We start from the raw sequence: 134,035 nt of genomic DNA on the forward strand, positions 1-134,035 counted from the left end.
TGAAGCAAGTTTAATTCAGTAATAGGTGAAAAACCATTCCTACAAAGGTGTTAATCAGAGACTTGGCTTTGTGGACACTTTTCAGAGAGCAAATTTGTTAGCATAAACATAAAATCAGAAAATGAAGAGCTGTTTAAACAGCTACTGCCTGAGGGTCTCTTGACCTGGTGCAATACCTCTGTAGCTTTTTGTTGAGGCGGGACGCCATCATGTCTATCTGGAACAGTCCCCACCGACTTGCAATCTGTGCGAAGACTTCCTGATGGAGTCCCCACTCTCCTGGATGTAGGTCGTGTCTGCTGAGGAAGTCTGCTTCCCAGTTGTCCACTCCCGGAATGAACACTGCTGACAGTGCGCTTACATGATTCTCCACCCAGCGAAGAATTCTGGTGGCTTCCGCCATCGCCACTCTGCTCCTTGTGCCGCCTTGGCGGTTTACATGAACTACTGCGGTGACGTTGTCTGACTGGATCAGAACTGGTTGGTCGCGAAGTAAGGTCTCCGCTTGACATAGGGCGTTGTATATGGCCCTTAGCTCCAGGATGTTGATGTGAAGACAAGTCTCCTGACTTGACCAAAGACCTTGGAAATTTCTTCCCTGTGTGGCTGCTCCCCAACCTCGGAGGCTCGCGTTCGTGGTCACCAGGATCCAGTCCTGAATGCCGAACCTGCGGCCCTCTAGAAGGTGAGCACTCTGCAGCCACCACAGGAGAGATACCCTGGCCCTGGGGGACAGGGTGATCAACTGATGAATCTGTAGATGTGACCCGGACCACTTGTCCAGTAGGTCCCATTGCAAGATCCTCGCATGGAACCTGCCGAAGGGAATGGCCTCGTATGATGCCACCATCATTCCCAGGACTCGAGTGCAGTGATGCACTGACACCTGTTTTGGTTTCAATAGGTTCCTGACCAGAGTCATGAGTTCCTGGGCCTTTTCTATCGGAAGATAAACCCTTTTCTGGTCCGTATCCAGAATAATGCCCAAGCAAAGTCAGACGAGTCGTAGGAACCAACTGCGACTTCGGGATATTGAGAATCCAGCCGTTTTGCTGTAACACCTTCAATGAAAGTTATACGCTGTTCAGCAACTGCTCTCTTGATCTCGCTTTTATGAGGAGATCGTTCAAGTACGGGATAATTGTGACACCTTGCTTTCGCAGGAGCACCATAATTTCTGTCATTACCTTGGTGAAAATTCTCGGAGAAAATTCTGGAGAGACCAAACGGCAACGTCTGAAATTGGTAATGACAATACTGTACCGCAAATCTTAGGTACGCCTGATGAGGTGGATAAATGAGTACATGAAGGTATGCATCCTTTATGTCCAGAGATATCATAAAATCCCCCCCTTCTAGGCTGGCGATGACCGCTCTTAGCGATTCCATCTTGAACTTGAACCTTTTCAAGTATAGGTTCAGGGATTTTAAATTTAATATGGGTCTGACCAAACCGTCCGGTTTTGGGACTACAAACAGGGTCGAATAATTTCCCTTTCCTTGTTGAAGCAGGGGAACCTTGACCACCACCTGTTGAAGATACAATTTGTGAATTGCATTTAACACTATCTCCCTTTCCTGGGGAGAAGATGGTAGGGCCGATTTGAAAAACCGGCGAGGAGGCACCTCTTCGAATTTCAGCTTGTAACCCTGAGAAACAATTTCTATTGCCTAGGGATCCACCTGCGAATGAACCCAGATGTGGCTGAAAACTCGAAGACGTGCCCCCAACTGGGCGGACTCCTTTAGCGGAGCCCCAGCGTCATGCGGTGGATTTTGTAGAGGCCGGGGAGGACTTCTGTTCCTGGGAACTAGCTGTGTTGTGCAGCTTCTTCCCTCTGCCCTTACCTCTGGCAAGAAAGGACGCACCTCGTACTTTCTTGTTTCTCTGTGATCGAAAGGACTGCATTTGATAATGTGGTGCTTTCTTAGGCTGTGAGGGAATATAAGGCAAAAAATTTGATTTACCAGCTGTAGCTGTGGAGACAAGGTCCGAGAGACCTTCCCCAAACAATTCCTCACCCCTGTAAGGTAAAACCTCCATATGCCTTTTTGAGTCGGCATCACCTGTCCATTGCCGGGTCCATAGGACTCGTCTAGCAGAAATCGACATAGCGTTTATTCTAGAACCCAGTAGACTAATGTCACTTTGAGCATCTCTCATATATAGGACAGCATCTTTTATATGCCCTATGGTCAATAACATAGCATCCTTATCTAGGGTCTCAATCTCTGCTGATAAGGTATCTGTCCATGCTGCCACCGCGCTACAACCTCGGCCGACGCAATTGCCGGTCTGAGTAAGGTACCAGAATGTGTGTAAATGGACTTTAGGGTAACCTCCTGCTTGCGGTCAGCAGGGTCCCTGATGGTAGCCGTATCCTGGGATGGCAGCGCTACCTTTTTGGATAAGCGTGTCAATGCTTTATCCACCCTAGGGGAGGATTCCCACCGTATCCTGTCCATTGGCGGGAAAGGATACGCCATAAGAATCCTTTTGGGAATCTGCAGCTTTTTGTCTGGAGATTCCCAAGCTTTTTCACATAATTCGTTCAACTCATGTGAGGGGGGAAAGGTTATCTCAGGTTTCTTTCCCTTATACATGTGTACCCTCGTGTCAGGGACAGGGGACTCTGTGATGTGCAAAACATCTTTTATTGCAATAATCATATATCGAATACATTTAGCCAATTTTGGTTGTAACTTTGCATCATCGTAGTCGACACTGGAGTCAGAATCCGTGTCGGTATCTGTGTCAACTATTTGGGATAGTGGGCGCTTTTGAGACCCCGAAGGTCCCTGCGACATAGGGACAGGCATGGGTTGACTCCCTGACTGTTCCCTAGCTTCAGCTTTGTCTAATCTCTTGTGTAATAAGTTTACATTAGCACTTAAAACATTCCACATATCCATCCAGTCAGGTGTCGGCGTTGTCGATGGAGACACCACATTAATTTGCTCCTGCTCCTCTCTAGGAGAGCCTTCTACCTCAGACATGTCGACACACGTGTACCGACACACCATACACTCACGGAATCCTCTTATCTGAGGACAGTTCCCCAACAAGGCCCTTTGGAGAGACAGAGAGAGAAAGTATGCCAGCACACACCCCAGCGCTATATGACCCAGGAAAAAAACACAATCATTTTATGTTTACCCAGTAGCGCTGTATTTCCATATATATATGCGCCTAATTATGTGCCCTCTCTTCTTTAAGACCCTCTTTCTACCGTGGTATAAGCAGGGGAGAGTCCATGGAGCTTCCCCTCAGCGGTGCTGTGGAGAAAATGGCGCTGGTGAGTGCTGAGGGAGAAGCCCCACCCCCTCAGCGACGGGCTTCTGTCCCGCTCAAATATAGTAAAAAAATGGCGGGGGCTCTTATATATATATACAGTGCCTAGCTGCATATATATTTATTTTGCCAAAGAGAGGTCTATATTGCTGCCCAGGGCGTCCCCCCTGCGCCCTTCACCCTTACACTGACTGCCGTGTGTGAGGTGTATGGGAGCAATGGAGCACAGCTTTACTGCTGTGCGTTACCTCAGTGAAGATCATGAAGTCTTCCGCCGCCTCTGAAGTCTTCTTTTCTTCTCATACTCACCCGGCTTCTATCTTCCGGCTCTGCGAGGGGGACGGCGGCGCGGCTCTGGGACGGACGGCGAGGGTGAGACCTGCGTACCGATCCCTCTGGAGCTAATGCTGTACAGTAGCCTAAGAAGCAGAGCCTATCAACTCACAGAAGTAGGTGTGCATCTCTCCCCTCCGCCCCTCGATGCAGGGAGTCTGTTGCCAGCAGGCTCCCTGAAAATAAAAAAATCTAACAAATATACTTTCTGTCAGGAAACTCAGGAGAGCTCCCTGAAAAGCACCCAGTCTCCTCTGGGCACAGTAGTAAACTGAGGTCTGGAGGAGGGGCATAGAGGGAGGAGCCAGTGCACACCCAGATCTAAAGTCTTTCTTAAAGTGCCCATGTCTCCTGCGGAGCCCGTCTATCCCCCATGGTCCTTACGGAGTCCCCAGCATCCTCTAGGACGTAAGAGAAAAATTATGCTGGCAGAAAAATCCAATTGAGTGATTAAACAGCTCCAGAGCTGCTCTGTAAGGCAAGTAAAAGGGTGTGGGCCCTGCAGCACTACCTGTAGTTTGCATTGTGCATTGGAAGCCTAGTTTGCTGTCTGTTTCCACTTCTTTTTTCTTGAGCCCCTCCCGTCTATACCCTTGTGCACTATCCTGACTTCTCCTCCCGTCTGCTTACTTTGTGCCTTCCAATGCACAATGCAAACTACAGGTAGTGCTGCAGGGCCCACACCCTTTTACTTGCCTTACAGAGCAGCTCTTGAGCTGTTACAGTGCCCAGCTGCTGCAAGAAATCAGCGTGAATGCTTCAGGGGCTGGGGCATGGCCAACATGAGCCCCACACCGAAGGAGGGTGGGGGTGTTTAATGCGAACTAGGGGTCTCGCACAATGCGAACTACAGGTAGTGCTGCAGGGCCCACACCCTTTTACTTGCATTACAGAGCAGCTCTGGAGCTGTTACAGTGCCCAGCTGCTGCAAGAAATCAGCTTGAATCCTTCAGGGGCTGGGGCATAGCCAACATGAGCCCCACACCGACGGAGGGTGGAGGTGTTTAATGCGAACTAGGGGTCATCCAAGTGCCGCAAAAGGCCGCCATGCCCTGCACGCCCCTTTTCTCTTTTCATATGCAGACGAGGGTTGAAGCCAACTTTGACCCACTGCTTGGATGACATCGCCATATGCAAATCCATCTGCTGCAGGCCTTCCCCCAGGAATGCTTGCACTAGTTGTTGCATTTGGTTTGTTGTTTGGGGGTGCTTCAGTATTAGGCAGCCTTCTGCCCTCCCATGTTCATCTGAAAATATGTGTTCTCCCTGCAGTTGTTGTCCCCAGATGAGAGTTCCCTTGTGCTGCCTCAGTTGAATCTCCTTTACTTGACAGAGATGTGCCTGAGCAGCGGCCCTCCCCAGCCCTATCCCAAATCATACTTATTTTGCATAGGAGATACCATGGTCATGAAGACTGTTCTCCCAGGGTGCGGTTCATTCATTGCATTCTGGGTATGCTGACCCCTGTGATTTCCCCAAATGTGGGAAACTCGACTGCATTATTTAATGCGAACTAGGGGTCATCCAAGCACCGCAAAAGGCCGCCATGCCCTGCATACCCCTTTTCTCTTTTCATAAGCAGACGAGGTTTGAAGCCAACCTTGACCCACTGCTTGGATGACATCACTTGCTGCCTTTCCAATGAAGCAAGTTTAATTTAATAATAGGTGAAAAACCATCCCTACAAAGGTGATAATCAGATACTTGGCTTTGTGGACACTTTTCAGAGCACAAATTTGTTAGCATAAAAATAAAGCCAGAAAATGAAGAGCTGTTTAATCACTCAATTGGATTTTTCTGCCAGCATATTTCTTTTTCTCTGCAACCCACTGCTAAATTGTGCTTTGTGGCTGTTTTTTTTTATAAAATCACTTAATCAAATCTAACTCTGATTACATCAGAGAAGGCCAGGTACCCTACACCATAAGAGGTGGTTTGAAATTTTTACTTGTCTACTTAAAGATCACCAAAATCTGATAACAAGGTCAATTACGTCCCTAGGTGGGATTGAACCACCAACCTTTTGGTTAACAACTGAACACGCTAACTGTTTGTGCCTCAGAGACACTTTGCGAAAGTACATACTGACAAAGGCTAATAAGCATTCATCTAGAACGTTTCCTAGAAAAACTTTAAAAAGTCAATAATCTGGAGAGTTTTTGTAAGATGTTTCTTCCATCAACCAATGAAGAAACACATTGGTACTTTCCCATGATGAGTGAGTGCTTCAGGATCTCTTGCACTTACATGTGCAGCAGAGTACTGTAATGGAAGCATGCTGGGTCCATAACCCAGAGGTAGGCAGATTGAAACTATCCTCTGCTATATGCATTGTTTTTTGTTAATTAAAGTAATCCAAAACTGGGATTGATATTTTTGCTCTTTTATTTTTACTTAAAGTACAATAACTTTTACCATTTTAATTTGTTTTAATAGTATATTGACAGTATTGTTTTCTTTCAAAAATCCACTTAATTTTCTTTACCCTATTATTAAAATGGTAATTGACAAAAACAAACTACATTGTCACCAGAAGAGCAGTACAAAATATACAAGTGATATATTAAAATCATCTTTCCAGCTTTAATTTCAATGATGCCTTGGTGCAACAATTTTGTGAGAAACATCTTCACCCATAAAGAAAGATTTTCTTAATTCCTTACCTGTGTGCTGATTAGATATCACCTTGTTTTCACATTAAACAGACTTCCCCTTGAGGAAGCAGCAAGGATGCAGTGACGTTTATGTTTCCTGGTGTCAACCTGTATTATTTCAGTAGACATTGAAATGAGGATGCATCTTGCTGCCTTTCCAATGAAGCAAGTTTAATTCAGTAATAGGTGAAAAACCATTCCTACTAAAGGTGTTAATCAGAGACTTGGCTTTGTGGACACTTTTCAGAGAGCAAATTTGTTAGCATAAACATAAAATCAGAAAATGAAGAGCTGTTTAATCACTCAATTGGACTTTTCAGCCAGCATAATTTTTTTTCTCTGCAACCCACTGCTAAATTGTGCTTCCTAGCTGTTTTTTATAAAATCACTTAATCAAATCTAACTCTGATTACATCAGAGAAGGCCGGGTACCCTACACCATAAGAGGGGGTTTGAAATTTTGACTTGTCTACTTAAAGATCACCAAAATCTGATAACAAGGTCAATTACGTCCCTGGGTGGGATTGAATCACCAACCTTTAGGTTAATAGCCATACACACTAACTGATTGCGCCATAGCGACACTTTGCGAAAGTACATACTGACAAAGGCTAATAAGCATTCATCTAGAACGTTTCCTAGAAAAACTTTAAAAAGTCAATAATCTGGAGAATTTTTGTAAGAAACACATTGGTACTTTCCCATGATGAGTGAGTGCTTCAGGATCTCTTGCACTTACATGGGCTATTAACCAAAAGGTTCCCACCCAGTGATGTAATTGACCTTGTGATCAGATTTTGGTGATCTTTAAGTAGACAAGTCAAAATTTCAAACCCCCTCTTATGGTGTAGGGTACCTGGCCTTCTCTGACGTAATCAGAGTTAGATTTAATTAAGGTGCGCAAGGGCATAGAAGGGAGCGGTTTAAGAAAAGAGAAGTGGAAACAGACAGCAAACTAGGCTGGAGAGAGACCTGAGACAAAGAGATCTGAATTATACGAGAGCCGACCAGGGGAAACACAAATTATGCAGTCAAGTTTCCCACATTTGGGGAAATCGCAGGAGCAGCACACCCAGAGTGCAATGGGTGAGCCTTGCCCTGGGAGAAGCACCTTCATGATCATAGTATCTCACCTGGCAGGTAAGTAGGAGTTGGGCTAGTGCTGGGGAGGGTCGCTGCTCGGGTACGCCCCTGTCAAGTGAAGGAGATCCAACTGAGGCAGCACAAGGGAACTCTCGAAAGAAGAACAAGGCTAGAGGAAGATCTGAGACAAAGAAATCTGACTTTTACCAGAGCTGACCAGAGGAAAGCACAAACACAGTCCCCCACTACCACCAGGAAACATTAACGCCACTGCATCCTTGCTGCTTTCTCATGTGGTAGTCTATTTAATGTGAAAACAAGGTGATATCTAATTAGCACACAGAAAAGAAAATTAAGTGAATTTTTGAAAGAAAACAATACTGTCAATATACTATTAAAACAAATTAAAATGGTAAAAGTTATTGTACTTTAAGTAAAAATAAAAGAGCAAAAATGTCAATCCCAGTTTTGGATTACTTTAATTAACAAAAAAAATGCATATAGCAGAGGATAGTTTCAATCTGCCTACCTCTGGGTTATGGACCCAGCATGCTTCCATTACAGTACTCTGCTGCACATGTATGTGCAAGAGATCCTGAAGCACTCACTCATCATGGGAAAGTACCAATGTGTTTCTTCATTGGTTGATGGAAGAAACATCTTACAAAAACTCTCCACATTATTGACTTTTTAAAATGTTTCTAGGAAACGTTCTAGATGAATGCTTATTAGCCTTTTTCAGTATATGCTTTTGCAAAGTGTCGCTGTGGCGCAATCAGTGTGTAAGGCTATTAACCAAAAGGTTGGTGGTTCAATCCCACCCAGGGACGTAATTGACCTTGTTATCAGATTTTGGTGATCTTTATGTAGACAAGTCAAAATTTCAAACCCCCTCTTATGGTGTAGGGTACCTGGCCTTCTCTGATGTAATCAGAGTTAGATTTGATTCAGTGATTTTATAAAAACAGCTAGGAAGCACAATTTAGCAGTGGGTTGCAGAGAAAAAGAAATATGCTGGCAAAAAAATCCAATTGAGTGATTAAACAGCTCTTCATTTTCTGGCTTTATTTTTATGCTAACAAATTTGTTCTCTGAAAAGTGTCCACAAAGCCAAGTCTCTGATTAACACCTTTGTAGGGATGGTTTTTCACCTATTACTAAATTAAACTTGCTTCATTGGAAAGGCAGCAAGATGCATCCTCATTTCAATATCTACAGAAATAATACAGGTTGACACCAGGAAACATTAACGCCACTGCATCCTTGCTGCTTTCTCATGTGGAAGTCTGTTTAATGTGAAAACAAGGTGATATCTAATTAGCACACAGGTAAGGAATTAAGAAAATCTTTATTTAAGGGTGAAGATGTTTCTCACAAAATCGTTGCCCCAATGCATCATTGAAATTCAAGCTGGAACGATGATTTTAATATATCACTTGTACATTTTGTATTGCTCTTCTGGTGACAATGTAGTTTGTTTTTGTCAATTACCATTTTAATAATAGGGTAAAGAAAATTAATTGGATTTTTGAAAGAAAACAATACTGTCAATATACTATTAAAACAAATTAAAATGGTAAAAGTTATTGTACTTTAAGTAAAAATAAAAGAGCAAAAATATCAATCCCAGTTTTGGATTACTTTAATTAACAAAAAAAAATGCATATAGCAAAGGATAGTTTCAATCTGCCTACCTCTGGGTTATGGACCCAGCATGCTTCCATTACAGTACTCTGCTGCACATGTAAGTGCAAGAGGTCCTGAAGCACTCACTTATCATGGGAAAGTACCAATGTGTTTCTTCATTGGTTGATGGAAGAAACATCTTACAAAAACTCTCCACATTATTGACTTTTTAAAATGTTTCTAGGAAACGTTCTAGATATATGCTTATTAGCCTTTGTCAGTATGTACTTTTGCAAAGTGTCGCTGTGGCGCAATCAGTTAGTGTGTATGGTTATTAACCAAAAGGTTGGTGGTTCAATCCCACCCAGGGACGTAATTGACCTTGTTATCAGATTTTGGTGATCTTTAAGTAGACAAGTCAAAATTTCAAACCCCCTTCTTATGGTGTAGGGTACCTGGCCTACTCTGATGTAATCAGAGTTAGATTTGAATAAGTGATTTTATAAAAAAAACAGCTAGGAAGCACAATTTAGCAGTGGGTTGCAGAGAAAAAGAAATATGCTGGCAGAAAAATCCAATTGAGTGATTAAACAGCTCTTCATTTTCTGGCTTTATTTTTATGCTAACGAATTTGTTCTCTGAAAAGTGTCCACAAAGCCAAGTATCTGATTAACATATTTGTAGGGATGGTTTTTCACCTATTACTAAATTAAACTTGCTTCATTGGAAAGGCAGCAAGATGCATCCTCATTTCAATATCTACTGAAATAATACAGGTTGACACCAGGAAACATTAACGCCACTGCATCATTGCTGCTTTCTCATGTGGAAGTCTGTTTAATGTGAAAACAAGGTGATATCTAATTAGCACACAGGTAAGGAATTAAGAAAATCTTTATTTAAGGGTGAAGATGTTTCTCACAAAATCGTTGCCCCAATGCATCATTGAAATTCAAGCTGGAAAGATGATTTTAATATATCACTTGTACATTTTGTATTGCTCTTCTGGTGACAATGTAGTTTGTTTTTGTCAATTACCATTTTAATAATCGGGTAAAGAAAATTAATTGGATTTTTGAAAGAAAACAATACTGTCAATATACTATTAAAACAAATTAAAATGGTAAAAGTTATTGTACTTTAAGTAAAAATAAAAGCTAAAATATCAATCCCAGTTTTGGATTACTTTAATGAACAAAAAAAAAATGCATATAGCAAAGGATAGTTTCAATCTGCCTACCTCTGGGTTATGGACCCAGCATGCTTCCATTACAGTACTCTGCTGCACATGTATGTGCAAGAGATCCTGAAGCACTCACTCATCATGCGAAAGTACCAATGTGTTTCTTCATTGGTTGCTGGAAGAAACATCTTACAAAAACTCTCCAGATTATTGACTTTTTAAAGTTTTTCTAGGAAACGTTCTAGATGAATGCTTATTAGTCTTTGTCAGTATGTACTTTTCGCAAAGTGTCTCTGTGGCGCAATCGGTTAGTGTGTTCAGCTATTAATCAAAAGGTTGGTGGTTCAATCCCATCCAGGGACGTAATTGACCTTGTGAACAGATTTTGGTAATATTTAAGTAGACAAGTCAAAATTGCAAACCCCCTCTTATGGTGTAGGGTACCTGGCCTTCTCTGATGTAATCAGAGTTAGATTTCATTAAGTGATTTTATAAAAAAACAGCTAGGAAGCACAATTTAGCAGTGGGTTGCAGAGAAAAAGAAAAATGCTGGCAGAAAAATCCAATTGAGTGATTAAACAGCTCTTCATTTTCTGGCTTTATTTTTATGATAACAAATTTGTTCTCTGAAAAGTGTCCACAAAGCCAAGTATCTGATTAACATCTTTGTAGGGATGGTTTTTCACCTATTACTAAATTAAACTTGCTTCATTGGAAAGGCAGCAAGATGCATCCTCATTTCAATATCTACGGAAATAATACAGGTTGACACCAGGAAACATTAACGCCACTGCATCTTTGCTGTTTTCTCATGTGGAAGTCTGTTTAATGTGAAAACAAGGTGATATCTAATTAGCACACAGGTAAGGAATTAAGAACATCTTTATTTAAGGGTGAAGATGTTTCTCACAAAATCGTTGCCCCAATGCATCATTGAAATTCAAGCTGGAAAGATGATTTTAATATATCACTTGTACATTTTGTATTGCTCTTCTGGTGACAATGTAGTTTGTTTTTGTCAATTACCATTTTAATAATCGGGTAAAGAAAATTAATAGGATTTTTGAAAGAAAACAATACTGTCAATATACTATTAAAACAAATTAAAATGGTAAAAGTTATTGTACTTTAAGTAAAAATAAAAGAGCAAAAATATCAATCCCAGTTTTGGATTACTTTAATTAACAAAAAAAATGCATATAGCAGAGGATAGTTTCAATCTGCCTACCTCTGGGTTATGGACCCAGCATGCTTCCATTACAGTACTCTGCTGCACATGTAAGTGCAAGAGATCCTGAAGCACTCACTCATCATGGGAAAGTACCAATGTGTTTCTTCATTGGTTGATGGAAGAAACATCTTACAAAAACTCTCCACATTATTGACTTTTTAAAATGTTTCTAGGAATCGTTCTAGATGAATGCTTATTAGCCTTTGTCAGTATGTTCTTTTGCAAAGTGTCGCTGTGGCGCAATCAGTTAGTGTGTAAGGCTATTAACCAAAAGGTTGGTGATTCAATCCCACCAAGGGACTTAATTGACCTTGTTATCAGATTTTGGTGATCTTTAAGTAGACAAGTCAAAATTTCAAACCCCCTATTATGGTGTAGGGTACCTGGCCTTCTCTAATGTAATCAGAGTTAGATTTGATTCAGTGATTTTATAAAAACAGCTAGGAAGAACAATTTAGCAGTGGGTTGCAGAGAAAAAGAAATATGCTGGCAGAAAAATCCAATTGAGTGATTAAACAGCTCTTCATTTTCTGGCTTTATTTTTATACTAACAAATTTGTTCTCTGAAAAGTGTCCACAAAGCCAAGTCTCTGATTAACACCTTGATAGGGATGGTTTTTCACCTATTACTAAATTAAACTTGCTTCATTGGAAAGGCAGCAAGATGCATCTTCATTTCAATGTCTACTGAAATAATACAGGTTGACACCAGGAAACATTAACGCCACTGCATCCTTGCTGCTTTCGCATGTGGAAGTCTGTTTAATATGAAAACAAGGTGATATCTAATTAGCACACAGGTAAGGAATTAAGAAAATCTTTATTTAAGGGTGAAGATGTTTCTCACAAAATCGTTGCCCCAATGCATCATTGAAATTCAAGCTGGAAAGATGATTTTAATATATCACTTGTACATTTTGTATTGCTCTTCTGGTGACAATGTAGTTTGTTTTTGTCAATTACCATTTTAATAATCGGGTAAAGAAAATTAAGTGGATTTTTGAAAGAAAACAATACTGTCAATATACTATTAAAACAAATTAAAATGGTAAAAGTTATTGTACTTTAAGTAAAAATAAAAGAGCAAAAATATCAATCCCAGTTTTGGATTACTTTAATTAACAAAAAAAAATGCATATAGCAGAGGATAGTTTCAATCTGCCTACCTCTGGGTTATGGACCCAGCATGCTTCCATTACAGTACTCTGCTGCACATGTAAGTGCAAGAGGTCCTGAAGCACTCACTTATCATGGGAAAGTACCAATGTGTTTCTTCATTGGTTGATGGAAGAAACATCTTACAAAAACTCTCCACATTATTGACTTTTTAAAATGTTTCTAGGAATCGTTCTAGATGAATGCTTATTAGCCTTTGTCAGTATGTACTTTTGCAAAGTGTAGCTGTGGCGCAATCAGTTAGTGTGTAAGGCTATTAACCAAAAGGTTGGTTATTCAATCCCACCCAGGGACTTAATTGACCTTGTTATCAGATTTTGGTGATCTTTAAGTAGACAAGTCAAAATTTCAAACCCCCTGTTATGGTGTAGGGTACCTGGCCTTCTCTGATGTAATCAGAGTTAGATTTGATTCAGTGATTTTATAAAAACAGCTAGGAAGCACAATTTGGCAGTGGGTTGCAGAGAAAAAGAAATATGCTGGCAGAAAAATCCAATTGAGTGATTAAACAGCTCTTCATTTTCTGGCTTTATTTTTATGCTAACTAATTTGTTCTCTGAAAAGTGTCCACAAAGCCAAGTATCTGATTAACATATTTGTAGGGATGGTTTTTCACCTATTACTAAATTAAACTTGCTTCATTGGAAAGGCAGCAAGATGCATCCTCATTTCAATATCTACTGAAATAATACAGGTTGACACCAGGAAACATTAACGCCACTGCATCCTTGCTGCTTTCTCATGTGGAAGTCTGTTTAATGTGAAAACAAGGTGATATCTAATTAGCACACAGGTAAGGAATTAAGAAAATCTTTATTTAAGGGTGAAGATGTTTCTCACAAAATCGTTGCCCCAATGCATCATTGAAATTCAAGCTGGAAAGATGATTTTAATATATCACTTGTACATTTTGTATTGCTCTTATGGTGACAATGTAGTTTGTTTTTGTCAATTACCATTTTAATAATAGGGTAAAGAAAATTAAGTGGATTTTTGAAAGAAAACAATACTGTCAATATACTATTAAAACAAATTAAAATGGTAAAAGTTATTGTACTTTAAGTAAAAATAAAAGCTAAAATATCAATCCCAGTTTTGGATTACTTTAATGAACAAAAAAAAAATTCATATAGCAAAGGATAGTTTCAATCTGCCTACCTCTGGGTTATGGGCCCAGCATGCTTCCATTGCAGTACTCTGCTGCACATGTAAGTGCAAGAGATCCTGAAGCACTCACTCATCATGCGAAAGTACCAATGTGTTTCTTCATTGGTTGCTGGAAGAAACATCTTACAAAAACTCTCCAGATTATTGACTTTTTAAAGTTTTTCTAGGAAACGTTCTAGATGAATGCTTATTAGTCTTTGTCAGTATGTGCTTTTTGCAAAGTGTCTCTGTGGCGCAATCGGTTAGTGTGTTCAGCTATTTATCAAAAGGTTGGTGGTTCAATCCCACCCAGGGACGTAATTGACCTTGTGATCAGATTTTGGTGATATTTAAGTAGACAAGTCAAAATTGCAAACCCCCTCTTATGGTGTAGGGTACCTGGCCTTCTCTGATGTAATCAGAGTTAGATTTGATTAAGTGATTTTATAAAAAAACAGCTAGGAAGCACAATTTAGCAGTGGGTTGCAGAGAAAAAGAAAAATGCTGGCAGAAAAATCCAATTGAGTGATTAAACAGCTCTTCATTTTCTGGCTTTATTTTTATGATTACAAATTTGTTCTCTGAAAAGTGTCCACAAAGCCAAGTATCTGATTAACATCTTTGTAGGGATGGTTTTTCACCTATTACTAAATTAAACTTGCTTCATTGGAAAGGCAGCAAGATGCATCCTCATTTCAATATCTACGGAAATAATACAGGTTGACACCAGGAAACATTAACGCCACTGCATATTTGCTGTTTTCGCATGTGAAAGTCTGTTTAATGTGAAAACAAGGTGATATCTAATTAGCACACAGGTAAGGAATTAAGAAAATCTTTATTTAAGGGTGAAGGTGTTTCTCACAAAATCGTTGCCCCAATGCATCATTGAAATTCAAGCTGGAAAGATGATTTTAATATATCACTTGTACATTTTGTATTGCTCTTCTGGTGACAATGTAGTTTGTTTTTGTCAATTACCATTTTAATAATAGGGTAAAGAAAATTAAGTGGATTTTTGAAAGAAAACAATACTGTCAATATACTATTAAAACAAATTAAAATGGTAAAAGTTATTGTACTTTAAGTAAAAATAAAAGAGCAAAAATATCAATCCCAGTTTTGGATTACTTTAATTAACAAAAAAAAATGCATATAGCAGAGGATAGTTTCAATCTGCCTACCTCTGGGTTATGGGCCCAGCATTTTTCCATTGCAGTACTCTGCTGCACATGTAAGTGCAAGAGCTCCTGAAGCACTCACTCATCATGGGAAAGTACCAATGTGTTTCTTCGTTGGTTGATGGAAGAAACATCTTACAAAAACTCTCCAGATTATTGACTTTTTAAAGTTTTTCTAGGAAACGTTCTAGATGAATGCTTATTAGCCTTTGTCAGTATGTACGTTTGTAAAGTGTCTCTGTGGCGCAATCTGTTAGTGTGTTTGGTTATTAATCAAAGGGTTGGTGGTTCAATCCCACACAGGGATGTAATTGACCTTGTTATCAGATTTTGGTGATCTTTAAGTAGACAAGTCAAAATTTCAAACCCCCTTCTTATGGTGTAGGGTACCTGGCCTACTCTGATGTAATCAGAGTTAGATTTGAATAAGTGATTTTATAAAAAAAAACAGCTAGGAAGCACAATTTAGCAGTGGGTTGCAGAGAAAAAGAAATATGCTGGCAGAAAAATCCAATTGAGTGATTAAACAGCTCTTCATTTTCTGGCTTTATATTTATGCTAACGAATTTGTTCTCTGAAAAGTGTCCACAAAGCCAAGTATCTGATTAACATATTTGTAGGGATGGTTTTTCACCTATTACTAAATTAAACTTGCTTCATTGGAAAGGCAGCAAGATGCATCCTCATTTCAATATCTACTGAAATAATACAGGTTGACACCAGGAAACATTAACGCCACTGCATCCTTGCTGCTTTCTCATGTGGAAGTCTGTTTAATGTGAAAACAAGGTGATATCTAATTAGCACACAGGTAAGGAATTAAGAAAATCTTTATTTAAGGGTGAAGATGTTTCTCACAAAATCGTTGCCCCAATGCATCATTGAAATTCAAGCTGGAAAGATGATTTTAATATATCCCTTGTACATTTTGTATTGCTCTTCTGGTGACAATGTAGTTTGTTTTTGTCAATTACCATTTTAATAATCGGGTAAAGAAAATTAATTGGATTTTTGAAAGAAAACAATACTGTCAATATACTATTAAAACAAATTAAAATGGTAAAAGTTATTGTACTTTAAGTAAAAATAAAAGCTAAAATATCAATCCCAGTTTTGGATTACTTTAATGAACAAAAAAAAAAATGCATATAGCAAAGGATAGTTTCAATCTGCCTACCTCTGGGTTATGGGCCCAGCATGCTTCCATTGCAGTACTGTGCTGCACATGTAAGTGCAAGAGATCCTGAAGCACTCACTCATCATGCGAAAGTACCAATGTGTTTCTTCATTGGTTGCTGGAAGAAACATCTTACAAAAACTCTCCAGATTATTGACTTTTTAAAGTTTTTCTAGGAAACGTTCTAGAGGAATGCTTATTAGTCTTTGTCAGTATGGACTTTTCGCAAAGTGTCTCTGTGGCGCAATCGGTTAGTGTGTTCAGCTATTAATCAAAAGGTTGGTGGTTCAATCCCATCCAGGGACGTAATTGACCTTGTGATCAGATTTTGGTAATATTTAAGTAGACAAGTCAAAATTGCAAACCCCCTCTTATGGTGTAGGGTACCTGGCCTTCTCTGATGTAATCAGAGTTAGATTTGATTAAGTGATTTTATAAAAAAACAGCTAGGAAGCACAATTTAGCAGTGGGTTGCAGAGAAAAAGAAAAATGCTGGCAGAAAAATCCAATTGAGTGATTAAACAGCTCTTCATTTTCTGGCTTTATTTTTATGATAACAAATTTGTTCTCTGAAAAGTGTCCACAAAGCCAAGTATCTGATTAACATCTTTGTAGGGATGGTTTTTCACCTATTACTAAATTAAACTTGCTTCATTGGAAAGGCAGCAAGATGCATCCTCATTTCAATATCTACGGAAATAATACAGGTTGACACCATGAAACATTAACGCCACTGCATCTTTGCTGTTTTCTCATGTGGAAGTCTGTTTAATGTGAAAACAAGGTGATATCTAATTAGCACACAGGTAAGGAATTAAGAACATCTTTATTTAAGGGTGAAGATGTTTCTCACAAAATCGTTGCCCCAATGCATCATTGAAATTCAAGCTGGAAAGATGATTTTAATATATCACTTGTACATTTTGTATTGCTCTTCTGGTGACAATGTAGTTTGTTTTTGTCAATTACCATTTTAATAATCGGGTAAAGAAAATTAATAGGATTTTTGAAAGAAAACAATACTGTCAATATACTATTAAAACAAATTAAAATGGTAAAAGTTATTGTACTTTAAGTAAAAATAAAAGAGCAAAAATATCAATCCCAGTTTTGGATTACTTTAATTAACAAAAAAAATGCATATAGCAGAGGATAGTTTCAATCTGCCTACCTCTGGGTTATGGACCCAGCATGCTTCCATTACAGTACTCTGCTGCACATGTAAGTGCAAAAGATCCTGAAGCACTCACTCATCATGGGAAAGTACCAATGTGTTTCTTCATTGGTTGATGGAAGAAACATCTTACAAAAACTCTCCACATTATTGACTTTTTAAAATGTTTCTAGGAATCGTTCTAGATGAATGCTTATTAGCCTTTGTCAGTATGTACTTTTGCAAAGTGTCGCTGTGGCGCAATCAGTTAGTGTGTAAGGCTATTAACCAAAAGGTTGGTGGTTCAATCCCACCCAGGGACTTAATTGACCTTGTTATCAGATTTTGGTGATCTTTAAGTAGACAAGTCAAAATTTCAAACCCCCTGTTATGGTGTAGGGTACCTGGCCTTCTCTGATGTAATCAGAGTTAGATTTGATTCAGTGATTTTATAAAAACAGCTAGGAAGCACAATTTAGCAGTGGGTTGCAGAGAAAAAGAAATATGCTGGCAGAAAAATCCAATTGAGTGATTAAACAGCTCTTCATTTTCTGGCTTTATTTTTATGCTAACAAATTTGTGCTCTGAAAAGTGTCCACAAAGCCAAGTATCTGATTAACACCTTTGTAGGGATGGTTTTTCACCTATTATTAAATTAAACTTGCTTCATTGGAAAGGCAGCAAGTGATGTCATCCAAGCAGTGGGTCAAAGTTGGCTTCAAACCTCGTCTGCTTATGAAAAGAGAAAAGGGGTATGCAGGGCATGGCGGCCTTTTGCGGTGCTTGGATGACCCCTAGTTCGCATTAAATAATGCAGTCGAGTTTCCCACATTTGGGGAAATCACAGGGGTGAGCATACCCAGAATGCAATGAATGAACCGCACCCTGGGAGAACAGTCTTCATGACCATGGTATCTCCTATGCAAAATAAGTATGATTTGGGATAGGGCTGGGGAGGGCCGCTGCTCAGGCACATCTCTGTCAAGTAAAGGAGATTCAACTGAGGCAGCACAAGGGAACTCTCATCTGGGGACAACAACTGCAGGGAGAACACATATTTTCAGATGAACATGGGAGGGCAGAAGGCTGCCTAATACTGAAGCACCCCCAAACAACAAACCAAATGCAACAACTAGTGCAAGCATTCCTGGGGGAAGGCCTGCAGCAGATGGATTTGCATATGGCGATGTCATCCAAGCAGTGGGTCAAAGTTGGCTTCAACCCTCGTCTGCATATGAAAAGAGAAAAGGGGCGTGCAGGGCATGGCGGCCTTTTGCGGCACTTGGATGACCCCTAGTTCGCATTAAACACCTCCACCCTCCGTCGGTGTGGGGCTCATGTTGGCTATGCCCCAGCCCCTGAAGGATTCAAGCTGATTTCTTGCAGCAGCTGGGCACTGTAACAGCTCCAGAGCTGCTCTGTAAGGCAAGTAAAAGGGTGTGGGCCCTGCAGCACTACCTGTAGTTCGCATTGTGCGAGACCCCTAGTTCGCATTAAACACCCCCACCCTCCTTCGGTGTGGGGCTCATGTTGGCCATGCCCCAGCCCCTGAAGCATTCACGCTGATTTCTTGCAGCAGCTGGGCACTGTAACAGCTCAAGAGCTGCTCTATAAGGCAAGTAAAAGGGTGTGGGCCCTGCAGCACTACCTGTAGTTTGCATTGTGCATTGGAAGGCACAAAGTAAGCAGACGGGAGGAGAAGTCAGGATAGTGCACAAGGGTATAGACGGGAGGGGCTCAAGAAAAAAGAAGTGGAAACAGACAGCAAACTAGGCTTCCAATGCACAATGCAAACTACAGGTAGTGCTGCAGGGCCCACACCCTTTTACTTGCCTTACAGAGCAGCTCTGGAGCTGTTTAATCACTCAATTGGATTTTTCTGCCAGCATCATTTTTCTCTTACGTCCTAGAGGATGCTGGGGACTCCGTAAGGATAGACGGGCTCCGCAGGAGACATGGGCACTTTAAGAAAGACTTTAGATCTGGGTGTGCACTGGCTCCTCCCTCTATGCCCCTCCTCCAGACCTCAGTTTACTACTGTGCCCAGAGGAGACTGGGTGCTTTTCAGGGAGCTCTCCTGAGTTTCCTGACAGAAAGTATATTTGTTAGATTTTTTTATTTTCAGGGAGCCTGCTGGCAACAGACTCCCTGCATCGAGGGGCGGAGGGGAGAGATGCACACCTACTTCTGTGAGTTGATAGGCTCTGCTTCTTAGGCTACTGTACAGCATTAGCTCCAGAGGGATCGGTACGCAGGTCTCACCCTCGCCGTCCGTCCCAGAGCCGCGCCGCCGTCCCCCTCGCAGAGCCGGAAGATAGAAGCCGGGTGAGTATGAGAAGAAAAGAAGACTTCAGAGGCGGCGGAAGACTTCATGATCTTCACTGAGGTAACGCACAGCAGTAAAGCTGTGCTCCATTGCTCCAATACACCTCACACACGGCAGTCAGTGTAAGGGTGAAGGGCGCAGGGGGGACGCCCTGGGCAGCAATATAGACCTCTCTTTGGCAAAATAAATATATATGCAGCTAGGCACTGTATATATATATAAGAGCCCCCGCCATTTTTTTACTATATTTGAGCGGGACAGAAGCCCGTCGCTGAGGGGGTGGGGCTTCTCCCTCAGCACTCACCAGCGCCATTTTCTCCACAGCACCGCTGAGGGGAAGCTCCACGGACTCTCCCCTGCTTATACCACGGTAGAAAGAGGGTCTTAAAGAAGAGGGGGGCACATAATTAGGCGCATATATATATGGAAATACAGCGCTACTGGGTAAACATAAAATTATTGTGTTTTTTTCCTGGGTCATATAGCGCTGGGGTGTGTGCTGGCATACTCTCTCTCTCTGTCTCTCCAAAGGGCCTTGTTGGGGAACTGTCCTCAGATAAGAGGATTCCCTGAGTGTATGGTGTGTCGGTACACGTGTGTCGACATGTCTGAGGTAGAAGGCTCTCCTAGAGAGGAGCAGGAGCAAATTAATGTGGTGTCTCCATCGACAACGCCGACACCTGACTGGATGGATATGTGGAATGTTTTAAGTGCTAATGTAAACTTATTACACAAGAGATTAGACAAAGCTGAAGCTAGGGAACAGTCAGGGAGTCAACCCATGCCTGTCCCTATGTCGCAGGGACCTTCGGGGTCTCAAAAGCGCCCACTATCCCAAATAGTTGACACAGATACCGACACAGATTCTGACTCCAGTGTCGACTACGATGATGCAAAGTTACAGCCAAAATTGGCTAAATGTATTCGATATATGATTATTGCAATAAAAGATGTTTTGCACATCACAGAGTCCCCTGTCCCTGACACGAGGGTACACATGTATAAGGGAAAGAAACCTGAGATAACCTTTCCCCCCTCACATGAGTTGAACGAATTATGTGAAAAAGCTTGGGAATCTCCAGACAAAAAGCTGCAGATTCCCAAAAGGATTCTTATGGCGTATCCTTTCCCGCCAATGGACAGGATACGGTGGGAATCCTCCCCTAGGGTGGATAAAGCATTGACACGCTTATCCAAAAAGGTAGCGCTGCCATCCCAGGATACGGCTACCATCAGGGACCCTGCTGACCGCAAGCAGGAGGTTACCCTAAAGTCCATTTACACACATTCTGGTACCTTACTCAGACCGGCAATTGCGTCGGCCGGGGTTGTAGCGCGGTGGCAGCATGGACAGATACCTTATCAGCAGAGATTGAGACCCTAGATAAGGATGCTATGTTATTGACCATAGGGCATATAAAAGATGCTGTCCTATATATGAGAGATGCTCAAAGTGACATTAGTCTACTGGGTTCTAGAATAAACGCTATGTCGATTTCTGCTAGACGAGTCCTATGGACCCGGCAATGGACAGGTGATGCCGACTCAAAAAGGCATATGGAGGTTTTACCTTACAGGGGTGAGGAATTGTTTGGGAAAGGTCTCTCGGACCTAGTCTCCACAGCTACAGCTGGTAAATCAAATTTTTTGCCTTATATTCCCTCACAGCCTAAGAAAGCACCACATTATCAAATGCAGTCCTTTCGATCACAGAGAAACAAGAAAGTACGAGGTGCGTCCTTTCTTGCCAGAGGTAAGGGCAGAGGGAAGAAGCTGCACAACACAGCTAGTTCCCAGGAACAGAAGTCCTCCCCGGCCTCTACAAAATCCACCGCATGACGCTGGGGCTCCGCTAAAGGAGTCCGCCCAGTTGGGGGCACGTCTTCGAGTTTTCAGCCACATCTGGGTTCATTCGCAGGTGGATCCCTAGGCAATAGAAATTGTTTCTCAGGGTTACAAGCTGAAATTCGAAGAGGTGCCTCCTCGCCGGTTTTTCAAATCGGCCCTACCATCTTCTCCCCAGGAAAGGGAGATAGTGTTAAATGCAATTCACAAATTGTATCTTCAACATATGCAGATGAGGGTTCCAGCCAACTTTGGCCCACTGCTTGGATGACATCACCGTATGTAAATCCGTCTTCTGCAGACCTTCTCCCAGGAATGCTTGTACTAGTTGTTGCATTTGGTTTGTTGTTTGGGCGTGCTTCAGTATTAGGCAGCCTTCTGCCCTCCCATGTTCATCTGAAAATATGTGTTCTCCCGGCAGTTGTTGTCCCCAGATGAGAGTTCCCTTGTGCTGCCTCAGTTGAATCTCCTTTACTTGACAGAGATGTGCCTGAGCAGCGGCCCTCCCCAGCCCTATCTCAAATCATACTTATTTTGCATAGGAGATACCATGGTCATAAAGATTGTTCTCCCAGGGTGAGGTTCATTCATTGCATTCTGGGTATGCTGACCCCTGTGATTTCCCCAAATGTGGGAAACTCAACTGCATTATTTGTGGTAGTGGGACACTGTGTTTGTGTTTTCCTCTTGTCAGCTCTGGTAAAAGTCAGATTTCTTTGTCTCAGATCTTCCTCTAGCCTTGTTCTTCTTTCGAGAGTTCCATTGTGCTGCCTCAGTTTGATCTCCTTCACTTGACAGGGGGGTACCCGAGCAGCGACCCTCCCCAGCTCTAGCCCAACTCCTACATACCTGCCAGGTGAGATACTATGATCATGAAGGTGCTTCTCCCAGGGCAAGGCTCACCCATTGCACTCTGGGTGTGCTGCTCCTGCGATTTCCCCAAATGTGGGAAACTTGACTGCATAATTTGTGTTTCCCCTGGTCGGCTCTCGTATAATTCAGATCTCTTTGTCTCAGGTCTCTCTCCAGCCTAGTTTGCTGTCTGTTTCCACTTCTGTTTTCTTGAGCCGCTCCCTTCTATGCCCTTGCGCACTATCCTGACTTCTCCCGTCTGCTTACTTTGTGCCTTCCAACGCACAATGCGAACTACAGGTAGTGCTGCAGGGCCCACACCCTTTTACTTGCCGTACAGAGCAGCTCTGGAGCTGTTACAGTGCCCAGCTGCTGCAAGAAATCAGCTTGAATGCTTCAGGGGCTGGGGCATAGCCAACATGAGCCCCACACCGAAGGAGGGTGGAGGTATTTAATGCGAACTAGGGGTCATCCAAGCACCGCAAAAGGCCGCCATGCCCTGCATAACCCTTTTCTCTTTTCATATGCAGATGAGGGTTCCAGCCAACTTTGGCCCACTGCTTGGATGACATCACCGTATGCAAATCCGTCTTCTGCAGACCTTCTCCCAGGAATGCTTTTACTAGTTGTTACATTTGGTTTGTTGTTTGGGGGTGCTTCAGTATTAGGCAGCCTTCTGCCCTCCCATGTTCATCTGAAAATATGTGTTCTCCCTGCAGTTGTTGTCCCCAGATGAGAGTTCCCTTGTGCTGCCTCAGTTGAATCTCCTTTACTTGACAGAGATGTGCCTGAGCAGCGGCCCTCCCCAGCCCTATCCCAAATCATACTTATTTTGCATAGGAGTTTCCATGGTCATGAAGATTGTTCTCCCAGGGTGAGGTTCATTCATTGCATTCTGGGTATGCTGACCCCTGTGATTTCCCCAAATGTGGGAAACTCGACTGCATTAATTGTGGTAGTGGGGGACTGTGTTTGTGCTTTCCTCTGGTCAGCTCTGGTAAAAGACAGATTTCTTTGTCTCAGATCTTCCTCTAGCCTTGTTCTTTTTTCGAGAGTTTCCTTGTGCTGCCTCAGTTGGATCTCCTTCACTTGACAGGGGGGTGCCCGAGCAGCGACCCTCCCCATCTCTAGCCCAACTCCTACTTACCTGCCAGGTGAGATACTATGATCATGAAGGTGCTTCTCCCAGGGCAAGGCTCACCCATTGCACTCTGGGTGTGCTGCTCCTACGATTTCCCCAAATGTGGGACACTTGACTGCATAATTTGTGTTTCCTCTAGTCGGCTACTCGTATAATTCAGATCTCTTTGTCTCAGGTCTCTCTCCAGCCTAGTTTGCTGTCTGTTTCCACTTCTCTTTTCTTGAGCCGCTGCCTTCTATGCCCTTGTGCACTCTCCTGACTTCTCCTGTCTGCTTACTTTGTGCCTTCCAACGCACAATGCAAACTACAGGTAGTGCTGCAGGGCCCACACCCTTTTACTTGCCTTTCAGAGCAGCTCTGGAGCTGTTACAGTGCCCAGCTGCTGCAAGAAATCAGCTTGAATGCTTCAGGGGCTGGGGCATAGCCAACATGAGCCCCACACCGACGGAGGGTGGAGGTGTTTAATGCGAACTAAGGGTCATCCAAGCGCCGCAAAAGGCCGCCATGCCCTGCATACCCCTTTTCTCTTTTCATATGCAGATGAGGGTTCCAGCCAACTTTGGCCCACTGCTTGGATGACATCACCGTATGCAAATCCGTCTTCTGCAGACCTTCCCCCAGGAATGCTTGTACTAGTTGTTGCATTTGGTTTGTTGTTTGGGGTGCATTAGGCAGCCTTCTGCTCTCCCATGTTCATCTGAAAATATGTGTTCTCCCTGCAGTTGTTGTCCCCAGATGAGAGTTCCCTTGTGCTGCCTCAGTTGAATCTCCTTTACTTGACAGAGATGTGCCTGAGCAGCGGCCCTCCCCAGCCCTATCCCAAATCATACTTATTTTGCATAGGAGATACCATGGTCATGAAGATTGTTCTCCCAGGGTGAGGTTCATTCATTGCATTCTGGGTATGCTGACCCCTGTGATTTCCCCAAATGTGGGAAACTCGACTGCATTATTTGTGGTAGTGGGGGACTGTGTTTGTGCTTTCCTCTGGTCAGCTCTGGTAAAAGTCAGATTTCTTTGTCTCAGATCTTCCTCTAGCCTTGTTTTTTTTCGAGAGTTTCCTTGTGCTGCCTCAGTTGGATCTCCTTCACTTGACAGGGGGGTATCCGAGCAGCGACCCTCCCCAGCTCAAGCCCAACTCCTACTTACCTGCCAAGTGAGATACTATGATCAGGAAGGTGCTTCTACCAGGGCAAGGCTCACCCATTGCACTCTGGGTGTGCTGCTCCTACGATTTCCCCAAATGTGGGACACTTGACTGCATAATTTGTGTTTCCTCTGGTCGGCTACTCGTATAATTCAGATCTCTTTGTCTCAGGTCTCTCTCCAGCCTAGTTTGCTGTCTGTTTCCACTTCTCTTTTCTTGAGCCCCTGCCTTCTATGCCCTTGTGCACTTTCCTGACTTCTCCTGTCTGCTTACTTTGTGCCTTCCAACGCACAATGCAAACTACAGGTAGTGCTGCAGGGCCAACACCCTTTTACTTGCCTTACAGAGCAGCTCTGGAGCTGTTACAGTGCCCAGCTGCTGCAAGAAATCAGCTTGAATGCTTCAGGGGCTGGGGCATAGCCAACATGAGCAGCAAGATGCAGCACTGGACTATTAGTAATGTACTGTTGTATGCTGAGCACCACAATGCAGCACAAGACAATGAGCAGTGATACTGAGCACTGATGAGGATACTACAGAGAACTGACACTGAGCAGGAGAGACACACTACTAGTATTACTGAGCAGCAATAAGTAACCACTGATACTGGGCACTGATATTGAGATTTCCACTGAGAGAACATAGCCACGTCCTCTCCGCTCTCTCTTCAATGCACGAGTAAAAATGGCGGCAACGCGCAGCTCTTTATATGGAATCCGAATCTCGCGAGAATCCGACAGCGGGATGATGACATTTTCCCTTGTTCAGGTTTTCCGAGTCAGGCGGGAACAACCGAGCCTGCCTCGGACCAGTGTAAACCACGTGGAGTTCGTCGGGAATTCGGTTCTCGGAGAACCGAACCCGCTCCTCTATATATACTATATTACTATGTTACTGTAGTATACAGAACACCACAATGCAATGAGCAGTGATAGTGAGCACTGATGAGGATACTAGAACTGACACTGAGCAGCAAGATGCAGCACTGGACTATTAGTAATGTACTGTAGTATGCTGAGCACCACAATGCAGCACAAGACAATGAGCAGTGATACTGAGCACTGATGAGGATACTACTGAGAACTGACACTGAGCAGGAGAGACACACTACTAGTATTACTGAGCAGCAATAAGTAACCACTGATACTGAGCACTGATATTGAGATTTCCACTGAGAGAACATAGCCACGTCCTCTCCGCTCTCTCTTCAATGCACGAGTAAAAATGGCAGCAACGCGCAGCTCTTTATATGTTACAGTGCCCAGCTGCTGCAAGAAATCAGCTTGAATGCTTCAGGGGATGGGGCATGGCCAACATGAGCCCCACACCAAAGGAGGGTGGGGGTGTTTAATGCAAACTAGGGGTCATCCAAGCACTGCAAAAGGCCGCCATGCCCTGCATGCCCCTTTTCTCTATGGAATCCGAATCAGCATGAATGCTTCAGGGGATGGGGCATGGCCAACATGAGCCCCACACCAAAGGAGGGTGGGGGTGTTTAATGCGAACTAGGGGTCATCCAAGCACTGCAAAAGGCCGCCATGCCCTGCATGCCCCTTTTCTCTTTTTATATGCAGATGAGGGTTCCAGCCAACTTTGGCCCACTGCTTGGATGACATCACCGTATGCAAATCCTTCTGCTGCAGACCTTCCCCCAGGAATGCTTGTACTAGTTGTTGGATATGGTTTGATATTTGATGGTGCTTCAGTATTAGGCAGCCTTCCGCCCTCCCATGTTCATCTGAAAAGATGTGGTCTCCCTGCAGTTGTTGTCCCCAGACGAGAGTTCCCTTGTGCTTCCTCAGTTGAATCTCCTTAACTTGACGGGGGAGGGGCTGCCCGAGCTGCCACCCTCCCCAGCCCTATCCCAACTCATACTTATTTTACATATTAGATCTCTTGATCATGAAGATTGTTCTCACAGGGTGAGGTTCATCCATTATATTTTAAAATAGGAAGGTACAAATTACATATTTGAATTGCATCTATGTGCTGGATTCAAATGTCCCCCCCCCCCCTTCCTTTCTCAATTGTGCCCGTCAGCAGCTATTCTAAGGTTGCTGCCAATGGGTGTGACACATTCATTTCTTCTGTGGGGTACACTGGACTCCACAAGGATTCACATTGGGGTGTAGAGTAGGATCTTGATCTGAGGCACCAACCGGCTCAAAGCTTTTGACTGTTCCCAAGAAGCTCAGTGCATTCTCCTCTATAACCCCGCTTCCATGAACAGGGAGCTCAGTTTGTAGTTGGTGCCTTCAGTAGCAGGCCAATTAACAGGGGCCTGCCTCAGGCAGCCTATTCTTAGCTATTAATTTTGACAAGAAAAGAAGAACTTGTTTTATGAGAATCTACAAGGGCTGCAGCAGGCTAGGTCTAATAGACATCTTTACTGCAGCTTCATCACTCCCAGCGGCGCTGTATACTCCCGTGCCCTGGTTGCTGGGTCACTGCAGCGGAGGCTCCGGTTTCATCCTAAGGTCAGTCACACACACACCACCCTTCCGGATCACGAGGCCGCTGATGAAGGGGAGCGAGGCCGTAGGGGGTGGGCCGTGTGCGCACTGCGGTGGACACTGATTACTGGGCAGCCGCTCCACTAGCCACCAGGTACAGTTAAGGAGCACAGGTCTGGGGGTTTTTCTCCTATATTAACCCAATTTTGTACTGCCCGCAGCGCATTGTGATAGGTAATAGGGCCTGATTCAGGTTGGATTGCAATCACAATAAGCGATCCAACTGCAAAAATTGCTAAGAGCATACGCATGTGCCTGCATTTTCTGCGGCACCCCGCAGAGAATGTGATCGCCTCTGCCTGTCAATCGGGGCGGGGAAGGGGGGGAGAGGTGGGTCAGCAACACTCCATTTCCAAGTCAGGGATGGAGCGGTGCGGGGGCAAGGCTTCAAAATGGGGTCTGCAACGGAGGAGACACAGGGGGCGTGGTCACAGCGGCTGTATGACATCACATTCAGCCGCTGTGATCACAAAAATGGTGGCGGCTTCCTGCGCGCACATACAGTCTGCACCAGCAGGAGCCTACACCATTTTTTATGATCACGCTGAACTGCAGTGCGACTGCAATTACAGCATGGTCAAGAAGGGAGGCGTCATGCTGGGTGGCCATGCCCTGTCACTATGCAGGAGCCAGCACCTCTCACACACTAGTCCCCGGGTGCAGCCCCCAACCCCCGGGACACCCGGAGCAACAAAATGTAGATTCAGGCCACCAGGCCACGCCCCTACCTATGAAACCATGCCTCCTTTTTACCATTGCGCTGCTTATCTGCGCGCACTGCATTACAATCTCCCTCGCCACCTCTCTGGGTGTCACCAGTGATAGTGACACCTCTGCCATGCTTGTAGCAGCTGTTCCTAAGATCTACGCCTCACACCCTGAGTGTTTGCCCTTGTGACTTGTTGATCATCATAGCGAAGCAGATGCTTACAGAAAACTGCAGGGGCTTAGATTGAAAATAAAAAAAATGATGGGTATAAGGTAGAGAGGAGCGGGTTCGGTTCTCCGAGAACCGAATTCCCCACGAACTCCACGTGGTTTACACTGGTCCGAGGCAGGCTCGGTTGTTCCCGCCTGACTCGGAAAACCTGAACAAGGGAAAATGTCATCATCCCGCTGTCGGATTCTTGCGAGATTCGGATTCCATAGAGAAAAGGGGCATGCAGGGCATGGCGGCCTTTTGCAGTGCTTGGATGACCCCTTGTTCGCATTAAACACCCCCACCCTCCTTTGGTGTGGGGCTCATGTTGGCCATGCCCCATCCCCTGAAGCATTCAAGCTGATTTCTTGCAGCAGCTGGGCACTGTAACAGCTCCAGAGCTGCTCTGTAAGGCAAGTAAAAGGGTGTGGGCCCTGCAGCACCACCTGTAGTTCGCATTGTGCGTTGGAAGGCACAAAGTAAGCAGACGGGAGGAGAAGTCAGGATAGTACACAAGGGCATCCTTTTCTCTTAGTCCGTAGAGGATGCTGGGGTCACATTAAGAACCATGGGGTATAGACGGGATCCGCAAGAGACATGGGCACTTTAAGACTTTCAAAGGGTGTGAACTGGCTCCTCCCTCTATGCCCCTCCTCCAGACTCCAGTTATAGGAACTGTGCCCAGGGAGACGGACATTTCGAGGAAAGGATTTATAGTTAAACTAAGGTGAGCATCTTACCAGCTCACACCTTAAGCATGCCGCAGAACGTGGCATTCAACAGAACACAAGCCAACGGCATGAACAATTGCAGCAAAAAGCTGACCAGAACCGTAACACAACATGTGTATAACCACAAGTAATAACTGCAGACACAGTATGGACTGGGACGGGTGCCCAGCATCCTCTACGTACTAAGAGAAAAGGATTTACCGGTAGGTATTAAAATCCTATTTTCTCATACGACCTAGAGGATGCTGGGGTCACATTAAGAACCATGGGGTTATACCAAAGCTCTTGAACGGGTGGGAGAGTGCGTACGACTCTGCAGCACCGAATGACCCAACTTGAGGTTATCATCAGCCAAGGTATCAAACTTGTAAAACTTAGCAAAAGTGTTTACTAAATAGCTGCTCGGCAAAGTTGCAATGCCGAGACTCCCCGACCAGCTGCCCAGGATGAACCCACCTTTCTAGTAGAATGGGTCTTCACCTAATTCAGTAACGGCAATCCTGCCGTGGAATGAGCATGCTGAATCTTACCACAGATCCAGCGCATAATGGTCTGCATGGAAGCAGGACACCCAATCATGTTGGGAGCATACAGGACAAACAGAGCCTCTGTTTTCCTAATCTGAACCGTTCTGGTGACATAAATTTTCAAAGTTCTGACCACAGCCAGAGACTTTGACTCAACGAAGGTGTCAGTGGCCAAAGGCACCATGTGGAAAGATGAACCACCTTCGGCAGAAATTGTTGACGTGTCCTCAATTCTGCTCTATCTTCATGAAAGATCAAATAAAGGCTCTTGTGATACTGCATGGTTTGTACTGTTTTCCATGTGCTCCCAGATCTTTCAAGCAAGTAGCATGGTCAAGAAAGTTCTGTTTGAAAAGAAACAAACATTTACTGTCATTGTTATGCAAATAAACTTACATTAAAGCTAACAAGAAAGCACACTCGTTCTGTCTTTAAACTGATAAAAGAAACCCCAATAATATGGGGCATGCAAAAATTGAGATAAAACTCAGTTTTGCTCCTCTCCACGGAAATCTTTAATAAAAGGCGAAATATTTGTTAGTTCTGAAGAGAAACCAGAGCATGACCAAGATTCCACCTGTCGCCTTAGTGCCATGCCAGCAGTTCTCATTCAGCTCAAAGTGAGCACCCAATTTGAATGAAAGAAAGCAGATTTCTCACCAGGCTTCCCCTTGCTATAAACATGGTTTGTACTCTTTTCCATGTGCTCCCAGATCTTTCAAACAATTAGTGTGGTCAAGAAAGTTCTGTTTGAAAAGAAACAAACATTTACTGTAATTTCTATGCAAATGAGCTTACATTAAAGCACACTCGTTCTATCTTTAAACCAATAAAATAAAACCCCAATAAGATGGGGCATGCAAAAATTGAGATAAAACTCAGTTTTGCTCCTCTCCACGGAAATCTTTAGTAAAAGGCGAAAGATTTGTTCGTTCTGAAGAGAAACCACAGCATGACCAAGATTCTACCTGTCGCCTGAGTGCCATGCCAGCAGTCCTCATTCAGCTCAAAGTGAGCACCCAATTTGAAAGAAAGAAAGCAGATTTCTCACCAGGCTTCCCCTTGCTATAAACATGGTTTGTACTCTTTTCCATGTGCTCCCAGATCTTTCAAGCAATTAGTATAGTCAAGAAAGTTCTGTTTGAAAAGAAACAAACATTTACTGTCATTTCTACGCAAATGAGCTTACATTAAAGCACACTCGTTCTATCTTTAAACTGATAAAAGAAACCCCAATAAGACGGGGCATGCAAAAATTGAGATAAAACTCAGTTTTGCTCCTCTCCACGGAAATCTTTAGTAAAAGGCGAAAGATTTGTTCGTTCTGAAGAGAAACCAGAGCATGACCAAGATTCCACCTGTCGCCTGAGTGCCATGCCAGCAGTCCTCATTCAGCTCAAAGTGAGCACCCAATTTGAAAGAAAGAAAGCAGATTTCTCACCAGGCTTCCCCTTGCTATAAGCATGGTTTGTACTCTTTTCCATGTGCTCCCAGATCTTTCAAGCAATTAGTATGGTCAAGAAAGTTCTGCTTGAAAAGAAACAGACATTTATTGTCATTGTTATGCAAATATACTTACATTAAAGCTAACAAGAAAGCACACTCGTTCTGTCTTTAATCCGATAAAAGAAACCCCAATAATATGGGACATGCAAAAATTGAGATAAAACTCAGTTTTGCTCCTCTCCACGGAAATCTTTAGTAAAAGGCGAAAGATTTGTTCGTTCTGAAGAGAAACCAGAGCATGACCAAGATTCCACCTGTCGCCTGAGTGCCGTGCCAGCAGTCCTCATTCAGATCAAAGTGAGCGCCCAATTTGAAAGAAAGCAGATTTCTCACCTGTCTTCTCCTTGCTATAAGCATGGTTTGTACTGTATTCCATGTGCTCCCAGATCTTTCAAGCAAGTAGCATGGTCAAGAAAGTTCTGTTTGAAAAGAAACAAACATTTACTGTCATTTCTATGCAAATGAGCTTACATTAAAGCACACTCATTCTATCTTTAAACCGATAAAAGAAACCCCAAAAAGATGGGGCATGCAAAAATTGAGATAAAACTCGGTTTTGCTCCTCTCCACGGAAATCTTTAGTAAAAGGCGAAAGATTTGTTCGTTCTGAAGAGAAACCAGAGCATGACCAAGATTTTTATCTGAAAATATGTGTTCTCCCTGCAGTTGTTGTCCCCAGATGAGAGTTCCCTTGTGCTGCCTCAGTTGAATCTCCTTTACTTGACAGGGGGATGCTCGAGCAGCGACCCTCCCCAGCTCTAGCCCAACTCCTACTTACCTGCCAGGTGAGATACTATGATCATGAAGGTGCTTCTCCCAGGGCAAGGCTCACCCATTGCACTCTGGGTGTGCTGCTTCTGCGATTTCCCCAAATGTGGGAAACTTGACTGCATAATTTGTGTTTCCCCTGGTCGGCTCTCGTATAATTCAGATCTCTTTGTCTCAGGTCTCTCTCCAGCCTAGTTTGCTGTCTGTTTCTACTTCTCTTTTCTTGAGCCGCTCCCTTCTATGCCCTTGCGCACTATCCTGACTTCTCCCGTCTGCTTACTTTGTGCCTTCCAACGCACAATGCAAACTACAGGTAGTGCTGCAGGACCCACACCCTTTTACTTGCCTTACAGAGCGTCTCTGGAGCAGTTACAGTGCCCAGCTGCTGCAAGAAATCAGCTTGAATGCTTCAGGGGCTGGGGAATAGCCAACATGAGCCCCACACCGAAGGAGGGTGGAGGTGTGTAATGCGAACTAGGGGTCATCCAAGCGCCGCAAAAGGCCGCCATGCCCTGCACGCCCCTTGTCTCTTTTCATATGCAGACGAGGGTTGAAGCCAACTTTGACCCACTGTTTGGATGACATCACCATATGCAAATCCATCTGCTGCAGGCCATCCCCCAGGAATGCTTGCACTAGTTGTTGCATTTGGTTTGTTGTTTGGGGGTGCTTCAGTATTAGGCAGCCTTCTGCCCTCCCATGTTCATCTGAAAATATATGTTCTCCCTGCAGTTGTTGTCCCCAGATGAGAGTTCCCTTGTGCTGCCTCAGTTGAATCTCCTTTACTTGACAGAGATGTGCCTGAGCAGCGGCCCTCCCCAGCCCTATCCCAAATCATACTTATTTTGCATAGGCGATACCATGGTCATGAAGATTGTTCTCCCAGGGTGAGGTTCATTCATTGCATTCTGGGTATGCTGACCCCTGTGATTTCCCCAAATGTGGGAAACTCGACTGCATTATTTGTGGTAGTGGGGGACTGTGTTTGTGCTTTCCTCTGGTCAGCTCTGGTAAAAATCAGATTTCTTTATCTCAGATCTTCCTCTAGCCTTGTTCTTCTTTCGAGAGTTCCCTTGTGCTGCCTCAGTTGGATCTCTTTCACTTGACAGGGGGGTGCCCGAGCAGCGACCCTCCCCAGCTCTAGCCCAACTCCTACTTACCTGCCAGGTGAGATACTATGATCATGAAGGTGCTTCTCCCAGGGCAAGGCTCACCCATTGCACTCTGGTTGTGCTGCCCCTGTGATTTCCCCAAATGTGGGAAACTTGACTGCATAATTTGTGTTTCCCTTGGTCGGCTCTCGTATAATTCAGATCTCTTTGTCTCAGGTCTATCTCCAGCCTAGTTTGCTGTCTGTTTCCACTTCTCTTTTCTTGAGCCGCTCCCTTCTATGCCCTTGCGCACTATCCTGACTTCTCCCGTCTGCTTACTTCGTGCCTTCCAACGCACAATGCAAACTACAGGTAGTGCTGCAGGGCCCACACCCTTTTACTTGCCTTACAGAGCAGCTCTGGAGCAGTTACAGTGCCCAGCTGCTGCAAGAAATCAGCTTGAATGCTTCAGGGGCTGGGGCATAGCCAACATGAGCCCCACACCGAAGGAGGGTGGAGGTGTGTAATGCTAACTAGGGGTCATCCAAGCGCCGCAAAAGGACGCCATGCCCTGCACGCCCCTTTTCTCTTTTCATATGCAGACGAGGGTTGAAGCCAACTTTGACCCACTGCTTGGATGGCATCACCATATGCAAATCCATCTGCTGCAGGCCTTCCCCCAGGAATGCTTGCACTAGTTGTAGCATTTGGTTTGTTGTTTGGGGGTGCTTCAGTATTAGGCAGCCTTCTGCCCTCCCATGTTCATCTGAAAATATGTGTTCTCCCTGCAGTTGTTGTCCCCAGATGAGAGTTCCCTTGTGCTGCCTCAGTTGAATCTCCTTTACTTGACAGAGATGTGCCTGAGCAGCGGCCCTCCCCAGCCCTATCCCAAATCATACTTATTTTGCATAGGAGAGACCATGGTCTTGAAGATTGTTCTCCCAGGGTGAGGTTCATTCATTGCATTCTGGGTATGCTGACCCCTGTGATTTCCCCAAATGTGGGAAACTCAACTGCATTATTTGTGGTAGTGGGGGACTGTGTTTGTGCTTTCCTCTGGTCAGCTCTGGTAAAAGTCAGATTTCTTTGTTTCAGTTCTTCCTCTAGCCTTGTTCTTCTTTCGAGAGTTCCCTTGTGCTGCCTCAGTTGGATCTCCTTCACTTGACAGGGGGGTGCCCGAGCAGCGACCCTCCCCAGCTCTAGCCCAACTTCTACTTACCTGCCAGGTGAGATACTATAATCATGAAGGTGCTTCTCCCAGGGCAAGGCTCACCCATTGCACTCTGGATTTGCTGCCCCTGCGATTTCCCCAAATGTGGGAAACTTGACTGCATAATTTGTGTTTCCCCTGGTCGGCTCTCGTATAATTCAGATCTCTTTGTCTCAGGTCTCTCTCCAGCCTAGTTTGCTGTCTGTTTCCACTTCTCTTTTCTTAAGCCGCTCCATTCTATGGCCTTGCGCACTATCCTTACTTCTCCCGTCTGCTTACTTTGTGCCTTCCAATGCACAATGCAAACTACAGGTAGTGCTGCAGGGCCTACACCCTTTTACTTGCTTTACAGAGCAGCTCTGGAGCTGTTACAGTGCCCAGCTGCTGCAAGAAATCAGCTTGAATGCTTCAGGGGCTGGGGCATAGCCAACATGAGCCCCACACCGAAGGAGGGTGGAGGTGTTTAATGCGAACTAGGGGTCATCCAAGCGCCGCAAAAGGCAGCCATGCCCTGCACACCCCTTTTTTATTTTCATATGCAGACGAGGGTTGAATCCAACTTTGACCCACTGCTTGGATGACATCACCATATGCAAATCCGTCTGCTGCAGGCCTTCCCCCAGGAATGCTTGCACTAGTAGTTGCATTTGGTTTGTTGTTTGGGGGTGCTTCAGTATTAGGCAGCCTTCTGCCCTCCCATGTTCATCTGAAAATATGTGTTCTCCCTGCAGTTGTTGTCCCCAGATGAGAGTTCCCTTGTGCTGCCTCAGTTGAATCTCCTTTACTTGACAGAGATGTGCCTGAGCAGCGGCCCTCCCCAGCCCTATCCCAAATCATACTTATTTTGCATAGGAGATACCATGGTCATGAAGATTGTTCTCCCAGGGTGAGGTTCATTCATTGCACTCTGGGTATGCTGACCCCTGTGATTTCCCCAAATGTGGGAAACTCGACTGCATTATTTGTGGTAGTGGGGGACTGTGTTTGTGCTTTCCTCTGGTCAGCTCTGGTAAAAGTCAGATTTCTTTGTCTCAGATCTTCCTCTAGCCTTGTTCTTCTTTCGAGAGTTCCCTTGTGCTGCCTCAGTTGGATCTCCTTCACTTGACAGGGGGTGCCCGAGCAGCAATCCTCCACAGCTCTAGCCCAACTCCTACTTACCTGCCAGGTGAGATACTATGATCTTCACTGTTAGGGCAATCAGGATGTGGAATTCCCTGCCAGGGAAGGTGGTAATGGCGGACTCTGTAATTGGATTTAAAAAAGGAATGGATACATTTCTGAATGAAAAAGCTATCCAAGGTTATAATACTTAAAATATCAACATGGTTAATCCGGGGGTAACATGAGTTATAGTAGCTAACTAGTCATAAAACATTATTCAGCAAGTATGTAGAATCATCACAACTTAAAACAGGTTGAACACGATGGGCAATTTGCCTCTATTCAACCTCAAAAACTATGTTACCATATGTTACTATATTACTATGTTACTGTAGTATACAGAACACCACAATGTAATGAGCAGTGATAGTGAGCACTGATGAGGATACTAGAACTGACACTGAGCAGCAAGATGCAGCACTGGACTATTAGTAATGTACTGTAGTATGCTGAGCACCACAATGCAGCACAAGACAATGAGCAGTGATACTGAGCACTGATGAGGATACTACTGAGAACTGACACTGAGCAGGAGAGACACACTACTAGTATTACTGAGCAGCAATAAGTAACCACTGATACTGAGCACTGATATTGAGATTTCCACTGAGAGAACATAGCCACGTCCTCTCCGCTCTCTCTTCAATGCACGAGTAAAAATGGCGGCAACGCGCAGCTCTTTATATGGAATCCGAATCTCGCGAGAATCCGACAGCGGGATGATGACATTTTCCCTTGTTCAGGTTTTCCGAGTCAGGCGGGAACAACCGAGCCTGCCTCGGACCAGTGTAAACCACGTGGAGTTCGTCGGGAATTCGGTTCTCGGAGAACCGAACCCGCTCCTCTATATATACTATATTACTATGTTACTGTAGTATACAGAACACCACAATGCAATGAGCAGTGATAGTGAGCACTGATGAGGATACTAGAACTGACACTGAGCAGCAAGATGCAGCACTGGACTATTAGTAATGTACTGTAGTATGCTGAGCACCACAATGCAGCACAAGACAATGAGCAGTGATACTGAGCACTGATGAGGATACTACTGAGAACTGACACTGAGCAGGAGAGACACACTACTAGTATTACTGAGCAGCAATAAGTAACCACTGATACTGAGCACTGATATTGAGATTTCCACTGAGAGAACATAGCCACGTCCTCTCCGCTCTCTCTTCAATGCACGAGTAAAAATGGCAGCAACGCGCAGCTCTTTATATGGAATCCGAATCTCACGAGAATCTGACAGCGGGATGATGACATTTTCCCTTGTTCAGGTTTTCCGATTCAGGCAGGAACAACCGAGCCTGCCTCGGACCAATGTAAACCACGTGGAGTTCGTGGGGAATTCGGTTCTCGGAGAACCGAACCCGCTCCTCTCTACCTTATACCCATCAATTGTTTTTATTTTCAATCTAAGCCCCTGCAGTTTTCTGTAAGCATCTGCTTCGCTATGATGATCAACAAGTCACAAGGGCAAACACTCAGGGCTTGAGGCGTAGATCTTAGGACCAGCTGCTACAAGCATGGCAGAGGTGTCACTATCACTGGTGACACCCAGAGAGGTGGCGAGGGAGATTGTAATGCAGTGCGCGCAGATAAACAGCGCAATGGTAAAAAGGAGGCATGGTTTCATAGGTAGGGGCGTGGCCTGGTGGCCTGAATCTACATTTTGTTGCTCCGGGTGTCCCGGGGGTTGGGGGCTGCACCCGGGGACTAGTGTGTGAGCGGTGCTGGCTCCTGCACAGTGACAGGGCATGGCCACCCAGCATGACGCCTCCCTTCTTGACCATGCTGTAATTGCAGTCGCACTGCAGTTCAGCGTGATCATAAAAAATGGTGTAGGCTCCTGCTGGTGCAGACTGTAGAGAAAAGCTGCTGTGACCACGCCCCCTGTGTCTCCTCCGTTGCAGACCCCATTTTGAAGCCTTGCCCCCGGACTAAGAGAAAAGAATGCCCTTGCGCACTATCCTGACTTCTCCTCCCGTCTGCTTAATTTGTGCCTTCCAACGCACAATGCGAACAAGTGGTGGTGCTGCAGGGCCCACACCCTTTTACTTGCCTTACAGAACAGCTCTGGAGCTGTTACAGTGCCCAGCTGCTGCAAGAAATCAGCTTGAATGCATCAGGGGATGGGGCATGGCCAACATGAGCCCCACACCAAAGGAGGGTGGAGGTGTTTAATGCGAACTAGGGGTCATCCAAGCACTGCAAAAGGCCGCCATGCCCTGCATGCCCCTTTTCTCTTTTCATATGCAGATGAGGGTTCCAGTCAACTTTGGCCCACTGCTTGGATTTACATCACCGTATGCAAATCCGTCTGCTGCAGACCTTCCCCCAGGAGTGCTTGTACTAGTTGTTGCATATGGGCCCTCATTCCGAGTCGTTCGCTCTGTAAATTTCATCGCATCGCAGTGAAATTCTGCTTAGTACGCATGCGCAATATTCGCACTGCGACTGCGCCAAGTAATTTTACAATGAAGAAAGTATTTTTACTCACGGCTTTTTCTTCGCTCCGGCGATCGTAATGTGATTGACAGGAAATGGGTGTTACTGGGCGGAAACAGGCCGTTTTATGGGCGTGTGGGAAAAAACGCTACAGTTTCCGGAAAAAACGCAGGAGTGGCCGGAGAAACGGGGGAGTGTCTGGGCGAACTCTGGGAGTGTTTGTGACGTCAAACCAGGAACGACAAGCACTGAACTGATCGCAGATGCCGAGTAAGTCTGAAGCTACTCTGAAACTGCTAAGTAGTTTGTAATCGCAATATTGCGAATACATCGGTCGCAATTTTAAGAAGCTAAGATTCACTCCCAGTAGGCGGCGGCTTAGCGTGTGTAACTCTGCTAAAATCGCCTTGCGAGCGATCAACTCGGAATGAGGGCCATGGTTTGATATTTGATGGTGCTTCAGTATTAGGCTGCCTTCCGCCCTCCCATGTTCATCTGAAAAGATGTGGTCTCCCTGCAGTTGTTGTCCCAAGATGAGAGTTCCCTTGTGCTGCCTCAGTTGAATCTCCTTTACTTGACAGAGATGTGCCTGAGCAGCGGCCCTCACCAGCCCTATCCCAAATCATACTTATTTTGCATAGGAGATACCATGGTCATGAAGATTGTTCTCCCAGGGTGAGGTTCATTCATTGCATTCTGGGTATGCTGACCCCTGTGATTTTCCCAAATGTGGGAAACTCGACTGCATTATTTGTGGTAGTGGGGGACTGTGTTTGTGCTTTCCTCTGGTCAGCTCTGGTAAAAGTCAGATTTCTTTGTCTCAGATCTTCCTCTAGCCTTGTTCTTCTTTCGAGAGTTCCCTGGTGCTGCTTCAGTTGGATCTCCTTCACTTCACAGGGGGGAACCCGAGCAGCGACCCTCCCCAGCTCTAGCCCAACTCCTACTTACCTGCCAGGTGAGATACTATGATCATGAAGGTGCTTCTCCCAGGGCAAGGCTCAACCATTGCACTCTGGGTGTGCTGCTCTTGCGATTTCCCCAAATGTGGGAAACTTGACTGCATAATTTGTGTTTCCCCTCGTCGGCTCTCGTATAATTCAGATCTCTTTGTCTCAGGTCTCTCTCCAGCCTAGTTTGCTGTCTGTTTCCACTTCTCTTTTCTTGAGCCGCTCCCTTCTATGCCCTTGCGCACTATCCTGACTTCTCCCGTCTGCTTACTTCGTGCCTTCCAACGCACAATGCGAACTACAGGTAGTGCTGCAGGGCCCACACCCTTTTACTTGCCTTACAGAGTAGCTCTGGAGCAGTTACAGTGCCCAGCTGCTGCAAGAAATCAGCTTGAATGCTTCAGGGGCTGGGGCATAGCCAACATGAGCCCCACACCGAAGGAGGGAGGAGGTGTGTAATGCAAACTAGGGGTCATCCAAGCGCTGCAAAAGGCCGCCATGCCCTGCACGCCCCTTTTCTCTTTTCATATGCAGACGAGGGTTGAAGCCAACTTTGACCCACTGCTTGGATGACATCACCATATGCAAATCCATCTGCTGCAGGCCTTCCCCCAGGAATGCTTGCACTAGTTGTTGCATTTGGTTTGTTGTTTGGGGGTGCTTCAGTATTAGGCAGCCTTCTGCCCTCACATGTTCATCTGAAAATATGTGTTCTCCCTGCAGTTGTTGTCCCCAGATGAGAGTTCCCTTGTGCTGCCTCAGTTGAATCTCCTTTACTTGACAGAGATGTGCCTGAGAAGCGGCCCTCCCCAGCCCTATCCCAAATCATACTTATTTTGCATAGGCGATACCATGGTCATGAAGATTGTTCTCCCAGGGTGAGGTTCATTCATTGCATTCTGGGTATGCTGACCCCTGTGATTTCCCCAAATGTGGGAAACTCGACTGCATTATTTGTGGTAGTGGGGGACTGTGTTTGTGCTTTCCTCTGGCCAGCTCTGGAAAAAGTCAGATTTCTTTGTCTCAGATCTTCCTCTAGCCTTGTTCTTCTTTCGAGAGTTCCCTTGTGCTGCCTCAGTTGGATCTCTTTCACTTGACAGGGGGGTGCCCGAACAGCGACCCTCCCCAGCTCTAGCCCAACTCCTACTTACCTGCCAGGTGAGATACTATGATCATGAAGGTGCTTCTCCCAGGGCAAGGCTCACCCATTGCACTCTGGGTGTGCTGCCCCTGCGATTTCCCCAAATGTGGGAAACTTGACTGCATAATTTGTGTTTCCCTTGGTCGGCTCTCGTATAATTCAGATCTCTTTGTCTCAGGTCTCTCTCCAGCCTAGTTTGCTGTCTGTTTCCACTTCTCTTTTCTTCAGCCGCTCCCTTCTATACCCTTGTGCACTATCCTGACTTCTCCTCCCGTCTGCTTACTTTGTGCCTTCCAATGCACAATGCAAACTACAGGTAGTGCTGCAGGGCCCACACCCTTTTACTTGCCTTACAGAGCAGCTCTGGAGCTGTTACAGTGCCCAGCTGCTGCAAGAAATCAGCTTGAATGCTTCAGGGGATGGGGCATGGCCAACATGAGCCCCACACCAAAGGAGGGTGGAGGTGTTTAATGCGAACTAGGGGTCATCCAAGCACCGCAAAAGGCCGCCATGCCCTGCACGCCCCTTTTCTCTTTTCATATGCAGATGAGGGTTGAAGCCAACTTTGACCCACTGCTTGGATGACATCACCGTATGCAAATCCGTCTTCTGCAGAACTTCCCCCAGGAATGCTTGCACTAGTTGTTGCATTTGGTTTGTTGTTTGGGGCTGCTTCAGTATTAGGCAGCCTTCTGCCCTCCCATGTTCATCTGAAAATATGTGTTCTCCCTGCAGTTGTTGTCCCCAGATGAGAGTTCCCTTGTGCTGCCTCAGTTAAATCTCCTTTACTTGACAGAGATGTGCATGAGCAGCGGCCCTCCCCAGCCCTATTCCAAATCATACTTATTTTGCATAGGAGATACCATGGTCATGAAGATTTTTCTCCCAGGGTGAGGTTCATTCATTGCATTTTGGGTATGCTGACCCCTGTGATTTCCCCAAATGTGGGAAACTCAGCTGCATTATTTGTGGTAGTGGGGGACTGTGTTTGTGCTTTCCTCTGGTCAGCTCTGGTAAAAGTCAGATTTCTTTGTCTCAGATTTTCCTCTAGCCTTGTTCTTCTTTCGAGAGTTCCCTTGTGCTGCCTTAGTTGGATCTCCTTCACTTTACAGGGGGGTACCCGAGCAGCGACCCTCCCCAGCTCTAGCCCAACTCCTACTTACCTGCCAGGTGAGATACTATGATCATGAAGGTGCTTCTCCCAGGGCAAGGCTAACCCATTGCACTCTGGGTGTGCTGCTCCTGCGATTTCCCCAAATGTGGGAAACTTGACTGTATAATTTGTGTTTCCCCTGGTCGGCTCTCGTATAATTCAGATCTCTTTGTCTCAGGTCTCTCTCCAGCCTAGTTTGCTGTCTGTTTCCACTTCTCTTTTCTTGAGCCGCTCCCTTCTATGCCCTTGCGCACTATCCTGACTTCTCCTCCTGTCTGCTTACTTTGTGCCTTCCAACGCACAATGCGAACTACAGGTAGTGCTGCAGGGCCCAGACCCTTTTACTTGCCTTACAGAGCAGCTCTGGAGCTGTTACAGTGCCCAGCTGCTGCAAGAAATCAGCTTGAATGCTTCAGGGGCTGGGGCATAGCCAACATGAGCCCCACACCAAAGGAGGGTGGAGGTGTTTAATGCAAACTAGGGGTCAGCCAAGCGCCGCAAAAGGCCACCATGCCCTGCACGCCCCTTTTCTCTTTTCATATGCAGACGAGGGTTGAAGCCAACTTTGACCCACTGCTTGGATGACATCACCATATGCAAATCCATCTGCGGCAGGCCTTCCCCCAGGAATGCTTGCACTAGTTGTTGCATTTGGTTTGTTGTTTGGGGGTGCTTCAGTATTAGGCAGTCTTCTGCCCTCCCATGTTCATCTGAAAATATATGTTCTCCCTGCAGTTGTTGTCCCAAGATGAGAGTTCCCTTGTGCTGCCTCAGTTGAATCTCCTTTACTTGACAGAGATGTGCATGAGCAGCGGCCCTCCCCAGCCCTATTCCAAATCATACTTATTTTGCATAGGAGATACCATGGTCATGAAGATTTTTCTCCCAGGGTGAGGTTCATTCATTGCATTTTGGGTATGCTGACCCCTGTGATTTCCCCAAATGTGGGAAACTTGACTGCATTATTTGTGGTAGTGGGAGACTGTGTTTGTGCTTTCCTCTGGTCAGCTCTGGTAAAAGTCAGATTTCTTTGTCTCAGATCTTCCTCTAGCCTTGTTCTTCTTTCAAGAGTTCCCTGGTGCTGCCTCAGTTGGATCTCCTTCACATCACAGGGGGGAACCCGAGCAGCGACCCTCCCCAGCTCTAGCCCAACTCCTACTTACCTGCCAGGTGAGATACTATGATCATGAAGGTGCTTCTCCCAGGGCAAGGCTCAACCATTGCACTCTGGGTGTGCTGCTCCTGCGATTTCCCCAAAATGTGGGAAACTTGACTGCATAATTTGTGTTTCCCCTCGTCGGCTCTCGTATAATTCAGATCTCTTTGTCTCAGGTCTCTCTCCAGCCTAGTTTGCTGTCTGTTTCCACTTCTCTTTTCTTGAGCCGCTCCCTTCTATGCCCTTGCGCACTATCCTGACTTCTCCCGTCTGCTTACTTCGTGCCTTCCAACGCACAATGCGAACTACAGGTAGTGCTGCAGGGTCCACACCCTTTTACTTGCCTTACAGAGTAGCTCTGGAGCAGTTACAGTGCCCAGCTGCTGCAAGAAATCAGCTTGAATGCTTCAGGGGCTGGGGCATAGCCAACATGAGCCCCACACCGAAGGAGGGTGGAGGTGTGTAATGCGAACTAGGGGTCATCCAAGCGCTGCAAAAGGCCGCCATGCCCTGCACGCCCCTTTTCTCTTTTCATATGCAGACGAGGGTTGAAGCCAACTTTGACCCACTGCTTGGATGACATCACCATATGCAAATCCATCTGCTGCAGGCCTTCCCCCAGGAATGCTTGCACTAGTTGTTGCATTTGGTTTGTTGTTTGGGGGTGCTTCAGTATTAGGCAGCCTTCTGCCCTCACATGTTCATCAGAAAATATGTGTTCTCCCTGCAGTTGTTGTCCCCAGATGAGAGTTCCCTTGTGCTGCCTCAGTTGAATCTCCTTTACTTGACAGAGATGTGCCTGAGCAGCGGCCCTCCCCAGCCCTATCCCAAATCATACTTATTTTGCATAGGCGATACCATGGTCATGAAGATTGTTCTCCCAAGGTGAGGTTCATTCATTGCATTCTGGGTATGCTGACCCCTGTGATTTCCCCAAATGTGGGAAACTCGACAGCATTATTTGTGGTAGTGGGGGACTGTGTTTGTGCTTTCCTCTGGTCAGCTCTGGAAAAAGTCAGATTTCTTTGTCTCAGATCTTCCTCTAGCCTTGTTCTTCTTTCGAGAGTTCCCTTGTGCTACCTCAGTTGGATCTCTTTCACTTGACAGGGGGGTGCCCGAACAGCGACCCTCCCCAGCTCTAGCCCAACTCCTACTTACCTGCCAGGTGAGATACTATGATTATGAAGGTGCTTCTCCCAGGGCAAGGCTCACCCATTGCACTCTGGGTGTGCTGCCCCTGCGATTTCCCCAAATGTGGGAAACTTGACTGTATAATTTGTGTTTCCCCTGGTCGGCTCTCGTATAATTCAGATCTCTTTGTCTCAGGTCTCTCTCCAGCCTAGTTTGCTGTCTGTTTCCACTTCTCTTTTCTTGAGCCGCTCCCTTCTATGCCCTTGCGCACTATCCTGACTTCTCCTCCTGTCTGCTTACTTTGTGCCTTCCAACGCACAATGCGATCTACAGGTAGTGCTGCAGGGCCCAGACCCTTTTACTTGCCTTACAGAGCAGCTCTGGAGCTGTTATAGTGCCCAGCTGCTGCAAGAAATCAGCTTGAATGCTTCAGGGGCTGGGGCATAGCCAACATGAGCCCCACACCAAAGGAGGGTGGAGGTGTTTAATGCAAACTAGGGGTCAGCCAAGCGCCGCAAAAGGCCACCATGCCCTGCACGCCCCTTTTCTCTTTTCATATGCAGACGAGGGTTGAAGCCAACTTTGACCCACTGCTTGGATGACATCACCATATGCAAATCCCTCTGCGGCAGGCCTTCCCCCAGGAATGCTTGCACTAGTTGTTGCATTTGGTTTGTTGTTTGGGGGTGCTTCAGTATTAGGCAGCCTTCTGCCCTCCCATGTTCATCTGAAAATATATGTTCTCCCTGCAGTTGTTGTCCCAAGATGAGAGTTCCCTTGTGCTGCCTCAGTTGAATCTCCTTTACTTGACAGAGATGTGCATGAGCAGCGGCCCTCCCCAGCCCTATTCCAAATCATACTTATTTTGCATAGGAGATACCATGGTCATGAAGATTTTTCTCCCAGGGTGAGGTTCATTCATTGCATTTTGGGTATGCTGACCCCTGTGATTTCCCCAAATGTGGGAAACTTGACTGCATTATTTGTGGTAGTGGGAGACTGTGTTTGTGCTTTCCTCTGGTCAGCTCTGGTAAAAGTCAGATTTCTTTGTCTCAGATTTTCCTTTAGCCTTGTTCTTCTTTCGAGAGTTCCCTTGTGCTGCCTCAGTTGGATCTCCTTCACTTTACAGGGGGGTGCCCGAGCAGCGACCCTCCCCAGCTCTAGCCCAACTCCTACTTACCTGCCAGGTGAGATACTATGATCATGAAGGTGCTTCTCCCAGGGCAAGGCTCACCCATTGTACTCTGGGTGTGCTGCTCCTGCGATTTCCCCAAATGTGGGAAACTTGACTGCATAATTTGTGTTTCCCCTGGTCGGCTCTCGTATAATTCAGATCTCTTTGTCTCAGGTCTCTCTCCAGCCTAGTTTGCTGTCTGTTTCCACTTCTCTTTTCTTCAGCCGCTCCCTTCTATACCCTTGTGCACTATCCTGACTTCTCCTCCCGTCTGCTTACTTTGTGCCTTCCAATGCACAATGCAAACTACAGGTAGTGCTGCAGGGCCCACACCCTTTTACTTGCCTTACAGAGCAGCTCTGGAGCTGTTGCAGTGCCAAGCTGCTGCAAGAAATCAGCTTGAATGCTTCAGGGGCTGGGGCATAGCCAACATGAGCCCCACACCGAAGGAGGGTGGAGGTGTTTAATGCAAACTAGGGGTCAGACAAGCGCAGCAAAAGGCCACCATGCCCTGCACGCCCCTTTTCTGTTTTCATATGCAGACGAGGGTTGAAGCCAACTTTGACCCACTGCTTGGATGACATCACCATATGCAAATCCATCTGCGGCAGGCCTTCCCCCAGGAATGCTTGCACTAGTTGTTGCATTTGGTTTGTTGTTTGGGGGTGCTTCAGTATTAGGCAGCCTTCTGCCCTCCCATGTTCATCTGAAAATATGTGTTCTCCCTGCAGTTGTTGTCCCTAGATGAGAGTTCCCTTGTGCTGCCTCAGTTGAATCTCCTTAACTTGACAGAGATGTGCCTGAGCAGCGGCCCTCCCCAGCTCTATCCCAAATCATACTTATTTTGCATAGGAGATACCATGGTCATGAAGATTATTCTCCCAGGGTGAGGTTCATTCATTGCATTCTGGGTATGCTGACCCCTGTGATTTCCCCAAATGTGGGAAACTCGACTGCTTTATTTGTGGTAGTGGGGGACTGTGTTTGTGTTTTCCTCTGGTCAGCTCTGGTAAAAGTCAGATTTCTTTGTTTCAGAGCCTTGTTCTTCTTTTGAGAGTTCCCTTGTGCTGCCTCAGTTGGATCTCCTTCACTTGACAGGGGGGTGCCCGAGCAGAGACCCTCCCCAGCTCTAGCCCAACTCCTACTTACCTGCCAGGTGAGATACTATGATCATGAAGGTGCTTCTCCCAGGGCAAGGCTCACCCATTGCACTCTGGGTGTGCTGCCCCTGCGATTTCCCCAAATGTGGGAAACTTGACTGCATAATTTGTGTTTCCCCTGGTCGGCTCTCGTATAATTCAGATCTCTTTGTCTCAGGTCTCTCTCCAGCCTAGTTTGCTGTCTGTTTCCACTTCTCTTTTCTTCAGCCGCTCCCTTCTATGCCCTTGTGCACTATCCTGACTTCCCCGTCTGCTTACTTTGTGCCTTCCAACGCACAATGCAAACTACAGGTAGTGCTGCAGGGCCCACACCCTTTTACTTGCTTTACAGAGCAGCTCTGGAGCTGTTACAGTGCCCAGCTGCTGCAAGAAATCAGCTTGAATGCTTCAGGGGCTGGGGCATAGCCAACATGAGCCCCACACCGAAGGAGGGTGGAGGTGTTTAATGCGAACTAGGGGTCATCCAAGCGCCGCAAAAGGCAGCCATGCCCTGCACACCCCTTTTTTATTTTCATATGCAGACGAGGGTTGAAGCCAACTTTGACCCACTGCTTGGATGACATCACCATATGCAAATCCGTCTGCTGCAGGCCTTCCCCCAGGAATGCTTGCACTAGTAGTTGCATTTGGTTTGTTGTTTGGGGGTGCTTCAGTATTAGGCAGCCTTCTGCCCTCCCATGTTCATCTGAAAATATGTGTTCTCCCTGCAGTTGTTGTCCCCAGATGAGAGTTCCCTTGTGCTGCCTCAGTTGAATCTCCTTTACTTGACAGAGATGTGCCTGAGCAGCGGCCCTCCCCAGCCCTATCCCAAATCATACTTATTTTGCATAGGAGATACCATGGTCATGAAGATTGTTCTCCCAGGGTGAGGTTCATTCATTGCACTCTGGGTATGCTGACCCCTGTGATTTCCCCAAATGTGGGAAACTCGACTGCATTATTTGTGGTAGTGGGGGACTGTGTTTGTGCTTTCCTCTGGTCAGCTCTGGTAAAAGTCAGATTTCTTTGTCTCAGATCTTCCTCTAGCCTTGTTCTTCTTTCGAGAGTTCCCTTGTGCTGCCTCAGTTGGATCTCCTTCACTTGACAGGGGGTGCCCGAGCAGCAATCCTCCACAGCTCTAGCCCAACTCCTACTTACCTGCCAGGTGAGATACTATGATCTTCACTGTTAGGGCAATCAGGATGTGGAATTCCCTGCCAGGGAAGGTGGTAATGGCGGACTCTGTAATTGGATTTAAAAAAGGAATGGATACATTTCTGAATGAAAAAGCTATCCAAGGTTATAATACTTAAAATATCAACATGGTTAATCCGGGGGTAACATGAGTTATAGTAGCTAACTAGTCATAAAACATTATTCAGCAAGTATGTAGAATCATCACAACTTAAAACAGGTTGAACACGATGGGCAATTTGCCTCTATTCAACCTCAAAAACTATGTTACCATATGTTACTATATTACTATGTTACTGTAGTATACAGAACACCACAATGTAATGAGCAGTGATAGTGAGCACTGATGAGGATACTAGAACTGACACTGAGCAGCAAGATGCAGCACTGGACTATTAGTAATGTACTGTAGTATGCTGAGCACCACAATGCAGCACAAGACAATGAGCAGTGATACTGAGCACTGATGAGGATACTACTGAGAACTGACACTGAGCAGGAGAGACACACTACTAGTATTACTGAGCAGCAATAAGTAACCACTGATACTGAGCACTGATATTGAGATTTCCACTGAGAGAACATAGCCACGTCCTCTCCGCTCTCTCTTCAATGCACGAGTAAAAATGGCAGCAACGCGCAGCTCTTTATATGGAATCCGAATCTCGCGAGAATCCGACAGCGGGATGATGACATTTTCCCTTGTTCAGGTTTTCCGAGTCAGGCAGGAACAACCGAGCCTGCCTCGGACCAGTGTAAACCACGTGGAGTTCGTCGGGAATTCGGTTCTCGGAGAACCGAACCCGCTCCTCTATATATACTATATTACTATGTTACTGTAGTATACAGAACACCACAATGCAATGAGCAGTGATAGTGAGCACTGATGAGGATACTAGAACTGACACTGAGCAGCAAGATGCAGCACTGGACTATTAGTAATGTACTGTAGTATGCTGAGCACCACAATGCAGCACAAGACAATGAGCAGTGATACTGAGCACTGATGAGGATACTACTGAGAACTGACACTGAGCAGGAGAGACACACTACTAGTATTACTGAGCAGCAATAAGTAACCACTGATACTGAGCACTGATATTGAGATTTCCACTGAGAGAACATAGCCACGTCCTCTCCGCTCTCTCTTCAATGCACGAGTAAAAATGGCAGCAACGCGCAGCTCTTTATATGGAATCCGAATCTCACGAGAATCTGACAGCGGGATGATGACATTTTCCCTTGTTCAGGTTTTCCGAGTCAGGCAGGAACAACCGAGCCTGCCTCGGACCAATGTAAACCACGTGGAGTTCGTGGGGAATTCGGTTCTCGGAGAACCGAACCCACTCCTCTCTACCTTATACCCATCAATTGTTTTTATTTTCAATCTAAGCCCCTGCAGTTTTCTGTAAGCATCTGCTTCGCTATGATGATCAACAAGTCACAAGGGCAAACACTCAGGGCTTGAGGCGTAGATCTTAGGACCAGCTGCTACAAGCATGGCAGAGGTGTCACTATCACTGGTGACACCCAGAGAGGTGGCAAGGGAGATTGTAATGCAGTGCGCGCAGATAAACAGCGCAATGGTAAAAAGGAGGCATGGTTTCATAGGTAGGGGCGTGGCCTGGTGGCCTGAATCTACATTTTGTTGCTCCGGGTGTCCCGGGGGTTGGGGGCTGCACCCGGGGACTAGTGTGTGAGCGGTGCTGGCTCCTGCACAGTGACAGGGCATGGCCACCCAGCATGACGCCTCCCTTCTTGACCATGCTGTAATTGCAGTCGCACTGCAGTTCAGCGTGATCATAAAAAATGGTGTAGGCTCCTGCTGGTGCAGACTGTAGAGAAAAGCTGCTGTGACCACGCCCCCTGTGTCTCCTCCGTTGCAGACCCCATTTTGAAGCCTTGCCCCCGGACTAAGAGAAAAGAATGCCCTTGCGCACTATCCTGACTTCTCCTCCCGTCTGCTTAATTTGTGCCTTCCAACGCACAATGCGAACAACAGGTGGTGCTGCAGGGCCCACACACTTTTACTTGCCTTACAGAACAGCTCTGGAGCTGTTACAGTGCCCAGCTGCTGCAAGAAATCAGCTTGAATGCATCAGGGGATGGGGCATGGCCAACATGAGCCCCACACCAAAGGAGGGTGGGGGTGTTTAATGCGAACTAGGGGTCATCCAAGCACTGCAAAAGGCCGCCATGCCCTGCATGCCCCTTTTCTCTTTTCATATGCAGATGAGGGTTCCAGTCAACTTTGGCCCACTGCTTGGATTTACATCACCGTATGCAAATCCGTCTGCTGCAGACCTTCCCCCAGGAGTGCTTGTACTAGTTGTTGCATATGGGCCCTCATTCCGAGTCGTTCGCTCTGTAAATTTCATCGCATCGCAGTGAAATTCTGCTTAGTACGCATGCGCAATATTCGCACTGCGACTGCGCCAAGTAATTTTACAATGAAGAAAGTATTTTTACTCACGGATTTTTCTTCGCTCCGGCGATCGTAATGTGATTGACAGGAAATGGGTGTTACTGGGCGGAAACAGGCCGTTTTATGGGCGTGTGGGAAAAAACGCTACAGTTTCCGGAAAAAACGCAGGAGTGGCCGGAGAAACGGGGGAGTGTCTGGGCGAACTCTGGGAGTGTTTGTGACGTCAAACCAGGAACGACAAGCACTGAACTGATCGCAGATGCAGAGTAAGTCTGAAGCTACTCTGAAACTGCTAAGTAGTTTGTAATCGCAATATTGCGAATACATCGGTCGCAATTTTAAGAAGCTAAGATTCACTCCCAGTAGGCGGCGGCTTAGCGTGTGTAACTCTGCTAAAATCGCCTTGCGAGCGATCAACTCGGAATGAGGGCCATGGTTTGATATTTGATGGTGCTTCAGTATTAGGCAGCCTTCCGCCCTCCCATGTTCATCTGAAAAGATGTGGTCTCCCTGCAGTTGTTGTCCCCAGATGAGAGTTCCCTTGTGCTGCCTCAGTTGAATCTCCTTTACTTGACAGAGATGTGCCTGAGCAGCGGCCCTCCCCAGCCCTATCCCAAATCATACTTATTTTGCATAGGCGATACCATGGTCATGAAGATTGTTCTCCCAGGGTGAGGTTCATTCATTGCATTCTGGGTATGCTGACCCCTGTGATTTCCCCAAATGTGGGAAACTCGACTGCATTATTTGTGGTAGTGGGGGACTGTGTTTGTGCTTTCCTCTGGCCAGCTCTGGAAAAAGTCAGATTTCTTTGTCTCAGATCTTCCTCTAGCCTTGTTCTTCTTTCGAGAGTTCCCTTGTGCTGCCTCAGTTGGATCTCTTTCACTTGACAGGGGGGTGCCCGAACAGCGACCCTCCCCAGCTCTAGCCCAACTCCTACTTACCTGCCAGGTGAGATACTATGATCATGAAGGTGCTTCTCCCAGGGCAAGGCTCACCCATTGCACTCTGGGTGTGCTGCCCCTGCGATTTCCCCAAATGTGGGAAACTTGACTGCATAATTTGTGTTTCCCTTGGTCGGCTCTCGTATAATTCAGATCTCTTTGTCTCAGGTCTCTCTCCAGCCTAGTTTGCTGTCTGTTTCCACTTCTCTTTTCTTCAGCCGCTCCCTTCTATACCCTTGTGCACTATCCTGACTTCTCCTCCCGTCTGCTTACTTTGTGCCTTCCAATGCACAATGCAAACTACAGGTAGTGCTGCAGGGCCCACACCCTTTTACTTGCCTTACAGAGCAGCTCTGGAGCTGTTACAGTGCCCAGCTGCTGCAAGAAATCAGCTTGAATGCTCCAGGGGATGGGGCATGGCCAACATGAGCCCCACACCAAAGGAGGGTGGAGGTGTTTAATGCGAACTAGGGGTCATCCAAGCACCGCAAAAGGCCGCCATGCCCTGCACGCCCCTTTTCTCTTTTCATATGCAGATGAGGGTTGAAGCCAACTTTGACCCACTGCTTGGATGACATCACCGTATGCAAATCCGTCTTCTGCAGAACTTCCCCCAGGAATGCTTGCACTAGTTGTTGCATTTGGTTTGTTGTTTGGGGGTGCTTCAGTATTAGGCAGCCTTCTGCCCTCCCATGTTCATCTGAAAATATGTGTTCTCCCTGCAGTTGTTGTCCCCAGATGAGAGTTCCCTTGTGCTGCCTCAGTTAAATCTCCTTTACTTGACAGAGATGTGCATGAGCAGCGGCCCTCCCCAGCCCTATTCCAAATCATACTTATTTTGCATAGGAGATACCATGGTCATGAAGATTTTTCTCCCAGGGTGAGGTTCATTCATTGCATTTTGGGTATGCTGACCCCTGTGATTTCCCCAAATGTGGGAAACTCAACTGCATTATTTGTGGTAGTGGGGGACTGTGTTTGTGCTTTCCTCTGGTCAGCTCTGGTAAAAGTCAGATTTCTTTGTCTCAGATTTTCCTCTAGCCTTGTTCTTCTTTCGAGAGTTCCCTTGTGCTGCCTTAATTGGATCTCCTTCACTTTACAGGGGGGTACCCTAGCAGCGACCCTCCCCAGCTCTAGCCCAACTCCTACTTACCTGCCAGGTGAGATACTATGATCATGAAGGTGCTTCTCCCAGGGCAAGGCTAACCCATTGCACTCTGGGTGTGCTGCTCCTGCGATTTCCCCAAATGTGGGAAACTTGACTGTATAATTTGTGTTTCCCCTGGTCGGCTCTCGTATAATTCAGATCTCTTTGTCTCAGGTCTCTCTCCAGCCTAGTTTGCTGTCTGTTTCCACTTCTCTTTTCTTGAGCCGCTTACTTCTATGCCCTTGCGCACTATCCTGACTTCTCCTCCTGTCTGCTTACTTTGTGCCTTCCAACGCACAATGCGAACTACAGGTAGTGCTGCAGGGCCCAGACCCTTTTACTTGCCTTACAGAGCAGCTCTGGAGCTGTTACAGTGCCCAGCTGCTGCAAGAAATCAGCTTGAATGCTTCAGGGGCTGGGGCATAGCCAACATGAGCCCCACACCAAAGGAGGGTGGAGGTGTTTAATGCAAACTAGGGGTCAGCCAAGCGCCGCAAAAGGCCACCATGCCCTGCACGCCCCTTTTCTCTTTTCATATGCAGACGAGGGTTGAAGCCAACTTTGACCCACTGCTTGGATGACATCACCATATGCAAATCCATCTGCGGCAGGCCTTCCCCCAGGAATGCTTGCACTAGTTGTTGCATTTGGTTTGTTGTTTGGGGGTGCTTCAGTATTAGGCAGTCCTCTGCCCTCCCATGTTCATCTGAAAATATATGTTCTCCCTGCAGTTGTTGTCCCAAGATGAGAGTTCCCTTGTGCTGCCTCAGTTGAATCTCCTTTACTTGACAGAGATGTGCATGAGCAGCGGCCCTCCCCAGCCCTATTCCAAATCATACTTATTTTGCATAGGAGATACCATGGTCATGAAGATTTTTCTCCCAGGGTGAGGTTCATTCATTGCATTTTGGGTATGCTGACCCCTGTGATTTCCCCAAATGTGGGAAACTTGACTGCATTATTTGTGGTAGTGGGAGACTGTGTTTGTGCTTTCCTCTGGTCAGCTCTGGTAAAAGTCAGATTTCTTTGTCTCAGATCTTCCTCTAGCCTTGTTCTTCTTTCGAGAGTTCCCTGGTGCTGCCTCAGTTGGATCTCCTTCACTTCACAGGGGGGAACCCGAGCAGCGACCCTCCCCAGCTCTAGCCCAACTCCTACTTACCTGCCAGGTGAGATACTATGATCATGAAGGTGCTTCTCCCAGGGCAAGGCTCAACCATTGCACTCTGGGTGTGCTGCTCCTGCGATTTCCCCAAATGTGGGAAACGTGACTGCATAATTTGTGTTTCCCCTCGTCGGCTCTCGTATAATTCAGATCTCTTTGTCTCAGGTCTCTCTCCAGCCTAGTTTGCTGTCTGTTTCCACTTCTCTTTTCTTGAGCCGCTCCCTTCTATGCCCTTGCGCACTATCCTGACTTCTCCCGTCTGCTTACTTCGTGCCTTCCAACGCACAATGCGAACTACAGGTAGTGCTGCAGGGCCCACACCCTTTTACTTGCCTTACAGAGTAGCTCTGGAGCAGTTACAGTGCCCAGCTGCTGCAAGAAATCAGCTTGAATGCTTCAGGGGCTGGGGCATAGCCAACATGAGCCCCACACCGAAGGAGGGTGGAGGTGTGTAATGCGAACTAGGGGTCATCCAAGCGCTGCAAAAGGCCGCCATGCCCTGCACGCCCCTTTTCTCTTTTCATATGCAGACGAGGGTTGAAGCCAACTTTGACCCACTGCTTGGATGACATCACCATATGCAAATCCATCTGCTGCAGGCCTTCCCCCAGGAATGCTTGCACTAGTTGTTGCATTTGGTTTGTTGTTTGGGGGTGCTTCAGTATTAGGCAGCCTTCTGCCCTCACATGTTCATCTGAAAATATGTGTTCTCCCTGCAGTTGTTGTCCCCAGATGAGAGTTCCCTTGTGCTGCCTCAGTTGAATCTCCTTTACTTGACAGAGATGTGCCTGAGCAGCGGCCCTCCCCAGCCCTATCCCAAATCATACTTATTTTGCATAGGCGATACCATGGTCATGAAGATTGTTCTCCCAAGGTGAGGTTCATTCATTGCATTCTGGGTATGCTGACCCCTGTGATTTCCCCAAATGTGGGAAACTCGACTGCATTATTTGTGGTAGTGGGGGACTGTGTTTGTGCTTTCCTCTGGTCAGCTCTGGAAAAAGTCAGATTTCTTTGTCTCAGATCTTCCTCTAGCCTTGTTCTTCTTTCGAGAGTTCCCTTGTGCTGCCTCAGTTGGATCTCTTTCACTTGACAGGGGGGTGCCCGAACAGCGACCCTCCCCAGCTCTAGCCCAACTCCTACTTACCTGCCAGGTGAGATACTATGATCATGAAGGTGCTTCTCCCAGGGCAAGGCTCACCCATTGCACTCTGGGTGTGCTGCCCCTGCGATTTCCTCAAATGTGGGAAACTTGACTGCATAATTTGTGTTTCCCCTGGTCGGCTCTCGTATAATTCAGATCTCTTTGTCTCAGGTCTCTCTCCAGCCTAGTTTGCTGTCTGTTTCCACTTCTCTTTTCTTGAGCCGCTCCCTTCTATGCCCTTGCGCACTATCCTGACTTCTCCTCCTGTCTGCTTACTTTGTGCCTTCCAACGCACAATGCGATCTACAGGTAGTGCTGCAGGGCCCACACCCTTTTACTTGCCTTACAGAGCAGCTCTGGAGCTGTTACAGTGCCCAGCTGCTGCAAGAAATCAGCTTGAATGCTTCAGGGGCTGGGGCATAGCCAACATGAGCCCCACACCAAAGGAGGGTGGAGGTGTTTAATGCAAACTAGGGGTCAGCCAAGCGCCGCAAAAGGCCACCATGCCCTGCACGCCCCTTTTCTCTTTTCATATGCAGACGAGGGTTGAAGCCAACTTTGACCCACTGCTTGGATGACATCACCATATGCAAATCCATCTGCGGCAGGCCTTCCCCCAGGAATGCTTGCACTAGTTGTTGCATTTGGTTTGTTGTTTGGGGGTGCTTCAGTATTAGGCAGCCTTCTGCCCTCCCATGTTCATCTGAAAATATATGTTCTCCCTGCAGTTGTTGTCCCAAGATGAGAGTTCCCTTGTGCTGCCTCAGTTGAATCTCCTTTACTTGATAGAGATGTGCATGAGCAGCGGCCCTCCCCAGCCCTATTCCAAATCATACTTATTTTGCATAGGAGATACCATGGTCATGAAGATTTTTCTCCCAGGGTGAGGTTCATTCATTGCATTTTGGGTATGCTGACCCCTGTGATTTCCCCAAATGTGGGAAACTTGACTGCATTATTTGTGGTAGTGGGAGACTGTGTTTGTGCTTTCCTCTGGTCAGCTCTGGTAAAAGTCAGATTTCTTTGTCTCAGATTTTCCTTTAGCCTTGTTCTTCTTTCGAGAGTTCCCTTGTGCTGCCTCAGTTGGATCTCCTTCACTTTACAGGGGGGTACCCGAGCAGCGACCCTCCCCAGCTCTAGCCCAACTCCTACTTACCTGCCAGGTGAGATACTATGATCATGAAGGTGCTTCTCCCAGGGCAAGGCTCACCCATTGTACTCTGGGTGTGCTGCTCCTGCGATTTCCCCAAATGTGGGAAACTTGACTGCATAATTTGTGTTTCCCCTGGTCGGCTCTCGTATAATTCAGATCTCTTTGTCTCAGGTCTCTCTCCAGCCTAGTTTGCTGTCTGTTTCCACTTCTCTTTTCTTCAGCCGCTCCCTTCTATACCCTTGTGCACTATCCTGACTTCTCCTCCCGTCTGCTTACTTTGTGCCTTCCAATGCACAATGCAAACTACAGGTAGTGCTGCAGGGCCCACACCCTTTTACTTGCCTTACAGAGCAGCTCTGGAGCTGTTGCAGTGCCAAGCTGCTGCAAGAAATCAGCTTGAATGCTTCAGGGGCTGGGGCATAGCCAACATGAGCCCCACACCGAAGAAGGGTGGAGGTGTTTAATGCAAACTAGGGGTCAGACAAGCGCAGCAAAAGGCCACCATGCCCTGCATGCCCCTTTTCTGTTTTCATATGCAGACGAGGGTTGAAGCCAACTTTGACCCACTGCTTGGATGACATCACCATATGCAAATCCATCTGCGGCAGGCCTTCCCCCAGGAATGCTTGCACTAGTTGTTGCATTTGGTTTGTTGTTTGGGGGTGCTTCAGTATTAGGCAGCCGTCTGCCCTCCCATGTTCATCTGAAAATATGTGTTCTCCCTGCAGTTGTTGTCCCTAGATGAGAGTTCCCTTGTGCTGCCTCAGTTGAATCTCCTTAACTTGACAGAGATGTGCCTGAGCAGCGGCCCTCCCCAGCTCTATCCCAAATCATACTTATTTTGCATAGGAGATACCATGGTCATGAAGATTATTCTCCCAGGGTGAGGTTCATTCATTGCATTCTGGGTATGCTGACCCCTGTGATTTCCCCAAATGTGGGAAACTCGACTGCTTTATTTGTGGTAGTGGGGGACTGTGTTTGTGTTTTCCTCTGGTCAGCTCTGGTAAAAGTCAGATTTCTTTGTTTCAGAGCCTTGTTCTTCTTTTGAGAGTTCCCTTGTGCTGCCTCAGTTGGATCTCCTTCACTTGACAGGGGGGTGCCCGAGCAGAGACCCTCCCCAGCTCTAGCCCAACTCCTACTTACCTGCCAGGTGAGATACTATGATCATGAAGGTGCTTCTCCCAGGGCAAGGCTCACCCATTGCACTCTGGGTGTGCTGCCCCTGCGATTTCCCCAAATGTGGGAAACTTGACTGCATAATTTGTGTTTCCCCTGGTCGGCTCTCGTATAATTCAGATCTCTTTGTCTCAGGTCTCTCTCCAGCCTAGTTTGCTGTCTGTTTCCACTTCTCTTTTCTTCAGCCGCTCCCTTCTATACCCTTGTGCACTATCCTGACTTCTCCTCCCGTCTGCTTACTTTGTGCCTTCCAATGCACAATGCAAACTACAGGTAGTGCTGCAGGGCCCACACCCTTTTACTTGCCTTACAGAGCAGCTCTGGAGCTGTTACAGTGCCCAGCTGCTGCAAGAAATCTGCTTGAATGCTTCAGGGGATGGGGCATGGCCAACATGAGCCCCACACCAAAGGAGGGTGGAGGTGTTTAATGCGAACTAGGGGTCATCCAAGCACCGCAAAAGGCCACCATGCCCTGCACGCCCCTTTTCTCTTTTCATATGCAGATGAGGGTTGAAGCCAACTTTGACCCACTGCTTGTATGACATCACCGTATGCAAATCCGTCTTCTGCAGAACTTCCCCCAGGAATGCTTGCACTAGTTGTTGCATTTGGTTTGTTGTTTGGGGGTGCTTCAGTATTAGGCAGACTTCTGCCCTCCCATGTTCATCTGAAAATATGTGTTCTCCCTGCAGTTGTTGTCCCCAGATGAGAGTTCCCTTGTGCTGCCTCAGTTGAATCTCCTTTACTTGACAGAGATGTGCATGAGCAGCGGCCCTCCCCAGCCCTATTCCAAATCATACTTATTTTGCATAGGAGATACCATGGTCATGAAGATTGTTCTCCCAGGGTGAGGTTCAATCATTGCATTTTGGGTATGCTGACCCCTGTGATTTCCCCAAATGTGGGAAACTCAACTGCATTATTTGTGGTAGTGGGGGACTGTGTTTGTGCTTTCCTCTGGTCAGCTCTGGTAAAAGTCAGATTTCTTTGTCTCAGATTTTCCTCTTGCCTTGTTCTTCTTTCGAGAGTTCCCTTGTGCTGCCTCAGTTGGATCTCCTTCACTTGACAGGGGGGTACCCGAGCAGCGACCCTCCCCAGCTCTAGCCCAACTCCTACTTACCTGCCAGGTGAGATACTATGATCATGAAGGTGCTTCTCCCAGGGCAAGGCTCACCCATTGCACTCTGGGTGTGCTGCTCCTGCGATTTCCCCAAATGTGGGAAACTTGACTGCATAATTTGTGTTTCCCCTGGTCGGCTCTCGTATAATTCAGATCTCTTTGTCTCAGGTCTCTCTCCAGCCTAGTTTGCTGTCTGTTTCCACTTCTCTTTTCTTCAGCCGCTCCCTTCTATACCCTTGTGCACTATCCTGACTTCTCCTCCCGTCTGCTTACTTTGTGCCTTCCAATGCACAATGCAAACTACAGGTAGTGCTGCAGGGCCCACACCCTTTTACTTGCCTTACAGAGCAGCTCTGGAGCTGTTAAAGTGCCCAGCTGCTGCAAGAAATCAGCTTGAATGCTTCAGGGGCTGGGGCATAGCCAACATGAGCCCCACACCGAAGGAGGGTGGAGGTGTTTAATGCAAACTAGGGGTCGGTCAAGCGCCGCAAAAGGCCACCATGCCCTGCACGCCCCTTTTCTGTTTTCATATGCAGACGAGGGTTGAAGCCAACTTTGACCCACTGCTTGGATGACATCACCATATGCAAATCCATCTGCGGCAGGCCTTCCCCCAGGAATGCTTGCACTAGTTGTTGCATTTGGTTTGTTGTTTGGGGGTGCTTCAGTATTAGTCAGCCTTCTGCTCCACCCTCCTTTGGTGTGGGGCTCATGTTGGCCATGTCCCATCCCCTGAAGCATTCAAGCAGATTTCTTGCAGCAGCTGGGCACTGTAACAGCTCCAGAGCTGCTCTGTAAGGCAAGTAAACGGGTGTGGGCCCTGCAGCACTACCTGTAGTTTGCATTGTGCATTGGAAGGCACAAAGTAAGCAGACGGGAGGAGAAGTCAGGATAGTGCACAAGGGTATAGAAGGGAGCGGCTGAAGAAAAGAGAAGTGGAAACAGACAGCAAACTAGGCTGGAGAGAGATCTGAGACAAAGAGATCTGAATTATACGAGAGCCGACCAGGGGAAACACAAATTATGCAGTCAAGTTTCCCACATTTGGGGAAATCGCAGGGGCTGCACACCCAGAGTGCAATGGGTGAGCCTTGCCCTGGGAGAAGCACCTTCATGATCATAGTATCTCACCTGGCAGGTAAGTAGGAGTTGGGCTAGAGCTGGGGAGGGTCGCTGCTCGGGCACCCCCCTGTTAAGTGAAGGAGATCCTACTGAGGCAGCACAAGGGAACTCTCAAAAGAAGAACAAGGCTAGAGGAAGATCTGAAACAAAGAAATCTGACTTTTACCAGAGCTGACCAGAAGAAAACACAAACACAGTCCCCCACTACCACAAATAAAGCAGTCGAGTTTCCCACATTTGGGGAAATCACAGGGGTCAGCATACCCAAAATGCAATGAATGAACCTCACCTCGACTGCTTTATTTGTGGTAGTGGGGGACTGTGTTTGTGTTTTCTTCTGGTCAGCTCTGGTAAAAGTCAGATTTCTTTGTTTCAGATCTTCCTCTAGCCTTGTTCTTCTTTTGAGAGTTCCCTTGTGCTGCCTCAGTTGGATCTCCTTCACTTAACAGGGGGGTGCCCGAGCAGCGACCCTCCCCAGCTCTAGCCCAACTCATACTTACCTGCCAGGTGAGATACTATGATCATGAAGGTGCTTCTCCCAGGGCAAGGCTCACCCATTGCACTCTGGGTGTGCTGCCCCTGCGATTTCCCCAAATGTGGGAAACTTGACTGCATAATTTGTGTTTCCCCTGGTCGGCTATCGTATAATTCAGATCTCTTTGTCTCAGATCTCTCTCCAGCCTAGTTTGCTGTCTGTTTCCACTTCTCTTTTCTTCAGCCGCTCCCTTCTATACCCTTGTGCACTATCCTGACTTCTCCTCCCGTCTGCTTACTTTGTGCCTTCCAATGCACAATGCAAACTACAGGTAGTGCTGCAGGGCCCACACCCTTTTACTTGCCTTACAGAGCAGCTCTTGAGCTGTTACAGTGCCCAGCTGCTGCAAGAAATCTGCTTGAAAGCTTCAGGGGATGGGGCATGGCCAACATGAGCCCCACACCAAAGCAGGGTGCAGCAGAAGGCTGCCTAATACTGAAGCACCCCCAAACAACAAACCAAATGCAACAACTAGTGCAAGCATTCCTGGGGGAAGGCCTGCCGCAGATGGATTTGCATATGGTGATGTCATCCAAGCAGTGGGTCAAAGTTGGCTTCAACCCTCATCTGCATATGAAAACAGAAAAGGGGCGTGCAGGGCATGGTGGCCTTTTGCGGCGCTTGACTGACCCCTAGTTTGCATTAAACACCTCCACCCTCCTTCGGTGTGGGGCTGATGTTGGCTATGCCCCAGCCCCTGAAGCATTCAAGCTGATTTCTTGCAGCAGCTGGGCACTGTAACAGCTCCAGAGCTGCTCTGTAAGGCAAGTAAAAGGGTGTGGGCCCTGCAGCACTACCTGTAGTTTGCATTGTGCATTGGAAGGCACAAAGTAAGCAGACGGGAGGAGAAGTCAGGATAGTGCACAAGGGTATAGAAGGGAGCGGCTGAAGAAAAGAGAAGTGGAAACAGACAGCAAACTAGGCTGGAGAGAGACCTGAGACAAAGAGATCTGAATTATACGAGAGCCGACGAGGGGAAACACAAATTATGCAGTCAAGTTTCCCACATTTGGGGAAATCGCAGGAGCAGCACACCCAGAGTACAATGGGTGAGCCTTGCCCTGGGAGAAGCACCTTAATGATCATAGTATCTCACCTGGCAGGTAAGTAGGAGTTGGGCTAGAGCTGGGGAGGGTCGCTGCTCGGGTACCCCCCTGTAAAGTGAAGGAGATCCAACAAAGGCAGCACAAGGGAACTCTCGAAAGAAGAACAAGGCTAGAGGAAAATGTGAGACAAAGAAATCTGACTTTTACTAGAGCTGACCAGAGGAAAGCACAAACACAGTCCCCCACTACCACAAATAATGCAGTTGAGTTTCCCACATTTGGGGAAATCACAGGGGTCAGCATACCCAAAATGCAATGAATGAACCTCACCCTGGGAGAAAAATCTTCATGACCATGGTATCTCCTATGCAAAATAAGTATGATTTGGAATAGGGCTGGGGAGGGCCGCTGCTCATGCACATCTCTGTCAAGTAAAGGAGATTCAACTGAGGCAGCACAAGGGAACTCTCATCTGGGGACAACAACTGCAGGGAGAACATATATTTTCAGATGAACATGGGAGGGCAGAAAGCTGCCTAATACTGAAGCACCCCCAAACAACAAACCAAATGCAACAACTAGTGCAAGCATTCCTGGGGGAAGGCCTGCCGCAGATGGATTTGCATATGGTGATGTCATCCAAGCAGTGGGTCAAAGTTGGCTTCAACCCTCGTCTGCATATGAAAAGAGAAAAGGGGCGTGCAGGGCATGGTGGCCTTTTGCGGCACTTGGCTGACCCCTAGTTTGCATTAAACACCTCCACCCTCCTTTGGTGTGGGGCTCATGTTGGCTATGCCCCAGCCCCTGAAGCATTCAAGCTGATTTCTTGCAGTAGCTGGGCACTGTAACAGCTCCAGAGCTGCTCTGTAAGGCAAGTAAAAGGGTGTGGGCCCTGCAGCACTACCTGTAGTTCGCATTGTGCGTTGGAAGGCACAAAGTAAGCAGACAGGAGGAGAAGTCAGGATAGTGCGCAAGGGCATAGAAGGGAGCGGCTCAAGAAAAGAGAAGTGGAAACAGACAGCAAACTAGGCTGGAGAGAGACCTGAGACAAAGAGATCTGAATTATACGAGAGCCGACCAGGGGAAACACAAATTATGCAGTCAAGTTTCCCACATTTGGGGAAATCGCAGGAGCAGCACACCTAGAGTGCAATGGGTGAGCCTTGCCCTGGGAGAAGCACCTTCATGATCATAGTATCTCACCTGGCAGGTAAGTAGGAGTTGGGCTAGAGCTGGGGAGGATCGCTGCTCGGGTACCCCCCTGTAAACTGAAGGAGATCCAACTGAGGCAGCACAAGGGAACTCTCGAAAGAAGAACAAGGCTAGAGGAAAATCTGAGACAAAGAAATCTGACTTTTACCAGAGCTGACCAGAGGAAAGCACAAACACAGTCCCCCACTACCACAAATAATGCAGTCAAGTTTCCCACATTTGGGGAAATCACAGGGGTCAGCATACCCAAAATGCAATGAATGAACCTCACCCTGGGAGAACAATCTTCATGACCATGGTATCTTCTATGCAAAATAAGTATGATTTGGAATAGGGCTGGGGAGGGCCGCTGCTCATGCACATCTCTGTCAAGTAAAGGAGATTCAACTGAGGCAGCACAAGGGAACTCTCATCTTGGGACAACAACTGCAGGGAGAACACATATTTTCAGATGAACATGGGAGGGCAGAAGGCTGCCTAATACTGAAGCACCCCCAAACAACAAACCAAATGCAACAACTAGTGCAAGCATTCCTGGGGGAAGTTCTGCAGAAGACGGATTTGCATACGGTGATGTCATCCAAGCAGTGGGTCAAAGTTGGCTTCAACCCTCATCTGCATATGAAAAGATTAAAGGAGCGTGCAGGGCATGGCGGCCTTTTGCGGTGCTTGGATGACCCCTAGTTCGCATTAAACACCTCCACCCTCCTTTGGTGTGGGGCTCATGTTGGCCATGCCCCATCCCCTGAAGCATTCAAGCTGATTTCTTGCAGCAGCTGGGCACTGTAACATCTCCAGAGCTGCTCTGTAAGGCAAGTAAAAGGGTGTGGGCCCTGCAGCACTACCTGTAGTTTGCATTGTGCATTGGAAGGCACAAAGTAAGCAGACGGGAGGAGAAGTCAGGATAGTGCACAAGGGTATAGAAGGGAGCGGCTGAAGAAAAGAGAAGTGGAAACAGACAGCAAACTAGGTTGGAGAGAGACCTGAGACAAAGAGATCTGAATTACACGAGAGCCGACCAGGGGAAACACAAATTATGCAGTCAAGTTTCCCACATTTGGGGAAATCGCAGGGGCAGCACACCCAGAGTGCAATGGGTGAGCCTTGCCCTGGGAGAAGCACCTTCATGATCATAGTATCTCACCTGGCAGGTAAGTAGGAGTTGGGCTAGAGCTGGGGAGGGTCTCTGCTTGGGCACCCCCCTGTCAAGTGAAGGAGATCCAACTGAGGCAGCACAAGGGAACTCTCGAAAGAAGAACAAGGCTAGAGGAAGATCTGAACAAAGAAATCTGACTTTTACCAGAGCTGACCAGAGGAAAACACAAACACAGTCCCCCACTACCACAAATAAAGCAGTCGAGTTTCCCACATTTGGGGAAATCACAGGGGTCAGCATACCCATAATGCAATGAATGAACCTCACCCTGGGAGAATAATCTTCATGACCATGGTATCTCCTATGCAAAATAAGTATGATTTGGGATAGAGCTGGGGAGGGCCGCTGCTCAGGCACATCTCTGTCAAGTAAAGGAGATTCAACTGAGGCAGCACAAGGGAACTCTCATCTGGGGACAACAACTGCAGGGAGAACACATATTTTCAGATGAACATGGGAGGGCAGAAGGCTGCCTAATACTGAAGCACCCCCAAACAACAAACCAAATGCAACAACTAGTGCAAGCATTCCTGGGGGAAGTTCTGCAGAAGACGGATTTGCATACGGTGATGTCATCCAAGCAGTGGGTCAAAGTTGGCTTCAACCCTCATCTGCATATGAAAAGAGAAAAGGGGCGTGCAGGGCATGGCGGCCTTTTGCGGTGCTTGGATGACCCCTAGTTCGCATTAAACACCTCCACCCTCCTTTGGTGTGGGGCTCATGTTGGCCATGCCCCATCCCCTGAAGCATTCAAGCTGATTTCTTGCAGCAGCTGGGCACTGTAACAGCTCCAGAGCTGCTCTGTAAGGCAAGTAAAAGGGTGTGGGCCCTGCAGCACTACCTGTAGTTTGCATTGTGCATTGGAAGGCACAAAGTAAGCAGACGGGAGGAGAAGTCAGGATAGTGCACAAGGGTATAGAAGGGAGCGGCTGAAGAAAAGAGAAGTGGAAACAGACAGCAAACTAGGCTGGAGAGAGACCTGAGACAAAGAGATCTGAATTATACGAGAGCCGACCAGGGGAAACACAAATTATGCAGTCAAGTTTCCCACATTTGGGGAAATCACAGGAGCAGCACACCCAGAGTACAATGGGTGAGCCTTGCCCTGGGAGAAGCACCTTCATGATCATAGTATCTCACCTGGCAGGTAAGTAGGAGTTGGGCTAGAGCTGGGGAGGGTCGCTGCTCGGGTACCCCCCTGTAAAGTGAAGGAGATCCAACTGAGGCAGCACAAGGGAACTCTCGAAAAAAGAACAAGGCTAAAGGAAAATCTGAGACAAAGAAATCTGACTTTTACCAGAGCTGACCAGAGGAAAGCACAAACACAGTCTCCCACTACCACAAATAATGCAGTCAAGTTTCCCACATTTGGGGAAATCACAGGGGTCAGCATACCCAAAATGCAATGAATGAACCTCACCCTGGGAGAAAAATCTTCATGACCATGGTATCTCCTATGCAAAATAAGTATGATTTGGAATAGGGCTGGGGAGGGCCGCTGCTCATGCACATCTCTGTCAAGTAAAGGAGATTCAACTGAGGCAGCACAAGGGAACTCTCATCTTGGGACAACAACTGCAGGGAGAACATATATTTTCAGATGAACATGGGAGGGCAGAAGGCTGCCTAATACTGAAGCACCCCCAAACAACAAACCAAATGCAACAACTAGTGCAAGCATTCCTGGGGGAAGGCCTGCCGCAGATGGATTTGCATATGGTGATGTCATCCAAGCAGTGGGTCAAAGTTGGCTTCAACCCTCGTCTGCATATGAAAAGAGAAAAGGGGCGTGCAGGGCATGGTGGCCTTTTGCGGCGCTTGGCTGACCCCTAGTTTGCATTAAACACCTCCACCCTCCTTTGGTGTGGGGCTCATGTTGGCTATGCCCCAGCCCCTGAAGCATTCAAGCTGATTTCTTGCAGCAGCTGGGCACTGTAACAGCTCCAGAGCTGCTCTGTAAGGCAAGTAAAAGGGTGTGGGCCCTGCAGCACTACCTGTAGTTTGCATTGTGCATTGGAAGGCACAAAGTAAGCAGACGGGAGGAGAAGTCAGGATAGTGCACAAGGGTATAGAAGGGAGCGGCTGAAGAAAAGAGAAGTGGAAACAGACAGCAAACTAGGCTGGAGAGAGACCTGAGACAAAGAGATCTGAATTATACGAGAGCCGACGAGGGGAAACACAAATTATGCAGTCAAGTTTCCCACATTTGGGGAAATCGCAGGAGCAGCACACCCAGAGTGCAATGGTTGAGCCTTGCCCTGGGAGAAGCACCTTCATGATCATAGTATCTCACCTGGCAGGTAAGTAGGAGTTGGGCTAGAGCTGGGGAGGGTCGCTGCTCGGGTTCCCCCCTGTGAAGTGAAGGAGATCCAACTGAGGCAGCACCAGGGAACTCTCGAAAGAAGAACAAGGCTAGAGGAAGATCTGAGACAAAGAAATCTGACTTTTACCAGAGCTGACCAGAGGAAAGCACAAACACAGTCCCCCACTACCACAAATAATGCAGTCGAGTTTCCCACATTTGGGAAAATCACAGGGGTCAGCATACCCAGAATGCAATGAATGAACCTCACCCTGGGAGAACAATCTTCATGACCATGGTATCTCCTATGCAAAATAAGTATGATTTGGGATAGGGCTGGTGAGGGCAGCTGCTCAGGCACATCTCTGTCAAGTAAAGGAGATTCAACTGAGGCAGCACAAGTGAACTCTCATCTGGGGACAACAACTGCAGGGAGACCACATCTTTTCAGATGAACATGGGAGGGCGGAAGGCTGCCTAATACTGAAGCACCATCAAATATCAAACCATATGCAACAACTAGTACAAGCACTCCTGGGGGAAGGTCTGCAGCAGACGGATTTGCATACGGTGATGTTATCCAAGCAGTGGGCCAAAGTTGACTGGAACCCTCATCTGCATATGAAAAGAGAAAAGGGGCATGCAGGGCATGGCGGCCTTTTGCAGTGCTTGGATGACCCCTAGTTCGCATTAAACACCTCCCCCCTCCTTTGGTGTGGGGCTCATGTTGGCCATGCCCCATCCCCTGAAGCATTCAAGCTGATTTCTTGCAGCAGCTGGGCACTGTAACAGCTCCAGAGCTGCTCTGTAAGGCAAGTAAAAGGGTGTGGGCCCTGCAGCACTACCTGTAGTTTGCATTGTGCATTGGAAGGCACAAAGTAAGCAGACGGGAGGAGAAGTCAGGATAGTGCACAAGGGTATAGAAGGGAGCGGCTGAAGAAAAGAGAAGTGGAAACAGACAGCAAACTAGGCTGGAGAGAGACCTGAGACAAATAGATCTGAATTATACGAGAGCCGACCAGGGGAAACACAAATTATGCAGTCAAGTTTCCCACATTTGGGGAAATCGCAGGGGCAGCACACCCAGAGTGCAATGGGTGAGCCTTGCCCTGGGAGAAGCACCTTCATGATCATAGTATCTCACCTGGCAGGTAAGTAGGAGTTGGGCTAGAGCTGGGGAGGGTCGCTGCTCGGGTACCCCCCTGTCAAGTGAAGGAGATCCAACTGAGGCAGCACAATGGAACTCTCGAAAGAAGAACAAGGCTAGAGGAAAATCTGAGACAAAGAAATCTGACTTTTACCAGAGCTGACCAGAGGAAAGCACAAACACAGTCCCCCACTACCACAAATAATGCAGTCAAGTTTCCCACATTTGGGGAAATCACAGGGGTCAGCATACCCAAAATGCAATGAATGAACCTCACCCTGGGAGAACAATCTTCATGACCATGGTATCTCCTATGCAAAATAAGTATGATTTGGAATAGGGCTGGGGAGGGCCGCTGCTCATGCACATCTCTGTCAAGTAAAGGAGATTCAACTGAGGCAGCACAAGGGAACTCTCATCTGGGGACAACAACTGCAGGGAGAACACATATTTTCAGATGAACATGGGAGGGCAGAAGGCTGCCTAATACTGAAGCACCCCCAAACAACAAACCAAATGCAACAACTAGTGCAAGCATTCCTGGGGGAAGTTCTGCAGAAGACGGATTTGCATATGGTGATGTCATCCAAGCAGTGGGTCAAAGTTGGCTTCAACCCTCATCTGCATATGAAAAGAGAAAAGGGGCGTGCAGGGCATGGCGGCCTTTTGCGGTGCTTGGATGACCCCTAGTTCGCATTAAACACCTCCACCCTCCTTTGGTGTGGGGCTCATGTTGGCCATGCCCCATCCCCTGAAGCATTCAAGCTGATTTCTTGCAGCAGCTGGGCACTGTAACAGCTCCAGAGCTGCTCTGTAAGGCAAGTAAAAGGGTGTGGGCCCTGCAGCACTACCTGTAGTTTGCATTGTGCATTGGAAGGCACAAAGTAAGCAGACGGGAGGAGAAGTCAGGATAGTGCACAAGGGTATAGAAGGGAGCGGTTGAAGAAAAGAGAAGTGGAAACAGACAGCAAACTAGGCTGGAGAGAGACCTGAGACAAAGAGATCTGAATTATACGAGAGCCGACCAGGGGAAACACAAATTATGCAGTCAAGTTTCCCACATTTGGGGAAATCGCAGGGGCAGCACACCCAGAGTGCAATGGGTGAGCCTTGCCCTGGGAGAAGCACCTTCATGATCATAGTATCTCACCTGGCAGGTAAGTAGGAGTTGGGCTAGAGCTGGGGAGGGTCGCTGTTCGGGCACCCCCCTGTCAAGTGAAAGAGATCCAACTGAGGCAGCACAAGGGAACTCTCGAAAGAAGAACAAGGCTAGAGGAAGATCTGAGACAAAGAAATCTGACTTTTACCAGAGCTGACCAGAGGAAAGCACAAACACAGTCCCCCACTACCACAAATAATGCAGTCGAGTTTCCCACATTTGGGAAAATCACAGGGGTCAGCATACCCAGAATGCAATGAATGAACCTCACCCTGGGAGAACAATCTTCATGACCATGGTATCTCCTATGCAAAATAAGTATGATTTGGGATAGGGCTGGTGAGGGCCGCTGCTCAGGCACATCTCTGTCAAGTAAAGGAGATTCAACTGAGGCAGCACAAGGGAACTCTCATCTGGGGACAACAACTGCAGGGAGACCACATCTTTTCAGATGAACATGGGAGGGCGGAAGGCTGCCTAATACTGAAGCACCATCAAATATCAAACCATATGCAACAACTAGTACAAGCACTCCTTGGGGAAGGTCTGCAGCAGACGGATTTGCATACGGTGATGTTATCCAAGCAGTGGGCCAAAGTTGACTGGAACCCTCATCTGCATATGAAAAGAGAAAAGGGGCATGCAGGGCATGGCGGCCTTTTGCAGTGCTTGGATGACCCCTAGTTCGCATTAAACACCCCCACCCTCCTTTGGTGTGGGGCTCATGTTGGCCATGCCCCATCCCCTGAAGCATTCAAGATGATTTCTTGCAGCAGCTGGGCACTGTAACAGCTCCAGAGCTGTTCTGTAAGGCAAGTAAAAGGGTGTGGGCCCTGCAGCACCACCTGTTGTTCGCATTGTGCGTTGGAAGGCACAAATTAAGCAGACGGGAGGAGAAGTCAGGATAGTGCGCAAGGGCATACTTTTCTCTTAGTCCGGGGGCAAGGCTTCAAAATGGGGTCTGCAACGGAGGAGACACAGGGGGCGTGGTCACAGCAGCTTTTCTCTACAGCCTGCACCAGCAGGAGCCTACACCATTTTTTATGATCACGCTGAACTGCAGTGCGACTGCAATTACAGCATGGTCAAGAAGGGAGGCGTCATGCTGGGTGGCCATGCCCTGTCACTGTGCAGGAGCCAGCACAGCTCACACACTAGTCCCCGGGTGCAGCCCCCAACCCCCGGGACACCCGGAGCAACAAAATGTAGATTCAGGCCACCAGGCCACGCCCCTACCTATGAAACCATGCCTCCTTTTTACCATTGCGCTGTTTATCTGCGCGCACTGCATTACAATCTCCCTCGCCACCTTTCTGGGTGTCACCAGTGATAGTGACACCTCTGCCATGCTTGTAGCAGCTGGTCCTAAGATCTACGCCTCAAGCCCTGAGTGTTTGCCCTTGTGACTTGTTGATCATCATAGCGAAGCAGATGCTTACAGAAAACTGCAGGGGCTTAGATTGAAAATAAAAAAATTGATGGGTATAAGGTAGAGAGGAGCGGGTTCGGTTCTCCGAGAACCGAATTCCCCACGAACTCCACGTGGTTTACACTGGTCCGAGGCAGGCTCGGTTGTTCCCGCCTGACTCGGAAAACCTGAACAAGGGAAAATGTCATCATCCCGCTGTCGGATTCTTGCGAGATTCGGATTCCATATAAAGAGCTGCGCGTTGCTGCCATTTTTACTCGTGCATTGAAGAGAGAGCGGAGAGGACGTGGCTATGTTCTCTCAGTGGAAATCTCAATATCAGTGCTCAGTATCAGTGGTTACTTATTGCTGCTCAGTAATACTAGTAGTGTGTCTCTCCTGCTCAGTGTCAGTTCTCAGTAGTATCCTCATCAGTGCTCAGTATCACTGCTCATTGTCTTGTGCTGCATTGTGGTGCTCAGCATACTACAGTACATTACTAATAGTCCAGTGCTGCATCTTGCTGCTCAGTGTCAGTTCTAGTATCCTCATCAGTGCTCACTATCACTGCTCATTGCATTGTGGTGTTCTGTATACTACAGTAACATAGTAATATAGTATATATAGAGGAGCGGGTTCGGTTCTCCGAGAACCGAATTCCCGACGAACTCCACGTGGTTTACACTGGTCCGTGGCAGGCTCGGTTGTTCCCGCCTGACTCGGAAAACCTGAACAAGGGAAAATGTCATCATCCCGCTGTCGGATTCTCGCGAGATTCGGATTCCATATAAAGAGCTGCGCGTTGCCGCCATTTTTACTCGTGCATTGAAGAGAGAGCGGAGAGGACGTGGCTATGTTCTCTCAGTGGAAATCTCAATATCAGTGCCCAGTATCAGTGGTTACTTATTGCTGCTCAGTAATACTAGTAGTGTGTCTCTCCTGCTCAGTGTCAGTTCTCAGTAGTATCCTCATCAGTGCTCAGTATCACTGCTCATTGTCTTGTGCTGCATTGTGGTGCTCAGCATACAACAGTACATTACTAATAGTCCAGTGCTGCATCTTGCTGCTCATGTTGGCTATGCCCCAGCCCCTGAAGCATTCAAGCTGATTTCTTGCAGCAGCTGGGCACTGTAACAGCTCCAGAGCTGCTCTGTAAGGCAAGTAAAAGGGTGTTGGCCCTGCAGCACTACCTGTAGTTTGCATTGTGCGTTGGAAGGCACAAAGTAAGCAGACAGGAGAAGTCAGGAGAGTGCACAAGGGCATAGAAGGCAGGGGCTCAAGAAAAGAGAAGTGGAAACAGACAGCAAACTAGGCTGGAGAGAGACCTGAGACAAAGAGATCTGAATTATAAGAGTAGCCGACCAGAGGAAACACAAATTATGCAGTCAAGTGTCCCACATTTGGGGAAATCGTAGGAGCAGCACACCCAGAGTGCAATGGGTGAGCCTTGCCCTGGTAGAAGCACCTTCCCGATCATAGTATCTCACTTGGCAGGTAAGTAGGAGTTGGGCTTGAGCTGGGGAGGGTCGCTGCTCGGGCACCCCCCTGTCAAGTGAAGGAGATCCAACTGAGGCAGCACAAGGAAACTCTCAAAAAAAGAACAAGGCTAGAGGAAGATCTGAGACAAAGAAATCTGACTTTTACCAGAGCTGACCAGAGGAAAGCACAAACACAGTCCCCCACTACCACAAATAATGCAGTCGAGTTTCCCACATTTGGGGAAATCACAGGGGTCAGCATACCCAGAATGCAATGAATGAACCTCACCCTGGGAGAACAATCTTCATGACCATGGTATCTCCTATGCAAAATAAGTATGATTTGGGATAGGGCTGGGGAGGGCCGCTGCTCAGGCACATCTCTTTCAAGTAAAGGAGATTCAACTGAGGCAGCACAAGGGAACTCTCATCTGGGGACAACAACTGCAGGGAGAACACATATTTTCAGATGAACATGGGAGAGCTGAAGGCTGCCTAATACTGAAGCACCCCAAACAACAAACCAAATGCAACAACTAGTACAAGCATTCCTGGGGGAAGGTCTGCAGAAGACGGATTTGCATACGGTGATGTCATCCAAGCAGTGGGCCAAAGTTGGCTGGAACCCTCATCTGCATATGAAAAGAGAAAAGGGGTATGCAGGGCATGGCGGCCTTTTGCGGCGCTTGGATGACCCTTAGTTCGCATTAAACACCTCCACCCTCCATCGGTGTGGGGCTCATGTTGGCTATGCCCCAGCCCCTGAAGCATTCAAGCTGATTTCTTGCAGCAGCTGGGCACTGTAACAGCTCCAGAGCTGCTCTGAAAGGCAAGTAAAAGGGTGTGGGCCCTGCAGCACTACCTGTAGTTTGCATTGTGCGTTGGAAGGCACAAAGTAAGCAGACAGGAGAAGTCAGGAGAGTGCACAAGGGCATAGAAGGCAGCGGCTCAAGAAAAGAGAAGTGGAAACAGACAGCAAACTAGGCTGGAGAGAGACCTGAGACAAAGAGATCTGAATTATACGAGTAGCCGACTAGAGGAAACACAAATTATGCAGTCAAGTGTCCCACATTTGGGGAAATCGTAGGAGCAGCACACCCAGAGTGCAATGGGTGAGCCTTGCCCTGGGAGAAGCACCTTCCTGATCATAGTATCTCACCTGGCAGGTAAGTAGGAGTTGGGCTAGAGATGGGGAGGGTCGCTGCTCGGGCACCCCCCTGTCAAGTGAAGTTCTGCAGAAGACGGATTTGCATACGGTGATGTCATCCAAGCAGTGGGTCAAAGTTGGCTTCAACCCTCATCTGCATATGAAAAGAGAAAAGGGGCGTGCAGGGCATGGCGGCCTTTTGCGGTGCTTGGATGACCCCTAGTTCGCATTAAACACCTCCACCCTCCTTTGGTGTGGGGCTCATGTTGGCCATGCCCCATCCCCTGAAGATGAACATGGGAGGGCAGAAGGCTGCCTAATACTGAAGCACCCCCAAACAACAAACCAAATGCAACAACTAGTGCAAGCATTCCTGGGGGAAGGCCTGCCGCAGATGGATTTGCATATGGTGATGTCATCCAAGCAGTGGGTCAAAGTTGGCTTCAACCCTCGTCTGCATATGAAAAGAGAAAAGGGGCGTGCAGGGCATGGTGGCCTTTTGCGGCGCTTGGCTGACCCCTAGTTTGCATTAAACACCTCCACCCTCCTTTGGTGTGGGGCTCATGTTGGCTATGCCCCAGCCCCTGAAGCATTCAAGCTGATTTCTTGCAGCAGCTGGGCACTGTAACAGCTCCAGAGCTGCTCTGTAAGGCAAGTAAAAGGGTGTGGGCCCTGCAGCACTACCTGTAGTTTGCATTGTGCATTGGAAGGCACAAAGTAAGCAGACGGGAGGAGAAGTCAGGATAGTGCACAAGGGTATAGAAGGGAGCGGCTGAAGAAAAGAGAAGTGGAAACAGACAGCAAACTAGGCTGGAGAGAGACCTGAGACAAAGAGATCTGAATTATACGAGAGCCGACGAGGGGAAACACAAATTATGCAGTCAAGTTTCCCACATTTGGGGAAATCGCAGGAGCAGCACACCCAGAGTGCAATGGTTGAGCCTTGCCCTGGGAGAAGCACCTTCATGATCATAGTATCTCACCTGGCAGGTAAGTAGGAGTTGGGCTAGAGCTGGGGAGGGTCGCTGCTCGGGTTCCCCCCTGTGAAGTGAAGGAGATCCAACTGAGGCAGCACCAGGGAACTCTCGAAAGAAGAACAAGGCTAGAGGAAGATCTGAGACAAAGAAATCTGACTTTTACCAGAGCTGACCAGAGGAAAGCACAAACACAGTCCCCCACTACCACAAATAATGCAGTCGAGTTTCCCACATTTGGGAAAATCACAGGGGTCAGCATACCCAGAATGCAATGAATGAACCTCACCCTGGGAGAACAATCTTCATGACCATGGTATCTCCTATGCAAAATAAGTATGATTTGGGATAGGGCTGGTGAGGGCAGCTGCTCAGGCACATCTCTGTCAAGTAAAGGAGATTCAACTGAGGCAGCACAAGTGAACTCTCATCTGGGGACAACAACTGCAGGGAGACCACATCTTTTCAGATGAACATGGGAGGGCGGAAGGCTGCCTAATACTGAAGCACCATCAAATATCAAACCATATGCAACAACTAGTACAAGCACTCCTGGGGGAAGGTCTGCAGCAGACGGATTTGCATACGGTGATGTTATCCAAGCAGTGGGCCAAAGTTGACTGGAACCCTCATCTGCATATGAAAAGAGAAAAGGGGCATGCAGGGCATGGCGGCCTTTTGCAGTGCTTGGATGACCCCTAGTTCGCATTAAACACCTCCACCCTCCTTTGGTGTGGGGCTCATGTTGGCCATGCCCCATCCCCTGAAGCATTCAAGCTGATTTCTTGCAGCAGCTGGGCACTGTAACAGCTCCAGAGCTGCTCTGTAAGGCAAGTAAAAGGGTGTGGGCCCTGCAGCACTACCTGTAGTTTGCATTGTGCATTGGAAGGCACAAAGTAAGCAGACGGGAGGAGAAGTCAGGATAGTGCACAAGGGTATAGAAGGGAGCGGCTGAAGAAAAGAGAAGTGGAAACAGACAGCAAACTAGGCTGGAGAGAGACCTGAGACAAATAGATCTGAATTATACGAGAGCCGACCAGGGGAAACACAAATTATGCAGTCAAGTTTCCCACATTTGGGGAAATCGCAGGGGCAGCACACCCAGAGTGCAATGGGTGAGCCTTGCCCTGGGAGAAGCACCTTCATGATCATAGTATCTCACCTGGCAGGTAAGTAGGAGTTGGGCTAGAGCTGGGGAGGGTCGCTGCTCGGGTACCCCCCTGTCAAGTGAAGGAGATCCAACTGAGGCAGCACAATGGAACTCTCGAAAGAAGAACAAGGCTAGAGGAAAATCTGAGACAAAGAAATCTGACTTTTACCAGAGCTGACCAGAGGAAAGCACAAACACAGTCCCCCACTACCACAAATAATGCAGTCAAGTTTCCCACATTTGGGGAAATCACAGGGGTCAGCATACCCAAAATGCAATGAATGAACCTCACCCTGGGAGAACAATCTTCATGACCATGGTATCTCCTATGCAAAATAAGTATGATTTGGAATAGGGCTGGGGAGGGCCGCTGCTCATGCACATCTCTGTCAAGTAAAGGAGATTCAACTGAGGCAGCACAAGGGAACTCTCATCTGGGGACAACAACTGCAGGGAGAACACATATTTTCAGATGAACATGGGAGGGCAGAAGGCTGCCTAATACTGAAGCACCCCCAAACAACAAACCAAATGCAACAACTAGTGCAAGCATTCCTGGGGGAAGTTCTGCAGAAGACGGATTTGCATACGGTGATGTCATCCAAGCAGTGGGTCAAAGTTGGCTTCAACCCTCATCTGCATATGAAAAGAGAAAAGGGGCGTGCAGGGCATGGCGGCCTTTTGCGGTGCTTGGATGACCCCTAGTTCGCATTAAACACCTCCACCCTCCTTTGGTGTGGGGCTCATGTTGGCCATGCCCCATCCCCTGAAGCATTCAAGCTGATTTCTTGCAGCAGCTGGGCACTGTAACAGCTCCAGAGCTGCTCTGTAAGGCAAGTAAAAGGGTGTGGGCCCTGCAGCACTACCTGTAGTTTGCATTGTGCATTGGAAGGCACAAAGTAAGCAGACGGGAGGAGAAGTCAGGATAGTGCACAAGGGTATAGAAGGGAGCGGTTGAAGAAAAGAGAAGTGGAAACAGACAGCAAACTAGGCTGGAGAGAGACCTGAGACAAAGAGATCTGAATTATACGAGAGCCGACCAGGGGAAACACAAATTATGCAGTCAAGTTTCCCACATTTGGGGAAATCGCAGGGGCAGCACACCCAGAGTGCAATGGGTGAGCCTTGCCCTGGGAGAAGCACCTTCATGATCATAGTATCTCACCTGGCAGGTAAGTAGGAGTTGGGCTAGAGCTGGGGAGGGTCGCTGTTCGGGCACCCCCCTGTCAAGTGAGAGAGATCCAACTGAGGCAGCACAAGGGAACTCTCGAAAGAAGAACAAGGCTAGAGGAAGATCTGAGACAAAGAAATCTGACTTTTACCAGAGCTGACCAGAGGAAAGCACAAACACAGTCCCCCACTACCACAAATAATGCAGTCGAGTTTCCCACATTTGGGAAAATCACAGGGGTCAGCATACCCAGAATGCAATGAATGAACCTCACCCTTGGAGAACAATCTTCATGACCATGGTATCTCCTATGCAAAATAAGTATGATTTGGGATAGGGCTGGTGAGGGCAGCTGCTCAGGCACATCTCTGTCAAGTAAAGGAGATTCAACTGAGGCAGCACAAGTGAACTCTCATCTGGGGACAACAACTGCAGGGAGACCACATCTTTTCAGATGAACATGGGAGGGCGGAAGGCTGCCTAATACTGAAGCACCATCAAATATCAAACCATATGCAACAACTAGTACAAGCACTCCTGGGGGAAGGTCTGCAGCAGACGGATTTGCATACGGTGATGTTATCCAAGCAGTGGGCCAAAGTTGACTGGAACCCTCATCTGCATATGAAAAGAGAAAAGGGGCATGCAGGGCATGGCGGCCTTTTGCAGTGCTTGGATGACCCCTAGTTCGCATTAAACACCTCCCCCCTCCTTTGGTGTGGGGCTCATGTTGGCCATGCCCCATCCCCTGAAGCATTCAAGCTGATTTCTTGCAGCAGCTGGGCACTGTAACAGCTCCAGAGCTGCTCTGTAAGGCAAGTAAAAGGGTGTGGGCCCTGCAGCACTACATGTAGTTTGCATTCTAGTGTCTTTCGTTTGGGAGAAAAATGCAAAGGTACAATACAGCTTTTCCTTGCCGATATCTCTCTTTTGCAAAGAGCTAGGCATTGGAAAATTCAGGGCTATACCGTGTAGATGAAGCACTAACAGGAGGCTTTTAAATTTTCATTCTAGTGTCTTTCGTTTGGGAGAAAAATGCAAAGGTACAATACAGCTTTTCCTTGCCAATATCTCTCTTTTGCAAAGAGCTAGGCATTGGAAAATTCAGGGCTATAACGTGTAGATGAAGCACTAACAGGAGGCTTTAAAATTTTCATTCTAGTGTCTTTCGTTTGGGAGAAAAATGCAAAAGTACAATGCAGCTTTTCCTTGCCGATATCTCTCTTTTGCAAAGAGATAGGCATTGGAAAATTCAGGGCTATAACGTGTAGATGAAGCACTAATAGGAGGCTTTAAAATTTTCATTCTAGTGTCTTTCGTTTGGGAGAAAAAAGCAAAGGTACAATACAGCTTTTCCTTGCCGATATCTCTCTTTTGCAAAGAGATAGGCATTGGAAAATTCAGGGCTATAACGTGTAGATGAAGCACTAACAGGAGGCTTTAAAATTTTCATTCTAGTGTCTTTCGTTTGGGAGAAAAATGCAAAGGTACAATACAGCTTTTCCTTGCCGATATCTCTCTTTTGCAAAGAGCTAGGCATTGGAAAATTCAGGGCTATAACGTGTAGATGAAGCACTAACAGTAGGCTTTAAAATTTTCATTCTAGTGTCTTTCGTTTGGGAGAAAAATGCAAAGGTACAATACAGCTTTTCCTTGCCAATATCTCTCTTTTGCAAAGAGCTAGGCATTGGAAAATTCAGGGCTATAACGTGTAGATGAAGCACTAACAGGAGGCTTTAAAATTTTCATTCTAGTGTCTTTCGTTTGGGAGAAAAATGCAAAAGTACAATGCAGCTTTTCCTTGCCGATATCTCTCTTTTGCAAAGAGATAGGCATTGGAAAATGCAGGGCTATAACGTGTAGATGAAGCACTAACAGGAGGCTTTAAAATTTTCATTCTAGTGTCTTTCGTTTGGGAGAAAAATGCAAAGGTACAATACAGCATTTCCTTGCCGATATCTCTCTTTTGCAAAGAGATAGGCATTGGAAAATTCAGGGCTATAACGTGTAGATGAAGCACTAACAGGAGGCTTTAAAATTTTCATTCTAGTGTCTTTCGTTTGGGAGAAAAATGCAAAGGTACAATACAGCTTTTCCTTGCCGATATCTCTCTTTTGCAAAGAGATAGGCATTGGAAAATTCAGGGCTATAACGTGTAGATGAAGCACTAACAGGAGGCTTTAACATTTTCATTCTAGTGTACTTCGTTTGGGAGAAAAATGCAAAGGTACAATACAGCTTTTCCTTACCGATATCTCTCTTTTGCAAAGAGATAGGCATTGGAAAATTCAGGGCTATAACGTGTAGATGAAGCACTAATAGGAGGCTTTAAAATTTTCATTCTAGTGTCCTTCGTTTGGGAGAAAAATGCAAAGGTACAATACAGCTTTTCCTTGCCGATATCTCTCTTTTGCAAAGAGATAGGCATTGGAAAATTCAGGGCTATAACGTGTAGATGAAGCACTAACAGGAGGCTTTAAAATTTTCATTCTAGTGTCTTTCGTTTGGGAGAAAAATGCAAAAGTACAATGCAGCTTTTCCTTGCCGATATCTCTCTTTTGCAAAGAGATAGGCATTGGAAAATGCAGGGCTATAACGTGTAGATGAAGCACTAACAGGAGGCTTTAAAATTTTCATTCTAGTGTCTTTCGTTTGGGAGAAAAATGCAAAGGTACAATACAGCATTTCCTTGCCGATATCTCTCTTTTGCAAAGAGATAGGCATTGGAAAATTCAGGGCTATAACGTGTAGATGAAGCACTAACAGGAGGCTTTAAAATTTTCATTCTAGTGTCTTTCGTTTGGGAGAAAAATGCAAAGGTACAATACAGCTTTTCCTTGCCGATATCTCTCTTTTGCAAAGAGCTAGGCATTGGAAAATTCAGGGCTATACCGCGTACATGAAGCACTAACAGGAGGCTTTTAAATTTTCATTCTAGTGTCTTTCGTTTGGGAGAAAAATGCAAAGGTACAATACAGCTTTTCCTTGCCAATATCTCTCTTTTGCAAAGAGCTAGGCATTGGAAAATTCAGGGCTATAACGTGTAGATGAAGCACTAACAGGAGGCTTTAAAATTTTCATTCTAGTGTCTTTCGTTTGGGAGAAAAATGCAAAAGTACAATGCAGCTTTTCCTTGCCGATATCTCTCTTTTGCAAAGAGATAGGCATTGGAAAATTCAGGGCTATAACGTGTAGATGAAGCACTAATAGGAGGCTTTAAAATTTTCATTCTAGTGTCTTTCGTTTGGGAGAAAAAAGCAAAGGTACAATACAGCTTTTCCTTGCCGATATCTCTCTTTTGCAAAGAGATAGGCATTGGAAAATTCAGGGCTATAACGTGTAGATGAAGCACTAACAGGAGGCTTTAAAATTTTCATTCTAGTGTCTTTCGTTTGGGAGAAAAATGCAAAGGTACAATACAGCTTTTCCTTGCCGATATCTCTCTTTTGCAAAGAGCTAGGCATTGGAAAATTCAGGGCTATAACGTGTAGATGAAGCACTAACAGTAGGCTTTAAAATTTTCATTCTAGTGTCTTTCGTTTGGGAGAAAAATGCAAAGGTACAATACAGCTTTTCCTTGCCGATATCTCTCTTTTGCAAAGAAATAGGCATTGGAAAATTCAGGGCTATAACGTGTAGATGAAGCACTAACAGGAGGCTTTAAAATTTTCATTCTAGTGTCCTTCGTTTGGGAGAAAAATGCAAAGGTACAATACAGCTTTTCCTTGCCGATATCTCTCTTTTGCAAAGAGATAGGCATTGGAAAATTCAGGGCTATATCGTGTAGATGAAGCACTAACAGGAGGCTTTAAAATTTTCATTCTAGTGTCTTTCGTTTGGGAGAAAAATGCAAAGGTACAATACAGCTTTTCCTTGCCAATATCTCTCTTTTGCAAAGAGCTAGGCATTGGAAAATTCAGGGCTATAACGTGTAGATGAAGCACTAACAGGAGGCTTTAAAATTTTCATTCTAGTGTCTTTCGTTTGGGAGAAAAATGCAAAAGTACAATGCAGCTTTTCCTTGCCGATATCTCTCTTTTGCAAAGAGATAGGCATTGGAAAATGCAGGGCTATAACGTGTAGATGAAGCACTAACAGGAGGCTTTAAAATTTTCATTCTAGTGTCTTTCGTTTGGGAGAAAAATGCAAAGGTACAATACAGCATTTCCTTGCCGATATCTCTCTTTTGCAAAGAGATAGGCATTGGAAAATTCAGGGCTATAACGTGTAGATGAAGCACTAACAGGAGGCTTTAAAATTTTCATTCTAGTGTACTTCGTTTGGGAGAAAAATGCAAAGGTACAATACAGCTTTTCCTTGCCGATATCTCTCTTTTGCAAAGAGATAGGCATTGGAAAATTCAGGGCTATAACGTGTAGATGAAGCACTAACAGGAGGCTTTAAAATTTTCATTCTAGTGTCTTTCGTTTGGGAGAAAAATGCAAAGGTACAATACAGCTTTTCCTTGTCGATATCTCTCTTTTGCAAAGAGCTAGGCATTGGAAAATTCAGGGCTATAACGTGTAGATGAAGCACTAACAGTAGGATTTAAAATTTTCATTCTAGTGTCTTTCGTTTGGGAGAAAAATGCAAAGGTACAATACAGCTTTTCCTTGCCGATATCTCTCTTTTGCAAAGAGATAGGCATTGGAAAATTCAGGGCTATAACGTGTAGATGAAGCACTAACAGGAGGCTTTAAAATTTTCATTCTAGTGTCTTTCGTTTGGGAGAAAAATGCAAAGGTACAATACAGTTTTTCCTTGCCGATATCTCTCTTTTGCAAAGAGATAGGCATTGGAAAATTCAGGGCTATAACGTGTAGATGAAGCACTAATAGGAGGCTTTAACATTTTCATTCTAGTGTCCTTCGTTTGGGAGAAAAATGCAAAGGTACAATACAGCTTTTCCTTGCCGATATCTCTCTTTTGCAAAGAGATAGGCATTGGAAAATTCAGGGCTATAACGTGTAGATGAAGCACTAACAGGAGGCTTTAAAATTTTCATTCTAGTGTCTTTCGTTTGGGAGAAAAATGCAAAGGTACAATACAGCTTTTCCTTGCCGATATCTCTCTTTTGCAAAGAGCTAGGCATTGGAAAATTCAGGGCTATAACGTGTAGTTGAAGCACTAACAGTAGGCTTTAACATTTTCATTCTAGTGTCTTTCGTTTGGGAGAAAAATGCAAAGGCACAATACAGCTTTTCCTTGCCGATATCTCTCTTTTGCAAAGAGATAGGCATTGGAAAATTCAGGGCTATAACGTGTAGATGAAGCACTAACAGGAGGCTTTAAAATTTTCATTCTAGTGTCTTTCGTTTGGGAGAAAAATGCAAAAGTACAATGCAGCTTTTCCTTGCCGATATCTCTCTTTTGCAAAGAGATAGGCATTGGAAAATGCAGGGCTATAACGTGTAGATGAAGCACTAACAGGAGGCTTTAAAATTATCATTCTAGTGTCTTTCGTTTGGGAGAAAAATGCAAAGGTACAATACAGCTTTTCCTTGCCGATATCTCTCTTTTGCAAAGAGCTAGGCATTGGAAAATTCAGGGCTATAACGTGTAGATGAAGCACTAACAGTAGGCTTTAAAATTTTCATTCTAGTGTCTTTCGTTTGGGAGAAAAATGCAAAGGTACAATACAGCTTTTCCTTGCCGATATCTCTCTTTTGCAAAGAGCTAGGCATTGGAAAATTCAGGGCTATAACGTGCAGATGAAGCACTAACAGTAGGATTTAAAATTTTCATTCTAGTATCTTTCGTTTGGGAGAAAAATGCAAAGGTACAATACAGCTTTTCCTTGCCGATATCTCTCTTTTGCAAAGAGATAGGCATTGGAAAATTCAGGGCTATAACGTGTAGATGAAGCACTAACAGGAGGCTTTAAAATTTTCATTTTAGTGTCTTTCGTTTGGGAGAAAAATGCAAAGGTACAATACAGTTTTTCCTTGCCGATATCTCTCTTTTGCAAAGAGATAGGCATTGGAAAATTCAGGGCTATAACGTGTAGATGAAGCACTAATAGGAGGCTTTAAAATTTTCATTCTAGTGTCCTTCGTTTGGGAGAAAAATGCAAAGGTACAATACAGCTTTTCCTTGCTGATATCTCTCTTTTGCAAAGAGATAGGCATTGGAAAATTCAGGGCTATAACGTGTAGATGAAGCACTAACAGGAGGCTTTAAAATTTTCATTCTAGTGTCTTTCGTTTGGGAGAAAAATGCAAAGGTACAATACAGCTTTTCCTTGCCGATATCTCTCTTTTGCAAAGAGCTAGGCATTGGAAAATTCAGGGCTATAACGTGTAGATGAAGCACTAACAGTAGGCTTTAACATTTTCATTCTAGTGTCTTTCGTTTGGGAGAAAAATGCAAAGGTACAATACAGCATTTCCTTGCCGATATCTCTCTTTTGCAAAGAGCTAGGCATTGGAAAATTCAGGGCTATAACGTGTAGATGAAGCACTAACAGTAGGCTTTAAAATTTTCATTCTAGTGTCTTTCGTTTGGGAGAAAAATGCAAAGGTACAATACAGCTTTTCCTTGCCGATATCTCTCTTTTGCAAAGAGATAGGCATTGGAAAATTCAGGGCTATAACGTGTAGATGAAGCACTAACAGGAGGCTTTAAATTTTTCATTCTAGTGTCCTTCGTTTGGGAGAAAAATGCAAAGGTACAATACAGCTTTTCCTTGCCGATATCTCTCTTTTGCAAAGAGATAGGCATTGGAAAATTCAGGGCTATAACGTATAGATGAAGCACTAACAGGAGGCTTTAAAATTTTCATTCTAGTGTCTTTCGTTTGGGAGAAAAATGCAAAAGTACAATGCAGCTTTTCCTTGCCGATATCTCTCTTTTGCAAAGAGATAGGCATTGGAAAATGCAGGGCTATAACGTGTAGATGAAGCACTAACAGGAGGCTTTAAAATTTTCATTCTAGTGTCTTTCGTTTGGGAGAAAAATGCAAAGGTACAATACAGCTTTTCCTTGCCGATATCTCTCTTTTGCAAAGAGATAGGCATTGGAAAATTCAGGGCTATAACGTGTAGATGAAGCACTAACAGGAGGCTTTAACATTTTCATTCTAGTGTACTTCGTTTGGGAGAAAAATGCAAAGGTACAATACAGCTTTTCCTTGCCGATATCTCTCTTTTGCATAGAGATAGGCATTGGAAAATTCAGGGCTATAACGTGTAGATGAAGCACTAATAGGAGGTTTTAAAATTTTCATTCTAGTGTCCTTCGTTTGGGAGAAAAATGCAAAGGTACAATACAGCTTTTCCTTGCCGATATCTCTCTTTTGCAAAGAGATAGGCATTGGAAAATTCAGGGCTATAACGTGTAGATGAAGCACTAACAGGAGGCTTTAAAATTTTCATTCTAGTGTCTTTCGTTTGGGAGAAAAATGCAAAGGTACAATACAGCTTTTCCTTGCCGATATCTCTCTTTTGCAAAGAGCTAGGCATTGGAAAATTCAGGGCTATAACGTGTAGATGAAGCACTAACAGGAGGCTTTAAAATTTTCATTCTAGTGTCTTTCGTTTGGGAGAAAAATGCAAAGGTACAATACAGCTTTTCCTTGCCAATATCTCTCTTTTGCAAAGAGCTAGGCATTGGAAAATTCAGGGCTATAACGTGTAGATGAAGCACTAACAGGAGGCTTTAAAATTTCCATTCTAGTGTCTTTCGTTCGGGAGAAAAATGCAAAGGTACAATACAGTTTTTCCTTGCCGATATCTCTCTTTTGCAAAGAGATAGGCATTGGAAAATTCAGGGCTATAACGTGTAGATGAAGCACTAACAGGAGGCTTTAAAATTTTCATTCTAGTGTCCTTCGTTTGGGAGAAAAATGCAAAGGTACAATACAGCTTTTCCTTGCCGATATCTCTCTTTTGCTAAGAGATAGGCATTGGAAAATTCAGGGCTATAACGTGTAGATGAAGCACTAAAAGGAGGCTTTAAAATTTTCATTCTAGTGTCCTTCGTTTGGGAGAAAAATGCAAAGGTACAATACAGCTTTTCCTTGCCGATATCTCTCTTTTGCAAAGAGATAGGCATTGGAAAATTCAGGGCTATAACGTGTAGATGAAGCACTAATAGGAGGCTTTAAAATTTTCATTCTAGTGTCCTTCGTTTGGGAGAAAAATGCAAAGGTACAATACAGCTTTTCCTTGCCGATATCTCTCTTTTGCAAAGAGATAGGCATTGGAAAATTCAGGGCTATAACGTGTAGATGAAGCACTAACAGGAGGCTTTAAAATTTTCATTCTAGTGTCTTTCGTTTGGGAGAAAAATGCAAAGGTACAATACAGCTTTTCCTTGCCGATATCTCTCTTTTGCAAAGAGCTAGGCATTGGAAAATTCAGGGCTATAACGTGTAGATGAAGCACTAACAGTAGACTTTAAAATTTTCATTCTAGTGTCTTTCGTTTGGGAGAAAAATGCAAAGGTACAATACAGCTTTTCCTTGCCAATATCTCTCTTTTGCAAAGAGCTAGGCATTGGAAAATTCAGGGCTATAACGTGTAGATGAAGCACTAACAGGAGGCTTTAAAATTTTCATTCTAGTGTCTTTCGTTTGGGAGAAAAATGCAAAGGTACAATACAGTTTTTCCTTGCCGATATCTCTCTTTTGCAAAGAGATAGGCATTGGAAAATTCAGGGCTATAACGTGTAGATGAAGCACTAACAGGAGGCTTTAAAATTTTCATTCTAGTGTCTTTCGTTTGGGAGAAAAATGCAAAGGTACAATACAGCTTTTCCTTGCCGATATCTCTCTTTTGCAAAGAGATAGGCATTTGAAAATTCAGGGCTATAACGTGTAGATGAAGCACTAACAGGAGGCTTTAAAATTTTCATTCTAGTGTCCTTCGTTTGGGAGAAAAATGCAAAGGTACAATACAGCTTTTCCTTGCCGATATCTCTCTTTTGCAAAGAGATAGGCATTGGAAAATTCAGGGCTATAACGTGTAGATGAAGCACTAATAGGAGGCTTTAAAATTTTCATTCTAGTGTCCTTCGTTTGGGAGAAACATGCAAAGGTACAATACAGCTTTTCCTTGCCGATATCTCTCTTTTGCAAAGAGATAGGCATTGGAAAATTCAGGGCTATAACGTGTAGATGAAGCACTAACAGGAGGCTTTAAAATTTTCATTCTAGTGTCTTTCGTTTGGGAGAAAAATGCAAAGGTACAATACAGCTTTTCCTTGCCGATATCTCTCTTTTGCAAAGAGCTAGGCATTGGAAAATTCAGGGCTATAACGTGTAGATGAAGCACTAATAGGAGGCTTTAAAATTTTCATTCTAGTGTCTTTCGTTTGGGAGAAAAATGCAAAAGTACAATGCTGCTTTTCCTTGCCGATATCTCTCTTTTGCAAAGAGATAGGCATTGGAAAATTCAGGGCTATAACGTGTAGATGAAGCACTAACAGGAGGCTTTAAAATTTTCATTCTAGTGTCCTTCGTTTGGGAGAAAAATGCAAAGGTACATTACAGCTTTTCCTTGCCAATATCTCTCTTTTGCAAAGAGCTAGGCATTGGAAAATTCAGGGCTATAACGTGTAGATGAAGCACTAACAGGAGGCTTTAAAATTTTCATTCTAGTGTCCTTCGTTTGGGAGAAAAATGCAAAGGTACAATACAGCTTTTCCTTGCCGATATCTCTCTTTTGCAAAGAGATAGGCATTGGAAAATTCAGGGCTATAACGTGTAGATGAAGCACTAACAGGAGGCTTTAAAATTTTCATTCTAGTGTCTTTCGTTTGGGAGAAAAATGCAAAGGTACAATACAGCTTTTCCTTGCCGATATCTCTCTTTTGCAAAGAGCTAGGCATTGGAAAATTCAGGGCTATTACGTGTAGATGAAGCACTAACAGTAGACTTTAAAATTTTCATTCTAGTGTCTTTCGTTTGGGAGAAAAATGCAAAGGTACAATACAGCTTTTCCTTGCCAATATCTCTCTTTTGCAAAGAGCTAGGCATTGGAAAATTCAGGGCTATAACGTGTAGATGAAGCACTAACAGGAGGCTTTAAAATTTTCATTCTAGTGTCTTTCGTTTGGGAGAAAAATGCAAAGGTACAATACAGTTTTTCCTTGCCGATATCTCTCTTTTGCAAAGAGATAGGCATTGGAAAATTCAGGGCTATAACGTGTAGATGAAGCACTAACAGGAGGCTTTAAAATTTTCATTCTAGTGTCTTTCGTTTGGGAGAAAAATGCAAAGGTACAATACAGCTTTTCCTTGCCGATATCTCTCTTTTGCAAAGAGATAGGCATTTGAAAATTCAGGGCTATAACGTGTAGATGAAGCACTAACAGGAGGCTTTAAAATTTTCATTCTAGTGTCCTTCGTTTGGGAGAAAAATGCAAAGGTACAATACAGCTTTTCCTTGCCGATATCTCTCTTTTGCAAAGAGATAGGCATTGGAAAATTCAGGGCTATAACGTGTAGATGAAGCACTAATAGGAGGCTTTAAAATTTTCATTCTAGTGTCCTTCGTTTGGGAGAAACATGCAAAGGTACAATACAGCTTTTCCTTGCCGATATCTCTCTTTTGCAAAGAGATAGGCATTGGAAAATTCAGGGCTATAACGTGTAGATGAAGCACTAACAGGAGGCTTTAAAATTTTCATTCTAGTGTCTTTCGTTTGGGAGAAAAATGCAAAGGTACAATACAGCTTTTCCTTGCCGATATCTCTCTTTTGCAAAGAGCTAGGCATTGGAAAATTCAGGGCTATAACGTGTAGATGAAGCACTAATAGGAGGCTTTAAAATTTTCATTCTAGTGTCTTTCGTTTGGGAGAAAAATGCAAAAGTACAATGCTGCTTTTCCTTGCCGATATCTCTCTTTTGCAAAGAGATAGGCATTGGAAAATTCAGGGCTATAACGTGTAGATGAAGCACTAACAGGAGGCTTTAAAATTTTCATTCTAGTGTCCTTCGTTTGGGAGAAAAATGCAAAGGTACATTACAGCTTTTCCTTGCCAATATCTCTCTTTTGCAAAGAGCTAGGCATTGGAAAATTCAGGGCTATAACGTGTAGATGAAGCACTAACAGGAGGCTTTAAAATTTTCATTCTAGTGTCTTTCGTTTGGGAGAAAAATGCAAAGGTACAATACAGCATTTCCTTGCCGATATCTCTCTTTTGCAAAGAGATAGGCATTGGAAAATTCAGGGCTATTACGTGTAGATGAAGCACTAAAAGGAGGCTTTAAAATTTTCATTCTAGTGTCCTTCGTTTGGGAGAAACATGCAAAGGTACAATACAGCTTTTCCTTGCCAATATCTCTCTTTTGCAAAGAGCTAGGCATTGGAAAATTCAGGGCTATAACGTGTAGATGAAGCACTAACAGGAGGCTTTAAAATTTTCATTCTAGTGTCTTTCGTTTGGGAGAAAAATGCAAAGGTACAATACAGTTTTTCCTTGCCGATATCTCTCTTTTGCAAAGAGATAGGCATTGGAAAATTCAGGGCTATAACGTGTAGATGAAGCACTAACAGGAGGCTTTAAAATTTTCATTCTAGTGTCTTTCGTTTGGGAGAAAAATGCAAAGGTACAATACAGCTTTTCCTTGCCGATATCTCTCTTTTGCAAAGAGATAGGCATTTGAAAATTCAGGGCTATAACGTGTAGATGAAGCACTAACAGAAGGCTTTAAAATTTTCATTCTAGTGTCCTTCGTTTGGGAGAAAAATGCAAAGGTACAATACAGCTTTTCCTTGCCGATATCTCTCTTTTGCAAAGAGATAGGCATTGGAAAATTCAGGGCTATAACGTGTAGATGAAGCACTAATAGGAGGCTTTAAAATTTTCATTCTAGTGTCCTTCGTTTGGGAGAAACATGCAAAGGTACAATACAGCTTTTCCTTGACGATATCTCTCTTTTGCAAAGAGATAGGCATTGGAAAATTCAGGGCTATAACGTGTAGATGAAGCACTAACAGGAGGCTTTAACATTTTCATTCTAGTGTCTTTCGTTTGGGAGAAAAATGCAAAGGTACAATACAGCTTTTCCTTGCCGATATCTCTCTTTTGCAAAGATCTAGGCATTGGAAAATTCAGGGCTATAACGTGTAGATGAAGCACTAATAGGAGGCTTTAAAATTTTCATTCTAGTGTCTTTCGTTTGGGAGAAAAATGCAAAAGTACAATGCTGCTTTTCCTTGCCGATATCTCTCTTTTGCAAAGAGATAGGCATTGGAAAATTCAGGGCTATTACGTGTAGATGAAGCACTAACAGGAGGCTTTAAAATTTTCATTCTAGTGTCCTTCGTTTGGGAGAAAAATGCAAAGGTACAATACAGCTTTTCCTTGCCAATATCTCTCTTTTGCAAAGAGCTAGGCATTGGAAAATTCAGGGCTATTACGTGTAGATGAAGCACTAACAGGAGGCTTTAAAATTTTCATTCTAGTGTCTTTCGTTTGGGAGAAAAATGCAAAGGTACAATACAGCATTTCCTTGCCGATATCTCTCTTTTGCAAAGAGATAGGCATTGGAAAATTCAGGGCTATTACGTGTAGATGAAGCACTAAAAGGAGGCTTTAAAATTTTCATTCTAGTGTCTTTCGTTTGGGAGAAAAATGTAAAAGTACAATGCAGCTTTTCCTTGCCGATATCTCTCTTTTGCAAAGAGATAGGCATGAGAAAATTCAGGGCTATAACGTGTATATGAAGCACTAACAGGAGGCTTTAAAATTTTCATTCTAGTGTCTTTCGTTTGGGAGAAAAATGCAAAGGTACAATACAGCTTTTCCTTGCCGATATCTCTCTTTTGCTAAGAGATAGGCATTGGAAAATTCAGGGCTATAACGTGTAGATGAAGCACTAACAGGAGGCTTTAAAATTTTCATTCTAGTGTCCTTCGTTTGGGAGAAAAATGCAAAGGTACAATACAGCTTTTCCTTGCCGATATCTCTCTTTTGCAAAGAGATAGGCATTGGAAAATTCAGGGCTATAACGTGTAGATGAAGCACTAATAGGAGGCTTTAAAATTTTCATTCTAGTGTCCTTCGTTTGGGAGAAAAATGCAAAGGTACAATACAGCTTTTCCTTGCCGATATCTCTCTTTTGCAAAGAGATAGGCATTGGAAAATTCAGGGCTATAACGTGTAGATGAAGCACTAACAGGAGGCTTTAAAATTTTCATTCTAGTGTCTTTCGTTTGGGAGAAAAATGCAAAGGTACAATACAGCTTTTCCTTGCCGATATCTCTCTTTTGCAAAGAGCTAGGCATTGGAAAATTCAGGGCTATAACGTGTAGATGAAGCACTAACAGTAGACTTTAAAATTTTCATTCTAGTGTCTTTCGTTTGGGAGAAAAATGCAAAGGTACAATACAGCTTTTCCTTGCCAATATCTCTCTTTTGCAAAGAGCTAGGCATTGGAAAATTCAGGGCTATAACGTGTAGATGAAGCACTAACAGGAGGCTTTAAAATTTTCATTCTAGTGTCTTTCGTTTGGGAGAAAAATGCAAAGGTACAATACAGTTTTTCCTTGCCGATATCTCTCTTTTGCAAAGAGATAGGCATTGGAAAATTCAGGGCTATAACGTGTAGAGATAGGCATTGGAAAATTCAGGGCTATAACGTGTAGATGAAGCACTAACAGGAGGCTTTAACATTTTCATTCTAGTGTCTTTCGTTTGGGAGAAAAATGCAAAGGTACAATACAGCTTTTCCTTGCCGATATCTCTCTTTTGCAAAGAGATAGGCATTGGAAAATTCAGGGCTATAACGTGTAGATGAAGCACTAATAGGAGGCTTTAAAATTTTCATTCTAGTGTCCTTCGTTTGGGAGAAACATGCAAAGGTACAATACAGCTTTTCCTTGCCGATATCTCTCTTTTGCAAAGAGATAGGCATTGGAAAATTCAGGGCTATAACGTGTAGATGAAGCACTAACAGGAGGCTTTAACATTTTCATTCTAGTGTCTTTCGTTTGGGAGAAAAATGCAAAGGTACAATACAGCTTTTCCTTGCCGATATCTCTCTTTTGCAAAGAGCTAGGCATTGGACAATTCAGGGCAATAACGTGTAGATGAAGCACTAATAGGAGGCTTTAAAATTTTCATTCTAGTGTCTTTCGTTTGGGAGAAAAATGCAAAAGTACAATGCTGCTTTTCCTTGCCGATATCTCTCTTTTGCAAAGAGATAGGCATTGGAAAATTCAGGGCTATTACGTGTAGATGAAGCACTAACAGGAGGCTTTAAAATTTTCATTCTAGTGTCTTTCGTTTGGGAGAAAAATGCAAAGGTACAATACAGTTTTTCCTTGCCGATATCTCTCTTTTGCAAAGAGATAGGCATTGGAAAATTCAGGGCTATAACGTTTAGATGAAGCACTAACAGGATGCTTTAAAATTTTCATTCTAGTGTCTTTCGTTTGGGAGAAAAATGCAAAGGTACAATACAGCTTTTCCTTGCCGATATCTCTCTTTTGCAAAGAGATAGGCATTTGAAAATTCAGGGCTATAACGTGTAGATGAAGCACTAACAGGAGGCTTTAAAATTTTCATTCTAGTGTCCTTCGTTTGGGAGAAAAATGCAAAGGTACATTACAGCTTTTCCTTGCCGATATCTCTCTTTTGCAAAGAGCTAGGCATTGGAAAATTCAGGGCTATAACGTGTAGATGAAGCACTAACAGGAGGCTTTAAAATTTTCATTCTAGTGTCTTTCGTTTGGGAGAAAAATGCAAAGGTACAATACAGTTTTTCCTTGCCGATATCTCTCTTTTGCAAAGAGATAGGCATTGGAAAATTCAGGGCTATTACGTGTAGATGAAGCACTAAAAGGATGCTTTAAAATTTTCATTCTAGTGTCTTTCGTTTGGGAGAAAAATGTAAAAGTACAATGCAGCTTTTCCTTGCCGATATCTCTCTTTTGCAAAGAGATAGGCATTGGAAAATTCAGGGCTATAACGTGTAGATGAAGCACTAACAGGAGGCTTTAAAATTTTCATTCTAGTGTCTTTCGTTTGGGAGAAAAATGCAAAGGTACAATACAGTTTTTCCTTGCCGATATCTCTCTTTTGCAAAGAGATAGGCATTGGAAAATTCAGGGCTATAACGTGTAGATGAAGCACTAACAGGAGGCTTTAAAATTTTCATTCTAGTGTCTTTCGTTTGGGAGAAAAATGTAAAAGTACAATGCAGCTTTTCCTTGCCGATATCTCTCTTTTGCAAAGAGATAGGCATGAGAAAATTCAGGGCTATAACGTGTATATGAAGCACTAACAGGAGGCTTTAAAATTTTCATTCTAGTGTCTTTCGTTTGGGAGAAAAATGCAAAGGTACAATACAGCTTTTCCTTGCCGATATCTCTCTTTTGCTAAGAGATAGGCATTGGAAAATTCAGGGCTATAACGTGTAGATGAAGCACTAACAGGAGGCTTTAAAATTTTCATTCTAGTGTCCTTCGTTTGGGAGAAAAATGCAAAGGTACAATACAGCTTTTCCTTGCCGATATCTCTCTTTTGCAAAGAGATAGGCATTGGAAAATTCAGGGCTATAACGTGTAGATGAAGCACTAATAGGAGGCTTTAAAATTTTCATTCTAGTGTCCTTCGTTTGGGAGAAAAATGCAAAGGTACAATACAGCTTTTCCTTGCCGATATCTCTCTTTTGCAAAGAGATAGGCATTGGAAAATTCAGGGCTATAACGTGTAGATGAAGCACTAACAGGAGGCTTTAAAATTTTCATTCTAGTGTCTTTCGTTTGGGAGAAAAATGCAAAGGTACAATACAGCTTTTCCTTGCCGATATCTCTCTTTTGCAAAGAGCTAGGCATTGGAAAATTCAGGGCTATAACGTGTAGATGAAGCACTAACAGTAGACTTTAAAATTTTCATTCTAGTGTCTTTCGTTTGGGAGAAAAATGCAAAGGTACAATACAGTTTTTCCTTGCCGATATCTCTCTTTTGCAAAGAGATAGGCATTGGAAAATTCAGGGCTATAACGTTTAGATCAAGCACTAACAGGAGGCTTTAAAATTTTCATTCTAGTGTCTTTCGTTTGGGAGAAAAATGCAAAGGTACAATACAGCTTTTCCTTGCCGATATCTCTCTTTTGCAAAGAGATAGGCATTGGAAAATTCAGGGCTATAACGTGTAGATGAAGCACTAACAGGAGGCTTTAAAATTTTCATTCTAGTGTCTTTCGTTTGGGAGAAAAATGCAAAGGTACAATACAGCTTTTCCTTGCCGATATCTCTCTTTTGCAAAGAGCTAGGCATTGGAAAATTCAGGGCTATAACGTGTAGATGAAGCACTAACAGTAGACTTTAAAATTTTCATTCTAGTGTCTTTCGTTTGGGAGAAAAATGCAAAGGTACAATACAGTTTTTCCTTGCCGATATCTCTCTTTTGCAAAGAGATAGGCATTGGAAAATTCAGGGCTATAACGTTTAGATCAAGCACTAACAGGAGGCTTTAAAATTTTCATTCTAGTGTCTTTCGTTTGGGAGAAAAATGCAAAGGTACAATACAGCTTTTCCTTGCCGATATCTCTCTTTTGCAAAGAGATAGGCATTTGAAAATTCAGGGCTATAACGTGTAGATGAAGCACTAACAGGAGGCTTTAAAATTTTCATTCTAGTGTCCTTCGTTTGGGAGAAAAATGCAAAGGTACATTACAGCTTTTCCTTGCCGATATCTCTCTTTTGCAAAGAGATAGGCATTGGAAAATTCAGGGCTATAACGTGTAGATGAAGCACTAACAGGAGGCTTTAAAATTTTCATTCTAGTGTCTTTCGTTTGGGAGAAAAATGCAAAGGTACAATACAGCTTTTCCTTGCCAATATCTCTCTTTTGCAAAGAGCTAGGCATTGGAAAATTCAGGGCTATAACGTGTAGATGAAGCACTAACAGGAGGCTTTAAAATTTTCATTCTAGTGTCTTTCGTTTGGGAGAAAAATGCAAAGGTACAATACAGCATTTCCTTGCCGATATCTCTCTTTTGCAAAGAGATAGGCATTGGAAAATTCAGGGCTATTACGTGTAGATGAAGCACTAAAAGGAGGCTTTAAAATTTTCATTCTAGTGTCTTTCGTTTGGGAGAAAAATGTAAAAGTACAATGCAGCTTTTCCTTGCCGATATCTCTCTTTTGCAAAGAGATAGGCATTGGAAAATTCAGGGCTATAACGTGTAGATGAAGCACTAACAGGAGGCTTTAAAATTTTCATTCTAGTGTCTTTCGTTTGGGAGAAAAATGCAAAGGTACAATACAGTTTTTCCTTGCCGATATCTCTCTTTTGCAAAGAGATAGGCATTGGAAAATTCAGGGCTATAACGTGTAGATGAAGCACTAATAGGAGGCTTTAAAATTTTCATTCTAGTGTCCTTCGTTTGGGAGAAAAATGCAAAGGTACAATACAGCTTTTCCTTGCCGATATCTCTCTTTTGCAAAAAGATAGGCATTGGAAAATTCAGGGCTATAACGTGTAGATGAAGCACTAACAGGAGGCTTTAAAATTTTCATTCTAGTGTCTTTCGTTTGGGAGAAAAATGCAAAGGTACAATACAGCTTTTCCTTGCCGATATCTCTCTTTTGCAAAGAGATAGGCATTGGAAAATTCAGGGCTATAACGTGTAGATGAAGCACTAACAGGAGGCTTTAAAATTTTCATTCTAGTGTCTTTCGTTTGGGAGAAAAATGCAAAGGTACAATACAGCATTTCCTTGCCGATATCTCTCTTTTGCAAAGAGATAGGCATTGGAAAATTCAGGGCTATTACGTGTAGATGAAGCACTAAAAGGAGGCTTTAAAATTTTCATTCTAGTGTCTTTCGTTTGGGAGAAAAATTTAAAAGTACAATGCAGCTTTTCCTTGCCGATATCTCTCTTTTGCAAAGAGATAGGCATTGGAAAATTCAGGGCTATAACGTGTAGATGAAGCACTAACAGGAGGCTTTAAAATTTTCATTCTAGTGTCTTTCGTTTGGGAGAAAAATGCAAAGGTACAATACAATTTTTCCTTGCCGATATCTCTCTTTTGCAAAGAGATAGGCATTGGAAAATTCAGGGCTATAACGTGTAGATGAAGCACTAACAGGAGGCTTTAAAATTTTCATTCTAGTGTCTTTCGTTTGGGAGAAAAATGCAAAGGTACAATACAGCTTTTCCTTGCCGATATCTCTCTTTTGCAAAGAGATAGGCATGAGAAAATTCAGGGCTATAACGTGTATATGAAGCTCTAACAGGAGGCTTTAAAATTTTCATTCTAGTGTCTTTCGTTTGGGAGAAAAATGCAAAGGTACAATACAGCTTTTCCTTGCCGATATCTCTCTTTTGCTAAGAGAGGCATTGGAAAATTCAGGGCTATAACGTGTAGATGAAGCACTAACAGGAGGCTTTAAAATTTTCATTCTAGTGTCCTTCGTTTGTGAGAGATTAATGCAAAGGTACAATACAGCTTTTCCTTGCCGATATCTCTCTTTTGCAAAGAGATAGGCATTGGAAAATTCAGGGCTATAACGTGTAGATGAAGCACTAATAGGAGGCTTTAAAATTTTCATTCTAGTGTCCTTCGTTTGGGAGAAAAATGCAAAGGTACAATACAGCTTTTCCTTGCCGATATCTCTCTTTTGCAAAGAGATAGGCATTGGAAAATTCAGGGCTATAACGTGTAGATGAAGCACTAACAGTAGACTTTAAAATTTTCATTCTAGTGTCTTTCGTTTGGGAGAAAAATGCAAAGGTACAATACAGCTTTTCCTTGCCAATATCTCTCTTTTGCAAAGAGCTAGGCATTGGAAAATTCAGGGCTATAACGTGTAGATGAAGCACTAACAGGAGGCTTTAAAATTTTCATTCTAGTGTCTTTCGTTTGGGAGAAAAATGCAAAGGTACAATACAGTTTTTCCTTGCCGATATCTCTCTTTTGCAAAGAGATAGGCATTGGAAAATTCAGGGCTATAACGTTTAGATGAAGCACTAACAGGAGGCTTTAAAATTTTCATTCTAGTGTCTTTCGTTTGGGAGAAAAATGCAAAGGTACAATACAGCTTTTCCTTGCCGATATCTCTCTTTTGCAAAGAGATAGGCATTTGAAAATTCAGGGCTATAACGTGTAGATGAAGCACTAACAGGAGGCTTTAAAATTTTCATTCTAGTGTCCTTCGTTTGGGAGAAAAATGCAAAGGTACATTACAGCTTTTCCTTGCCGATATCTCTCTTTTGCAAAGAGATAGGCATTGGAAAATTCAGGGCTATAACGTGTAGATGAAGCACTAACAGGAGGCTTTAAAATTTTCATTCTAGTGTCTTTCGTTTGGGAGAAAAATGCAAAGGTACAATACAGCTTTTCCTTGCCAATATCTCTCTTTTGCAAAGAGCTAGGCATTGGAAAATTCAGGGCTATAACGTGTAGATGAAGCACTAACAGGAGGCTTTAAAATTTTCATTCTAGTGTCTTTCGTTTGGGAGAAAAATGCAAAGGTACAACACAGCATTTCCTTGCCGATATCTCTCTTTTGCAAAGAGATAGGCATTGGAAAATTCAGGGCTATTACGTGTAGATGAAGCACTAAAAGGAGGCTTTAAAATTTTCATTCTAGTGTCTTTCGTTTGGGAGAAAAATGTAAAAGTACAATGCAGCTTTTCCTTGCCGATATCTCTCTTTTGCAAAGAGATAGGCATTGGAAAATTCAGGGCTATAACGTGTAGATGAAGCACTAACAGGAGGCTTTAACATTTTCATTCTAGTGTCTTTCGTTTGGGAGAAAAATGCAAAGGTACAATACAGTTTTTCCTTGCCGATATCTCTCTTTTGCAAAGAGATAGGCATTGGAAAATTCAGGGCTATAACGTGTAGATGAAGCACTAATAGGAGGCTTTAAAATTTTCATTCTAGTGTCCTTCGTTTGGGAGAAAAATGCAAAGGTACAATACAGCTTTTCCTTGCCGATATCTCTCTTTTGCAAAAAGATAGGCATTGGAAAATTCAGGGCTATAACGTGTAGATGAAGCACTAACAGGAGGCTTTAAAATTTTCATTCTAGTGTCTTTCGTTTGGGAGAAAAATGCAAAGGTACAATACAGCTTTTCCTTGCCGATATCTCTCTTTTGCAAAGAGATAGGCATTGGAAAATTCAGGGCTATAACGTGTAGATGAAGCACTAACAGGAGGCTTTAAAATTTTCATTCTAGTGTCTTTCGTTTGGGAGAAAAATGCAAAGGTACAATACAGCTTTTCCTTGCCGATATCTCTCTTTTGCAAAGAGATAGGCATTGGAAAATTCAGGGCTATAACGTGTAGATGAAGCACTAACAGGAGGCTTTAAAATTTTCATTCTAGTGTCTTTCGTTTGGGAGAAAAATGCAAAAGTACAATGCTGCTTTTCCTTGCCGATATCTCTCTTTTGCAAAGAGATAGGCATTGGAAAATGCAGGGCTATAACATGTAGATGAAGCACTAACAGGAGGCTTTAAAATTTTCATTCTAGTGTCTTTCGTTTGGGAGAAAAATGCAAAAGTACAATGCTGCTTTTCCTTGCCGATATCTCTCTTTTGCAAAGAGATAGGCATTGGAAAATGCAGGGCTATAACGTGCAGATGAAGCACTAACAGGAGGCTTTAAAATTTTCATTCTAGTGTCTTTCGTTTGGGAGAAAAATGCAAAGGTACAATACAGCTTTTCCTTGCCAATATCTCTCTTTTGCAAAGAGCTAGGCATTGGAAAATGCAGGGCTATAACGTGTAGATGAAGCACTAACAGGAGGCTTTACAATTTTCATTCTAGTGTCTTTCGTTTGGGAGAAAAATGCAAAGGTACAATGCTGCTTTTCCTTGCCGATATCTCTCTTTTGCAAAGAGATAGGCATTGGAAAATGCAGGGCTATAACGTGTAGATGAAGCACTAACAGGAGGCTTTTAAATTTTCATTCTAGTGTCCTTCGTTTGGGAGAAAAATGCAAAGGTACAATACAGTTTTTCCTTGCCGATATCTCTCTTTTGAAAAGAGATAGGCATTGGAAAATTCAGGGCTATAACGTGTAGATGAAGCACTAACAGGAGGCTTTAAAATTTTCATTCTAGTGTCTTTCGTTTGGGAGAAAAATGCAAAGGTACAATACAGCTTTTCCTTTCCAATATCTCTCTTTTGCAAAGAGCTAGGCATTGGAAAATTCAGGGCTATAACGTGTAGATGAAGCACTAACAGGAGGCTTTAAAATTTTCATTCTAGTGTCTTTCGTTTGGGAGAAAAATGCAAAAGTACAATGCAGCTTTTCCTTGCCGATATCTCTCTTTTGCAAAGAGCTAGGCATTGGAAAATGCAGGGCTATAACGTGTAGATGAAGCACTAACAGTAGGCTTTAAAAATTTCATTCTAGTGTCTTTCGTTTGGGAGAAAAATGCAAAGGTACAATACAGCTTTTCCTTGCCGATATCTCTCTTTTGCAAAGAGATAGGCATTGGAAAATTCAGGGCTATAACGAGTAGATGAAGCACTAACAGGAGGCTTTAAAATTTTCATTCTAGTGTCTTTCGTTTGGGAGAAAAATGCAAAGGTACAATACAGTTTTTCCTTGCCGATATCTCTCTTTTGCAAAGAGATAGGCATTGGAAAATTCAGGGCTATAACGTGTAGATGAAGCACTAATAGGAGGCTTTAAAAATTTCATTCTAGTGTCCTTCGTTTGGGAGAAAAATGCAAAGGTACAATACAGCTTTTCCTTGCCGATATCTCTCTTTTGCAAAGAGATTGGCATTGGAAAATTCAGGGCTATAACGTGTAGATGAAGCACTAACAGGAGGCTTTAAAATTTTCATTCTAGTGTCTTTCGTTTGGGAGAAAAATGCAAAGGTACAATACAGCTTTTCCTTGCTGATATCTCTCTTTTGCAAAGAGATAGGCATTGGAAAATTCAGGGCTATAACGTGTAGATGAAGCACTAACAGGAGGCTTTAAAATTTTCATTCTAGTGTCTTTCGTTTGGGAGAAAAATGCAAAGGTACAATACAGCTTTTCCTTGCCGATATCTCTCTTTTGCAAAGAGATAGGCATTGGAAAATTCAGGGCTATAACGTGTAGATGAAGCACTAACAGGAGGCTTTAAAATTTTCATTCTAGTGTCTTTCGTTTGGGAGAAAAATGCAAAGGTACAATACAGCATTTCCTTGCCGATATCTCTCTTTTGCAAAGAGATAGGCATTGGAAAATTCAGGGCTATTACGTGTAGATGAAGCACTAAAAGGAGGCTTTAAAATTTTCATTCTAGTGTCTTTCGTTTGGGAGAAAAATGTAAAAGTACAATGCAGCTTTTCCTTGCCGATATCTCTCTTTTGCAAAGAGATAGGCATTGGAAAATTCAGGGCTATAACGTGTAGATGAAGCACTAACAGGAGGCTTTAAAATTTTCATTCTAGTGTCTTTCGTTTGGGAGAAAAATGTAAAAGTACAATGCAGCTTTTCCTTGCCGATATCTCTCTTTTGCAAAGAGATAGGCATTGGAAAATTCAGGGCTATAACGTGTATATGAAGCACTAACAGGAAGCTTTAAAATTTTCATTCTAGTGTCTTTCGTTTGGGAGAAAAATGCAAAGGTACAATACAGCTTTTCCTTGCCGATATCTCTCTTTTGATAAGAGATAGGCATTGGAAAATTCAGGGCTATAACGTGTAGATGAAGCACTAAAAGGAGGCTTTAAAATTTTCATTCTAGTGTCCTTCGTTTGGGAGAAAAATGCAAAGGTACAATACAGCTTTTCCTTGCCGATATCTCTCTTTTGCAAAGAGATAGGCATTGGAAAATTCAGGGCTATAACGTGTAGATGAAGCACTAACAGGAGGCTTTAAAATTTTCATTCTAGTGTCTTTCGTTTGGGAGAAAAATGCAAAGGTACAATACAGCATTTCCTTGCCGATATCTCTCTTTTGCAAAGAGATAGGCATTGGAAAATTCAGGGGTATTACGTGTAGATGAAGCACTAAAAGGAGGCTTTAAAATTTTCATTCTAGTGTCTTTCGTTTGGGAGAAAAATGTAAAAGTACAATGCAGCTTTTCCTTGCCGATATCTCTCTTTTGCAAAGAGATAGGCATTGGAAAATTCAGGGCTATAACGTGTAGATGCAGCACTAACAGGAGGCTTTAAAATTTTCATTCTAGTGTCTTTCGTTTGGGAGAAAAATGTAAAAGTACAATGCAGCTTTTCCTTGCCGATATCTCTCTTTTGCAAAGAGATAGGCATTGGAAAATTCAGGGCTATAACGTGTATATGAAGCACTAACAGGAGGCTTTAAAATTTTCATTCTAGTGTCTTTCGTTTGGGAGAAAAATGCAAAGGTACAATACAGCTTTTCCTTGCCGATATCTCTCTTTTGCAAAGAGATAGGCATTGGAAAATTCAGGGCTATAACGTGTAGATGAAGCACTAACAGGAGGCTTTAAAATTTTCATTCTAGTGTCTTTCGTTTGGGAGAAAAATGCAAAGGTACAATACAGCTTTTCCTTGCCGATATCTCTCTTTTGCAAAGAGCTAGGCATTTGAAAATTCAGGGCTATAACGTGTAGATGAAGCACTAACAGTAGACTTTAAAATTTTCATTCTAGTGTCTTTCGTTTGGGAGAAAAATGCAAAGGTACAATACAGCTTTTCCTTGCCGATATCTCTCTTTTGCTAAGAGATAGGCATTGGAAAATTCAGGGCTATAACGTGTAGATGAAGCACTAAAAGGAGGCTTTAACATTTTCATTCTAGTGTCCTTCGTTTGGGAGAAAAATGCAAAGGTACAATACAGCTTTTCCTTGCCGATATCTCTCTTTTGCAAAGAGATAGGCATTGGAAAATTCAGGGCTATAACGTGTAGATGAAGCACTAACAGGAGGCTTTAAAATTTTCATTCTAGTGTCTTTCGTTTGGGAGAAAAATGCAAAGGTACAATACAGCATTTCCTTGCCGATATCTCTCTTTTGCTAAGAGATAGGCATTGGAAAATTCAGGGCTATAACGTGTAGATGAAGCACTAACAGGAGGCTTTAAAATTTTCATTCTAGTGTCCTTCGTTTGGGAGAAAAATGCAAAGGTACAATACAGCTTTTCCTTGCCAATATCTCTCTGTTGCAAAGAGCTAGGCATTGGAAAATTCAGGGCTATAACGTGTAGATGAAGCACTAACAGGAGGCTTTAAAATTTTCATTCTAGTGTCTTTCGTTTGGGAGAAAAATGCAAAGGTACAATACAGCATTTCCTTGCCGATATCTCTCTTTTGCAAAGAGATAGGCATTGGAAAATTCAGGGCTATTACGTGTAGATGAAGCACTAAAAGGAGGCTTTAAAATTTTCATTCTAGTGTCTTTCGTTTGGGAGAAAAATGTAAAAGTACAATGCAGCTTTTCCTTGCCGATATCTCTATTTTGCAAAGAGATAGGCATTGGAAAATTCAGGGCTATAACGTGTAGATGAAGCACTAACAGGAGGCTTTAAAATTTTCATTCTAGTGTCTTTCGTTTGGGAGAAAAATGTAAAAGTACAATGCAGCTTTTCCTTGCCGATATCTCTCTTTTGCAAAGAGATAGGCATTGGAAAATTCAGGGCTATAACGTGTATATGAAGCACTAACAGGAGGCTTTAAAATTTTCATTCTAGTGTCTTTCGTTTGGGAGAAAAATGCAAAGGTACAATACAGCTTTTCCTTGCCGATATCTCTCTTTTGCTAAGAGATAGGCATTGGAAAATTCAGGGCTATAACGTGTAGATGAAGCACTAAAAGGAGGCTTTAAAATTTTCATTCTAGTGTCCTTCGTTTGGGAGAAAAATGCAAAGGTACAATACAGCTTTTCCTTGCCGATATCTCTCTTTTGCAAAGAGATAGGCATTGGAAAATTCAGGGCTATAACGTGTAGATGAAGCACTAAAAGGAGGCTTTAAAATTTTCATTCTAGTGTCTTTCGTTTGGGAGAAAAATGCAAAAGTACAATGCTGCTTTTCCTTGCCGATATCTCTCTTTTGCAAAGAGATAGGCATTGGAAAATGCAGGGCTATAACGTGTATATGAAGCACTAACAGGAGGCTTTAAAATTTTCATTCTAGTGTCTTTCGTTTGGGAGAAAAATGCAAAGGTACAATACAGCTTTTCCTTGCCGATATCTCTCTTTTGCTAAGAGATAGGCATTGGAAAATTCAGGGCTATAACGTGTAGATGAAGCACTAAAAGGAGGCTTTAAAATTTTCATTCTAGTGTCCTTCGTTTGGGAGAAAAATGCAAAGGTACAATACAGCTTTTCCTTGCCGATATCTCTCTTTTGCAAAGAGATAGGCATTGGAAAATTCAGGGCTATAACGTGTAGATGAAGCACTAACAGGAGGCTTTAAAATTTTCATTCTAGTGTCTTTCGTTTGGGAGAAAAATGCAAAGGTACAACACAGCATTTCCTTGCCGATATCTCTCTTTTGCAAAGAGATAGGCATTGGAAAATTCAGGGCTATTACGTGTAGATGAAGCACTAAAAGGAGGCTTTAAAATTTTCATTCTAGTGTCTTTCGTTTGGGAGAAAAATGTAAAAGTACAATGCAGCTTTTCCTTGCCGATATCTCTCTTTTGCAAAGAGATAGGCATTGGAAAATTCAGGGCTATAACGTGTAGATGAAGCACTAACAGGAGGCTTTAAAATTTTCATTCTAGTGTCTTTCGTTTGGGAGAAAAATGTAAAAGTACAATGCAGCTTTTCCTTGCCGATATCTCTCTTTTGCAAAGAGATAGGCATTGGAAAATTCAGGGCTATAACGTGTATATGAAGCACTAACAGGAGGCTTTAAAATTTTTCATTCTAGTGTCTTTCGTTTGGGAGAAAAATGCAAAGGTACAATACAGCTTTTCCTTGCCGATATCTCTCTTTTGCAAAGAGATAGGCATTGGAAAATTCAGGGCTATAACGTGTAGATGAAGCACTAACAGGAGGCTTTAAAATTTTCATTCTAGTGTCTTTCGTTTGGGAGAAAAATGCAAAGGTACAATACAGCTTTTCCTTGCCGATATCTCTCTTTTGCAAAGAGCTAGGCATTTGAAAATTCAGGGCTATAACGTGTAGATGAAGCACTAACAGTAGACTTTAAAATTTTCATTCTAGTGTCTTTCGTTTGGGAGAAAAATGCAAAGGTACAATACAGCTTTTCCTTGCCGATATCTCTCTTTTGCTAAGAGATAGGCATTGGAAAATTCAGGGCTATAACGTGTAGATGAAGCACTAAAAGGAGGCTTTAAAATTTTCATTCTAGTGTCCTTCGTTTGGGAGAAAAATGCAAAGGTACAATACAGCTTTTCCTTGCCGATATCTCTCTTTTGCAAAGAGATAGGCATTGGAAAATTCAGGGCTATAACGTGTAGATGAAGCACTAACAGGAGGCTTTAAAATTTTCATTCTAGTGTCCTTCGTTTGGGAGAAAAATGCAAAGGTACAATACAGCTTTTCCTTGCCAATATCTCTCTGTTGCAAAGAGCTAGGCATTGGAAAATTCAGGGCTATAACGTGTAGATGAAGCACTAACAGGAGGCTTTAAAATTTTCATTCTAGTGTCTTTCGTTTGGGAGAAAAATGCAAAGGTACAATACAGCATTTCCTTGCCGATATCTCTCTTTTGCAAAGAGATAGGCATTGGAAAATTCAGGGCTATTACGTGTAGATGAAGCACTAAAAGGAGGCTTTAAAATTTTCATTCTAGTGTCTTTCGTTTGGGAGAAAAATGTAAAAGTACAATGCAGCTTTTCCTTGCCGATATCTCTCTTTTGCAAAGAGATAGGCATTGGAAAATTCAGGGCTATAACGTGTAGATGAAGCACTAACAGGAGCTTTAAAATTTTCATTCTAGTGTCTTTCGTTTGGGAGAAAAATGTAAAAGTACAATGCAGCTTTTCCTTGCCGATATCTCTCTTTTGCAAAGAGATAGGCATTGGAAAATTCAGGGCTATAACGTGTATATGAAGCACTAACAGGAGGCTTTAAAATTTTCATTCTAGTGTCTTTCGTTTGGGAGAAAAATGCAAAGGTACAATACAGCTTTTCCTTGCCGATATCTCTCTTTTGCTAAGAGATAGGCATTGGAAAATTCAGGGCTATAACGTGTAGATGAAGCACTAAAAGGAGGCTTTAAAATTTTCATTCTAGTGTCCTTCGTTTGGGAGAAAAATGCAAAGGTACAATACAGCTTTTCCTTGCCGATATCTCTCTTTTGCAAAGAGATAGGCATTGGAAAATTCAGGGCTATAACGTGTAGATGAAGCACTAATAGGAGGCTTTAAAATTTTCATTCTAGTGTCCTTCGTTTGGGAGAAAAATGCAAAGGTACAATACAGCTTTTCCTTGCCGATATCTCTCTTTTGCAAAGAGATAGGCATTTGAAAATTCAGGGCTATAACGTGTAGATGAAGCACTAACAGAAGGCTTTAAAATTTTCATTCTAGTGTCCTTCGTTTGGGAGAAAAATGCAAAGGTACAATACAGCTTTTCCTTGCCGATATCTCTCTTTTGCAAAGAGATAGGCATTGGAAAATTCAGGGCTATAACGTGTAGATGAAGCACTAATAGGAGGCTTTAAAATTTTCATTCTAGTGTCCTTCGTTTGGGAGAAACATGCAAAGGTACAATACAGCTTTTCCTTGCCGATATCTCTCTTTTGCAAAGAGATAGGCATTGGAAAATTCAGGGCTATAACGTGTAGATGAAGCACTAACAGGAGGCTTTAAAATTTTCATTCTAGTGTCTTTCGTTTGGGAGAAAAATGCAAAGGTACAATACAGCTTTTCCTTGCCAATATCTCTCTTTTGCAAAGAGCTAGGCATTGGAAAATTCAGGGCTATAACGTGTAGATGAAGCGCTAACAGGAGGCTTTAAAATTTTCATTCTAGTGTCTTTCGTTTGGGAGAAAAATGCAAAGGTACAATACAGCATTTCCTTGCCGATATCTCTCTTTTGCAAAGAGATAGGCTTTGGAAAATTCAGGGCTATTACGTGTAGATGAAGCACTAAAAGGAGGCTTTAAAATTTTCATTCTAGTGTCTTTCGTTTGGGAGAAAAATGTAAAAGTACAATGCAGCTTTTCCTTGCCGATATCTCTCTTTTGCAAAGAGATAGGCATTGGAAAATTCAGGGCTATAACGTGTAGATGAAGCACTAACAGGAGGCTTTAAAATTTTCATTCTAGTGTCTTTCGTTTGGGAGAAAAATGTAAAAGTACAATGCAGCATTTCCTTGCCGATATCTCTCTTTTGCAAAGAGATAGGCATGAGAAAATTCAGGGCTATAACGTGTATATGAAGCACTAACAGGAGGCTTTAAAATTTTCATTCTAGTGTCTTTCGTTTGGGAGAAAAATGCAAAGGTACAATACAGCTTTTCCTTGCCGATATCTCTCTTTTGCTAAGAGATAGGCATTGGAAAATTCAGGGCTATAACGTGTAGATGAAGCACTAACAGGAGGCTTTAAAATTTTCATTCTAGTGTCCTTCGTTTGGGAGAAAAATGCAAAGGTACAATACAGCTTTTCCTTGCCGATATCTCTCTTTTGCAAAGAGATAGGCATTGGAAAATTCAGGGCTATAACGTGTAGATGAAGCACTAATAGGAGGCTTTAAAATTTTCATTCTAGTGTCCTTCGTTTGGGAGAAAAATGCAAAGGTACAATACAGCTTTTCCTTGCCGATATCTCTCTTTTGCAAAGAGATAGGCATTGGAAAATTCAGGGCTATAACGTGTAGATGAAGCACTAACAGGAGGCTTTAAAATTTTCATTCTAGTGTCTTTCGTTTGGGAGAAAAATGCAAAGGTACAATACAGCTTTTCCTTGCCGATATCTCTCTTTTGCAAAGAGCTAGGCATTGGAAAATTCAGGGCTATAACGTGTAGATGAAGCACTAACAGTAGACTTTAAAATTTTCATTCTAGTGTCTTTCGTTTGGGAGAAAACTGCAAAGGTACAATACAGCTTTTCCTTGCCAATATCTCTCTTTTGCAAAGAGCTAGGCATTGGAAAATTCAGGGCTATAACGTGTAGATGAAGCACTAACAGGAGGCTTTAAAATTTTCATTCTAGTGTCTTTCGTTTGGGAGAAAAATGCAAAGGTACAATACAGCTTTTCCTTGCCGATATCTCTCTTTTGCAAAGAGATAGGCATTTGAAAATTCAGGGCTATAACGTGTAGATGAAGCACTAACAGGAGGCTTTAAAATTTTCATTCTAGTGTCCTTCGTTTGGGAGAAAAATGCAAAGGTACATTACAGCTTTTCCTTGCCAATATCTCTCTTTTGCAAAGAGCTAGGCATTGGAAAATTCAGGGCTATAACGTGTAGATGAAGCACTAACAGGAGGCTTTAAAATTTTCATTCTAGTGTCTTTCGTTTGGGAGAAAAATGCAAAAGTACAATGCTGCTTTTCCTTGCCGATATCTCTCTTTTGCAAAGAGATAGGCATTGGAAAATTCAGGGCTATAACGTGTAGATGAAGCACTAACAGGAGGCTTTAAAATTTTCATTCTAGTGTCTTTCGTTTGGGAGAAAAATGCAAAAGTACAATGCTGCTTTTCCTTGCCGATATCTCTCTTTTGCAAAGAGATAGGCATTGGAAAATGCAGGGCTATAACGTGCAGATGAAGCACTAACAGGAGGCTTTAAAATTTTCATTCTAGTGTCTTTCGTTTGGGAGAAAAATGCAAAGGTACAATACAGCTTTTCCTTGCCAATATCTCTCTTTTGCAAAGAGCTAGGCATTGGAAAATGCAGGGCTATAACGTGTAGATGAAGCACTAACAGGAGGCTTTACAATTTTCATTCTAGTGTCTTTCGTTTGGGAGAAAAATGCAAAGGTACAATGCTGCTTTTCCTTGCCGTTATCTCTCTTTTGCAAAGAGATAGGCATTGGAAAATGCAGGGCTATAACGTGTAGATGAAGCACTAACAGGAGGCTTTTAAATTTTCATTCTAGTGTCCTTCGTTTGGGAGAAAAATGCAAAGGTACAATACAGTTTTTCCTTGCCGATATCTCTCTTTTGAAAAGAGATAGGCATTGGAAAATTCAGGGCTATAACGTGTAGATGAAGCACTAACAGGAGGCTTTAAAATTTTCATTCTAGTGTCTTTCGTTTGGGAGAAAAATGCAAAGGTACAATACAGCTTTTCCTTACCAATATCTCTCTTTTGCAAAGAGCTAGGCATTGGAAAATTCAGGGCTATAACGTGTAGATGAAGCACTAACAGGAGGCTTTAAAATTTTCATTCTAGTGTCTTTCGTTTGGGAGAAAAATGCAAAAGTACAATGCAGCTTTTCCTTGCCGATATCTCTCTTTTGCAAAGAGATAGGCATTGGAAAATGCAGGGCTATTACGTGTAGATGAAGCACTAACAGTAGGCTTTAAAAATTTCATTCTAGTGTCTTTCGTTTGGGAGAAAAATGCAAAGGTACAATACAGCTTTTCCTTGCCGATATCTCTCTTTTGCAAAGAGATAGGCATTGGAAAATGCAGGGCTATAACGTGTAGATGAAGCACTAACAGTAGGCTTTAAAAATTTCATTCTAGTGTCTTTCGTTTGGGAGAAAAATGCAAAGGTACAATACAGCTTTTCCTTGCCGATATCTCTCTTTTGCAAAGAGATAGGCATTGGAAAATTCAGGGCTATAACGTGTAGATGAAGCACTAACAGGAGGCTTTAAATTTTTCATTCTAGTGTCTTTCGTTTGGGAGAAAAATGCAAAGGTACAATACAGTTTTTCCTTGCCGATATCTCTCTTTTGCAAAGAGATAGGCATTGGAAAATTCAGGGCTATAACGTGTAGATGAAGCACTAACAGGAGGCTTTAAAATTTTCATTCTAGTGTCTTTCGTTTGGGAGAAAAATGCAAAGGTACAATACAGCATTTCCTTGCCGATATCTCTCTTTTGCAAAGAGATAGGCATTGGAAAATTCAGGGCTATTACGTGTAGATGAAGCACTAAAAGGAGGCTTTAAAATTTTCATTCTAGTGTCTTTCGTTTGGGAGAAAAATGTAAAAGTACAATGCAGCTTTTCCTTGCCGATATCTCTCTTTTGCAAAGAGATAGGCATTGGAAAATTCAGGGCTATAACGTGTAGATGAAGCACAAACAGGAGGCTTTAAAATTTTCATTCTAGTGTCTTTCGTTTGGGAGAAAAATGCAAAAGTACAATGCAGCTTTTCCTTGCCGATATCTCTCTTTTGCAAAGAGATAGGCATTGGAAAATTCAGGGCTATAACGTGTATATGAAGCACTAACAGGAGGCTTTAAAATTTTCATTCTAGTGTCTTTCGTTTGGGAGAAAAATGCAAAGGTACAATACAGCTTTTCCTTGCCGATATCTCTCTTTTGCTAAGAGATAGGCATTGGAAAATTCAGGGCTATAACGTGTAGATGAAGCACTAAAAGGAGGCTTTAAAATTTTCATTCTAGTGTCCTTCGTTTGGGAGAAAAATGCAAAGGTACAATACAGCTTTTCCTTGCCGATATCTCTCTTTTGCAAAGAGATAGGCATTGGAAAATTCAGGGCTATAACGTGTAGATGAAGCACTAACAGGAGGCTTTAAAATTTTCATTCTAGTGTCTTTCGTTTGGGAGAAAAATGCAAAGGTACAATACAGCTTTTCCTTGCCGATATCTCTCTTTTGCAAAGAGCTAGGCATTTGAAAATTCAGGGCTATAACGTGTAGATGAAGCACTAACAGTAGACTTTAAAATTTTCATTCTAGTGTCTTTCGTTTGGGAGAAAAATGCAAAGGTACAATACAGCTTTTCCTTGCCGATATCTCTCTTTTGCTAAGAGATAGGCATTGGAAAATTCAGGGCTATAACGTGTAGATGAAGCACTAAAAGGAGGCTTTAAAATTTTCATTCTAGTGTCCTTCGTTTGGGAGAAAAATGCAAAGGTACAATACAGCTTTTCCTTGCCAATATCTCTCTTTTGCAAAGAGCTAGGCATTGGAAAATTCAGGGCTATAACGTGTAGATGAAGCACTAACAGGAGGCTTTAAAATTTTCATTCTAGTGTCTTTCGTTTGGGAGAAAAATGCAAAGGTACAATACTGCATTTCCTTGCCGATATCTCTCTTTTGCAAAGAGATAGGCATTGGAAAATTCAGGGCTATTACGTGTAGATGAAGCACTAAAAGGAGGCTTTAAAATTTTCATTCTAGTGTCTTTCGTTTGGGAGAAAAATGTAAAAGTACAATGCAGCTTTTCCTTGCCGATATCTCTCTTTTGCAAAGAGATAGGCATTGGAAAATTCAGGGCTATAACGTGTAGATGAAGCACTAACAGGAGGCTTTAAAATTTTCATTCTAGTGTCTTTCGTTTGGGAGAAAAATGTAAAAGTACAATGCAGCTTTTCCTTGCCGATATCTCTCTTTTGCAAAGAGATAGGCATTGGAAAATTCAGGGCTATAACGTGTATATGAAGCACTAACAGGAGGCTTTAAAATTTTCATTCTAGTGTCTTTCGTTTGGGAGAAAAATGCAAAGGTACAATACAGCTTTTCCTTGCCGATATCTCTCTTTTGCTAAGAGATAGGCATTGGAAAATTCAGGGCTATAACGTGTAGATGAAGCACTAAAAGGAGGCTTTAAAATTTTCATTCTAGTGTCCTTCGTTTGGGAGAAAAATGCAAAGGTACAATACAGCTTTTCCTTGCCGATATCTCTCTTTTGCAAAGAGATAGGCATTGGAAAATTCAGGGCTATAACGTGTAGATGAAGCACTAATAGGAGGCTTTAAAATTTTCATTCTAGTGTCCTTCGTTTGGGAGAAAAATGCAAAGGTACAATACAGCTTTTCCTTGCCGATATCTCTCTTTTGCAAAGAAATAGGCATTGGAAAATTCAGGGCTATAACGTGTAGATGAAGCACTAACAGGAGGCTTTAAAATTTTCATTCTAGTGTCTTTCGTTTGGGAGAAAAATGCAAAGGTACAATACAGCTTTTCCTTGCCGATATCTCTCTTTTGCAAAGAGCTAGGCATTGGAAAATTCAGGGCTATAACGTGTAGATGAAGCACTAACAGTAGACTTTAAAATTTTCATTCTAGTGTCTTTCGTTTGGGAGAAAAATGCAAAGGTACAATACAGCTTTTCCTTGCCAATATCTCTCTTTTGCAAAGAGCTAGGCATTGGAAAATTCAGGGCTATAACGTGTAGATAAAGCACTAACAGGAGGCTTTAAAATTTTCATTCTAGTGTCTTTCGTTTGGGAGAAAAATGCAAAAGTACAATGCTGCTTTTCCTTGCCGATATCTCTCTTTTGCAAAGAGATAGGAATTGGAAAATTCAGGGCTATAACGTGTAGATGAAGCACTAACAGGAGGCTTTAAAATTTTCATTCTAGTGTCCTTCGTTTGGGAGAAAAATGCAAAGGTACAATACAGCTTTTCCTTGCCAATATCTCTCTTTTGCAAAGAGCTAGGCATTGGAAAATTCAGGGCTATAACGTGTAGATGAAGCACTAACAGGAGGCTTTAAAATTTTCATTCTAGTGTCTTTCGTTTGGGAGAAAAATGCAAAGGTACAATACAGCATTTCCTTGCCGATATCTCTCTTTTGCAAAGAGATAGGCATTGGAAAATTCAGGGCTATTACTTGTAGATGAAGCACTAAAAGGAGGCTTTAAAATTTTCATTCTAGTGTCTTTCGTTTGGGAGAAAAATGTAAAAGTACAATGCAGCTTTTCCTTGCCGATATCTCTCTTTTGCAAAGAGATAGGCATTGGAAAATTCAGGGCTATAACGTGTAGATGAAGCACTAACAGGAGGCTTTAAAATTTTCATTCTAGTGTCTTTCGTTTGGGAGAAAAATGTAAAAGTACAATGCAGCTTTTCCTTGCCGATATCTCTCTTTTGCAAAGAGATAGGCATTGGAAAATTCAGGGCTATAACGTGTATATGAAGCACTAACAGGAGGCTTTAAAATTTTCATTCTACTGTCTTTCGTTTGGGAGAAAAATGCAAAGGTACAATACAGCTTTTCCTTGCCGATATCTCTCTTTTGCTAAGAGATAGGCATTGGAAAATTCAGGGCTATAACGTGTAGATGAAGCACTAAAAGGAGGCTTTAAAATTTTCATTCTAGTGTCCTTCGTTTGGGAGAAAAATGCAAAGGTACATTACAGCTTTTCCTTGCCGATATCTCTCTTTTGCAAAGAGATAGGCATTGGAAAATTCAGGGCTATAACGTGTAGATGAAGCACTAATAGGAGGCTTTAAAATTTTCATTCTAGTGTCCTTCGTTTGGGAGAAACATGCAAAGGTACAATACAGCTTTTCCTTGCCGATATCTCTCTTTTGCAAAGAGATAGGCATTGGAAAATTCAGGGCTATAACGTGTAGATGAAGCACTAACAGGAGGCTTTAAAATTTTCATTCTAGTGTCTTTCGTTTGGGAGAAAAATGCAAAGGTACAATACAGCTTTTCCTTGCCGATATCTCTCTTTTGCAAAGAGCTAGGCATTGGAAAATGCAGGGCTATAACGTGTAGATGAAGCACTAACAGGAGGCTTTACAATTTTCATTCTAGTGTCTTTCGTTTGGGAGAAAAATGCAAAAGTACAATGCAGCTTTTCCTTGCCGATATCTCTCTTTTGCAGAGATAGGCATTGGAAAATGCAGGGCTATAACGTGTAGATGAAGCACTAACAGTAGGCTTTAAAAATTTCATTCTAGTGTCTTTCGTTTGGGAGAAAAATGCAAAAGTACAATGCAGCTTTTCCTTGCCGATATCTCTCTTTTGCAAAGAGATAGGCATTGGAAAATTCAGGGCTATAACGTGTAGATGAAGCACTAATAGGAGGCTTTAAAATTTTCATTCTAATGTCCTTCGTTTGGGAGAAAAATGCAAAGGTACAATACAGCTTTTCCTTGCCGATATCTCTCTTTTGCAAAAAGATAGGCATTGGAAAATTCAGGGCTATAACATGTAGATGAAGCACTAACAGGAGGCTTTAAAATTTTCATTCTAGTGTCTTTCGTTTGGGAGAAAAATGCAAAGGTACAATACAGCTTTTCCTTGCCGATATCTCTCTTTTGCAAAGAGATAGGCATTGGAAAATTCAGGGCTATAACGTGTAGATGAAGCACTAACAGGAGGCTTTAAAATTTTCATTCTAGTGTCCTTCGTTTGGGAGAAAAATGCAAAGGTACAATACAGCTTTTCCTTGCCGATATCTCTCTTTTGCAAAGAGATAGGCATTGGACAAATTCAGGGCTATAACGTGTAGATGAAGCACTAACAGGAGGCTTTAAAATTTTCATTCTAGTGTCTTTCGTTTGGGAGAAAAATGCAAAGGTACAATACAGTTTTTCCTTGCCGATATCTCTCTTTTGCAAAGAGATAGGCATTGGGAAATTCAGGGCTATAACGTGTAGATGAAGCACTAACAGGAGGCTTTAAAATTTTCATTCTAGTGTCCTTCGTTTGGGAGAAAAATGCAAAGGTACAATACAGCTTTTCCTTGCCAATATCTCTCTTTTGCAAAGAGCTAGGCATTGGAAAATTCAGGGCTATACCGTGTAGATGAAGCACTAACAGGAGGCTTTTACATTTTCATTCTAGTGTCCTTCGTTTGGGAGAAAAATGCAAAGGTACAATACAGCTTTTCCTTGCCGATATCTCTCTTTTGCAAAGAGATAGGCATTGGAAAATTCAGGGCTATAACGTGTAGATGAAGCACTAACAGGAGGCTTTAAAATTTTCATTCTAGTATCTTTCGTTTGGGAGAAAAATGCAAAGGTACAATACAGCTTTTCCTTGCCGATATCTCTCTTTTGCAAAGAGATAGGCATTTGAAAATTCAGGGCTATAACGTATAGATGAAGCACTAACACAGGAGGCTTTAAAATTTTCATTCTAGTGTCCTTCGTTTGGGAGAAAAATGCAAAGGTACAATACAGCTTTTCCTTGCCGATATCTCTCTTTTGCAAAGAGATAGGCATTGGAAAATTCAGGGCTATAACGTGTAGGTGAAGCACTAATAGGAGGCTTTAAAATTTTCATTCTAGTGTCCTTCGTTTGGGAGAAAAATGCAAAGGTACAATACAGCTTTTCCTTGCCGATATCTCTCTTTTGCAAAGAGATAGGCATTGGAAAATTCAGGGCTATAACGTGTAGATGAAGCACTAACAGGAGGCTTTAAAATTTTCATTCTAGTGTCTTTCGTTTGGGAGAAAAATGCAAAGGTACAATACAGCTTTTCCTTGCCGATATCTCTCTTTTGCAAAGAGCTAGGCATTGGAAAATTCAGGGCTATAACGTGTAGATGAAGCACTAATAGGAGGCTTTAAAATTTTCATTCTAATGTCCTTCGTTTGGGAGAAAAATGCAAAGGTACAATACAGCTTTTCCTTGTCGATATCTCTCTTTTGCAAAGAGATAGGCATTGGAAAATTCAGGGCTATAACGTGTATATGAAGCACTAACAGGAGGCTTTAAAATTTTCATTCTAGTGTCTTTCGTTTGGGAGAAAAATGCAAAGGTACAATACAGCTTTTCCTTGCCGATATCTCTCTTTTGCAAAGAGATAGGCATTGGAAAATTCAGGGCTATAACGTGTAGATGAAGCACTAACAGGAGGCTTTAAAATTTTCATTCTAGTGTCTTTCGTTTGGGAGAAAAATCAGCTTGAATGCTTCAGGGGCTGGGGCATAGCCAACATGAGCCCCACACCGAAGGAGGGTGGAGGTGTTTAATGCAAACTAGGGGTCAGACAAGCGCCGCAAAAGGCCACCATGCCCTGCACGCCCCTTTTCTGTTTTCATATGCAGACGAGGGTTGAAGCCAACTTTGACCCACTGCTTGGATGACATCACCATATGCAAATCCATCTGCGGCAGGCCTTCCCCCAGGAATGCTTGCACTAGTTGTTGCATTTGGTTTGTTGTTTGGGGGTGCTTCAGTATTAGGCAGCCTTCTGCCCTCCCATGTTCATCTGAAAATATGTGTTCTCCCTGCAGTTGTTGTCCCCAGATGAGAGTTCCCTTGTGCTGCCTCAGTTGAATCTCCTTAACTTGACAGAGATGTGCCTGAGCAGCGGCCCTCCCCAGCTCTATCCCAAATCATACTTATTTTGCATAGGAGATACCATGGTCATGAAGATTATTCTCCCAGGGTGAGGTTCATTCATTGCATTCTGGGTATGCTGACCCCTGTGATTTCCCCAAATGTGGGAAACTCGACTGCTTTATTTGTGGTAGTGGGGGACTGTGTTTGTGTTTTCCTCTGGTCAGCTCTGGTAAAAGTCAGATTTCTTTGTTTCAGAGCCTTGTTCTTCTTTTGAGAGTTCCCTTGTGCTAGTTCTTCAGAACGAACAAATCTTTTGCCTTTTACTAAAGATTTCCGTGGAGAGGAGCAAAACTGAGTTTTATCTCAATTTTTGCATGCCCCGTCTTATTGGGGTTTCTTTTATCAGTTTAAAGATAGAACGAGTGTGCTTTAATGTAAGCTCATTTGCGTAGAAATGACAGTAAATGTTTGTTTCTTTTCAAACAGAACTTTCTTGACTATACTAATTGCTTGAAAGATCTGGGAGCACATGGAAAAGAGTACAAACCATGTTTATAGCAAGGGGAAGCCTGGTGAGAAATCTGCTTTCTTTCTTTCAAATTGGGTGCTCACTTTGAGCTGAATGAGGACTGCTGGCATGGCACTCAGGCGACAGGTAGAATCTTGGTCATGCTGTGGTTTCTCTTCAGAACGAACAAATCTTTCGCCTTTTACTAAAGATTTCCGTGGAGAGGAGCAAAACTGAGTTTTATCTCAATTTTTGCATGCCCCATCTTATTGGGGTTTTATTTTATTGGTTTAAAGATAGAACGAGTGTGCTTTAATGTAAGCTCATTTGCATAGAAATGACAGTAAATGTTTGTTTCTTTTCAAACAGAACTTTCTTGACCACACTAATTGTTTGAAAGATCTGGGAGCACATGGAAAAGAGTACAAACCATGTTTATAGCAAGGGGAAGCCTGGTGAGAAATCTGCTTTCTTTCATTCAAATTGGGTGCTCACTTTGAGCTGAATGAGAACTGCTGGCATGGCACTCAGGCGACAGGTGGAATCTTGGTCATGCTCTGGTTTCTCTTCAGAACTAACAAATATTTCGCCTTTTATTAAAGATTTCCGTGGAGAGGAGCAAAACTGAGTTTTATCTCAATTTTTGCATGCCCCATATTATTGGGGTTTCTTTTATCAGTTTAAAGACAGAACGAGTGTGCTTTCTTGTTAGCTTTAATGTAAGTTTATTTGCATAACAATGACAGTAAATGTTTGTTTCTTTTCAAACAGAACTTTCTTGACCATGCTACTTGCTTGAAAGATCTGGGAGCACATGGAAAACAGTACAAACCATGCAGTATCACAAGAGCCTTTATTTGATCTTTCATGAAGATAGAGCAGAATTGAGGACACGTCAACAATTTCTGCCGAAGGTGGTTCATCTTTCCACATGGTGCCTTTGGCCACTGACACCTTCGTTGAGTCAAAGTCTCTGGCTGTGGTCAGAACTTTGAAAATTTATGTCACCAGAACGGTTCAGATTAGGAAAACAGAGGCTCTGTTTGTCCTGTATGCTCCCAACATGATTGGGTGTCCTGCTTCCATGCAGACCATTATGCGCTGGATCTGTGGTAAAATTCAGCATGCTCATTCCACGGCAGGATTGCCGTTACTGAATTAGGTAAAGACCCATTCTACTAGAAAGGTGGGTTCATCCTGGGCAGCTGGTCGGGGAGTCTCGGCATTGCAACTTTGCCGAGCAGCTATTTAGTAAACACTTTTGCTAAGTTTTACAAGTTTGATACCTTGGCTGATGATAACCTCAAGTTGGGTCATTCGGTGCTGCAGAGTCGTACGCACTCTCCCACCCGTTCAAGAGCTTTGGTATAACCCCATGGTTCTTAATGTGACCCCAGCATCCTCTAGGTCGTATGAGAAAATAGGATTTTAATACCTACCGGTAAATCCTTTTCTCTTAGTACGTAGAGGATGCTGGGCACCCGTCCCAGTCCATAGTGTGTCTGCAGTTATTACTTGTGGTTATACACATGTTGTGTTACGGTTCTGGTCAGCTTTTTGCTGCAATTGTTCATGCCGTTGGCTTGTGTTCTGTTGAATGCCACGTTCTGCGGCATGCTTAAGGTGTGAGCTGGTAAGATGCTCACCTTAGTTTAACAATAAATCCTTTCCTCGAAATGTCCGTCTCCCTGGGCACAGTTCCTATAACTGGAGTCTGGAGGAGGGGCATAGAGGGAGGAGCCAGTTCACACCCTTTGAAAGTCTTAAAGTGCCCATGTCTCTTGCGGATCCCGTCTATACCCCATGGTTCTTAATGTGACCCCAGCATCCTCTACGGACTAAGAGAAAAGGATGCCCTTGTGTACTATCCTGACTTCTCCTCCCGTCTGCTTACTTTGTGCCTTCCAACGCACAATGCGAACTACAGGTGGTGCTGCAGGGCCCACACCCTTTTACTTGCCTTACAGAGCAGCTCTGGAGCTGTTACAGTGCCCAGCTGCTGCAAGAAATCAGCATGAATGCTTCAGGGGATGGGGCATGGCCAACATGAGCCCCACACCAAAGGAGGGTGGGGGTGTTTAATGCGAACTAGGGGTCATCCAAGCACTGCAAAAGGCCGCCATGCCCTGCATGCCCCTTTTCTCTTTTTATATGCAGATGAGGGTTCCAGCCAACTTTGGCCCACTGCTTGGATGACATCACCGTATGCAAATCCGTCTGCTGCAGACCTTCCCCCAGGAATGCTGTTACTAGTTGTTGGATATGGTTTGATATTTGATGGTGCTTCAGTATTAGGCAGCCTTCCGCCATCCCATGTTCATCTGAAAAGATGTGGTCTCCCTGCAGTTGTTGTCCCCAGACGAGAGTTCCCTTGTGCTTCCTCAGTTGAATCTCCTTAACTTGACGGGGGAGGGGCTGCCCGAGCTGCCACCCTCCCCAGCCCTATCCCAACTCATACTTATTTTACATATTAGATCTCTTGATCATGAAGATTGTTCTCACAGGGTGAGGTTCATCCATTATATTTTAAAATAGGAAGGTACAAATTACATATTTGAATTGCATCTATGTGCTGGATTCAAATGTCCCCCCCCTTCCTTTCTCAATTGTGCCCGTCAGCAGCTATTCTAAGGTTGCTGCCAATGGGTGTGACACATTAATTTCTTCTGTGGGGTACACTGGACTCCACAAGGATTCACATTGGGGTGTAGAGTAGGATCTTGATCTGAGGCACCAACCGGCTCAAAGCTTTTGACTGTTCCCAAGAAGCTCAGTGCATTCTCCTCTATAACCCCGCTTCCATGAACAGGGAGCTCAGTTTGTAGTTGGTGCCTTCAGTAGTAGGCCAATTAACAGGGGCCTGCCTCAGGCAGCCTATTCTTAGCTATTAATTTTGACAAGAAAAGAAGAACTTGTTTTATGAGAATCTACAAGGGCTGCAGCAGGCTAGGTCTAATAGACATCTTTACTGCAGCTTCATCACTCCCAGCGGCGCTATATACTCCCGTGCCCTGGTTGCTGGGTCACTGCAGCGGAGGCTCCGGTTTCATCCTAAGGTCAGTCACACACACACCACCCTTCCGGATCACGAGGCCGCTGATGAAGGGGAGCGAGGCCGTAGGGGGTGGGCCGTGTGCGCACTGCGGTGGACACTGATTACTGGGCAGCCGCTCCACTAGCCACCAGGTACAGTTAAGGAGCACAGGTCTGGGGGTTTTTCTCCTATATTAACCCAATTTTGTACTGCCCGCAGCGCATTGTGATAGGTAATAGGGCCTGATTCAGGTTGGATTGCAATCACAATAAGCGATCCAACTGCAAAAATTGCTAAGAGCATACGCATGTGCCTGCATTTTCTGCGGCACCCCGCAGAGAATGTGATCGCCTCTGCCTGTCAATCGGGGTGGGGAAGGGGGGGAGAGGTGGGTCAGCAACACTCCATTTCCAAGTCAGGGATGGAGCGGTGCGGGGGCAAGGCTTCAAAATGGGGTCTGCAACGGAGGAGACACAGGGGGCGTGGTCACAGCGGCTGTATGACATCACATTCAGCCGCTGTGATCACAAAAATGGTGGCGGCTTCCTGCGCGCACATACAGTCTGCACCAGCAGGAGCCTACACCATTTTTTATGATCACGCTGAACTGCAGTGCGACTGCAATTACAGCATGGTCAAGAAGGGAGGCGTCATGCTGGGTGGCCATGCCCTGTCACTGTGCAGGAGCCAGCACCGCTCACACACTAGTCCCCGGGTGCAGCCCCCAACCCCCGGGACACCCGGAGCAACAAAATGTAGATTCAGGCCACCAGGCCACGCCCCTACCTATGAAACCATGCCTCCTTTTTACCATTGCGCTGCTTATCTGCGCGCACTGCATTACAATCTCCCTCGCCACCTCTCTGTGTGTCACCAGTGATAGTGACACCTCTGCCATGCTTGTAGCAGCTGGTCCTAAGATCTACGCCTCAAACCCTGAGTGTTTGCCCTTGTGACTTGTTGATCATCATAGCGAAGCAGATGCTTACAGAAAACTGCAGGGGCTTAGATTGAAAATAAAAAAATTGATGGGTATAAGGTAGAGAGGAGCGGGTTCGGTTCTCCGAGAACCGAATTCCCCACGAACTCCACGTGGTTTACACTGGTCCGAGGCAGGCTCGGTTGTTCCCGCCTGACTCGGAAAACCTGAACAAGGGAAAATGTCATCATCCCGCTGTCGGATTCTCGCGAGATTCGGATTCCATATAAAGAGCTGCGCGTTGCTGCCATTTTTACTCGTGCATTGAAGAGAGAGCGGAGAGGACGTGGCTATGTTCTCTCAGTGGAAATCTCAATATCAGTGCTCAGTATCAGTGGTTACTTATTGCTGCTCAGTAATACTAGTAGTGTGTCTCTCCTGCTCAGTGTCAGTTCTCAGTAGTATCCTCATCAGTGCTCAGTATCACTGCTCATTGTCTTGTGCTGCATTGTGGTGCTCAGCATACTACAGTACATTACTAATAGTCCAGTGCTGCATCTTGCTGCTCAGTGTCAGTTCTAGTATCCTCATCAGTGCTCACTATCACTGCTCATTGCATTGTGGTGTTCTGTATACTACAATAACATAGTAATATAGTAACATAGTTTTTGAGGTTGAATAGAGGCAAATTGCCCATCGTGTTCAACCTGTTTTAAGTTGTGATGATTCTACATACTTGCTGAATAATGTTTTATGACTAGTTAGCTACTATAACTCATGTTACCCCCGGATTAACCATGTTGATATTTTAAGTATTATAACCTTGGATAGCTTTTTCATTCAGAAATGTATCCATTCCTTTTTTAAATCCAATTACAGAGTCCGCCATTACCACCTTCCCTGGCAGGGAATTCCACATCCTGATTGCCCTAACAGTGAAGAAACCTTTCCTCCATTGCGTTCTGAACTTTCCTCCAGTCGCAGCGAGTGACCACGTGTTCTTTTAATAAATAATTCCTCTGATAACTCTTTATGTATCTTTACATATTTGAAGATATTAATAATATCTCCTCTTAGGCACCTCTTTTCTAGTGTATAAATATTCAGCCTAGTAAGTCTTTCCTTATAGTCCAGTACTTTTAGGCCTTTAATCAATTTAGTCTTCAGGATCTCTTACACTTCCATGAGCAGCAGAGTAGTGCAATGGAAGCATGCTGGGCCCATAACCCAGAGGTCGATTGATCGAAACTATCCTCTGCTATGTGCATTTTTTTTTTTATAATTAAAGTAATCAAAAACTGGGATTGATATTTTGGCTCTTTTATTTTTACTTAAAGTACAATAACTTTTATCATTTTAATTTGTTTTAATAGTATATTGACAGCATTGTTTTCTTTAAAAAATCCACTTAATTTTCTTTACCCTATTACTGAAATGGTAATTGACAAAAACAAACTACATTGTCACCAGAAGAGCAATGCAAAATGTACAAGTGATATATGAAAATCATCTTCCATCTTGAATTTCAATGATGCATTGGGACAACAATTTGTGAGAAACATCTTCACCCACAAAGAAAGATTTTCTTAATTCCTTACCTGTGTGCTGATTAGATATCACCTTGTTTTCACATTAAACAGACTTCCCCGTGAGGAAGCAGCAAGGATGCAGTGACGTTTCCTGGTGTCAACCTGTATTATTTCAGTAGACATTGAAATGAGGATGCATCTTTGATGCCTTTCCAATGAAGCAAGTTTATTTCAGTAATAGGTGAAAAACCATTCCTACAAAGGTGTTAATCAGAGACTTGGCTTTGTGGACACTTTTCAGAGAGCAAATTTGTTAGCATAAACATAAAATCAGAAAATGAAGAGCTGTTTAATCACTCAATTGGACTTTTCTGCCAGCATATTTTTTTTCTCTGCAACCCACTGCTAAATTGTGCTTCCTAGCTGTTTTTTTATAAAATCACTTAATCAAATCTAACTCTGATTACATCAGAGAAGGCCAGGTACCCTACACCATAAGGGGGGTTTTTGAAATTTTGACTTGTCTACTTAAAGATCACCAAAATCTGATTACAAGGTCAATTACATCCCTGGGTGGGATTGAACCACCAACCTTTTGGTTAATAGCCAAACATGCTAACCGATTGCGCCACAGAGACACCTTGCAAAAGTCAATACTGAAAAAGGCTAATAATCATTCATCTAGAACGTTTCCTAGAAAAACTTTAAAAAGTCAATAATCTGGAGAATTTTTGTAAGAAACACATTGGTACTTTCCCATGATGAGTGAGTGCTTCAGGATTTCTTGCACTTACATGGGCTATTAACCAAAAGGTTGGTGGTTCAATCCCACCCAGGGATGTAATTGACCTTGTCATCAGATTTTGGTGATCTTTAAGTAGACAAGTCAAAATTTCAAACCCCCTCTTATGGTGTAGGGTACCTGGCCTTCTCTGACGTAATCAGAGTTAGATTTAATTAAGTGATTTTATAAAAAACAGCTAGGAAGCACAATTTAGCAGTGGGTTGCAGAGAAAAAAATAACATTTTAAACCTACCGGTAATTTTTTTTTCTCGTAGTCCGTAGAGGATGATGGGGACTCCGTAAGGACCATGGGGGATAGACGGGCTCCGCAGCAGACATGGGCACTTTAAGAAAGACTTTAGATCTGGGTGTGCACTGGCTCCTCCCTCTATGCCCCTCCTCCATACCTCAGTTAGAGAAACTGTGCCCAGAGGAGACAGACAGTTCGAGGAAAGGATTTTTGTTAATCCAAGGTCAAGATTCATACCAGCCACACCAATCACACCGTATAACTTGTGATATACTACCCAGTTAACAGTATGAATCAAATCTAACTCTGATTACATCAGAGAAGGCCAGGTACCCTACACCATAACAGGGGTTTTCGAAATTTTGACTTGTCTACTTAAAGATCAACAAAATCTGATTACAAGTTCAATTACGTCCCTGGGTGGGATTGAACCACCAACCTTTTGGTTAATAGCCGTACACACTAACTGATTGCGCCACAGCGAAACTTTGCAAAAGTACATACTGACAAAGGCTAATAAGCATTCATCTAGAACGATTCCTAGAAAAACTTTAAAAAGTCAATAATCTGGAGAGTTTTTGTAAGATGTTTCTTCCAGCAACCAATGAAGAAACACATTGGTACTTTCGCATGATGAGTGAGTGCTTCAGGATCTCTTGCACTTACATGTGCAGCAGAGTACTGTAATGGAAGCATGCTGGGTCCATAACCCAGAGGTAGGCAGATTGAAACTATCCTCTGCTAAATGACTTGTCTACTTAAATATTACCAAAATTTGATGACAAGGTCAATTACGTCCCTGGATGGGATTGAACCACCAACCTTTTGATTAATAGTTGAACACACTAACCGATTGCGCCACAGAGACACTTTGCAAAAAGTACATACTGACAAAGACTAATAAGCATTCATCTAGAACGTTTCCTAGAAAAACTTTAAAAAGTCAATAATCTGGAGAGTTTTTGTAAGATGTTTCTTCCAGCAACCAATGAAGAAACACATTGGTACTTTCCCATGATGAGTGAGTGCTTCAGGATCTCTTGCACTTACATGTGCAGCAGAGTACTGCAATGGAAGCATGCTGGGCCCATAACCCAGAGGTAGGCAGATTGAAACTATCCTTTGCTATATGCATTTTTTTTTTGTTCATTAAAGTAATCCAAAACTGGGATTGATATTTTAGCTTTTATTTTTACTTAAAGTACAATAACTTTTACCATTTTAATTTGTTTTAATAGTATATTGACAGTGTTGTTTTCTTTCAAAAATCCAATTAATTTTCTTTACCCGATTATTAAAATGGTAATTGACAAAAACAAACTACATTGTCACCAGAAGAGCAATACAAAATGTACAAGTGATATATTAAAATCATCTTTCCAGCTTGAATTTCAATGATGCATTGGGGCAACGATTTTGTGAGAAACATCTTCACCCTTAAATAAAGATTTTCTTTATTCCTTACCTGTGTGCTAATTAGATATCACCTTGTTTTCACATTAAACAGACTTCCACATGAGAAAGCAGCAAGGATGCAGTGGCGTTAATGTTTCCTGGTGTCAACCTGTATTATTTCAGTAGATATTGAAATGAGGATGCATCTTGCTGCCTTTCCAATGAAGCAAGTTTAATTTAGTAATAGGTGAAAAACCATCCCTACAAATATGTTAATCAGATACTTGGCTTTGTGGACACTTTTCAGAGAACAAATTAGTTAGCATAAAAATAAAGCCAGAAAATGAAGAGCTGTTTAATCACTCAATTGGATTTTTCTGCCAGCATATTTCTTTTTCTCTGCAACCCACTGCTAAATTGTGCTTCCTAGCTGTTTTTTTATAAAATCACTGATTCAAATCTAACTCTGATTACATCAGAGTAGGCCAGGTACCCTACACCATAAGAAGGGGGTTTGAAATTTTGACTTGTCTACTTAAAGATCACCAAAATCTGATAACAAGGTCAATTACATCGTTGGGTGGGATTGAACCACCAACCCTTTGATTAATAACCAAACACACTAACCGATTGCGCCACAGAGACACTTTACAAACATACATACTGACAAAGGCTAATAAGCATTCATCTAGAACGTTTCCTAGAAAAACTTTAAAAAGTCAATAATCTGGAGAGTTTTTGTAAGATGTTTCTTCCATCAACCAACGAAGAAACACATTGGTACTTTCCCATGATGAGTGAGTGCTTCAGGATCTCTTGCACTTACATGTGCAGCAGAGTACTGCAATGGAAACATGCTGGGCCCATAACCCAGAGGTAGGCAGATTGAAACTATCCTCTGCTATATGCATTTTTTTTTGTTAAAGTAATCCAAAACTGGGATTGATATTTTTGCTCTTTTATTTTTACTTAAAGTACAATAACTTTTACCATTTTAATTTGTTTTAATAGTATATTGACAGTATTGTTTTCTTTCAAAAATCCACTTAATTTTCTTTACCCTATTATTAAAATGGTAATTGACAAAAACAAACTACATTGTCACCAGAAGAGCAATACAAAATGTACAAGTGATATATTAAAATCATCTTTCCAGCTTGAATTTCAATGATGCATTGGGGCAACGATTTTGTGAGAAACACCTTCACCCTTAAATAAAGATTTTCTTAATTCCTTACCTGTGTGCTAATTAGATATCACCTTGTTTTCACATTAAACAGACTTCCACATGCGAAAGCAGCAAGGATGCAGTGGCGTTTATGTTTCCTGGTGTCAACCTGTATTATTTCAGTAGACATTGAAATGAGGATGCATCTTGCTGCCTTTCCAATGAAGCAAGTTTAATTCAGTAATAGGTGAAAAACCATTCCTACAAAGGTGTTAATCAGAGACTTGGCTTTGTGGACACTTTTCAGAGAGCAAATTTGTTAGCATAAACATAAAATCAGAAAATGAAGAGCTGTTTAAACAGCTACTGCCTGAGGGTCTCTTGACCTGGTGCAATACCTCTGTAGCTTTTTGTTGAGGCGGGACGCCATCATGTCTATCTGGAACAGTCCCCACCGACTTGCAATCTGTGCGAAGACTTCCTGATGGAGTCCCCACTCTCCTGGATGTAGGTCGTGTCTGCTGAGGAAGTCTGCTTCCCAGTTGTCCACTCCCGGAATGAACACTGCTGACAGTGCGCTTACATGATTCTCCGCCCAGCGAAGAATTCTGGTGGCTTCCGCCATCGCCACTCTGCTCCTTGTGCCGCCTTGGCGGTTTACATGAACTACTGCGGTGACGTTGTCTGACTGGATCAGAACTGGTTGGTCGCGAAGTAAGGTCTCCGCTTGACATAGGGCGTTGTATATGGCCCTTAGCTCCAGGATGTTGATGTGAAGACAAGTCTCCTGACTTGACCAAAGACCTTGGAAATTTCTTCCCTGTGTGGCTGCTCCCCAACCTCGGAGGCTCGCGTTCGTGGTCACCAGGATCCAGTCCTGAATGCCGAACCTGCGGCCCTCTAGAAGGTGAGCACTCTGCAGCCACCACAGGAGAGATACCCTGGCCCTGGGGGACAGGGTGATCAACTGATGAATCTGTAGATGTGACCCGGACCACTTGTCCAGTAGGTCCCATTGCAAGATCCTCGCATGGAACCTGCCGAAGGGAATGGCCTCGTATGATGCCACCATCATTCCCAGGACTCGAGTGCAGTGATGCACTGACACCTGTTTTGGTTTCAATAGGTTCCTGACCAGAGTCATGAGTTCCTGGGCCTTTTCTATCGGAAGATAAACCCTTTTCTGGTCCGTATCCAGAATAATGCCCAAGCAAAGTCAGACGAGTCGTAGGAACCAACTGCGACTTCGGGATATTGAGAATCCAGCCGTTTTGCTGTAACACCTTCAATGAAAGTTATACGCTGTTCAGCAACTGCTCTCTTGATCTCGCTTTTATGAGGAGATCGTTCAAGTACGGGATAATTGTGACACCTTGCTTTCGCAGGAGCACCATAATTTCCGTCATTACCTTGGTGAAAATTCTCGGAGAAAATTCTGGAGAGACCAAACGGCAACGTCTGAAATTGGTAATGACAATACTGTACCGCAAATCTTAGGTACGCCTGATGAGGTGGATAAATGAGTACATGAAGGTATGCATCCTTTATGTCCAGAGATATCATAAAATCCCCCCCTTCTAGGCTGGCGATGACCGCTCTTAGCGATTCCATCTTGAACTTGAACCTTTTCAAGTATAGGTTCAGGGATTTTAAATTTAATATGGGTCTGACCAAACCGTCCGGTTTTGGGACTACAAACAGGGTCGAATAATTTCCCTTTCCTTGTTGAAGCAGGGGAACCTTGACCACCACCTGTTGAAGATACAATTTGTGAATTGCATTTAACACTATCTCCCTTTCCTGGGGAGAAGATGGTAGGGCCGATTTGAAAAACCGGCGAGGAGGCACCTCTTCGAATTTCAGCTTGTAACCCTGAGAAACAATTTCTATTGCCTAGGGATCCACCTGCGAATGAACCCAGATGTGGCTGAAAACACGAAGACGTGCCCCCAACTGGGCGGACTCCTTTAGCGGAGCCCCAGCGTCATGCGGTGGATTTTGTAGAGGCCGGGGAGGACTTCTGTTCCTGGGAACTAGCTGTGTTGTGCAGCTTCTTCCCTCTGCCCTTACCTCTGGCAAGAAAGGACGCACCTCGTACTTTCTTGTTTCTCTGTGATCGAAAGGACTGCATTTGATAATGTGGTGCTTTCTTAGGCTGTGAGGGAATATAAGGCAAAAAATTTGATTTACCAGCTGTAGCTGTGGAGACAAGGTCCGAGAGACCTTCCCCAAACAATTCCTCACACCTGTAAGGTAAAACCTCCATATGCCTTTTTGAGTCGGCATCACCTGTCCATTGCCGGGTCCATAGGACTCGTCTAGCAGAAATCGACATAGCGTTTATTCTAGAACCCAGTAGACTAATGTCACTTTGAGCATCTCTCATATATAGGACAGCATCTTTTATATGCCCTATGGTCAATAACATAGCATCCTTATCTAGGGTCTCAATCTCTGCTGATAAGGTATCTGTCCATGCTGCCACCGCGCTACAACCTCGGCCGACGCAATTGCCGGTCTGAGTAAGGTACCAGAATGTGTGTAAATGGACTTTAGGGTAACCTCCTGCTTGCGGTCAGCAGGGTCCCTGATGGTAGCCGTATCCTGGGATGGCAGCGCTACCTTTTTGGATAAGCGTGTCAATGCTTTATCCACCCTAGGGGAGGATTCCCACCGTATCCTGTCCATTGGCGGGAAAGGATACGCCATAAGAATCCTTTTGGGAATCTGCAGCTTTTTGTCTGGAGATTCCCAAGCTTTTTCACATAATTCGTTCAACTCATGTGAGGGGGGAAAGGTTATCTCAGGTTTCTTTCCCTTATACATGTGTACCCTCGTGTCAGGGACAGGGGACTCTGTGATGTGCAAAACATCTTTTATTGCAATAATCATATATCGAATACATTTAGCCAATTTTGGTTGTAACTTTGCATCATCGTAGTCGACACTGGAGTCAGAATCTGTGTCGGTATCTGTGTCAACTATTTGGGATAGTGGGCGCTTTTGAGACCCCGAAGGTCCCTGCGACATAGGGACAGGCATGGGTTGACTCCCTGACTGTTCCCTAGCTTCAGCTTTGTCTAATCTCTTGTGTAATAAGTTTACATTAGCACTTAAAACATTCCACATATCCATCCAGTCAGGTGTCGGCGTTGTCGATGGAGACACCACATTAATTTGCTCCTGCTCCTCTCTAGGAGAGCCTTCTACCTCAGACATGTCGACACACGTGTACCGACACACCATACACTCAGGGAATCCTCTTATCTGAGGACAGTTCCCCAACAAGGCCCTTTGGAGAGACAGAGAGAGAAAGTATGCCAGCACACACCCCAGCGCTATATGACCCAGGAAAAAAACACAATCATTTTATGTTTACCCAGTAGCGCTGTATTTCCATATATATATGCGCCTAATTATGTGCCCCCTCTTCTTTAAGACCCTCTTTCTACCGTGGTATAAGCAGGGGAGAGTCCATGGAGCTTCCCCTCAGCGGTGCTGTGGAGAAAATGGCGCTGGGGAGTGCTGAGGGAGAAGCCCCACCCCCTCAGCGACGGGCTTCTGTCCCGCTCAAATAGCCCCCCCCCTTAAAAAAATGGCGGGGGCTCTTATATATATATACAGTGCCTAGCTGCATATATATTTATTTTGCCAAAGAGAGGTCTATATTGCTGCCCAGGGCGTCCCCCCTGCGCCCTTCACCCTTACACTGACTGCCGTGTGTGAGGTGTATGGGAGCAATGGAGCACAGCTTTACTGCTGTGCGTTACCTCAGTGAAGATCATGAAGTCTTCCGCCGCCTCTGAAGTCTTCTTTTCTTCTCATACTCACCCGGCTTCTATCTTCCGGCTCTGCGAGGGGGACGGCGGCGCGGCTCTGGGACGGACGGCGAGGGTGAGACCTGCGTACCGATCCCTCTGGAGCTAATGCTGTACAGTAGCCTAAGAAGCAGAGCCTATCAACTCACAGAAGTAGGTGTGCATCTCTCCCCTCCGCCCCTCGATGCAGGGAGTCTGTTGCCAGCAGGCTCCCTGAAAATAAAAAAATCTAACAAATATACTTTCTGTCAGGAAACTCAGGAGAGCTCCCTGAAAAGCACCCAGTCTCCTCTGGGCACAGTAGTAAACTGAGGTCTGGAGGAGGGGCATAGAGGGAGGAGCCAGTGCACACCCAGATCTAAAGTCTTTCTTAAAGTGCCCATGTCTCCTGCGGAGCCCGTCTATCCCCCATGGTCCTTACGGAGTCCCCAGCATCCTCTAGGACGTAAGAGAAAAATTATGCTGGCAGAAAAATCCAATTGAGTGATTAAACAGCTCCAGAGCTGCTCTGTAAGGCAAGTAAAAGGGTGTGGGCCCTGCAGCACTACCTGTAGTTTGCATTGTGCATTGGAAGCCTAGTTTGCTGTCTGTTTCCACTTCTTTTTTCTTGATCCCCTCCCGTCTATACCCTTGTGCACTATCCTGACTTCTCCTCCCGTCTGCTTACTTTGTGCCTTCCAATGCACAATGCAAACTACAGGTAGTGCTGCAGGGCCCACACCCTTTTACTTGCCTTACAGAGCAGCTCTTGAGCTGTTACAGTGCCCAGCTGCTGCAAGAAATCAGCGTGAATGCTTCAGGGGCTGGGGCATGGCCAACATGAGCCCCACACCGAAGGAGGGTGGGGGTGTTTAATGCGAACTAGGGGTCTTGCACAATGCAAACTACAGGTAGTGCTGCAGGGCCCACACCCTTTTACTTGCCTTACAGAGCAGCTCTGGAGCTGTTACAGTGCCCAGCTGCTGCAAGAAATCAGCTTGAATCCTTCAGGGGCTGGGGCATAGCCAACATGAGCCCCACACCGACAGAGGGTGGAGGTGTTTAATGCGAACTAGGGGTCATCCAAGTGCCGCAAAAGGCCGCCATGCCCTGCACGCCCCTTTTCTCTTTTCATATGCAGACGAGGGTTGAAGCCAACTTTGACCCACTGCTTGGATGACATCGCCATATGCAAATCCATCTGCTGCAGGCCTTCCCCCAGGAATGCTTGCACTAGTTGTTGCATTTGGTTTGTTGTTTGGGGGTGCTTCAGTATTAGGCAGCCTTCTGCCCTCCCATGTTCATCTGAAAATATGTGTTCTCCCTGCAGTTGTTGTCCCCAGATGAGAGTTCCCTTGTGCTGCCTCAGTTGAATCTCCTTTACTTGACAGAGATGTGCCTGAGCAGCGGCCCTCCCCAGCCCTATCCCAAATCATACTTATTTTGCATAGGAGATACCATGGTCATGAAGACTGTTCTCCCAGGGTGCGGTTCATTCATTGCATTCTGGGTATGCTGACCCCTGTGATTTCCCCAAATGTGGGAAACTCGACTGCATTATTTAATGCGAACTAGGGGTCATCCAAGCACCGCAAAAGGCCGCCATGCCCTGCATACCCCTTTTCTCTTTTCATAAGCAGACGAGGTTTGAAGCCAACCTTGACCCACTGCTTGGATGACATCACTTGCTGCCTTTCCAATGAAGCAAGTTTAATTTAATAATAGGTGAAAAACCATCCCTACAAAGGTGTTAATAAGATACTTGGCTTTGTGGACACTTTTCAGAGCACAAATTTGTTAGCATAAAAATAAAGCCAGAAAATGAAGAGCTGTTTAATCACTCAATTGGATTTTTCTGCCAGCATATTTCTTTTTCTCTGCAACCCACTGCTAAATTGTGCTTCGTGGCTGTTTTTTTTATAAAATCTAACTCTGATTACATCAGAGAAGGCCAGGTACCCTACACCATAACAGGGGTTTTCGAAATTTTGACTTGTCTACTTAAAGATCACCAAAATCTGATAACAAGGTCAATTACGTCCCTAGGTGGGATTGAACCACCAACCTTTTGGTTAACAACTGAACACGCTAACTGTTTGTGCCTCAGAGACACTTTGCGAAAGTACATACTGACAAAGGCTAATAAGCATTCATCTAGAACGTTTCCTAGAAAAACTTGAAAAAGTCAATAATCTGGAGAGTTTTTGTAAGATGTTTCTTCCATCAACCAATGAAGAAACACATTGGTACTTTCCCATGATGAGTGAGTGCTTCAGGATCTCTTGCACTTACATGTGCAGCAGAGTACTGTAATGGAAGCATGCTGGGTCCATAACCCAGAGGTAGGCAGATTGAAACTATCCTCTGCTATATGCATTGTTTTTTGTTAATTAAAGTAATCCAAAACTGGGATTGATATTTTTGCTCTTTTATTTTTACTTAAAGTACAATAACTTTTACCATTTTAATTTGTTTTAATAGTATATTGACAGTATTGTTTTCTTTCAAAAATCCACTTAATTTTCTTTACCCTATTATTAAAATGGTAATTGACAAAAACAAACTACATTGTCACCAGAAGAGCAGTACAAAATATACAAGTGATATATTAAAATCATCTTTCCAGCTTTAATTTCAATGATGCCTTGGTGCAACAATTTTGTGAGAAACATCTTCACCCATAAAGAAAGATTTTCTTAATTCCTTACCTGTGTGCTGATTAGATATCACCTTGTTTTCACATTAAACAGACTTCCCCATGAGGAAGCAGCAAGGATGCAGTGACGTTTATGTTTCCTGGTGTCAACCTGTATTATTTCAGTAGACATTGAAATGAGGATGCATCTTGCTTCCTTTCCAATGAAGCAAGTTTAATTCAGTAATAGGTGGATAATCATTCCTACAAAGGTGTTAATCAGAGACTTGGCTTTGTGGACACTTTTCAGAGAGCAAATTTGTTAGCATAAACATAAAATCAGAAAATGAAGAGCTGTTTAATCACTCAATTGGACTTTTCTGCCAGCATAATTTTTTTTCTCTGCAACCCACTGCTAAATTGTGCTTCCTAGCTGTTTTTTATAAAATCACTTAATCAAATCTAACTCTGATTACATCAGAGAAGGCCGGGTACCCTACACCATAAGAGGGGGTTTGAAATTTTGACTTGTCTACTTAAAGATCACCAAAATCTGATAACAAGGTCAATTACGTCCCTGGGTGGGATTGAATCACCAACCTTTAGGTTAATAGCCATACACACTGACTGATTGCGCCACAGCGACACTTTGCAAAAGTACATACTGACAAAGGCTAATAAGCATTCATCTAGAACGTTTCCTAGAAAAACTTTAAAAAGTCAATAATCTGGAGAATTTTTGTAAGAAACACATTGGTACTTTCCCATGATGAGTGAGTGCTTCAGGATCTCTTGCACTTACATGGGCTATTAACCAAAAGGTTCCCACCCAGTGATGTAATTGACCTTGTGATCAGATTTTGGTGATCTTTAAGTAGACAAGTCAAAATTTCAAACCCCCTCTTATGGTGTAGGGTACCTGGCCTTCTCTGACGTAATCAGAGTTAGATTTAATTAAGGTGCGCAAGGACATAGAAGGGAGCGGTTTAAGAAAAGAGAAGTGGAAACAGACAGCAAACTAGGCTGGAGAGAGACCTGAGACAAAGAGATCTGAATTATACGAGAGCCGACCAGGGGAAACACAAATTATGCAGTCAAGTTTCCCACATTTGGGGAAATCGCAGGAGCAGCACACCCAGAGTGCAATGGGTGAGCCTTGCCCTGGGAGAAGCACCTTCATGATCATAGTATCTCACCTGGCAGGTAAGTAGGAGTTGGGCTAGTGCTGGGGAGGGTCGCTGCTCGGGTACGCCCCTGTCAAGTGAAGGAGATCCAACTGAGGCAGCACAAGGGAACTCTCGAAAGAAGAACAAGGCTAGAGGAAGATCTGAGACAAAGAAATCTGACTTTTACCAGAGCTGACCAGAGGAAAGCACAAACACAGTCCCCCACTACCACCAGGAAACATTAACGCCACTGCATCCTTGCTGCTTTCTCATGTGGAAGTCTATTTAATGTGAAAACAAGGTGCTATCTAATTAGCACACAGAAAAGAAAATTAAGTGAATTTTTGAAAGAAAACAATACTGTCAATATACTATTAAAACAAATTAAAATGGTAAAAGTTATTGTACTTTAAGTAAAAATAAAAGAGCAAAAATGTCAATCCCAGTTTTGGATTACTTTAATTAACAAAAAAAATGCATATAGCAGAGGGTAGTTTCAATCTGCCTACCTCTGGGTTATGGACCCAGCATGCTTCCATTACAGTACTCTGCTGCACATGTAAGTGCAAGAGATCCTGAAGCACTCACTCATCATGGGAAAGTACCAATGTGTTTCTTCATTGGTTGATGGAAGAAACATCTTACAAAAACTCTCCACATTATTGACTTTTTAAAATGTTTCTAGGAAACGTTCTAGATGAATGCTTATTAGCCTTTTTCAGTATATGCTTTTGCAAAGTGTCGCTGTGGCGCAATCAGTTAGTGTGTAAGGCTATTAACCAAAAAGTTGGTGGTTCAATCCCACCCAGGGACGTAATTGACCTTGTTATCAGATTTTGGTGATCTTTATGTAGACAAGTAAAAATTTCAAACCCCCTGTTATGGTGTAGGGTACCTGGCCTTCTCTGATGTAATCAGAGTTAGATTTGATTCAGTGATTTTATAAAAAACAGCTAGGAAGCACAATTTAGCAGTGGGTTGCAGAGAAAAAGAAATATGCTGGCAAAAAAATCCAATTGAGTGATTAAACAGCTCTTCATTTTCTGGCTTTATTTTTATGCTAACAAATTTGTTCTGTGAAAAGTGTCCACAAAGCCAAGTCTCTGATTAACACCTTTGTAGGGATGGTTTTTCACCTATTACTAAATTAAACTTGCTTCATTGGAAAGGCAGCAAGATGCATCCTCATTTCAATATCTACAGAAATAATACAGGTTGACACCAGGAAACATTAACGCCACTGCAAACTTGCTGCTTTCTCATGTGGAAGTCTGTTTAATGTGAAAACAAGGTGATATCTAATTAGCACACAGGTAAGGAATTAAGAAAATCTTTATTTAAGGGTGAAGATGTTTCTCACAAAATCGTTGCCCCAATGCATCATTGAAATTCAAGCTGGAAAGATGATTTTAATATATCACTTGTACATTTTGTATTGCTCTTCTGGTGACAATGTAGTTTGTTTTTGTCAATTACCATTTTAATAATCGGGTAAAGAAAATTAATTGGATTTTTGAAAGAAAACAATACTGTCAATATACTATTAAAACAAATTAAAATGGTAAAAGTTATTGTACTTTAAGTAAAAATAAAAGAGCAAAAATATCAATCCCAGTTTTGGATTACTTTAATTAACAAAAAAAAATGCATATAGCAGAGGATAGTTTCAATCTGCCTACCTCTGGGTTATGGACCCAGCATGCTTCCATTACAGTACTCTGCTGCACATGTAAGTGCAAGAGGTCCTGAAGCACTCACTTATCATGGGAAAGTACCAATGTGTTTCTTCATTGGTTGATGGAAGAAACATCTTACAAAAACTCTCCACATTATTGACTTTTTAAAATGTTTCTAGGAATCGTTCTAGATGAATGCTTATTAGCCTTTGTCAGTATGTACTTTTGCAAAGTGTAGCTGTGGCGCAATCAGTTAGTGTGTAAGGCTATTAACCAAAAGGTTGGTTGTTCAATCCCACCCAGGGACTTAATTGACCTTGTTATCAGATTTTGGTGATCTTTAAGTAGACAAGTCAAAATTTCAAACCCCCTGTTATGGTGTAGGGTACCTGGCCTTCTCTGATGTAATCAGAGTTAGATTTGATTCAGTGATTTTATAAAAACAGCTAGGAAGCACAATTTAGCAGTGGGTTGCAGAGAAAAAGAAATATGCTGGCAAAAAAATCCAATTGAGTGATTAAACAGCTCTTCATTTTCTGGCTTTATTTTTATGCTAACAAATTTGTTCTCTGAAAAGTGTCCACAAAGCCAAGTCTCTGATTAACACCTTTGTAGGGATGGTTTTTCACCTATTACTAAATTAAACTTGCTTCATTGGAAAGGCAGCAAGATGCATCCTCATTTCAATGTCTACTGAAATAATACAGGTTGACACCAGGAAACATTAACGCCACTGCATCCTTGCTGCTTTCGCATGTTGAAGTCTGTTTAATGTGAAAACAAGGTGATATCTAATTAGCACACAGGTAAGGAATTAAGAAAATCTTTATTCAAGGGTGAAGGTGTTTCTCACAAAATCGTTACCCCAATGCATCATTGAAATTCAAGCTGGAAAGATGATTTTAATATATCACTTGTACATTTTGTATTGCTCTTCTGGTGACAATGTAGTTTGTTTTTGTCAATTACCATTTTAATAATAGGGTAAAGAAAATTAAGTGGATTTTTGAAAGAAAACAATACTGTCAATATACTATTAAAACAAATTAAAAAGGTAAAAGTTATTGCACTTTAAGTAAAAATAAAAGAGCAAAAATATCAATCCCAGTTTTGGATTACTTTAATTAACAAAAAAAAATGCATATAGCAGAGGATAGTTTCAATCTGCCTACCTCTGGGTTATGGGCCCAGCATTTTTCCATTGCAGTACTCTGCTGCACATGTAAGTGCAAGAGATCCTGAAGCACTCACTCATCATGGGAAAGTACCAATGTGTTTCTTTGTTGGTTGATGGAAGAAACATCTTACAAAAACTCTCCAGATTATTGACTTTTTAAAGTTTTTCTAGGAAACGTTCTAGATGAATGCTTATTAGCCTTTGTCAGTATGTGCGTTTGTAAAGTGTCTCTGTGGCGCAATCTGTTGGTGTGTTTGGTTATTAATCACAGGGTTGGTGGTTCAATCCCACGCAGGGATGTAATTGACCTTGTTATCAGATTTTGGTGATCTTTAAGTAGACAAGTCAAAATTTCAAACCCCCTTCTTATGGTGTAGGGTACCTGGCCTACTCTGATGTAATCAGAGTTAGATTTGAATCAGTGATTTTATAAAAAAAACAGCTAGGAAGCACAATTTAGCAGTGGGTTGCAGAGAAAAAGAAATATGCTGGCAGAAAAATCCAATTGAGTGATTAAACAGCTCTTCATTTTCTGGCTTTATTTTTATGCTAACGAATTTGTTCTCTGAAAAGTGTCCACAAAGCCAAGTATCTGATTAACATATTTGTAGGGATGGTTTTTCACCTATTACTAAATTAAACTTGCTTCATTGGAAAGGCAGCAAGATGCATCCTCATTTCAATATCTACTGAAATAATACAGGTTGACACCAGGAAACATTAACGCCACTGCATCCTTGCTGCTTTCTCATGTGGAAGTCAGTTTAATGTGAAAACAAGGTGATATCTAATTAGCACACAGGTAAGGAATTAAGAAAATCTTTATTTAAGGGTGAAGATGTTTCTCACAAAATCGTTGCCCCAATGCATCATTGAAATTCAAGCTGGAAAGATGATTTTAATATATCACTTGTACATTTTGTATTGCTCTTCTGGTGACAATGTAGTTTGTTTTTGTCAATTACCATTTTAATAATCGGGTAAAGAAAATTAATAGGATTTTTGAAAGAAAACAATACTGTCAATATACTATTAAAACAAATTAAAATGGTAAAAGTTATTGTACTTTAAGTAAAAATAAAAGCTAAAATATCAATCCCAGTTTTGGATTACTTTAATGAACAAAAAAAAAATGCATATAGCAAAGGATAGTTTCAATCTGCCTACCTCTGGGTTATGGGCCCAGCATGCTTCCATTGCAGTACTCTGCTGCACATGTAAGTGCAAGAGATCCTGAAGCACTCACTCATCATGCGAAAGTACCAATGTGTTTCTTCATTGGTTGCTGGAAGAAACATCTTACAAAAACTCTCCAGATTATTGACTTTTTAAAGTTTTTCTAGGAAACGTTCTAGATGAATGCTTATTAGTCTTTGTCAGTATGTACTTTTCGCAAAGTGTCTCTGTGGCGCAATCGGTTAGTGTGTTCAGCTATTAATCAAAAGGTTGGTGGTTCAATCCCGTCCAGGGACGTAATTGACCTTGTGATCAGATTTTGGTAATATTTAAGTAGACAAGTCAAAATTGCAAACCCCCTCTTATGGTGTAGGGTACCTGGCCTTCTCTGATGTAATCAGAGTTAGATTTGATTAAGTGATTTTATAAAAAAACAGCTAGGAAGCACAATTTAGCAGTGGGTTGCAGAGAAAAAGAAAAATGCTGGCAGAAAAATCCAATTAAGTGATTAAACAGCTCTTCATTTTCTGGCTTTATTTTTATGATTACAAATTTGTTCTCTGAAAAGTGTCCACAAAGCCAAGTATCTGATTAACATCTTTGTAGGGATGGTTTTTCACCTATTACTAAATTAAACTTGCTTCATTGGAAAGGCAGCAAGATGCATCCTCATTTCAATATCTACGGAAATAATACAGGTTGACACCAGGAAACATTAACGCCACTGCATCTTTGCTGTTTTCTCATGTGGAAGTCTGTTTAATGTGAAAACAAGGTGATATCTAATTAGCACACAGGTAAGGAATTAAGAAAATCTTTATTTAAGGGTGAAGATGTTTCTCACAAAATCGTTGCCCCAATGCATCATTGAAATTCAAGCTGGAAAGATGATTTTAATATATCACTTGTACATTTTGTATTGCTCTTCTGGTGACAATGTAGTTTGTTTTTGTCAATTACCATTTTAATAATCGGGTAAAGAAAATTAAGTGGATTTTTGAAAGAAAACAATACTGTCAATATACTCTTAAAACAAATTAAAATGGTAAAAGTTATTGTACTTTAAGTAAAAATAAAAGAGCAAAAATATCAATCCCAGTTTTGGATTACTTTAATTAACAAAAAAAAATGCATATAGCAGAGGATAGTTTCAATCTGCCTACCTCTGGGTTATGGACCCAGCATGCTTCCATTACAGTACTTTGCTGCACATGTAAGTGCAAGAGGTCCTGAAGCACTCACTTATCATGGGAAAGTACCAATGTGTTTCTTCATTGGTTGATGGAAGAAACATCTTACAAAAACTCTCCACATTATTGACTTTTTAAAATGTTTCTAGGAATCGTTCTAGATGAATGCTTATTAGCCTTTGTCAGTATGTACTTTTGCAAAGTGTAGCTGTGGCGCAATCAGTTAGTGTGTAAGGCTATTAACCAAAAGGTTGGTTGTTCAATCCCACCCAGGGACTTAATTGACCTTGTTATCAGATTTTGGTGATCTTTAAGTAGACAAGTCAAAATTTCAAACCCCCTGTTATGGTGTAGGGTACCTGGCCTTCTCTGATGTAATCAGAGTTAGATTTGATTCAGTGATTTTATAAAAACAGCTAGGAAGCACAATTTGGCAGTGGGTTGCAGAGAAAAAGAAATATGCTGGCAGAAAAATCCAATTGAGTGATTAAACAGCTCTTCATTTTCTGGCTTTATTTTTATACTAACTAATTTGTTCTCTGAAAAGTGTCCACAAAGCCAAGTATCTGATTAACATATTTGTAGGGATGGTTTTTCACCTATTACTAAATTAAACTTGCTTCATTGGAAAGGCAGCAAGATGCATCCTCATTTCAATATCTACTGAAATAATACAGGTTGATACCAGGAAACATTAACGCCACTGCATCCTTGCTGCTTTCTCATGTGGAAGTCTGTTTAATGTGAAAACAAGGTGATATCTAATTAGCACACAGGTAAGGAATTAAGAAAATCTTTATTTAAGGGTGAAGATGTTTCTCACAAAATCGTTGCCCCAATGCATCATTGAAATTCAAGCTGGAAAGATGATTTTAATATATCACTTGTACATTTTGTATTGCTCTTATG

At 43.6% G+C, this 134,035-nt stretch overlaps 71 non-coding genes and 9 pseudogenes across 71 annotated transcripts; 48 read left to right on the forward strand and 32 right to left on the reverse strand.

Annotated features, from left to right (window-relative positions):
• The first annotated feature begins 5,001 nt into the window (after positions 1-5,001).
• LOC135007468 (U1 spliceosomal RNA) lies at positions 5,002-5,180 on the forward strand (annotated as a pseudogene).
• Positions 5,181-7,264: 2,084 nt separating this feature from the next.
• LOC135007256 (U1 spliceosomal RNA) lies at positions 7,265-7,427 on the reverse strand. Its single transcript, XR_010207307.1, has one exon. It is a non-coding gene; the product is annotated as a U1 spliceosomal RNA (small nuclear RNA).
• A 10,564-nt stretch (positions 7,428-17,991) lies between these two features.
• On the reverse strand, positions 17,992-18,170 carry LOC135006856 (U1 spliceosomal RNA; annotated as a pseudogene).
• A 3,761-nt stretch (positions 18,171-21,931) lies between these two features.
• LOC135007156 (U1 spliceosomal RNA) lies at positions 21,932-22,095 on the forward strand. The gene has a single exon (XR_010207208.1). It is a non-coding gene; the product is annotated as a U1 spliceosomal RNA (small nuclear RNA).
• Positions 22,096-22,247: 152 nt separating this feature from the next.
• On the forward strand, positions 22,248-22,410 carry LOC135007326 (U1 spliceosomal RNA). The gene has a single exon (XR_010207368.1). It is a non-coding gene; the product is annotated as a U1 spliceosomal RNA (small nuclear RNA).
• A 671-nt stretch (positions 22,411-23,081) lies between these two features.
• LOC135007094 (U1 spliceosomal RNA) lies at positions 23,082-23,245 on the forward strand. The gene has a single exon (XR_010207150.1). It is a non-coding gene; the product is annotated as a U1 spliceosomal RNA (small nuclear RNA).
• Positions 23,246-23,397: 152 nt separating this feature from the next.
• Positions 23,398-23,561, forward strand: LOC135007341 (U1 spliceosomal RNA). Its single transcript, XR_010207378.1, has one exon. It is a non-coding gene; the product is annotated as a U1 spliceosomal RNA (small nuclear RNA).
• A 664-nt stretch (positions 23,562-24,225) lies between these two features.
• Positions 24,226-24,389, forward strand: LOC135007160 (U1 spliceosomal RNA). Its single transcript, XR_010207212.1, has one exon. It is a non-coding gene; the product is annotated as a U1 spliceosomal RNA (small nuclear RNA).
• A 151-nt stretch (positions 24,390-24,540) lies between these two features.
• LOC135007453 (U1 spliceosomal RNA) lies at positions 24,541-24,704 on the forward strand. The gene has a single exon (XR_010207442.1). It is a non-coding gene; the product is annotated as a U1 spliceosomal RNA (small nuclear RNA).
• A 4,979-nt stretch (positions 24,705-29,683) lies between these two features.
• Positions 29,684-29,799, reverse strand: LOC135006939 (U5 spliceosomal RNA). Its single transcript, XR_010207002.1, has one exon. It is a non-coding gene; the product is annotated as a U5 spliceosomal RNA (small nuclear RNA).
• A 275-nt stretch (positions 29,800-30,074) lies between these two features.
• LOC135006917 (U5 spliceosomal RNA) lies at positions 30,075-30,190 on the reverse strand. Its single transcript, XR_010206981.1, has one exon. It is a non-coding gene; the product is annotated as a U5 spliceosomal RNA (small nuclear RNA).
• A 274-nt stretch (positions 30,191-30,464) lies between these two features.
• LOC135006900 (U5 spliceosomal RNA) lies at positions 30,465-30,580 on the reverse strand. The gene has a single exon (XR_010206965.1). It is a non-coding gene; the product is annotated as a U5 spliceosomal RNA (small nuclear RNA).
• A 286-nt stretch (positions 30,581-30,866) lies between these two features.
• Positions 30,867-30,982, reverse strand: LOC135006901 (U5 spliceosomal RNA). Its single transcript, XR_010206966.1, has one exon. It is a non-coding gene; the product is annotated as a U5 spliceosomal RNA (small nuclear RNA).
• A 270-nt stretch (positions 30,983-31,252) lies between these two features.
• Positions 31,253-31,368, reverse strand: LOC135006890 (U5 spliceosomal RNA). Its single transcript, XR_010206956.1, has one exon. It is a non-coding gene; the product is annotated as a U5 spliceosomal RNA (small nuclear RNA).
• Positions 31,369-31,512: 144 nt separating this feature from the next.
• Positions 31,513-31,675, forward strand: LOC135007312 (U1 spliceosomal RNA). The gene has a single exon (XR_010207355.1). It is a non-coding gene; the product is annotated as a U1 spliceosomal RNA (small nuclear RNA).
• A 671-nt stretch (positions 31,676-32,346) lies between these two features.
• LOC135007058 (U1 spliceosomal RNA) lies at positions 32,347-32,510 on the forward strand. Its single transcript, XR_010207115.1, has one exon. It is a non-coding gene; the product is annotated as a U1 spliceosomal RNA (small nuclear RNA).
• Positions 32,511-32,662: 152 nt separating this feature from the next.
• On the forward strand, positions 32,663-32,825 carry LOC135007412 (U1 spliceosomal RNA). Its single transcript, XR_010207415.1, has one exon. It is a non-coding gene; the product is annotated as a U1 spliceosomal RNA (small nuclear RNA).
• A 671-nt stretch (positions 32,826-33,496) lies between these two features.
• On the forward strand, positions 33,497-33,660 carry LOC135006988 (U1 spliceosomal RNA). Its single transcript, XR_010207049.1, has one exon. It is a non-coding gene; the product is annotated as a U1 spliceosomal RNA (small nuclear RNA).
• Positions 33,661-33,812: 152 nt separating this feature from the next.
• Positions 33,813-33,975, forward strand: LOC135007436 (U1 spliceosomal RNA). Its single transcript, XR_010207433.1, has one exon. It is a non-coding gene; the product is annotated as a U1 spliceosomal RNA (small nuclear RNA).
• A 671-nt stretch (positions 33,976-34,646) lies between these two features.
• Positions 34,647-34,810, forward strand: LOC135007072 (U1 spliceosomal RNA). Its single transcript, XR_010207129.1, has one exon. It is a non-coding gene; the product is annotated as a U1 spliceosomal RNA (small nuclear RNA).
• Positions 34,811-38,050: 3,240 nt separating this feature from the next.
• Positions 38,051-38,214, forward strand: LOC135007435 (U1 spliceosomal RNA). Its single transcript, XR_010207432.1, has one exon. It is a non-coding gene; the product is annotated as a U1 spliceosomal RNA (small nuclear RNA).
• A 152-nt stretch (positions 38,215-38,366) lies between these two features.
• On the forward strand, positions 38,367-38,502 carry LOC135007429 (U1 spliceosomal RNA; annotated as a pseudogene).
• A 698-nt stretch (positions 38,503-39,200) lies between these two features.
• On the forward strand, positions 39,201-39,364 carry LOC135007059 (U1 spliceosomal RNA). The gene has a single exon (XR_010207116.1). It is a non-coding gene; the product is annotated as a U1 spliceosomal RNA (small nuclear RNA).
• Positions 39,365-39,516: 152 nt separating this feature from the next.
• LOC135007267 (U1 spliceosomal RNA) lies at positions 39,517-39,679 on the forward strand. Its single transcript, XR_010207318.1, has one exon. It is a non-coding gene; the product is annotated as a U1 spliceosomal RNA (small nuclear RNA).
• Positions 39,680-40,353: 674 nt separating this feature from the next.
• LOC135006998 (U1 spliceosomal RNA) lies at positions 40,354-40,517 on the forward strand. Its single transcript, XR_010207058.1, has one exon. It is a non-coding gene; the product is annotated as a U1 spliceosomal RNA (small nuclear RNA).
• Positions 40,518-40,669: 152 nt separating this feature from the next.
• Positions 40,670-40,832, forward strand: LOC135007348 (U1 spliceosomal RNA). Its single transcript, XR_010207385.1, has one exon. It is a non-coding gene; the product is annotated as a U1 spliceosomal RNA (small nuclear RNA).
• Positions 40,833-41,506: 674 nt separating this feature from the next.
• On the forward strand, positions 41,507-41,670 carry LOC135007142 (U1 spliceosomal RNA). The gene has a single exon (XR_010207195.1). It is a non-coding gene; the product is annotated as a U1 spliceosomal RNA (small nuclear RNA).
• A 152-nt stretch (positions 41,671-41,822) lies between these two features.
• On the forward strand, positions 41,823-41,959 carry LOC135007424 (U1 spliceosomal RNA; annotated as a pseudogene).
• A 698-nt stretch (positions 41,960-42,657) lies between these two features.
• LOC135007165 (U1 spliceosomal RNA) lies at positions 42,658-42,821 on the forward strand. The gene has a single exon (XR_010207217.1). It is a non-coding gene; the product is annotated as a U1 spliceosomal RNA (small nuclear RNA).
• Positions 42,822-42,973: 152 nt separating this feature from the next.
• On the forward strand, positions 42,974-43,136 carry LOC135007319 (U1 spliceosomal RNA). Its single transcript, XR_010207362.1, has one exon. It is a non-coding gene; the product is annotated as a U1 spliceosomal RNA (small nuclear RNA).
• Positions 43,137-43,810: 674 nt separating this feature from the next.
• Positions 43,811-43,974, forward strand: LOC135007143 (U1 spliceosomal RNA). The gene has a single exon (XR_010207196.1). It is a non-coding gene; the product is annotated as a U1 spliceosomal RNA (small nuclear RNA).
• Positions 43,975-44,126: 152 nt separating this feature from the next.
• On the forward strand, positions 44,127-44,289 carry LOC135007295 (U1 spliceosomal RNA). Its single transcript, XR_010207339.1, has one exon. It is a non-coding gene; the product is annotated as a U1 spliceosomal RNA (small nuclear RNA).
• A 674-nt stretch (positions 44,290-44,963) lies between these two features.
• Positions 44,964-45,127, forward strand: LOC135007106 (U1 spliceosomal RNA). Its single transcript, XR_010207161.1, has one exon. It is a non-coding gene; the product is annotated as a U1 spliceosomal RNA (small nuclear RNA).
• A 142-nt stretch (positions 45,128-45,269) lies between these two features.
• On the forward strand, positions 45,270-45,432 carry LOC135007218 (U1 spliceosomal RNA). The gene has a single exon (XR_010207270.1). It is a non-coding gene; the product is annotated as a U1 spliceosomal RNA (small nuclear RNA).
• A 670-nt stretch (positions 45,433-46,102) lies between these two features.
• LOC135007188 (U1 spliceosomal RNA) lies at positions 46,103-46,266 on the forward strand. The gene has a single exon (XR_010207240.1). It is a non-coding gene; the product is annotated as a U1 spliceosomal RNA (small nuclear RNA).
• Positions 46,267-49,506: 3,240 nt separating this feature from the next.
• LOC135007060 (U1 spliceosomal RNA) lies at positions 49,507-49,670 on the forward strand. The gene has a single exon (XR_010207117.1). It is a non-coding gene; the product is annotated as a U1 spliceosomal RNA (small nuclear RNA).
• Positions 49,671-49,822: 152 nt separating this feature from the next.
• LOC135007268 (U1 spliceosomal RNA) lies at positions 49,823-49,985 on the forward strand. Its single transcript, XR_010207319.1, has one exon. It is a non-coding gene; the product is annotated as a U1 spliceosomal RNA (small nuclear RNA).
• A 674-nt stretch (positions 49,986-50,659) lies between these two features.
• On the forward strand, positions 50,660-50,823 carry LOC135006968 (U1 spliceosomal RNA). The gene has a single exon (XR_010207030.1). It is a non-coding gene; the product is annotated as a U1 spliceosomal RNA (small nuclear RNA).
• Positions 50,824-50,975: 152 nt separating this feature from the next.
• On the forward strand, positions 50,976-51,138 carry LOC135007349 (U1 spliceosomal RNA). Its single transcript, XR_010207386.1, has one exon. It is a non-coding gene; the product is annotated as a U1 spliceosomal RNA (small nuclear RNA).
• Positions 51,139-51,812: 674 nt separating this feature from the next.
• LOC135007144 (U1 spliceosomal RNA) lies at positions 51,813-51,976 on the forward strand. Its single transcript, XR_010207197.1, has one exon. It is a non-coding gene; the product is annotated as a U1 spliceosomal RNA (small nuclear RNA).
• Positions 51,977-52,128: 152 nt separating this feature from the next.
• LOC135007444 (U1 spliceosomal RNA) lies at positions 52,129-52,264 on the forward strand (annotated as a pseudogene).
• Positions 52,265-52,962: 698 nt separating this feature from the next.
• Positions 52,963-53,126, forward strand: LOC135007123 (U1 spliceosomal RNA). Its single transcript, XR_010207177.1, has one exon. It is a non-coding gene; the product is annotated as a U1 spliceosomal RNA (small nuclear RNA).
• A 152-nt stretch (positions 53,127-53,278) lies between these two features.
• LOC135007288 (U1 spliceosomal RNA) lies at positions 53,279-53,441 on the forward strand. Its single transcript, XR_010207332.1, has one exon. It is a non-coding gene; the product is annotated as a U1 spliceosomal RNA (small nuclear RNA).
• A 674-nt stretch (positions 53,442-54,115) lies between these two features.
• LOC135007145 (U1 spliceosomal RNA) lies at positions 54,116-54,279 on the forward strand. The gene has a single exon (XR_010207198.1). It is a non-coding gene; the product is annotated as a U1 spliceosomal RNA (small nuclear RNA).
• Positions 54,280-54,431: 152 nt separating this feature from the next.
• LOC135007297 (U1 spliceosomal RNA) lies at positions 54,432-54,594 on the forward strand. Its single transcript, XR_010207341.1, has one exon. It is a non-coding gene; the product is annotated as a U1 spliceosomal RNA (small nuclear RNA).
• Positions 54,595-55,268: 674 nt separating this feature from the next.
• On the forward strand, positions 55,269-55,432 carry LOC135007107 (U1 spliceosomal RNA). Its single transcript, XR_010207162.1, has one exon. It is a non-coding gene; the product is annotated as a U1 spliceosomal RNA (small nuclear RNA).
• A 142-nt stretch (positions 55,433-55,574) lies between these two features.
• On the forward strand, positions 55,575-55,737 carry LOC135007219 (U1 spliceosomal RNA). Its single transcript, XR_010207271.1, has one exon. It is a non-coding gene; the product is annotated as a U1 spliceosomal RNA (small nuclear RNA).
• Positions 55,738-56,411: 674 nt separating this feature from the next.
• On the forward strand, positions 56,412-56,575 carry LOC135007066 (U1 spliceosomal RNA). Its single transcript, XR_010207123.1, has one exon. It is a non-coding gene; the product is annotated as a U1 spliceosomal RNA (small nuclear RNA).
• A 152-nt stretch (positions 56,576-56,727) lies between these two features.
• LOC135007257 (U1 spliceosomal RNA) lies at positions 56,728-56,890 on the forward strand. The gene has a single exon (XR_010207308.1). It is a non-coding gene; the product is annotated as a U1 spliceosomal RNA (small nuclear RNA).
• An 828-nt stretch (positions 56,891-57,718) lies between these two features.
• LOC135007286 (U1 spliceosomal RNA) lies at positions 57,719-57,881 on the reverse strand. Its single transcript, XR_010207330.1, has one exon. It is a non-coding gene; the product is annotated as a U1 spliceosomal RNA (small nuclear RNA).
• A 468-nt stretch (positions 57,882-58,349) lies between these two features.
• LOC135007192 (U1 spliceosomal RNA) lies at positions 58,350-58,512 on the forward strand. Its single transcript, XR_010207244.1, has one exon. It is a non-coding gene; the product is annotated as a U1 spliceosomal RNA (small nuclear RNA).
• An 855-nt stretch (positions 58,513-59,367) lies between these two features.
• LOC135007406 (U1 spliceosomal RNA) lies at positions 59,368-59,503 on the reverse strand (annotated as a pseudogene).
• Positions 59,504-59,655: 152 nt separating this feature from the next.
• On the reverse strand, positions 59,656-59,819 carry LOC135006969 (U1 spliceosomal RNA). Its single transcript, XR_010207031.1, has one exon. It is a non-coding gene; the product is annotated as a U1 spliceosomal RNA (small nuclear RNA).
• A 674-nt stretch (positions 59,820-60,493) lies between these two features.
• LOC135007420 (U1 spliceosomal RNA) lies at positions 60,494-60,656 on the reverse strand. Its single transcript, XR_010207423.1, has one exon. It is a non-coding gene; the product is annotated as a U1 spliceosomal RNA (small nuclear RNA).
• Positions 60,657-60,808: 152 nt separating this feature from the next.
• On the reverse strand, positions 60,809-60,972 carry LOC135007080 (U1 spliceosomal RNA). Its single transcript, XR_010207136.1, has one exon. It is a non-coding gene; the product is annotated as a U1 spliceosomal RNA (small nuclear RNA).
• A 674-nt stretch (positions 60,973-61,646) lies between these two features.
• LOC135007184 (U1 spliceosomal RNA) lies at positions 61,647-61,809 on the reverse strand. Its single transcript, XR_010207236.1, has one exon. It is a non-coding gene; the product is annotated as a U1 spliceosomal RNA (small nuclear RNA).
• Positions 61,810-61,960: 151 nt separating this feature from the next.
• On the reverse strand, positions 61,961-62,124 carry LOC135007119 (U1 spliceosomal RNA). The gene has a single exon (XR_010207173.1). It is a non-coding gene; the product is annotated as a U1 spliceosomal RNA (small nuclear RNA).
• A 674-nt stretch (positions 62,125-62,798) lies between these two features.
• LOC135007357 (U1 spliceosomal RNA) lies at positions 62,799-62,961 on the reverse strand. The gene has a single exon (XR_010207393.1). It is a non-coding gene; the product is annotated as a U1 spliceosomal RNA (small nuclear RNA).
• Positions 62,962-63,113: 152 nt separating this feature from the next.
• LOC135007146 (U1 spliceosomal RNA) lies at positions 63,114-63,277 on the reverse strand. The gene has a single exon (XR_010207199.1). It is a non-coding gene; the product is annotated as a U1 spliceosomal RNA (small nuclear RNA).
• A 701-nt stretch (positions 63,278-63,978) lies between these two features.
• LOC135007383 (U1 spliceosomal RNA) lies at positions 63,979-64,114 on the reverse strand (annotated as a pseudogene).
• A 152-nt stretch (positions 64,115-64,266) lies between these two features.
• LOC135007447 (U1 spliceosomal RNA) lies at positions 64,267-64,430 on the reverse strand. The gene has a single exon (XR_010207436.1). It is a non-coding gene; the product is annotated as a U1 spliceosomal RNA (small nuclear RNA).
• A 674-nt stretch (positions 64,431-65,104) lies between these two features.
• LOC135007243 (U1 spliceosomal RNA) lies at positions 65,105-65,267 on the reverse strand. Its single transcript, XR_010207294.1, has one exon. It is a non-coding gene; the product is annotated as a U1 spliceosomal RNA (small nuclear RNA).
• Positions 65,268-65,419: 152 nt separating this feature from the next.
• On the reverse strand, positions 65,420-65,583 carry LOC135007024 (U1 spliceosomal RNA). The gene has a single exon (XR_010207082.1). It is a non-coding gene; the product is annotated as a U1 spliceosomal RNA (small nuclear RNA).
• Positions 65,584-66,257: 674 nt separating this feature from the next.
• Positions 66,258-66,420, reverse strand: LOC135007221 (U1 spliceosomal RNA). The gene has a single exon (XR_010207272.1). It is a non-coding gene; the product is annotated as a U1 spliceosomal RNA (small nuclear RNA).
• A 152-nt stretch (positions 66,421-66,572) lies between these two features.
• On the reverse strand, positions 66,573-66,736 carry LOC135007459 (U1 spliceosomal RNA). The gene has a single exon (XR_010207447.1). It is a non-coding gene; the product is annotated as a U1 spliceosomal RNA (small nuclear RNA).
• A 2,424-nt stretch (positions 66,737-69,160) lies between these two features.
• Positions 69,161-69,324, reverse strand: LOC135006869 (U1 spliceosomal RNA). The gene has a single exon (XR_010206939.1). It is a non-coding gene; the product is annotated as a U1 spliceosomal RNA (small nuclear RNA).
• A 152-nt stretch (positions 69,325-69,476) lies between these two features.
• Positions 69,477-69,640, reverse strand: LOC135007171 (U1 spliceosomal RNA). Its single transcript, XR_010207223.1, has one exon. It is a non-coding gene; the product is annotated as a U1 spliceosomal RNA (small nuclear RNA).
• A 670-nt stretch (positions 69,641-70,310) lies between these two features.
• LOC135007367 (U1 spliceosomal RNA) lies at positions 70,311-70,474 on the reverse strand. The gene has a single exon (XR_010207402.1). It is a non-coding gene; the product is annotated as a U1 spliceosomal RNA (small nuclear RNA).
• Positions 70,475-71,309: 835 nt separating this feature from the next.
• Positions 71,310-71,445, reverse strand: LOC135007384 (U1 spliceosomal RNA; annotated as a pseudogene).
• A 152-nt stretch (positions 71,446-71,597) lies between these two features.
• LOC135007471 (U1 spliceosomal RNA) lies at positions 71,598-71,761 on the reverse strand. Its single transcript, XR_010207452.1, has one exon. It is a non-coding gene; the product is annotated as a U1 spliceosomal RNA (small nuclear RNA).
• Positions 71,762-72,435: 674 nt separating this feature from the next.
• On the reverse strand, positions 72,436-72,598 carry LOC135007244 (U1 spliceosomal RNA). The gene has a single exon (XR_010207295.1). It is a non-coding gene; the product is annotated as a U1 spliceosomal RNA (small nuclear RNA).
• A 152-nt stretch (positions 72,599-72,750) lies between these two features.
• Positions 72,751-72,914, reverse strand: LOC135007025 (U1 spliceosomal RNA). Its single transcript, XR_010207083.1, has one exon. It is a non-coding gene; the product is annotated as a U1 spliceosomal RNA (small nuclear RNA).
• A 674-nt stretch (positions 72,915-73,588) lies between these two features.
• On the reverse strand, positions 73,589-73,751 carry LOC135007222 (U1 spliceosomal RNA). Its single transcript, XR_010207273.1, has one exon. It is a non-coding gene; the product is annotated as a U1 spliceosomal RNA (small nuclear RNA).
• Positions 73,752-73,903: 152 nt separating this feature from the next.
• On the reverse strand, positions 73,904-74,067 carry LOC135007004 (U1 spliceosomal RNA). Its single transcript, XR_010207064.1, has one exon. It is a non-coding gene; the product is annotated as a U1 spliceosomal RNA (small nuclear RNA).
• Positions 74,068-110,777: 36,710 nt separating this feature from the next.
• LOC135007108 (U1 spliceosomal RNA) lies at positions 110,778-110,941 on the forward strand. The gene has a single exon (XR_010207163.1). It is a non-coding gene; the product is annotated as a U1 spliceosomal RNA (small nuclear RNA).
• Positions 110,942-111,000: 59 nt separating this feature from the next.
• Positions 111,001-111,117, forward strand: LOC135006956 (U5 spliceosomal RNA). The gene has a single exon (XR_010207018.1). It is a non-coding gene; the product is annotated as a U5 spliceosomal RNA (small nuclear RNA).
• A 274-nt stretch (positions 111,118-111,391) lies between these two features.
• On the forward strand, positions 111,392-111,507 carry LOC135006918 (U5 spliceosomal RNA). Its single transcript, XR_010206982.1, has one exon. It is a non-coding gene; the product is annotated as a U5 spliceosomal RNA (small nuclear RNA).
• Positions 111,508-111,782: 275 nt separating this feature from the next.
• Positions 111,783-111,898, forward strand: LOC135006940 (U5 spliceosomal RNA). Its single transcript, XR_010207003.1, has one exon. It is a non-coding gene; the product is annotated as a U5 spliceosomal RNA (small nuclear RNA).
• A 13,642-nt stretch (positions 111,899-125,540) lies between these two features.
• Positions 125,541-125,719, forward strand: LOC135007469 (U1 spliceosomal RNA; annotated as a pseudogene).
• Positions 125,720-127,789: 2,070 nt separating this feature from the next.
• Positions 127,790-127,952, reverse strand: LOC135007258 (U1 spliceosomal RNA). Its single transcript, XR_010207309.1, has one exon. It is a non-coding gene; the product is annotated as a U1 spliceosomal RNA (small nuclear RNA).
• Positions 127,953-134,035: the final 6,083 nt, after the last annotated feature.

The sequence above is a fragment of the Pseudophryne corroboree genome, unplaced genomic scaffold (assembly GCF_028390025.1).
Source record: "Pseudophryne corroboree isolate aPseCor3 unplaced genomic scaffold, aPseCor3.hap2 scaffold_218, whole genome shotgun sequence".
In the NCBI taxonomy this organism is placed as follows: domain Eukaryota; kingdom Metazoa; phylum Chordata; class Amphibia; order Anura; family Myobatrachidae; genus Pseudophryne; species Pseudophryne corroboree.